This window comes from Euleptes europaea, chromosome 2 (genome assembly GCF_029931775.1).
Source record: "Euleptes europaea isolate rEulEur1 chromosome 2, rEulEur1.hap1, whole genome shotgun sequence".
Taxonomy (NCBI): Eukaryota; Metazoa; Chordata; class Lepidosauria; order Squamata; family Sphaerodactylidae; genus Euleptes; species Euleptes europaea.
The window spans coordinates 42,559,658-42,676,185 of NC_079313.1; the positions used below are offsets into that span (position 1 = coordinate 42,559,658).

General features: G+C 43.4%; 1 protein-coding gene across 4 annotated transcripts; it reads right to left on the reverse strand.

The window, feature by feature from the left end:
• Positions 1-3,460: 3,460 nt before the first annotated feature.
• Positions 3,461-112,881, reverse strand: LOC130473511 (glyoxal reductase-like). Of its 4 annotated transcripts, XM_056845045.1 has the most exons (8): positions 112,761-112,858; positions 65,760-66,008; positions 52,886-52,987; positions 35,338-35,429; positions 29,983-30,165; positions 27,401-27,460; positions 21,955-22,058; positions 3,461-3,573 (listed from the first exon to the last, which is right to left on the reverse strand). In XM_056845045.1, exons 1-7 carry the CDS (start codon positions 112,843-112,845, stop codon positions 21,963-21,965), a joined length of 867 nt encoding a protein of 288 aa, XP_056701023.1. In that variant the 5' UTR covers positions 112,846-112,858; the 3' UTR covers positions 3,461-3,573; positions 21,955-21,962. The 4 variants fall into 4 exon arrangements, with proteins under 4 accessions (XP_056701023.1, XP_056701026.1, XP_056701022.1 ...); XM_056845048.1 differs by lacking the exon at positions 52,886-52,987; XM_056845044.1 differs by lacking the exon at positions 21,955-22,058 and having other exon boundaries at positions 3,463-3,573; positions 112,761-112,881.
• Between the last annotated feature and the right edge of the window lie 3,647 nt (positions 112,882-116,528).

Sequence of the window (116,528 nt, forward strand, 5' to 3'; positions counted from 1 at the left end):
ATCAGAAAAGTGCAAGACTGCGCAATGATTATGTTTTTATTTTATTTTTTGCTAACAATTCAGTATCAATTGCCTCCACACCCCTCTCTGAATGACTCAGATAAGACTGAGGTGGCAAGCACACTGAGCTCTTGACCACAAATTTTGACTAGTCATATGAAGGACACAATGAGAGAACCGTTAAAGTGCAACTGTCAGGGAGTAGGCATGGAAAACAAACCACTGATTTGAGCTTTACATATGTATATACCCCTCTGGCAACTGCCTCACAATCATAGGCAGCACATTTTGACCTGCAGCCTTATTTTATCCAGCTGATTTACAAAGACAACCAAAAGGAAGTGAGCTAACAGCCTTTGAAAACAAACATGTTCCTTTCTTTCTGAAACTTATTCTTACACATCCTGCCTTGAGTGGATGATATGTCAGAGGAATTAGCGGAGATGGAATTACTAAAAAAAATGGTAATGGGATATCGAAGGTTTTGTTTTTAGACACTGGCCTAAAATTCAACCTAACGAGATCATGCCTTTAAAAAAAATGAAACTAGATTCACAAAGTCAAATGGCATTAAATACTCCTGTAAAAGCAACTGGAAGAGAAGGTGGGCATCCCTTACTTCTAAATAGTTTGTATGCCTAAAAGTATAAAAAGCAGAAGGGCACGTTTATGGGTTTTTGAAAAGGCACCTATAATGCTTACATCAGCTTGCTTTATCATGTTCACATGAACCCCTGCTTAAATTCAACAGCCATACTTGAAGCCCTGTGCTGGGTTATACCAGCTAAAGCTCATTGGTTTCAGTGGGCTTGAATAACTCATGCAACTTTTAACCCAGAGTGGAATAAAGTGAGTCAAGAACCAGAGTAAGCACTTCCTTTTTGAAGAGCATACCCTATTTTCAAGATTCCACAGAGAGTACAAAAGTATTACAGAGAGCAAAGCCAAGACTACTTCTAGGTTATCTCTGCTAAAATTAACTTTGGTGTACACGATCCTCCTAGGAGGAAACAGGTTAGACACTTCTGTCCTTCAAGTCTTGTATGGGATGTTCTGTGGAACCTTTGGGAAGTACCTAATGCTGTTAACTTATGATACTTTGAAAGCACCCTTAGTTAGAAGTAAAATGTTATTCCGGCTTTATAGAAATTATTCATAAGAACTCGGCCACCATTTCATAGAGGTCTAAGCGAGGAGGGCAGCCTCATTCCTGATTTTCTTCAGTGTAAGGCTGTTTTCCTTTAGCAAGGCTTTGGTGAGTATGTTTCACACCTGCTCAAATTCAGCTTTGCCATGGTGTAGTCTAAAAAGAAATCCCCTCCTCTGTTCATATTGGCTACTATTCATGAGGCTTTGTGTGCGTGGGTGGGGGCATCCCTGCATTCTGGAAACCTTCACCTCTAATTAAAGATAATGGTGTGGGGGCTAGGTATAGTTTTTCACTGGTGTGGGAAAAGCATTCTTCACATACTTGGCAGTCCACTCTTTGTTTCTATTTTCTTATATGCTCTCAGTGTTGTTTCCTAGCTTCCTTGCAGATCCAGTATTGGATGGGAGAGCAAGATAAAATTCTTTGAACCACTGCCTCATATTCTTGAATTAAGCTCTGATCTGCCCACCCCCCCACAAAAATGTCTTTTGCTGTTGTGAGATCCAAACTGTATGCTTCAGCAGTAGACCAACAGGTCCCCTGTAAAGCAAAGGATTTGTGTTTTAAAGGACCAAAGGCATGCATGACCCCAGGTTGCTAAACCCTTTCCCCTCTGCTACCCTCCACAGTCCCTCTCTCCAGAGTTTGTCTTTGAGCAGTTCCATACTCCTATATCACTGTACTTATTAATTTAGACATCTGAGTCACAACAGGCAAAACCATGCTTTTTCTTTAAACAAAACAAGTAAAGAAAGAGACCCCTTAAGCTGTTTCTGGAACCACCATAGCTTAGATGTGGTCATTCCACAGGGAGCTTCAATACTGCACAGTTGCCCAACAGAGGGAGAGTTCAGAGAACTGCAAGGGATCACTTGGAAAAACAAAAATGTGGCAGGCTGTGGTATTGGGCTGAAACTCTGGCAGATTTGAAAGGGTTACATGAAATATCAAATGAATTCACTCTGTATGGTGAGCAGAAAAACTGAAACCAGCACCTATTTATAGAAAGAGCCCCAGAGTGTGAAATCAACCATATACATGTGAACCCCACCCTTCAATTGTACAATGGATCTCAAGAGATTTGTTCAACGGCTATTACCACTGAATACTGATGCACCAAGTACTATCGAAAAAGAGCCAACGCATGTCTGTGTTCCAGTTTAGACATTCGCTTCTTCATGATGCAGTCTGTTGGGGGAAGGTTTCCCAGTCACTGCAACTGATGTGGGTCCTCAACCCAATTACAGACAGCCATACTTCAATGCTACCTTCTACCCAGCCACGTGCCCACCAGGATGACTCACTCATCTTCCCAGCACCTTGCCAGCTTTTTGCTAAAGGAAACAAGGATATCGGGTATGGAATTCCCTTGTTCCTGTCTGCAAAATACAGAAGAAAAAAGGAGGCCTGCCTTGCAAGATTGAAGTGGTGACAGCTGCATCTCTCGCTGCATGAGTTGTGGTGCAAAGAGTGATATTGAGGTATAAATGCTTGTAGCAGGTTTGGGAATCTGCATCTATCGTAGTCACTGGTAGACTTTTTCCCTAAGATTTTTGTTAAGAGGCAAATATCTGAACCCTGGCTAAATGGTCCTGTTGGGTTGAATCCAGAAGTAATCATCCACTAAAGGAAGGTTCTTTTCTCAGAGGAACATAAATTTCCTGACACCCCCCACCCCGCAACCATCTGTGCTTTCTGAAATGCTTCTCTTGGGGGGTGGGGAAACCTCAGGAATGGCATGAGGGGTAAACTGACATCTGTAGTAGGAGGGGGCAGGAGTCGGCAAAAAAAAACCCCAAACATCCCTTTCTTCTGCTAGTGGAAACTTACCACTGGACTGAAGCTGTTGCTTTTAAGAAAAAATCCAAATGAAAACCATTCCATGCAACAAGATGTATTGGATTAAATCCTTTTGCTACCCATAAAATTAAATTGCAGTGCTTTAATAATATCTGGTTCTAAAATTATTTTGTTACTTTTGTTCAAAAACCAAGAACTTAAATAAACCAGACCTGCTAATTTCCAACAGCAAACTCCACCTGCCTCACACAGCCCCAATCATATGGCTGTACGCCTTCAATCTTCAGCAATATAATTTTTATTCAGATCCGGCTAGACTGATGAATGACTCATAAATGTCCAAAATGGTATTTTAGTGAGATCTGGAGATGAGAACATTGGATTACCTAAATAATTTGTTAATAAGAGAATGAGAAACTTCTGCATGCAACTGTGAATCGATTAAGCAGGTTGGTGGAGAAAGACTTGGGACAGTTCAGAAATAATGTTTTCAGTAATTGACACTTGTATATTGTTTAAGATTATCCTTTCCACAATGGGTAGGTAAGGTGAATCACTTTTCTGTTGATGTTCATGGAGTCTAAAAATTCCATATCTTCTTTTTCCAGATTAAAATCAAAAACCTGAAAAGAACAAAAAAGAAGAATGTTAATTAAAATATCCATTCATTATTGGACTGGAAAAAGACAGTAATTTTTACAGCACTGAAGACTGTGTGAAAGCAGGATTGCTGCTTGTCCAATTTTTCTTCCTAGCAAAATAAGCTTGGCAATTTTTTCTGTTGTTTTAAAAACCCCAAAATCTGAACAAAATCTGACAGTCGGACAAAAATGCATGTACACATCATGAGAAGTGAAAGCCTTGTCAAACCACTTTCAACTCTTAATTTTTTTTGTCTGTCTCCAGTTTGGTTTGCAAAAGCCTTGTGTGCCTACTAGCAGAAGGACAGGGCATAACTAAACAAATAAGCTTGTAACCAACCACTCCAACTATCCTGAGTAACAAAAACTCCACTTAAACACTTCCTATCACAGTGGAGAACTTGGTGTTTGAGTTGCTGTCTTCTCTACAGCAGAAAGATGGGCAGGACCAATGAGGGAAAGATCAGCGCTACTAATGTGCTGATTTCATCAGCATTCACCAAAATCCAGAAGTCACACTATGATATGTCTCCACTAGTGGCAGCCCTAGCACTATATGGATTGAATTAGTATGATTGGGAGGCTGAGAAATTATGCCTGAAGAAGCAGGAATAATTGTGTGTGGGGTGAGTGTAGGATGTTTTGATGTTATTCGGAACAGCTTATTAGGCATGCACAACAGTATGAAGAAGAATTGATCCAGGAAGGGAGTGTCTCCTGTTCTGGATAGGGTTACATTCCCCCCAATGCAGTATGTCCATAACTTGGGGGTGCTGCTGCCCCAGGACTCCTGTTGGATACACTAGTAGTGAAGGTGGCTTTTCCTGAGCAAAGAAAATCTTGTCACTGCAAAACATGTTCTGGTAACCTGTAGATTAGACTACTGCAATGTGCTCTACATGAGACTGTGTTTGAAGAGTGTTCAGACTCTACAATTGGTATAGAACGCTGCTGCCAGAATGTTAATTAGAATGAGTCGTAGGGACCATATCACTCCAGTCTTGTTCCACCTACACAGGCTCTCAATTTGCTTCCACACCCAATTCAGGGTGCTGGTATTGGCCTTTAAACCCCTATACAGCTTGGGGCCAGCATATCTTAAGGACCACCTACTCCCTATGAACCTACCCATCCACTCGGGACTTCTTCAGAGGCCCTACTTTGGGTGCCTCCACCATCTAAGATTTTAGACAAATGCCAACCCAAAAATGGGCTTTCAGGGTCATCAGATTTCAGAAGCTAAGCAGGGTTGGAACTGGTTAGTACTTGATAAAAGACCACTAAGTCAGTCCAGGGTCCAGCTAAGCAATGGGAAACCACCTCCATCTTGTTGCCTTGAAAACCCTATGGGGTCGCTGCCATAAGTCAGCTGTGACTTGACAACACTTTACGCACACAAACAGCCATTTCTCCATCAGCCCTGAACATATAGAAGATTATGGGAACATATGGAGCAATGAGTTTGTAGAATTTTCCTATTTAAAGTTCATTGTGAAGCCATTCAGAGGTTTGAGTCCCTTTAAACTGGACAAGCCTAGACATGCATAGCATGTGTCCTTTTTGAGGGGAAAAATAATTACACTCTTGGATTTTTATTCCCTCCAAGTCCAGTAGATGTATCTAGTAGAATTGTTTTTCCTGTTACTTAACAGTGAATTTTTATCTAGTAGGATTATTCAGTAGAATATTTTTCCTACCTGTTATCTAACAATGACTAGTCAGCAACAGCTGTCTGAAACATTACCTAATGGTATTGAATAATATTATATTGTGTTTTAAGATTTAAATATGAAAGAATTATGTTAGAAAGTTAAGAATATATTCATGTTTTCTTCAGGAGATGAGAATGCTGGTAAAATCAACCATTATAGAGGTATAGCAAAGACACAAATTGACTGTTTAATATATGTGGCTATGATCAGCAAAATAGCCTCCTAGAAGAGGAACTCCTTATATGGTAGTCTGCCGGGAAAGCTTGCAGCTACAGAGCATGTGCAGGAAAATAAATCGAGCGGGAAAATAAATCTCACCTCATAGATCAGATAAGGTCGGGAAAACTGATCTTGAATGATATAAAAGAAGGAGACTTCTAGCCAAGAGTTAGAGTTCCTAACAGGTTAAGAACCCTCTTGCCTAAATGGATCTCTCCATCCCCAGCGTGAGATGTAAGCTCTCAGACCTTGATCCTTGTGTGGATTGAGGCTCTTAGAGCTTTCCAGTCCTCATGGACTGGAGGAGCTTAGATCTTTCCAAGTCCTTGCGTAGACATGGAGGTTCTAAGAGCTCCCTGGCTCCCTTCTTATAGATCTCTCCATCCTTTGTATGGAGGCACTGAGGTCTCTTTAATTGTAGCATGGATGAAGGAGTTTTCACTAAGATCTATTAAGTCCTTGAATGGACTGAGAATACTCAGAGATTTCTCTAGGCTTTGCATATACTAGAGATTCTCAGAGACTCCACAACAAATGGAGAGTCTTAGAGGTCTACCCATCTTTAGCATAGACTGGGAACTCTCAGATCTCTCTAGTCCTGATAGACTGGAGAGTTTCATAAATGACATGATTGGGTAATGTATTTTTATGATATTCTAGATAATTTGAATTAAGATACTTTTAATTAAATCAGATCTTATTTACTGAACTAACCATTTTTACAGATCTGTGTAACTTGTATTTTCTGAATGAAATGTTATTACTGCTTTAAGGTTTAAAACTCTCATATAGAGGTATAGAGATTGTTTAAGATTGCTTGCAACATTCACATGTTTAAAACTCATAATGTCTAAACTTATGTAACATTTAAGACTTTGTAACCATCTATATTTTACATAATTTTGAAGCTATTCAATAAAAAGCTTACTCGGGTAAAAAAGCAGTTGAGTCCTGCTTATTAGGTATCTAACTGAATAACATACTTCTTCTCAGGAAGGGGTTGATTCTAAGAGCATAGGCAATGAAACGCACTGACCCGCTTCAGCATGTCTTAGAGCATGTTATCTGCATTGAGTCTCAGTGAGAATATAAAGTACATTAAATAAAAATAAATAAAATACTGTACATCTCTTCCTATTTATGCACAATTCACATCCAGCTCTGTCCCATAACTTTTCATCTGATTCTTATAATACTTCAGGGTTTGTAGTTCACTTCCTCCACTCTCCCATACAGCCTGAGTCCACTCACAAAAGAAGTCAGCATGTTAGTGGAACATAAAGGTTCTTAGGCATATGATTTAACCTTTCCTCTCTAACACAAAAGGCTGCATTTTCTTTTTAAAGCCCAGGAATAAGTACAGTAGAGCAGATTGTATCCACTCATTCACTACACACAATATCAGTTAGTGTATGTTTTAATGATGAACATAAAACATTTTAAGTTTGGTCAAATCCTGCTATGAAGCTATATAAAAAGAACGAAGGCTTTCTAATCTCACCTCTTTGCAGGCTTGGGGAATTACCTCAAAGCTATGATTCCGTGAATGGTACTTCTGTATGTAATCCCCAAATGTTTGGGTCTTGTGCAAATAGCAAAATCCATACAAAAGGGTTTCATCTATGGCTGAAACTTCTGCAAATCCAGGAAAATTTCCAGGTTTTCAGAAAATAATTACAGACCATTTTGGTGCTTTATGCATGGTTGCTTAACCCTCCTTTATTCCCTGTTTCAGCCAGGATCAAATTTTTGGAAATGCATGTTACCTCATTCCTTGGGAGCTCAACGCTGCTTAAACGCAAAACGAACCCAGCTTTTCCCATTCCTCTTCTGGACCGAGTCAAACCGGTCTTCTTGGCTCATTCCAGAGCCACACAGAAAGCGTACACCTTTCTTGGGTTGAGCTTCGCCCCACCCTTTTCCAAATCCTTCTTCAAGGCAGCCAAACAGGGGAACCACAGAAGATTGGCTTCTCACAGCCAATCACGAAGCAGTGTGTAAAGAGGCAGGGATTCAAGTGCTTCCTGCTACCTCGGAGCTCTTTCTGAGCAAAATAAAGGCTTTTTAAAAACGAGGCTTGGATTTCTCTCCCCCCTTCTTTCAGATTGCTCCATTTTATGTTTTTTTGTTCTTAAAATGCTTTTTTATGAGGCAGTTGGATCTGGGGGGGAAGGAAGTCTTCTCTCAGGGAGAGTTGGGAAGTCAGCCAATTACAGAGCAGCATTTAAAGGGGTGGGACTTGATTTGAACTTGGGAGACTGCTTTTCTGTATTCATGCCTCCATTAGAACACAGTTTCATCCCAGCCAATGCATACAGTTTCCCCCAACCCGGGTTACTTTGATCCTGGCTGAAACGGGGAATAAAGGAGGTTAAAGCGACCATGCATAAATGACCTTTGAGGTTTAACCCCCCCCCCTCCCAACTATTGTCCCAATGTTTGGGCATGCACAGATTTTTTTTTTTTTTAAAGCAAAACTGTTCATTCGGGCACCACTCCTGGTTGCTTTGAATACCCACAATGAGGCACCTTCCTTCAGATTTGGGGGGGGGGGGAGGGAAGTGGCAGCCAGAAGGAGGAAGCAACACCAATAAGGAGGGTAGGGGCAGTGGTAAGGAGAAGCAGCAAGGGGTGCCTGGTGCACCAAGTTGCCTGGACCACAAGGTGCAGAAAAATGGAGGTGATGCAGATGTATAGAGATGGGTGAGCAATTTGTTCAGCTTTGCTTGTAAATTTCGCATGGACTCACTACAAGATCATTCCAAAAGATTCACATTCTCCCTGAGAGGTGCAGAATTTTCCAGACCCTTGAGAAGTGTGCTCAAGATTCACGTAAAGGCTTTCCAAACCGAAGCCTCATTGGAGCCATAAAAGCAAGCCCATTTTTAAGTAACTGCAGGATGTTTTTTTGGGGAAAATCAGATTTCTATTGCTCAGATATTAAAAGAAGTGCAGAGAGACTTGCAAGCCTTGTTTACATCAGCAAGAGTACTTTCATCCTGAAAGCAATGCTTTGAAAAGATAGTTTTAACGTCACTGGTTTTCCTGTCAAAGTGATGCTGCGGTTTAAAGGGAAACAGACTGGTGTTTACCATTGCCTAGGCAGCTAGTGGTGCATGTCTTTTGACTTTGAGGAATCCTCAACTTATAATTACTGCAGCCTGTTTACTGCCTATATGGCAGTGACATAATTATCTCCTAGCTTAAGCTGTGGGGAAAGGAGCTGTAGCATCTTCAGCTCTTTGCAATAACTGGTCAGAAATGCCTTGTGTGTGCATTTTACCACCAGCATTACTCAGCTGGGAGGTTTGAACTGCCTTTCACTCAACCCATAAGTAAGCTGTTGTAAAAAAATATAAAAGGTAAACACACTAACACACCCTGGCCTTGGAAAATGAGACAGGAAACTTCCTAGCTGGGCAGCCGTCAGAAAGGGACTCGCCCTTCCCCTTTACTTTTCTGTTTGTTTTCCCTACTCATTATTTCAAAGTGGCTTGCATTCTCACACTAATCAGAGTATCCTTACAAAAGATGCTAGATTATGGTTTACACATTCAAGATTTTGGCTTATTTGATCAATTGCCAATGGATCCAAGCTGCTTTGAAAGCTCATTTTCAGTCCTCTGCATAAACACACCCTCCGTTTTACTGCTGGGTTGTCCAAGAGCAGCGACTTTCTTTTTGTTAAGTCTTGTTACAACTTTTGTTATACTGATCAAAGACCGAAATAAATTTTATGAAGCGACTTTAGTTTCCATTTGCATAAAACTGAAGTATAGCCCCAAAACTCAGCTTTCCATAGGTTGGTTTCCCTGAATGTTTCATTCAGGATGCCTCCCATTAGTTTGACTCAGAAAAACACAGCATTCACAAATGGTATTATCACTTGAGAGGCCAGCGATTGGAAAATTCAGCCAATTCAAACTGTCTGAGGCTATACACAGATAATTTTAAATAAGCAATGGGACAGAATGGAAGTTGAACCAGGATTCAGAGCTTCTTTCAATGCCAAGGTTAAGTAGGAACATATGCTATAATCTCAATTAAATGTATTAGCAGCCCCCCATTCTCTCTCTTTGCCATGGAAGGAGAAGGAAAAGAAGAATAAGAGTTGGCTTTTCTACGTCAGCTTTCGCTACCAATTAAGGAATAATCAAACCAGCTTACAATCACTTTCCCTTCCCCTCCCCACAACAGACACCCTGTGAGGTGGGTGGGGCTGAGAGAGTGTGACTGGCCCAAGGTCACCCAGCTGGCTTCGTGTGTAAGAGTGGGGAAACCAACCCAGTTCACCAGATTAGCCTCCGCCAATCAAGATTCCATCCCATTCTACTGTTACCAACACTGATACAGTCTAGCACTGACACAAAAAAACAAACCCATAGCAAACATATGCAGGGTGGGCCTTTGCAATTTTTTCTGAGAAAACCCAGCAGTAAAACTGAGAATGCCTTTATGTAGATAACTGGAAATGAGCTTTCAGAGCAGCTCCCTGTTAGCTTGGGTTAAATTACAGCTGATGCAGATACAGCCTGATTCAGTTCTCAGTTAAGTCCTGTTACAGACAGGGGGCTGAAAGATAGAGTGAAAAAGGCTAAACTTAAGTGTCATCTCAGGCCCCTGGCATTGGTGTCATCAATGTGCTGACAACACCCAGATCTAGAAACCTTTAAAAACTGTAGGCAAGCCTATATTTGATTCTGGAGCATATGATCCATATGGTAAAGTCCTAATAATAAACACAGGTCGCTATAATAAAAGATACAAAAGAGCTTTTTGTGATGCTTCAGATAAAATAAGGAGGAAGCAAACATGAATTGTTCACCTTTTCACCTTGTTTCAAGGCTTTGTCAGAAAGAAGATGACATATTAAGTCCCTGCAAGGGGACACATGTTCTGCCCCAAGATCTGTGGGAGATATATTTCTTTTCACATGATCCAGATGTGTATAGGGAGACAGTGAAAGTATCTCCATCCTTGTTTCCTCTCTGGCACACCTAAAGGAGCTCTAAGAATTCCCCCCTTCTTTCTGTATTAATTCTTGTGTATAACTCATTGACTACAATGCACAATATGTAAGAAAATTGTTTTTTAAATTGAATATATGTACTTACGAATGCAATTTTTGCTTAATGTCTGTAATACTTTAAACTGCATACCTTGCACTTGTGAATACACTTGTGCCTCCCAATTTTGTGCTTATTCATTCAGAAGTCTCCTGTAGTGCAGTGGGACTTACCCCCTACAAAACTATAACCTTGGACAAATTGGAATAGTAGGGAAAGTAACCAAATGCCAGTGAAATGAAATTCACTCTTTTTTATTGACACTAAATGGGCACTGCATTTCTTAATTAGCCTTAGTGTAGTTTGTTTTTGAAGAAATGGAAGTATGCCTTCTTGCCATTGTGCTAAGTGGAGATCTGAGGTAGAGTTTGGTTTTCAGTTTGCATACCTTTAACAGCTGCTTTTAAAAGAAAAACAATTATCTTGGCAGCCTTTCTACTTCTCGCACACATAGGATTTCAACATTGCTCATGCACATCCTGACAACTGTGCCATCTGACACAGCTGAGAAACTCCTTCCTCTTTTCTCCTCTCCTCTTTCAGATCACTTACAATACTGAAAAAAAAAAAAAACTTGAGCTACACAATTGCCATGCCTCCCCCCCACCTTTTTACAAAATCAGGCTTTGAAATGAACTCTTGCTCAGGAGACTGAATTTAAGCACTGCTTCCAGATAATCATGCAAGGAAGCTGATGTAAATGGAAAAAGAGCTGGTTCTTCTTTCAGGATAGATGAGGTGGCTCAGATTACTAACTTAACATGGGCAGGCAGGGTACGTTTGTGGCTTTATCTGCAAGGTTGACAAAGCACTGTAAGGAATGAAAATCTCTTATAACCTTACCTAATTCTAGGGTTGCCAATTTTCTAACTGCTCCCCTGCAACAGCCCCTTCATCTCCATCCTAATTAAAATTCAGCCTGTTTGATTTTTGTCAGTCCAGCTGCAGTTAAAATGTAGGTGTAGAAGCAGTTTAAAAACCCCTTGTACTCCACCACCAATTCATAAAAGGTAAAGGTCCCCTGTGCAAGTACCGGGTCATTCCTGACCCATGGGATGATGTCACATCCCAACGTTTACTAGGCAGACTTTGTTTACGGGATGGTTTGCCAGTGCCTTCCCCAGTCATCTTCCCTTTACCCCCAGCAAGCTGGGTCCTCATTTGACTGACCTTGGAAGGATGGAAGGCTGAGTCAGCCTTGAGCAGGCTACCTGAAACCGACTTCCGTCGGGATTGAACTCAGGTCGTGAGCAGAGCTTGGACTGCAGTACTGCAGCTTACCACTCTGTGCCACAGGGCTCTTTCACCAGTTCATAACCACTTGTTAAAGGCAGACTTACATTAATTTAGACATTTAATTTTTAGAGTGTAAGAAAAACAGAATATCATTTCCATTTCCCCATATTCTGTGACATATGTTGCTGGCATTGCAAATGGACAGTCCCCATTTCCAGGAAGTAAATCTAAAGATCCTGCAATAAGCATCTCAGATCTTTGTCTGCGGCACCCCCCACCCTATTTCTATAAATCTGCTTAACTTGCATTACCTTTGCCCACAGATAGTGCAGTTTTGCACCAGTCTCCATAGTTCACCCCTCCCAGTGGAGCAATAGCTATTGGGGGGGTACAAATCTGACAAGGAAGCACTGGTATGGCAGATAGTAGCTATTTTCATGGTGAATGAAGCCCCAATACTTGCATGATGAGGATAAATTTTTCATCCAACCCCTCCCCTCAAAGCTGGAGGAAGCAAGGGTGTGCTTTTGAACTTTCGATGTAAAATGGCCACTCGGCTCCGCGCCCTCCCCTTATACCGGTCATGTTAAAAGCTGCTTATTTGGTCAGTTTCACAGCGAGGGATGGCTGAGGGGACTGGTTTCCCCCCCCTGGGGGGAGGGCGGTTTTGCTCTCATGAGATAGAGATAGCCAGTGTTGGGCAGGGGGTTGTCCGGACCCCTCTCTGTTATGGCTGTAAAACGGCCACTGGGATCATATTAAATGAAAGATTCCCGCAGCAGGGCTGGCCAGGGCTGGTGACACTTTTTTTAAAAAACTGTCAATTACAAAGTTGTGTTTTCAGGGAGGAGGGACTCAGACGGTTTGCATTGTCACTGGAGATTTATTCATGGCAAAAATTTACTCTACTCCTAGAATTTTTTCAGGGGCAAAAAGCCCCCATGCATAAAGTTTTGATAATCTGGATCAGAAAACTGGGTGTCTAGAGAGCGGCAAACCCAGCACAGATTTCCCCTGCATAAATGGCCTTTATGTGGCTATCCTGTTTGTTGAGGCTAAAATGGTGTTTAAGTGCGGTATATACAAATGCCTGGTTCAGTTACTTACAAGGGCCAAAGATATTGCGACTATGATAGATGAGCGGCTGCACAGATACCTTCCCTTTCACTGGTTTCATGTCACATGGGTGCTTCCCCTGGGTTCCTGTATTGAGTTAGGATTGAAGTTCACACTATTCTTCCTCCTTAAAGGAAGTAAACATCATATAGAAGGTTGGACAGTGCAATCTTTCCCTCCTCCCACACACCATATGGGAAGTACAGGCATCTCTGGGGAGCACCAGTATCACGTGTCACATTGCAAGAGAGACAGGAGGGGGCGCGCCCATCTGTTCCTTTACCATGGAAAACAGGCACTGTGGATCTGGCAAACATCCAAATGTGAAGGGTGTGCATGCATCTCTAATCACCCAATGAATACAAGCTGAGGAGATATGGAACAGAGGTTCCACACATCAGGCCCCCAAGCATTTACTAATATGCATCTGCTCATCACACTTGGAGTTTATTATGGGAAATATCAGTGTACTATGGAAAACACAGTTGCCATGTAAAGAAAGAAGAATCTCTTACTCTCAGAACAGACCCAAAAAGCTTCATTCATTTTAGATGTATGGCTTTTTAAAAAAAAAAAAACAACCCATGCACTTGTCAGGAAGTTAGGACTGGTGGCTACTCCCTCTGCAGAGGATACTCTGAAGCCAGGTCTACAGACACATACACAAAAGAATGAGATGGCAGAAAGGACTGTACCGTTTCAGGCTGCAGGGGAGTATGTTCTCTATTTAATAGCTTCTTACAGGTAAATTAGCACCACAGCAGGGATCAAATAGATCTAAAATATCTTTCTCATGGGCTAGTCCCCCCACCCGAATATGTAGTGTGCTTTTACATAGCAGAACATTAAGAAATGGCACCCTCCCTTGCAGTCTGCAGTAGTACAGCTTACTCTACCACATCAGCGTTCTACCACCTCATTTTGCTGCTTGTAAAGACCAGGCCAAGATAAACATTAATTTGTTTAATGTGTGAAATGCCCCACATTGTAATAGGAGGTTAAGACAGAACTCAAAAGCATGTGTCTCATAAATATAATCAGATTTATTTTAGACGAACCTTGAGGTATTCCTTGGAAAGGTCTGCAGAATTTTCCAGACGTTCTGAGGCGAAGACATTGTATCTCCAATTAAGAAGTGGGTAGTAACTAAATTTCAGGGACAAACAGCAATACCGGCTAGCTATAAGCTGAAACTCAATAAAAAAAACAACAAGGAGTATTGTTTTGTGATATGACTAAAACATCACAGCAGTGGGAAAACTACTCCAGGAAATCCAAAAACAATATAAATCACAGTCAAACTTTCCATACCCTTCTAGACACAGGAACTCCTAAAACAACAGACCAGCATGACTGCATACCAAATGCCAGGCTGATAATCAAATGAGCCTGCAGAAACCCTAATTATGCACTATAGAAACTCTCAGTTATGTTTTTAATTACAAGATCCAGTAACAGTGAGGAGTTCACAGTGCACTGAACCTCTTAAGAGCTAACCTACAGGAAAGCTAAATAAACTTCTAGTGAAGCTGCAACAATATCAAGGACTGAATATAACACTGACTGCAGCCCTGCAATACAGTTTTGCCAAATGGCTGCACCAAGTAAAGAAAGCTGCCTAGACAAAAAATTTGCAAAAGTCCAGCACAGCAGAGATCATCTTGGGTAGTACCCAAAACTATCAGTGTCTGATTCAGACAGTCTTACAGAATAGTTGTGCCTGAGGAGGCCCTGCTGAAGTTGATACTATCAGTAAACCACTCCGTGTTCCAGAAAAGTTCGATGAGAAGAGGGAGGATTTCTCTACCTTCCTGGCCCAATGCCGGCTGTACATGAGCACCTGGGCCCAGGACTTCACGACAGACCAGCTCAAAGTGGGCTTTGTGATCAGCCTGCTGAAAGACCGAGCTGCCGGGTGGGCCACGCCTCTCCTGTTGCAGGATTCTCCACTGCTACGGAATTACTCTCAATTTGAGCAGGATCTGAAGACTGCCTTTACCGAGGCACATAAGGAGGGGCACGCTAACTGACTGTTTAGGAAGCTACGGCAGGGGCCATGCTCCATGGCTGACTATACAGCGGACTTTCAGCTTCTGGCCCAGGACCTGCAATGAAATGACGCTGTGCTGGCTAGCTGCCAATGTTCAGGTCTCCGCTTACAGTCTCTCTGAGATACTACTCCAGGCAGTTGGCAACAGCAGGGAGAGGGTAAAGCAGCGTCCAAAGAACAAGCCCGTTTGTCAAAGCCAGAAATCAGAGTCCAGTACTTGCCAAATCAGAGTTACAGTTCGTAGTCCAGGTAGCCGGTCCAAGGTCAAGGGTCACGGAGAGTCAGAGGTCCTAATAGCCGGTCTAAAGGCATAGAGAGTTGTTCAGGCGTGGGAGTCAGCAGGTTGCTCAGGTATGCACTGCGTTGCTTCCTCGTCTCTGGGTTGTTCAGCTGCTGCTTTTCTGGCAAAGTGATTCCCTGTCAATCCTCATCCTGCGAGGAGTCACTGTTCTACTGCTGTAGGCTTCCGGCCGGGCACTATGTCTTTTAGCCACCAGTGCCTTTCTCTGCTGTTGCCTCCACCTGTCAGCCCTTGATACTGCCTCCTCAGCTTGAGGCCTCACAGCTGGGCCACTGGGTCCAGGCTCTGAGCAAGGAGGGGGTGGTTCTGCCACAACTTCTGACTGCAAGTCCTGTGCATGCTCTGGAGAGCCACCAGCTTCAGGTCTGTCAACCTCCTCACAGGGCTGTCCTGAGTCAGACCCCACTTCAGGCTGTACGACTCCATCGGCCTGTACACACGGCCACCAGAACTCCCATGTCAGGAGGTGCAAGGTACGGTGACGACCGAAATGACCAGCAGGCGGAACATCATGAGACAATCTCAGAATCTCTCCCTGTAAGGGTCAGGCAGGAACATAAAGCCTACCCTGAAAGGTCAGGAGTCCTTGGTGTTGAGCACAGTCAGGGTTGGTGGCTGGCAGACCTTCTCTCAGTAGTCGGAGCTTTTCCTGGACCCAGGGATCCTGTTCCTGTTGAGCCTGAATGTGGTCTCGGAGTGAGGGCTGCGGAGACGTTGTTGCAAAGATGCTGGGTGGCAGGATGGTGGTTAGCGGGGTCTCAGCTGTAGGAGGTGCAGTATTCCGGCAGGAAGTCGATGGTGGACACATGGAAGGCACATTTCTCCAGCTTGGCATACAAGCGGTGCTGCTGCGGCCGTCGGAGCACTTCCTGAACATGTTGTCTGTGTTGCTGGGGGTCCCGGGAGTAGATCAGAATGTCATCTAAATATATGATCAGGAACTGGTCCAGTAGATCTCGGAAGATGACGTTCATGAACTGTTGAAAGACGGCTGGGCCGTTACAGAGACCAAAGGGCATGACCAAGTATTCATACTAGCTGTACGGGGTCCCGAATGCTGTCTTCCACTCATCCCCCTGTCAGATGCAGACCAGGTTGTAGGCTCCTCGCAGGTCGAGTTTTGAGAAAATGGTAGCTCCTTTGACCCGTTCCAGCAGATCTGAGATGAGTGGGAGAGGGTCCCAGTCCCGGATGGTGATGCGGTTCAAGGCTCGGGAGTCATTGCAGAGCCTGAGCTCCCCACATTTCTTCTTCATGAACAGAACCGGTGCAGAGGTGGGAGAAGAACTTCACCACCATCCTGGTGGTGGTGGACTCGTTCACCAAAATGGGGCACTTCATCCCATGCGCTGGCCTCCCAACTGCTCAGGAAACAGCCCGACTGTACCTTCAGCATGTGTTCTGACTTCACGGAATCCCTGAGCACCTGGTCTCAGACAGGGGAGTGCAGTTCACCTCCTGCTTCTGGCAAGCAGTACATCAGCACCTAGGCACCCAACTGCACTTCTCATCCGCGCACCATCCCGATGGGAGAGGGGGCCATTGAGAGGGGGAAGTGTAATGGCCTCACCTGTAACTGACTCGGAGGGGTCAGCAGAAGAGCTGGAACAGCTGACCACTCCTCCTGGAAATGCGGCAGAGGAGCAGTTGAATAATTTAAAAGGGCCGGTAGAGGCTTCAACATCTAGACAGCTTGATGGATTCCAGCCCTCCTCGGAAGCCAGAGGGAGGGAGACAGCTGAAGAGTTACAGCAAGAAACCGGCCCTGGAGAAAGAAGCAGCGACAGCTGCTTAGTGAAAGATGACGCTCAGCGAGATTACTTAGATGTAAAGAGATTACAACGGCTGCAGACGACAGTGAGTGATGGCAGGATCAAGCTCACTCCGAGAACCAGCCAGATTTAAGGTGCGGCACAACCCAGTTCAAATGTGGATGCAACGTGATGAACTCTGGCCTCAGTCACGCTCCATTCCGGTACTCTCTTGCCTGCTTTTGACCTCGGATTGACTTAGGACAGCGACCAAAGGACTGCTAGTGACCCTGACCTCGGACTGCTTATTTGACGCCCCTGTTGTCTAGCCTCTGATAAGTACCAGTCCCCAGCCTGACTTTTAGATTGTTTACCGGACTTTGCATTCCCCGCTGTCTCCACTGTTTAGTGCAGCCGTTAGGCTGCAGAAGCTTCGGCTTCTGTTTCCTCCTGCGCATCCTGCCATGCCCATTCTCAACTCCCTCTGCACCGCGCTGCAGTAGCAGCCCTGCCAGCCTGCCCGGCCAGTACAATTATGCTAGGAAAAGTTGAAGGCAGCAGGAAAAGAGAAAAACCCAACATTAGATGGACTGACTCCATCAAGGAAGCCACGGCCCTCCGTATGCAAGACCTGAGCAAGGTTGTTAACAATAGGACATTTGAGAGGTCATTAATTCATAGGGTCACAATAGATCAGAAGCAACTAAACGACACTTAACACACACACATGGAAAGTCATTCTCGTATATGGCCCTCAGGAAGTGCCAAAGACAAAGGATAGAAATGTGTGAGTAGGCTTCAAGGTTAGAAAATTTCTCCAGCCCAGGGTTCGCAAGATGGAATACTAGCTTTCCATCCTGACGACCTTCTCCAAATCTGTTCACTCTCATCAGGTCCAGCTTGCTCTGGTGCCTCCTGATTTTTTAAAAGATGAACAAGATAAAACCAACCTCTGTAAAATGTTATTTGCTTGCTTGACACTATCTATGGTTCTTCTCTCCAGAAGATGTTGGATGGCCTCAAAGTTCCTCGTGATGTTACAACCATCTCTGGTGTCAGGGTTCAGTGTCTCTCTTCAGAATAAACGTGGTCAGGAGTGCAGGAGTCGAAAGGGAGCCGGAAGGATTTGCAAGGTCAGTCACAGTCCAAGGTAAAATTCCAAGAGTAGTCAGGTCAGATTTCAGACAGGTAAGAGTGAAGTGAATGTGTTGTGTCCACACCCAATGCTCTTTGCCCAAAGCCTTTTATACCATGCTCTGAGAACGTGCTAGCTGTGTCTCCAGCTGGGTCGTGTAATCAATCACTTTCCAGCTGTAGTACCTGGCATGCAGCCAAGCGTGCGCTGCATCGTCTAACTTTCAATTCCTCTCTCGTCCGCTTCTTGCGTGCTTCCAGGGGTGTTGGTGACGTGAGGCTCGGAGGCTGATCCACTGCACTGAGGTCAGGGGGTACTTCTGAGCTAGAAGGCGTATCTGAGTATTGCCTGTGTATCTGAGATTGCCTGCATTTGTACTTCTTCTTCAAACTGGGTGTCTGGAGTCAGCTGTGGTCTGCTTTGACAGGTCTCCTCCTCTTCAGAGTCCTTGCTGGCACTAAGCCCAGGCTGGGCCATGACAGGTGATGAACCAATTCAATGGTACATGAAAGAAGCAGTAGCCATCCTTCTATTTGCAGAACTCACCAAACTGAGGTCATTCCTCTCCAGATGTCAGCAAATGTTGAAAGTTTTTCTTCCACTGGGGTCACAGAGGATAAGCTTCCAGGCAGGCAGGGAAAGCAAGCATCTAACTGAAGCCCTGCTGGTTTCCAACACTGCCTTTTGATTTGGAGGAAGATTGCAACTTAGGTTTGGCGTCCTCCTGTTGTGGTGTGTGTGGGAAGGATGAGATGGATGAAAGGAATGCTTCATGCTGGACAGCTTCTCTTGTTTCTGGGGAGGCACTGTAAGAAGTCTTCCCTCTAATTTTGCCTTTGACCAGTGGAGCGTTGAGAAGCTTCCTAACAACTTGTGGCCAGCAAAAGGGTTACTTGCCAGATTAGCTTCAGAATGGACCTGAACATATCAGTCAGCCCTGATTAGATGGGCAGTCCAACCAGCTGAACAAGTGGTCCTAAATGTTTGGAAAGCTCATATTTCTCCAAATATGGAAGACAGAGTTAATGATCTTCCAGATTTAGCATACTTCTGTGCACACAAAGAAATATCATGGATAAACGTTTTGACTGCAATACTGATGACTTGTAGTTCTTACCCCCCTCAAAAAAACAACCCAACAACCTGGGGTTCTGAAGGAGCAGACTAGTGGTCCCTCTAGTTTAGCATCCCATTTCCCAGACAGGCCAATCTTGAAAAGCTCATGGCATGGTTACAGGAACAAAAACTTCCCTCTGTTGCTTCCCTTAACAGCTGCCATTCACAAATATGCTGCCTCTTACCGTGGAGGTCCTATTTAGCCATCATGGCTAATAGCCACCAATGGACCTACCCTCCATGAATTTGTCTAAACAAGAAGGGTTTGGTCCATCTGTTCTACTACCTTGTATTTAATCTACTATATGGATGACCTTTCCATTTCCCTTCCTAAATCTGTTTCTTAATTATCTTATTTATTTTCTTGACAATTGTCATATGTAAAAATAAGTAATGTTTAGTATTGTTGCTGTTATTAACACCAGCAACAGCTTTAGAATGACTACCCAGTGACATAGCTATATGCTGTGCTTGGTCATGACACTGAAGTCAGAGATTAGGCTTCAGTATAGATAGAATCCAGAGATGCATCTTCCTCAAAGATTTCCCCCCCTTTATTCTCTGCTCTTATGACAACAGTCTTGAGGACAAACAGTACCAATAACAGAACAACAAAAATAGTAACAATAATAATAACAATAAATACACCTATGACAACTAGGGCATCAGGTTGCTCAGATCTATCTAACTGTTAGTTTTGATTACATGGGGGGGGGGAAACATGGCAACTGCCAGGGTGATATTATGATCACTTTCAGCCAAAAGGGTCTGTAGTTTACAATGGGCTGGAATGCTAACCAGATCCTTTAGAAAAGAAGAGACAAACATAGTTCTATACCTATGAAAATTTGGAAAATCCAATAGACAATGGAGCCCGGTGCCAAGGCTCCCTGTGTCACAGCTACAAAGTCTCTTCAAATAGAATCCTCCCAAAGCGGTCAAAAAGTTCTGCCATTGGGATTGAATTAAGGTGAACCAACATAAAGGCTTGTCAGTATTTGGGAACTGTCAAGTAGTCAAGATAGACTGGGATGGAGTTTGGATACACCAATCCCAAATAAAGAGGAGAACAAACTCTACAGGCCCAGATTTTTGTACTGAGCTCATCTAAGGCATAGAGGCATTTCAAAATCAGATTTTTAAGAGAGGTCAGACTGAAGCAATTGATATCATTAGGGGAGATCCCCAAACAGTTCAAGCGAGAGGTTACTAGTTTCTGCCAGGTTCCCAATCTGTTTCCAGGCCCAATTCAGGGTACTAGTATTGACTTTTAAAGCACTCTAATGGCTCGGCACCAGAAAACCTGAAGGACTGCTTACTCCCATATGAACTTACCCAACCTCCCTGGTCATCTTTGGAGGCCCTGCTTTGGGTGCCCCTGCCATCCAGGGCTACACAGGGGGCAGCCTGAGAAAGGGTCTCCTTGGTCCCCTAGCGAGATTCATCTGTCTCGCTCTGTCGTCTTCTACCAGTGGGTGAAGACATTTTTGCTTTGTTTGATGTTTCCTCACTAACTTGTATTAGTCCTTCTCCCTAGTCTGTGTGTTTACATGTTTTTGTTTGTTTTAACTTTTTTATATATATTTGTATTTGAAATGCTGTTTTTAATGTTTGAACTGTTTGACATGTTTTAATGTTCACTGCCTTTGGGATTCTGAATTGGGTCGAAAGACAAAATACAACTGTTTTAAGTAAATAAAAAATAAATTCAGTAAGTTACTCTCTGTAACTGATTGGACTCGTTTTGTGAAGAGATGCACAACAACGGTTTTGAAGACACCTAGCCACTGCTGTGGATAACCTTTTCTATGGTGTTAAGACAGAGCACGCCGCTGCCCATTGGGCAAGGGTCGGCCCATTCCTGGCATCCACCCCCGGCCCCGTCCTCCCGCTGCCGCGGATGGGGCCACTGGGCCGGATCTCTCGGCCAAGAGTTGCTTCCCCAGCCCTTCTTTTGGTGGTGATGGGGTCTCGCTGACAGCCCCCAGCCCACCCTGGAGCTTGTGTCAAGGGAAAGAGTGGTGCTTGGGGGCAACTGGGAGGGTTGTGGGGACCCATGAAGGCGGCGCTGGTGACCAGTCGCCCGTAGTCTGCGCGGCAGCTGCTGCGTGCCGTTGCCATTCTCCCGGCCCCTCCGGGAGCTCTCCCATCCTGCTGCTCCCACCCTGCTCTCCCCGCCTCCCTCGCGGCCCCTGCCCTTCCCCCTGCACACCTCCCCCTGAGGCAGCCCCTCCCATCCCTATTCCATGGCCCGCCTCCCAACAGAGAAATCCCTCCCTCGGAAGTTGCCCTGTGGACTTGGACGGCCCTGGCTGGCCTCATGCTGCGCTGCGGAGTTCCTGCGCCGCTGTGCCGCACCTCGGCCTCTCACTTCTTTTAACACATTTGCCTTTTTCTTGGTGGCGCGCACCGCCATGAAGCCCCTTAGGAGGTCTCCCGGCTGTGCCATTGCTGCGCCTTGGCCAGCCGCCGTGGCCTGCCTGCGGCCTCAGGAATGGGCTGTTATTCTAAATAAATAAATTTATTTAATACAGTCCAAAACCAACAAAATAAAATCCATATAATAACGATTCTAAAGATTCCCAAGCAAATTAAAGACAACCAATCCAACCAAAGCACACAGAAGTTGATTGTTGAAAGGAACAGGAAAAAAACCCAAACCTTGGTATTTAAACAATTGGGGTTGGATCCCAGGAAATGTGTCTCCCATCATGCATTCCATTTAGAATTGCAACATCATCTTCTACTAATGAAAAATCAAAGACCTAAGAGGAATGCATATTCAGTTAGTAGAATGCAGACTGAAGCATGAAACTGTCTTCCGGCTCTTTACAACTTTGACTGAAGCCACAAACTATAATTTCTGTTCAACATTTTGTATTATGAGCTGATGTGGTATAATGGCTAGAGTCTTGGATTGGGATAAGGGTAAGCCAATTTCAAATTCCTGTGGTCTTAGGAAACCTGGAAAAGGCTTAACCATATGGCTTGGCACATTTGATAGAGTCAACTGAATTGTTTAATTAAACTATAGACTATAAGGAGGCCTCTTGTCTAGAGTGTTCTAAGATTAAGCACAGTCATAGAAGGAAGAGAGGGAGGGATGCAGAAAACAGAGTTGCACTTACTTGTAACTGCTGTTCATTGAGGTCTTCTGTGAAGACACACATTGAGACTGCAACTGCGCAGAGGCCTACTACTGGCTGGAATTTCTAGCGTTAAGATTAGTGAGGGGCGCCCCTCCCCTGCTACGTTGCTGCGACGGCTTCCCACTCAAACTGTCACATTTCCAGGGGAGGCATGCCCCTCCTCCCTCAGTTCCTGGATGATGATGACAACTCAGTCCTATGCACCCAACCAGTAAGAGAGCTAGCAGCAGGGAGGGATGTGTATCTGCTTAAAAGACCTCAACGAACAGCAGTTACGGGCAAGTGCAACTCTGTTTTCATTTTCAGTCTTCAGTGCAGCCCCACATTGGGATTTTAGCAAGCTGCTTACCATGAATGGAGGAGGGTAGCGACCTTACTAGAATAAAGCCTGCAGTACTGCTTTCCTGACATCAGTGTCCTTTCTTATCTGCAGGTCCAGAGCATAATGCTTGACAAATGTCACCTGCTGACCAGGTTGCAGCCTTGCAGATCTCCAACAATGGCATCCGGTGATGCCAAGGAACCCAGCGACCTAGCAGAATGTCCTTGATTACCTGCAGCTCTATAAGCCTCAAGGATAGCTGACACCACCCACATGGCAATGGTTTGTGAAGAGGCAGCCCTACCTTTCCTTGGGCCCCCAAAACAAATAAAAAGTGACTTATCCTTCCTGAACACCTTGGTTCTGCTAATATAATTAAGTAGCACCCTCCTAACATCCAGGGTATGGAGAATTTTCTCAGAGGCCAAGGTAGTTTTGGGAAAAAACACAGGCAGGGAGATGTCTTGAGCCAGGTGGAATTTAGACACCACCTTTGGCAGGAATTCTAAACAAGGGTGTAGTACCACCCTTTCATTAAATACCTTAAGGAATGGTGGGTCAACTCTAAGAGCAGCCAGTTCACTGACCCTCCTTGTTGATGTCACTGCCTCCAGGAAGACTACCTTTATAGAAAGGTGAGTCAGAGAACAGGTCCCCAGTGGTTCAAAGGGAGGGGCCAACAACTTGGACAAAACCAGGGAAAGGGACCACTGTGGTGCCAATTTAGGCCTTGGGGGAAAAAACATTAGTGAGTCCCTTCAAGAAATGTTTAACCAAACCATGAGAAAACAAGATCACCCCTTCCACAGGCTCATGGTAGGCTAAAATAGCCGCTAAGTGGACCTTAACTGAAGAAGTGCCAGAACCCTCTGGGCTAGATTTAGCAAATAATCCAGAACTACTGGGATTGGACATGTAAGTGGGGAGAAACTTCTACCCATAACCCATTCCTCAAAGAGCTCCCACTTTCTGGCATAGGACCATCTAGTTGAGAGCCTCCTTGCTTGTAGAAGGATCTGGTGCACACTATCTGACATGCCTACTGCCTCGGTTGTAGATACCATGCAGTGAGATGTAGATACCATGCAGTGTAGAGACGGTTGTAGATACCATGCAGTGAGATGCACCCACATTGTGGTGCTATAAGCCTCCCTATGTTAACAGGTCTGGAACGTTTGGGAGGTGCATGAACTCCCAACCTGCCAGACGGCAGACCTGTGGAAACCAGATTAGTCTTGGCCAAAAGGGGGCTATCATGATGCACTCCATGCCCTCTGCCATCACCTTCCCCAATACCCTTGACACTAGGGGGAATGGTTGGAATGCATAGAACAGTCCCCCTTTCCATTGAATTAGGAAGGCATCTCCCAAAGAGACAGGATTGTGGCCTCCAAAAACCCTTTTAAAGCGATGTTTTTTATAACATTTCCAAACTCTTAATACATTGCTGGGAATACCTAGTGCGGTAACAGCCAAAGCTTTTGAGGCCATGGTGATAAATTATTCTCCACAACCCCAATCCGATGACAAAAGAGTAAATTTAGGGGGTGTGGGAATTTCTTTTTGTGAGAGACAAACGGGCAGATCAAACAAACAGACTAGGCCAAACGAGCTTGCCTCAGTCTGACTCACAAAAGATGTATTCAAAAACAGATCCAATAATTAAGCTCCGACTAAGCTCAGCACACGCTAGAAGCGACCATACACGGTGGGGCAAAGAAGGAATTGAGGGAGGAGGGGTGTGCCTCCTAGACATGTGACTGTTTAAGCGGGAAGCCACTGCAGCGACATCGCAGGGGAGGGGTTTCCCCTAGAAATTCCAGCCAGTGGTAGGCCTGTATGCAGTTGCAGTCCCAATGTAGCAAGGCCACTTCCTTGTCTTCCTGCCTCCTCTGCTTGGGATCGCGAGCTGGGAATTCCTGCATGCTGCATGCATGGATACTGGCAGACACCATAACATCAGACATGCAGCTTCCATTGCACTGGCATATTCTTGAAATGATTTTCTGCTTTCTCAGTAATCTTGGCTCCAATGAACCCTACTCACCCTCCAAGACCACCTCCCTAGCATCCTTCCCCCAAAAGGGGAAGAAGAATTCAGGACAGGTTGAAAACTAGGACTGAAAGCACTAAATGAGCTCATCAGTAGATAATCAAGTTTAAGAATGAAAAAAACAACCATCCTTCTCCGTGGTTTGCTCGCCAGCAATTTGTGCTTAAAGGTAACCCTGCCTCAAAACATGGAAATTCCATATAGCTATTATAGCTGACCATCACTATCATATAAGTCTTCAATGAACTTGCCTAATCCCACTTTAAAACCATCTAAGCCAATGACTACAGTTTGTGGTAGCAAATCCTTGTTAAGTGTGGAGAAAGACTGTAGGTAGCTATGCCAGTCCACAGAAAAATATCTAAAACAAAAGATGAGCAATATTACAATTGACCACACTATCACAAAACAATGAGAGTTTTTGAGTTATTTGGAATGCTTCCAAAACAGACGAAGATAGTAGGTTGGCATGCTTGTGCTTGAGAATTCAACATGCTTTTTGTGTGTGTGATATTTTGGTTGGAGTTGATGGTGTGTGTGTGTGTGTGTGTGTGTGTGTGTGTGTGTGTAAAGTGCCTTCAAGTCGCAGCCGACTTATGGCGACCCCTTTTGGGGTTTTCATGGCAAGAGACTAACAGAGGTGGTTTGCCAGTGCCTTCCTCTGCACAGCAACCCTGGTAATCCTTGGTGGTCTCCCATCCAAATACTAACCAGGGCTGACCCTGCTTAGCTTCTGAGATCTGATGAGATCGCCCCTCCCCCCCAAAAAAAACCTTTTGTTGTTGGGGCTGCTTCCCGAACTAGGGCTGTTGATTCAGTAAAAACCGAACCGAAAAAATACCAAATAAATGCCAATTCGGTAAATTTCTGGTTCAAGTTTACCGAATTAGCAAAATCCGGGAGGTTGGCAAAGCTGAATTTGCTATTCCCGAATATCCGGCTTTTTTAGCAATGTCTTTCAGCGGCTCCTATGGCAGCATTTTTGCAGGTAGAGGTCCCAAATTTTCAGGGTAGCTAGAAGGGACTCTCCTTGAAACCTCCAAGTTTGGTAAAGATTGGGTCAGGGGGTCCGGAGTTATAGGGTCTGGAAGGGGTCACCCCATCTTCCTCCATTTAAAAGCAATGAGTGGCTGTAGGCAGATTCTTTAGAGCAATCTATGCATCACAATGGAGCAGCTGGACTTTAAACAGGGGGGGGGAGGAAATTCACCCGGTTCCTCAATAGAAATACAATGTATCTTTAATGGAGGAAGCTATTTCCTGTGTTTTTGCAAGGAGAAAGCTCTCTTTGGTGCAACCTACCTTGCCTGGACAGCTATGAGGGGGAGGGAGGGGGGAATTTAACTCCCAGATAGTGGCTAGCCCTGAGAGAAGAGTGTTCTTTGGCCAATCACAGAAGCTGGATTCTTTTCTGTGTTTTGGCCAAAGGCTATACTACCTAGTCTGGCTGTTGCTCACAGAGTGAGAGTTTGTTCTGGTGCAAAAACCTTGGCTTTTGCTCCTGCTGCCTCATCCTGAGTGGACCTGATGGATTACAGCGTGCTTCCAAGGGATTATTTCCTGCCTGCTATCTGGAGGAGAACTTGAAGAGAAGACATCTAACCATTTGAGGCCCTATCATTTTATTTCATTTGGGGCTTTTTCCCCCTAAACTCGGCTGCATGCAAGCAAGGGGAGGGGTTTCTGGGATTTGCCAGTGCCTTCCTCTGCACAACAACCCTGGTATTCCTTGGTGGTCTCCCATCCAAATACTAACCAGGGCTGACCCTGCTTATCTTCTGAGATCTGATGAGATCAGGCTACCTGAACTACCTCTAAGTATATATCTGTGGCCAGCTCACACACCCTCCCCCAGCCTCATTTGTATTGTAGCCAGTTAGGGTAACAGGACCTAGCCTGCAGTCCTAAGTTTCTTCAGGAAAGTCAAGTGATCCAGATGCTACAGAATACACACCTGAGCGAAACCGCAACTACAGGAGATTAAAGCCAATTAAAGGACACATGGTTTCCTTTGGAGCTATAGAAATCTGTCCCACTTTAAGTTTGGCCAAGTCTACACCTGAGATTTAAACCTATCCTTTGTTCTATTAGAGACTGAAGCTAATCTTTGTTGTAAGTTTAGCTAAACCTGTACTTGTGCCTTTCTCATTTTAAAACTATAAAACTTTCCCCATTTAAAATTAAAATTTAGCCTAGATTGAATCACTGTTAATCCCTTATAACTATTAGAACAAAACAAAAAAGTGCAAGCTGCTATGAAATTACCTCCCCAGGACTCAATATGGTATTCTGCCTTGGTTTAGCTTTAAATGAAACTTAAGTTCTCCTTGCATAGATACTTCACTCTTTATCTTTTTCTTGACATCTTGTTGCTGGGATTGTGACACTTTGCAGCTATAAATCACTTTAAAAATATTTATACCTTCTTATATTCCACTAAAATTATATTTTATGCTAGAATAATTCAACTGATGTTTATTGAAATGGACGGGCACACAAAAAATATAAAGCACGGGACACTCAAATTCAAAGTATTAAATATTAGAAGCCAAGTATGCTTAGCACAAGGCAGTTTGTTCTTACCTGACAATTTTCCCAGATCCTTTCTGGTTTTGTAGATTTTGGAATAGTGACAATGCCATTCTGGAAGGAAAAACAGAAACAAGATTTTTTTATTGTGAGGGCTGGTTTTTAAAAAATGAATGGGAGAGGGAATGAAAAATAGGTGCAATTCACAAGCTAGGACATCACTCAGCAAGTCAAGCTTGAACATGACCATATTGTTACAGAAGTGTTCTATACCACAAAACAATTTTAAAAGATCAACCCCTTAGTGTTTAAAACACCTGTGCAAAAAAGAAATGTTTTGGCCTGGTGCCTGAAAGAGAGCAGAACAGAAGCCAGGTGAGCCTCAAGGGGAAAGAAATTTCACATGTAAGGTGCCACCACCGAAAAAACCTTGCCTTTTGTTGCCACTTACCTCACCTCTGCAGGTAGGAGCACAAAAAGCAGAGCTTCTGAGGAGAACCTGAATGGATGTGGTAGGCTGGCAGTTAGGGTTGCCAGCTCCATGCTGGGAAACACCTGAAGTTTTTGAGGGTGGAGCCTGGAGAGGGACCTCATTAGGATATAATAACATAAACTCCACACTCCAACAGAACCATTTCCTCCAGGGGAATTAATCCATGTCATATTGGAGAATAGTTGTATTTCCTGCAAGTACACCTGGAGGCTGGTAACCCTAAGGACAGTACTGGCAGTGGCAGTACTTCAAATACCCGGGTCCTAAACACTTTATGGTCTTAAAGGTAAAAACAAGCACTTTGATTATTGTTAGGTGGATCTTTAACTGGTTGACATATCACACCTATAGAGTGCTTGTTAATGGTTCCTCATCCTCTTGGAGAAGAGTGACAAGTGGAGTGCCTCAGGGATCTGTCCTGAGCCCTGTGTTGTTCAACATATTTATAACTGATTTGGACGAAGGAATAGAGGGGGTGCTTATTAAATTTGCAGATTATACTAAATTGGGAGGGATATGAAATACAGTAGAAAACAGAGCCAGGATACAGGATGATCTTGTCAAGCTGGGAAGCAGGGATAAAACTAATGAAATGAGATAAATGTAAAGTTCTGCATTTGGGTAGGAAAAATCAAATGCATAATTATAGGATGGGGAAGACTTGTCTTGGCAGTCGTATGTGTAAAAAGGATCTAGGGGTCTTAGTAGACCATACACTGAACATGAGTCAGCAGTGTGATGTGGTAGCTAAAAAGGCATATGGAACTTTGAGCTGTATCAACAGAAGTATAGTGTCCAGATCACGCAAAGTGATGGTATTGCGTTACTCTGCTCTGGTTAGATCTCACCTAGAGTATTGTGTTCAGTTTTAGGCACCACAATTTAAGAAGGATGTAGACAAGCTAGAACATGTCTAAAGGAGTGCAACGAAGATGGTGAGGGGTCTGGACACCAAGTCCTATGAGGAAAGGTTGAAGGAGCTAGGTATGTTAGCCTGACGAGGAGAAGACTGAGAGTTGATATGATAACCACCTTCAAGAACTTGAAAGGCTATCATATAGAGGATGGTGCAGAGTTGTTTTCTGTTGGCCCAGAAGGTCGGACCAGAACCGATGGTTTGAAATTGAATCAAAAGAGTTTTCAGCTAAACGTTAGGAAGAACTTTCTCACAGTTAAAGGGGTTCCTCAGTGAAACAGGCTTCCTCGGGAGGTTTTTAAGCAGAGGCTAGAAAACCATCTGCCCTGACCTGGATGGCCCAGACTAGCCTGATCTCGTCAGATCTCAGAAGCTAAGCAGGGTCGGCCCTGGTTAGTATTTGGATGGGAGACCACCAAGGAATACGAGGTTGCTGTGCAGAGGAAGGCACTGGCAAACCACCTCTGTTAGTCTCTTGCCATGAAAACCCCAAAAGGGGTCGCCATAAGTCGGCTGCGACTTGACGGCACTTTACACACACACAGAAAACCATCTGATAGCAATGCTGATTCTGTGAACTCAGGCAGATCATGAGAAAGAGGGAAGTAAGGGTTGTGTCAGTGCTTGGGTCTCGTGGCCCCTTCTTACATTCCCAGGGTAATGCCAATTGCCACTTTGGGGTCAGGAAGCAATTTTCCTCCAGGCCAGTTTGGCCAGGGATCCTGGAGGGTTGGTGTTTTTTTTTTTTTTTTGCCATCTTCTGGGCATGGAGGATGGGTCATTGGGGTTATGTGGGGAGGTAGTTGTGAATTTCCTGCATTCTGCAGGGGGTTCAACTAGATGGCCCTGATGGTCCCTTCCAACTCTATGATTCTATCCCACCTAATATTTATTAATACTATTTTAACTGCTATAATATTTTGTATACTACTTAAAGGAACAGTCACCACCATGCTAGAAGTAGCCCCAAGTACATGCCCTTTGAACTCTACAAAACAATACCCACAAAAACAATTACTCTCAGTAGCTGCCCTGAAACAAGCTGAAGACCACAACCCATATTTAGTGTGGTCATATGACTCAGGGCAGCAAGAGGATAAGAGTACTTATTATTCTCAGACATGTTTTACCTTGATGGACTGCAAAGATGTATTATTATAGACAACTGTTCAAAAATTATTGTTTAATCAAAATTGAAGCAATGATGTTGCCAGCTTCAAAACTTACCTGTATGCTCCAGCGAATACAGATCTGTGCAGGAGTTCTGCCGTATTTCTTTGCAAGTTGAACTATATTAGAATGATTAAGGGCTTCACCTTTAGCAAGCGGGCAGTAACCTTCAAAAACAATATTTCTGCTCCGGCAGTAATCCACTAGTTCTTGGGGTCTTTGGAAAGGGTGGTATTCAACCTTCCAGAAATGAGAACAAATCTTACAGTTAAAACCCTCTTCAGATTCTAACCTATTAAAGCCCAAAGGGCAAACAACTAAATAGTTACTACTAGTTTGCAAGAATGCTATCTGTGCAAAAGTGTTACTGAAACACTTTTCCTTCCAAAACCCATGGAAAAACTTCCTTGGGTATAAACATGGTAAAAATCGGTTGCGATCATCTTCAGAATCAGCAAAGAAGCTTTAAATTCACAAACTCTTCGTAGCAATTACAATCCCATCCCTAGACAGCAATCATGCAAGGCAATCATTGCTCCCTCCTCCTCTCCCTCAGTTGGACTCAAGTTCTTATCTGGAAGTCTGAGATTATGCATTGATCTCCAGACAGGGTACCAAAGCATGATAGACGTACACTACCATACAACTAAACTTGATGTCATTTACATGAATCTGGTTCTTTGTAGAGCAGTGTTACCAGATTTACACGACTGCTGTTTAACCTCATGAGTATTTTTTTTTTCTCCTCAACATGTGACAAGATTGAGGTGGTACATCGCAAACTAATCTGCTATCCTTCAAGGATTCCAAGCCAATGTAGCTCAGACAGCCTCTACCAGGATCTTCCAGTAGAATAACCCTGTTAATCTCATTAGAGGGGAGGGGATCGTAGCAGAAAAGACAAGACAATGTGACAGCTGAGGGAAGCATAACCATTACCAAACAAAACATACAGGATGGCTGAGACAACTTCCAAATGAGTAATCCCATAATGTTGTGACAGTTTCCTGAGGCTACCCACCACCCAAAGAATTTTTCTGTCATCTTTTCCACCTTCCCTCCTGCCCATGGGTAGGAATTCCTGTGGGAATAAATGTTCAAAGAGATAAAATATGGCCCTGGGTACTGATGAGCCCAAGCCTGGACTAATAAACAGGGACAAGAGCCAGTGTGGTGTAATGGTTAGAGTGTCAGACTACGATCTGGAAGGCCCATGTTTGAATCCCCACTCTGCCATGGAAGCTCTCTGGGTGAGCTTTGCTTAGTCACTCTTACTTAGACTAACTAAAATGGGGAAAATGACGTCGTAAGTGGCTTTGGGTCCCTGGTGGGGACAAAAGTGATGACATAAATAAATATAAGCTGATTTACTTTTTTAAAGTTAATTTAGAGGGGGGGAAACTGAAGTAAATATTAATGATAACAAGATGTCAGGTTTTAAATAGTACATGCCCAAGTGCAGGGGTGGGGTGGGGGCGAGGACCCTTTCCTGGGCAAGCATGTTACAACCTCGTCAAAATGTCAAAGGAACCAGCAATAAATCAATAATCCTCTCAGTTCCAGGGGAGTTATCACCATGCTGTCTTTAATTTACTCTCCTGTGATAATTGGTGGTGGTGGAAAGTGCCATAAAGTCACAGCTGACTTATGGCGACCCCGTAGGGTTTTAAAGGCAAGAGACATTCAGAGGTGGTTTGCCATCGCCTGCTTCCGTGTGAACTGAGAGAGTTCTGAGAGAACTGTGACTGGCCCAAGTTCACCCAGCAGACTTCATGTGGAGGATTCTTTCGATTACAGTCTGCCACGCTTAATCACTACACCATGCTGGTTCCCTCCTGTGATAACTAATCCTTCATAATCCCCACCCTCTCTCACCATTAACCACCTGTCAAAATCTGAATAGATTCCTGTCCCCTTCCCAGCCCACAGCTCCTGTTGGCTAGTTAAGAGCACCACTTTCATTGGGCCCTGTGCTGCTGGGTTCATTTTTACTGCTCTGCCTCTTACAGATTTCTTATTTATTCCTATTTTTAAAAGTTCTTGTGTGCTTTCCACAACAAAGCAAACATCTCAGCGGATTAATTTACAGATCTCCCGTTGGTTCATAATAGTTTTGTCCCGGGAGGGGCCCCCAAACCCCCTTCCCGGGCCTAGGGGCGGCCCCCACACTCACCGGGTATCCTCGGAGTTCTGCATCACCGAGGCTCCCTCTCCCCCCAGCAGCCCTTCAAGCCAGCCGGCAGGGAGGAAGCCCGGCAGGAGCCGCCGCAGGAGCCGCCAGCCACCGACCCGCCAGCCCGACCCAAGCCGCAGCAGGAGCCGCGGGCCGACGCCGCGCCAGCCCAGCCGCCACCGAAGGAGCCGGGACCCAACCAGGCGCCAGCCCAGGCGCCCCAGCCAGAGGCGCAGCAAGCCGCCCCAGCCCCTGTGGGGCCGGGGCCGCTGAGGGCCGCCGGCCTACAGGGCCGGCGGCTGGAGTAGGAGCGCCCGGGAGGGGCGTGGAGAGGGCAGCGGCGGTAGCGGCCCCCCCCCGCAGCCCAGCTGATCGGCGGGCGAGCGAGGGCGGGGAAGCGGCGTGGACCACGCCTGACTGCCTATGGCGGGGAAACAAGCCCTCCCCGCCCTTATATGGATTTCCGGGGGGAGGGCTAGGGGCGGAGCTGGGGAGGGGCTTCTCTGGCCTGGAGGGTATATAAGGCCAGAGAAGTCTGCCTGCCGGGGAGGATACTGATGCCAGAGTTGTGCTACAAGGAGTGTCCTGTGGCAACCTGGCGACAGCTGAGGGAGAGTCGAGCTCTGACTCCCCCTCGGATTGGTCTGAGGCGGAAGATATTGTCTCAGCCCCAACATCCTCCAGGCCAGAGACCCTCGTAACGGCCACGCCCAAGGCGCAGCGCGACAAGTTTGGCTTTTTAGAGTCACTATGAGCATCTTATGTCTGGTTAATAAAATCTTTCAGTCAGCAATATTTTAGCTGATTTACATACATTTTAGAAAACAATGTAATTAAGGGTTTTTTTTCAAAAAAAATTTTTTTTTTGCTTGTATAGCACCACCAATGGAGAAGGCATTTTTCAAATGAACAAAAATAAGGTGGGTCAGATGCCAGGGCTCTGAGGCCAAAGGAAGCAGGCCGTAATCTTCAAACATTTTCCTATATGTCTCAATCAGCCTTGCTATTAACTGTCACAACTGGGACAGTGGGTAGAGTGCTGGACTAGGACTGGGGAGTCCTGGGTACAGAGGCCACATTCACCTATTAAGGTCCCTGAGTAACTTTGAGCCAGTCACTTCCTCAGTCTGACCAAATTCACATGATAAAAATGGAGGATAGGAGAACCATGTATTCTGCAGAAGGGGGAGAGTTGCAATGAGGGTAACAAATATACACACACACTTTCAATGTATATGAAATTAAAATGGTCTAGGGATTCTAATCTCCATCTGTGACTGTAAATGCAGAATCTGAGTGTTATTCTGGATTAAGAAACAATATTAAAATTTGATCTTTGGTATGAAGGGGAGAGAAGGCAGCATGCTACAGACCAATCTTGTCAGATCTCGGAAGCTAAGCAGGGTCAATACGTGGAAGGGAGACCACCCAGGAAGACTCTGCAGAGAAAGGCAATGGCAAACCACCTCTGCTTCTCACTTGCCTAGAAAGCCCCTTGCTGAGGTTGCCATAAATTGGCTGTTGGCACTTTACACACACAGACACATGTGATGAAGGCTAAGAAAACATGATTTCTTGCATTTGACCATCCCTCTGCGTAACTGGTATATAAAAAAAAATTCACATAAGTCTTTGAAAAAAAACCCACAGTTTTCTGCACATGTACAAATCAAAATAAGTTCTCTGAAGAACCAGTTTATAGTAATGCCAAATGCTTTCAAACCAAAGGGTTGTCACACATATTCCAATGACCTAACCGTTCTGTATACTTTTGATAATGAAGCAAAAAAACATGGTTTTGTTTAACATGATGACATCAACACGGGGAATGTGGAAAATTTCATCCACCCTGAGGAGAGAGGATGAAGGACTGCTTCCTGTTTCTCATCTCTAGTACATGTTGTCTTTTTAGGAAACAATAGCCAGGAACAATAGGTTGGCATCTGCTCAGTACTGACTCTGAAAAACCCAGCCTCACAAAGGCTCGGCTGAGTCAGCCCTAAACTCTGTGTGATCAAAATGACTGCCTGGACAGGGGAACAAGGTTCAAGCAGCAGACACATCCATCTTTTCAGCCTTTGAAATTTCTTGACCTCTCTGTGGCATTCTTCAGCATATTCAGAGACACTGCTGAGATTGCTCATTTATCCATTTATTTTCACCTGAATAGGCTACAAAATATTCCCAATTGACACTATGGAAAAAGGTGAGGAAAAGGGCAATAACTGGAGGATCTTTCAAATTCATCGGATCCCCAAATGCTAGAGGACAATACTGAGTATTTCACAGAGGAAAAGAGAGCAGACTACAAGGTAGGTATCTGCCTAAATCATTCTACCATTTTGAAGACTGAACACTGCTTTCTCCACTATTTTAAGACATCAGCTATTCATTTCCATATTTCAGAGTTAGTATAACATAGGGGCTCAGACTGGGTGAAGTGAACTGGGGAGTCTCCAAATCTCACATCAGCTGTGATCTCACTAGGTGGTCTTATGCAAGCCACTGTTCTCCCAGATTCAACCCCACTACCACCATCATATTGGATCACATAATAAAGTGGATATAAGTACTGATATAATGTATATTGAGCACTTTCAACATTCTAAAGTATAGGTAGCCAGTCCTTGGCACAAGTGCTCAAAAGAAGCATGGAAGACCATTTTCCTTGCATGGAGGGCTGGATCTCTTCCCAAGGGATTGAGGCATGTATGGAACTGCAACAGGATGCCCAAGGACCAAGCCAGGGGATAGATGTATTACTCCCTCCCCTCCCCTCTGCCACTGCCATGCTTGCAACCAAAAGGCGGGGGTGGGCAGACAGAAGGGGTTCATCTTCTGCCCCCTAGGACTTGCCAGCAATCCACATGGTAGCAGTAAGGTGGGACTCTGGGCCAGAGAATGCCATCACCTCCTCAAAGCAGCCTTTTAATAAAATTTATTTTCTGTCCACGGCCTTAGGATCATGGCAGAAAGTTTATGGTTACAATAGAGAGCTAGTACTGTGTAGCTATTAGAGTGCTGGACTAGGATCTTTGAGAGGCAGGTTCATTTCCCACCCAGCCACGCAGCTCCTTGAGTAACCCTGGAATAGTCACTCTCTTCCAACCTACCTCACAAGGTTTTTGTGAGGACACAATGGGAAAGGGAGAACTATGTATGCTGCCCTGAGCTCCACGGAGGAAGGAAAGTGATAAAAATGCACTAGACAGATGGGTCAATGTACATGATACACTTACCTGATTCACATGAGGGGTTACCCGGCAGTCTTCCTTTAACTGCTCCAAATGATCAATGAGAAAGTTGCTTACTCCAATAGAGCGGCATAAGCCTTAAATTAAAGCAAACAAAGAGGCATTACATAATTTGTAACATTCTACTGTAATAAAGATACTTTACTGCTTAAATCTAGCTCCACATTTTAACATTACTAAAAGCAAGGTGCAGGGTACTTCCACATGACAATGGGGGTTACCGCACTTGTATTCCCAGTGATGTATTAAGAATTTGAAAATGTTATAAAAAATACTGTTCACACTTTCTATGTATTCCCACTGATGTATTAAGAGTTTGAAAATGCTATAAAAAATACTGTTCGCACTTTGTTTGGCCCCTTTAGCTGTGAAGACGTCTTCCAACCATTTATAAGCCGTGGTATCCAAAAACCCTTTTAAAGCGATGTTTTTTATAACATTTTCAAAATCTTAATACATCGCTGAGAATACAAAGTCCGGTAACCCCCAATGATTCTTTGTGAAGCTCTCACTGCTGCTGTGAATAGAAGGGAATTCACACCAGCAATGGATCATCCAACTAGCAGCTTTCTATGCACTGCCATTTCCCAAATAACGGAGGGATTGCCTTTTTAATGGGCAATTGCTAGGTCACTATAACACAGTCGTGTTATACTGATCTTTTGCCATGACCTAATAGCTCCTCTGACTTCCCAGCTTTCTTTCTTTTCTTTTTTTAAAGTGAAATCAGGAAATTCACAGGAGCGAACAAACTGCTGCAATGCATCATTGTTATTGAGCTATAGTGATCTAGCAATTGCCCATCTTTAAGAATGGCCCCCGAAGACCTTCAGTGGTCGTGATGGGGGCTTGAGGCAAGAAAAACAGCATCAGGCTAGGCAGGACCTTTAAAAATGCACACCCATCCACACAGTTTGCAAACACGCTTTAACTCTGATCTTTCCAAACTGACTGTATCAAACCAGATTTAGGAAAGACTGAATAAAAGCAGGGAGAAATTTGGAAAGTGGACATTTAAGGGACGAGGTCATGTAGATGCTCAAAACAACAAAACAAAACCCCAAACCCTCCAGTCTGGAAGCCAAACAGGAGCAAAACAACTATTTGGAAGCAAAATTGTGGGAGGGGCCATGGCTCAGTGGCAGAGCATCTGCTTGGCATGCAGAAAGTCCCAGGTTCAATCACCAGCATCTCCAGTTAAAGGGACCAGGCAAGTAGGTGATGTGAAAGACCTCTGCCTGAGACCTTGGAGAGCCACTGCCGGTCTGAGTAGGCAAAACTGACTTTGATGGACCAAGGGTTAGATTCAGTATAAGGCAGCTTCATGTGTTCAACCACACAGAACTGCAACAGGCATATATGAGTTTTAACAGCAGGCTTCCCATTAAAGTGGAAAGTCCAATACTTTCCACATGGTAATTAATATATTTAACACAAAAAAACACCACCATTAAAATGTGCATATTTCATTTGTGATTGTTGGCCTCATATATGTATTTTGGCAATTAAATGCAGGTACTTCTGCACCCAAGTTTAAATGGTAACGCGTGCCCTTGACTGGCCCTGAGCAGGTTGCCATCTCTCAGCTTCAGCCCCTGCCTCCCCTCAAAAGTATATTTTGAGTTAAGAAAAAGTCATTCCCTACCCTGAGTTCTCAGAGAAGGGTGACCAATAAAGAATACAGAAATTCATTTGGGAATGAGTTGGATATTTGTCATCAGATAGGATGCGGGGAAAAGATCACGAATATCCCAATTTCTGCATAACAGAATAGTGCAGAGCATTGCCAGGAGGGAGGAAACAATGAATGTTGAACATCAAGTTGGACAGAACTATCTGAGTACACTGTTCAATTAAGCTCCCTTTAGGAAGGAGTCTTATTATATAAACACACTGGGGGCTCCCTTGTGGATTCAAGCTCCAGGCTAAATTCTGGGAAAGGCTGACGTAGTGTAAGCAAAGAACAATTGGACTTCACCAGGTTGAAAAGGAGGAAATGGCGTTCTGAAGAGCCTGCCAAAAAGCTAACGAAAAGTGGAACATTGGTAGAAGACTAATAGGGTGTGAGCAAAAAACAAAATGAAAAAACTGCAAGGACAATCAGTCCAAACGAATTTCCAACAACTTGCAGGTTATTACCGAGACGAAAACTTCATGTTACACTAACAAATGCTGACGCTGTACCTTCTAAGTCAGGAAATAAAGAGAACGGACTGTTTATATTTATGGTGGGCTTATGAATTGCCAGTGCTGCATACCATCGTGTTGTCATAATTACGTGCATGAAGTTTAGCGTCTTGAGTGCAAGTAGTGCTAATCTGAGTTACATGGGCAGCCCCAGAAGCAAGGAAAAAGAAAATAAATGTGCTAAAACAATGTGGCAGTTCCAAAAGTAGTTGTACCATCGCTCATTAAGACATTGGCTGTTACCCCTCTAGGTATTCCCAGCGATGTATTAAGAGTTTGAAAATGTTATAAAAAACATCGCTTTGAAAGGGTTTTTAGATGCCACGGCTAAAAAATGGTTGGAAGACGTCTTCACAGCTAAAGGGGCCAAACAAAGTGCGAACAGTATTTTTTATAACAGTTTCAAACCCTTAATACATCGGTGGGAATACATAGAAAGTGTGAACAGTATTTTTTATAACATTTTCAAACTCTTAATACATCGCTGGGAATACCTAGTGCAGTAACAGCCATTGACAGGACCCAGGGAAGGAGATGATCCCGGCCGTATGATTGTATTTATTTTTTATTTAATTTTATTTACATCAGTTATAGTCCACCTTTCTCACTTGGACTCAAGGCAGATTACATAGAGTGAGTCAATACAATTGACAGGATGGGGGTATTCAATAAACAGGTTGTAAAACCAATCAGAAATCTAAAAAAATAACTGAAGCAAAGCATGACACATTAAATGATACAAAAATTACACAGTAGGATCCTAGTTTCAGTAAGCTAAACACAGTAGCACAGATCACAGTCCCTATTAATTTATCTATGTAGCTTTGTGAATCATTTAGTACAGAGCAACACTATTGCCTGCGTAGAAAAGTCCGCTTGAATAATTCAGTTCTGCATAGTTTGCGGAAAGCCAGGAGAGTGGGCCGTTCCACAAGGTGGGGCCCACAACGGAGAAGGCATGTGTATGGGGAGTTGATTTTGCCCGTCTGCAGAAGGACCTGCTCAAACGAGCGAAGTTACCATGACCGTGCATAGGGGGAGAGGCAGTCTCGTAGATAGGAGGGTCCAAGGCCATGAAGGGCTTTAAATGCGATAGCCAATAACTTAAATTGAGCCCAGTAACTGGCATCCAGATCAAGGCAAATTCTTGATATTTTATAAGCAAAAAACTTGGCAAAAGTATCACAGCTAATTGTCTCTGCCTGAGACAATAAAGGCTCACATTTTGGCACTCAAGACTACTAGCACCATACAGATAAAGGCCAGCCCTGCCACTGATGCCAGAGAAGGAGACAAGGAAGCTAGCGGAGCTCCCAGAAATGCTGAGGCCATTGTGCGCACAGCAGCCTCTCTCTGATAAATAGGTGAAAATGAGACAAACAACAGCTAATCTAGAAAGTACAGCATGAGATGATTTTTGAAGGATTATTAGCATACTAATGAATTGGCATGCAGCCAACCTATGCACGTAGCCACCACTGGTTTGTGCTCTCCTGGGAATACCAGATAAATGAAAGAACTAGAGAATCCACTTTTTCTCAACACCAAGCAGCTGTGTTGTTAAGCCTAGCCTTTACACCTAACACCTATTAATGCTAACAGGATTCAGGGATATGTGAAGGGGGAAATCCACCAACTCAGGATTTAAATATAAATTTGTATTAATGTGCAAAAAACATTTGCAATTCAGATGCCTCACCCAGTATATAATTTACATACTATAGGGACATCAACATAGTAATCCACTGGGTTTTTTTTGCATCCTTTAGTCATACTGTCCCTCACAGAAGCAATAAGGCATTCAAATCTATCTACATATGGTTGCTTCCACAGTGGGATGATTCCCCATTCTATTCTCATGGCTACTGTGAACACAGAGGCATTTGCAGTGGCAATGGAGCTTCCACACAGGGGTACAGGCTATGGTATCTTTGTGTGTCCCCCATTCCTCACCACCACTCGCAGGCTTTTTGCCTTTAAAAGAGTGATAGTAAGTATCTCTATTTTATTTATTTGTCTGCCTTTCTCGCTACGAGTCAAGGCATATTACAGGATTTAAAGCACTGCAATCAGACAGCGGAAGACAACCAATGAACAATGACTAAGATTACAGAACAGGAAAACAATGGAAACAACAAATTAAGGCAATACAGAAAGTGGATTACAAGGTATAAGACAATGCCTGCCATGCTTCTGCCTCAGCAACTGACCAGGCCACTCTGTCTCTGCTCCAACAAACAGCCCCTGACCAGGCAAGAGAGGCCCAACCCTTCTCAGAAGCTAAGGATGAAGTTGTGGTGGTGAGGGAACCCACGCATCCCAGCAGGAACCCTCACTGCTTCCCAATCCCAAGCCCCCTCTTAAGCGGGATTCAGAGCCTTTTCCTTTTGTAGGTCGCTGCCACCTCCTGATCTCTGTCCCCTCACCAGTTTGATGCCACAGGAAGCATCCAAACCAGGGCTGCTTTCGTAAAGTGAGCCGTAGCAAGGCATGTACCCTAGGGGAAAAGGCAACTGCTTTCTCATAACTAATAAAGCTTTATTCAACTGGCAAAACCCTAGGGAAAATATAGATGATAGGACTGGGGTTCAGACTAAGAAAAGAAATGAAACATGGAAAGGTTGCTAACTTACTTGGAAATTACAGATCCTGAGCATCAGATTTCCCCTCTCCATTGGGAGATTCAAATGGGAGTCTACGTAAACAGGATGTTGTCCTTCACATGGTCACACTTTCCCCACAGCCACACACTCAAATGCAGTTTTCAGTTCTCCCTCCCATCCGGGATTTGGTCAGCAACAGCCTCCCAGAACTTACTCAGCCAATACAAAGGCACTAGCATATCAAAAAGATCCCGTTTTCACTCTTGGCTGCGCAAACCATGCCAATCCGGCAAGAAGAGGTTTTTCTCAGCCATGGTGCCTCCACAAACACTGGTGAGTCTTCCTAAATGTTACCCTTCCCTTCTGCTCTCATCCATGACAATACCAACAATAATCATTGCAGTGGACTTTAATCCGGTTCTTATAGAGGTGCCCTCCTGGACTGTTCCTTTCTACTATCGTTCTGATGACTTTTTAGAAACACGCTCTTAAACATTCCTGTTTTGCACATTCTGTGGAATGATAGAGGTGTGGTAGCTGTTATGTCCTCTGCAGACAGGCCGTTCCACAAGGTGGGAACCACCACTGAGAATGCGTGTGAGTGGGAAGTTACCAAGGCAATGGCAAACCACCTCTAAATGTCTCTTGCCTTGAAAACCCTATGGGGTTGCCATAAGTCAGCAGCAACCTGACAGCAAAATCACACACACACACCTTTAGAAGGCTTAGCTGGGATGAGCAAAGATGTTGCAACCGAGCATAGCAGGAGGGCTTTGTAAGTGAGCCAGTGTGGTATAGTGGTTAAGGTGGACTAGAAACTGGGAATCCCAGGTTCAAATACCCAGTCATCCCATGGAAACTTGCTGAGTGACCTTAGGCCAGTCACACTCTCAGCCCTGACCCTGGCTAGTATTTGGATGGAAAACCTCCAAAGAATACCAGGGTCTCTTGTCCCACTGGAGTGGGTTCAATCTAAATTCTTGAGAGCAGCCCTCCATTTACCTCCAGACCTTGGAAAATCACAATTTTTCCTAGTACCTGATAAATCTAGATACTTGGTCTCACCTGCAGCTTATTTTTATCATCTTGAGTAATAGACTCAAGATGATAAAAATAAGCTGCAGGTGAGACCAAGTATCTAGATTAATATTATAGGAAGGCCTTTATTAATAATTATTAATATTAGTATTAATAATTATAGGAAGGCCTTTACCCTTGCCAGATGCCAGGCCCTTCCATCGGCTGTTTTAGAAGGGAAATATAAGAAGATCCCTAGATCAGAGAGGTTATTTCCGTGTGGAACATGGGGACATTGAAACCATCGAACCCGCACTGATATGTTGCCCATTCTACCATGAAGTTAGATCAAAGCTTATTTCCCCCCTACTTGGTAAATTCCCTGATGAGTCAGTTGAGCTTTTGGCAAAGAAGCTCCTATTAGGAGAAGACCCTCAGCTTACGCTCCAAACTGCCAAGTTCTGCGCTGTTGCTATTAAAATACACAGAGCTTTATTAGAGAATGATCGTTAGAATATTTTACAATTTTATCAATTTTAATGTGATAATTTTAACCAGGGGTTGCTTTTATTGACCTCACACCTTTATATGTACAAGCAGTCTGTGATTCTGCGGTGAAAACTATTGTGTCTGGAAATTTTGATGTATTGGCACGTGATTGGTCAGTCGACCGTATTAATAAACTTGACTCACACTCTCAGCCCTGACCCTGGCTAGTATTTGGATGGAAAACCTCCAAAGAATACCAGGGTCATGATGTGGAAGCAGACAATAGCAAACCACCTTTGAACATCTCTTGCCTTGAAACCCTATGGAGTCTCCATAAGTCAGCTGTGACTTGACTGCAAAAAACCCTACAAAAAACATGATAACCAGAACCTCAAATTGAACTCAGTAATACTTTGATAACCAATGGGGTGTCTGCATAATGGGTGCACGTTGTGCCTAGTGCCTGAGAGTAACTGGGCTGAGGTGTTCTGCACCAACTAGAGTTTCCAAGTTGTATTCAAGGGCAGACCCTTGTATAGTTCATTACAAATAGTCTAGCATCAAGGTAATCACTGCATGGATCCTGTGGTCCTCCAGGTCCGACCCTCTGCCATCACCGTGTTCCTTCCTTCCCCTCAAGCAGCAGCTCATGTAGCCCATGCTTGTATCTGGGTTCAGGCAGGCACCTGGGGCAATAGGCAGCAAGCATAGTCCAAGGCACAGTCCTGGGTCAAAGCACAAGTAGTTAGAAGTCTAAGAACCAAAACAGAAGGGGAAATCCAGAAAGCACAAGCCAAGTCACAGTCCAAGGTCAGGGGTAAATCCAAGAAAAAAAGTTCAGTCCGAGGTCAAAACACACAGAGGTATAACGTGCAGAGAACCAGCTGGTACATAAAGGTTGTGGACCGGTTACTTCCACTCTGTTTTGCCCTTCTCTGGCTACTTTTATCAGGGAAAACCTGATCAGGAGCAGATGCAGTTCCTCAACCTGCTGAGTGAGCCATGGACAGGTGCCATTCATCACTGGCTGAGCAGCCTCTGTGGCTGTCAGCCCCGAACCTGTGGTGACTCAAGCTCACAGTCAGAAGCTGATGGGTATGGGCTGCCAACCGTGCACTACAGTGCCACTCTTGCATCTCTCTCCAACCCTGCGTCCTCCAGGGTTCCAAAAGCCCTGTTGACCCTGGAGGTGTGGCTGGTGGCTGTAGTGCTTCTTTTTCATCATTGGGATCCAGGCTGTGAGACTGAGGGCGTGGCATGCTGACTTCAACTTGAGACTCCCCTCCTGCACCAGACGGAGTCTCTGCCTTGTCTGGTGGGTCTTCCTGTGGCCTCCAAGGGCTAGGGCAGGTTTCCTCCATCTCTTCCTCATCTGAGGAGCCTTGTCAGGCAGACCTCATGACAGCTTGCCTCTCCTCCTCAGCCTGTGTCTGGAGCCCACTTTTAAGGGAGTCACTTAGACACACACACCCTCCAGGCTATCTCCCAATCCAGTCTTCTGGCCTATTCCCTGGGATGGCTGCTTGCCTCTCTTCCTCATCTCCCTCTGTGTGAGGTGCCCCACCCAACTGGACCTTGCTAGTCACTCCACTAGCCAAACCAAGTGGCTGGCTGGAGGCTACATGCCCTCTGGGATTGCCTCTGTCTGTCCCAAGCCCGCCCTCTGCCTGTCCTTCCCAGCCCCTGGAAGGCTGCTCACGAGGCTGCCTTCTCCAGTCCATCTCAGCTTTACGTAAAGATGAAATAGCATGGGGGATAAGACAGAGCCCTGAGGAACCCCATAAGACAAGTCCCCTACTGATGATATTTGGTCTTCAACAGTAATCCTCCAAGTCCTGCCTATAAAGGATTATTTACACCAATCAAAGGTAAAATGCTTAATCCCTACTTCTACCTCTGAATGCCTCAACAAGATGGTACAGTCCACAGTGTCAAACACTGCTGATAGATCCAGTAAGAGCAGCAGAGGGGCATGGCCCTCGTCCACATTCAAACAGTAATCATTGACTAAAGCCACCAGCATCATCGTCATTTCATAGCCTGGCCTGGAACCACACAGAGCAAATGAGTCATCCAGAAAGACCTGGAGTTGTTCAGCTACCACTCTTTCTATTGTCTTGCTGAGGAAGGGTGCAATAATATATAACGTATATAATATATTGCTATAGTGCTACCATAATGAGATATCTACTACAAATTTTTAAAACTGCCAGCCAAAAGCTCACCAGCAGCAGTGGGGAAGGCAGGTGTGCAAGGGAAAATGACACCAGATGTGGGAAGGGAAATGCAGAAATTTCAGGAAAAGTTGTATCCAAAGCAGGTTTGTGAAAACCTAGGTGGATGAATGCATGACAACCGTTGCAGTTTGGTGGGAAATGCAGAACAAGCAACTTATGTTATGGTGAATTCTTCAACTTTTGTTAATGACAGTTTGCACTGACAAGTTTTGTGAATGTCAGCATTCATTGGTGTATTTCCTTGCTTGCTAGACACACACTGATAAATGCCAACAATCTCATTTAGACCATCAACATTTATTCTGAGTAGTTGGCTGAAATTCACCAAATGGACATATATTAATCCTGAGCAACAGACTGTTTGATAGTTGCTATTTAGACAAATGATCATGTGCTTAATATATGGCTTGTTAATTGGGTTATAAATCACAATACAGCAGTTTGCATACACTGCATTTAATCTGGCAGGAGTGGTCAAGCTCCTAGGGTTTACCCCTCCAGCAAAATGGGGAAATTACATTATGATTTATCCCAATTCTCCAAAAAGGTGAAATAAAACTTTTAACATGAAGAGTTGGATTCCGCCCAAAAATTCTGCACATGTGCAGGGGCTTTTTGGCAATCCCCCACTGTAGGAGAACTCCAACCCCACTCCCCCAGCTACTTCTGAGAGTACCCTGACCCCCAGGAGCAGTATTTGTGGCTGCAGCAGGAAGGGAAGGGGGTAATTGCACTTCTCATAGAAATGTAACATAGGCTTGAATTCCACCTAACATTTATTCAGTACATCAATACTATTCACTGCAGAATTAACACATTCTGTATATACAACAGGTGGTGTGTGTGTGTGCCGTCAAGTCAAAACTGACTTATGGAGGCCCCATAGAGTTTTCGAGGCAAGAGACGTTTGGAAGTGGTTTGCCATTGCCTGCCTTTGCATAGGCTGAGAGTTCTGAGAGAACTGTGACTGGCCCAAGGTCACCCAGCAGGCTTCATGTGGAGGAGCGGGGAAACTAACCCAGTTCACCAGATTAGAGTCTGCCACTCTTAACCACTATGCCATGCTGGCTCTCCAACAGGTGTTACTGATGATTTGTTAATGCACTAGTCTGTTTTCTGATAAGTAGCACTTTAATAAAAACATTTTATGCATAATTAGTTTCAGAGTTCCACAAAGGAGTGCTGGTGGAGGTGTCAGCAAAGAAATAAAAAGACCAAAAAGAGGAATAATTTGTAGACGCCCAACTGCCAATCAAAATAGTGATGTTCAGTTCCTGCTAGAACAGTTCAGTTTTCACTGCAAGGACCCCACTGCTTCTGGGCTATGCCATCATAAAGAATCTTTTTTTTTTTATTGTTTGAAACAATTCGCAGACTTCAGCAGCAAAGGTTGTTGTACCTGGCCAGTACTAACCACAAAAACTTTATGTATAACTGGGGCTCAACACTGAATTGAGCTACACAGCTCCTTGGGATTGATGGAAGACACAGAACCCTCCCAATGTAGATTTTTGGGAGCTTGGCAGCTGCCATTCAAATTTTTATTCCTGCAAAGTGGTTGGAAAGACATGTATACTCAGTTTAGCTTACTCCTAGATAAGTATGTTTAGGATTGCAGTCTAAGAATATAAGATTAACCAGTAATGACTCTGCTGTCAGAGAAGACAGGAACAAAAGCAAGAAAGTGCTGCTTCTAGCTCTGGGCACCTTCCCTGTTTAAACATCATAATATAGGCTAGAACGAATTTAAAGACATGGTTAACTCATTCTGGTACATGGGCCAGTTTTTACCGCAGATTAACCCCATATGGAAATGGATGAGTTTTTTTCTTCAGTAGCAATGGGGCACTTCCCAACTGGTATCACCAACTTGGCCATCCTACCCCACCTAAAAACAGGAAGCTCAGCATTAGGCATCCATATATCTTTTAACTGGATTATAAACAAATGTATTTCTTGTATATCAGGTGTGTAACCAATAAGGGTACAAAAGTTGATTTATTTAAAACTTTGGAACTAGCCCAGATGTCCTATAAATAATACTGAACCTAGCCCCTATCTGGATCAATAGATCCAGAGAATGGGGCCAGGTTCTGACGGAGGGGGTATTCTGCAGTCCTCAGAAATCCTCCAGGTTTGCAGACAAATGTGAAACCTGCCCCAAATGAAGACAGGATTAAATCCCCCCTAAAGAGAAGAATGCTGCCTGTGCCCCCTTAGGGGTGGCTGTGGGGCAGGCGGAAAAGCAGGAGCTGCCTAAGCCAGGTGGGTGGACAAAAGAGAGCCAGATCTACCACCACATGTACCAAACAGGTGCTTGCACAGGGGACCTTTACCTTTTTTTTCTGCTTGCACAAGGCACATGCATCTGTGCAAGATGAGGAGGGTGATTTCCAGCAATTCTCCCTCCAAGTGTGGAACACAATTGCCTTTCATATTGTCTTGAGAGGTCCACTGACCGCCCCCGCCCCCCCGAGGGCACAATTCTGGGGGGCAGAGCAGGATGCAATAGGGAGGGTTTTCCCTTACCTTTTAGTTCCACTCATGCTAGAGAGAACCAACCCTATATTTTTAACAGCAAGCTGGCACATACAACTATTTCACCAGGCATTCTGGGTACTAGTGACCCACAAGGGCCATTAAAGATTACAACCTTTTTTATATAAACAGTGCTGCTCCAGGATTTTGGAGGTTACCCTGGTAATGCTTTCTCAGTGCAAGGAAAAGGCGGATACCCAACTGGTGAATTTTTTCATGGTCTGAGAAAAGTGACACAGACATAGATGTGGGGCCATGGCAAATGGCCAATCTTCCCATTCTTGGGAGTCACCCTCAAATGTACGGTGGTTGCCTATTCAGATGAATACTCTGAATGCTGCCCCACTGTGCCTGCTTGCCAGAAGCACCTTGCAAACAGACTCCATGCAAATATTTTTTTAAAAGAGAAGAAAGCTATAGAGCAAAATGGACACACTGATCTTACCATAAAGATCTGTAAATAAACGGCCTCAGACACAAGCTTTGTTTGACTACAATAACATGCTTTATCTTTCTTAAACACTGCCATGAGCTTTTATCAGGGCTTTTAAGCTTTCCCATAAAACTAACAGTACCAACTGTAACAAAAACATTTTTGGAGACTTATGTGTAACGGTATGCTAATAATTCTGTTCACTCATAACAATTTCCTTCGGCCACGCTGAGCTTCGGGTGGCTTGAAAAGGCAATAGGACTGATAAAACTTTAGTGTTAATTCCCAGGGCAGTGTGCAGTGTAAGAAGGTTTCGAAAAGAACAACCCAGGTTGTCTGAGACCCAGTGTTCTTCTGGGAGGCAAAGGAAGGAAATGCAGAAGGCTGGCAGAGCCTCCTGGATTGCAGGTTTCCTGCAGGCAAAAGGCTGTGGGGCCAGAGGAAGAGAAAGGGCTTCCAGGGCCCCACAATTATCAACTGTCTGGCAGACAGTCAGGCGTGACTTTTGAAAACTGTAGCTACTGGCAGGGCTGCCAAAGGTGGTGCATTCAGCTACAACATTGCGTCAAGGTATATGACAATTTAGGATGTCACAAAGTAATCTGCATGAGAACTCATTCTTTTGTATTTAGGATATTTATTATCTTAGGATCATATTGTTATACCTCGCTCATGACATTATTAGCAAATGTTTCAACTGACGTTGATACTGACAAAATTCTATTTTTCAAATTATTACAGTTAAAACAGATGATGAATGCTACTTACATTTGTTTTCTTAAAAGAGACACCATCAAAAAATCTTATCTGATTAACTGGGTGCGGTACAGAGGATATCCTTCACAAACCACCCTGAACCACAAGAGGATGCTTTGACCGATGGAAATCTTTAACATACTGATTTATCATGCTATTTCTGCAAAACAAGGGTGCCATTAGTGTAAGCATGAGCTGTGGCATGGGAGCTGTTTCTCCCTTGGGGAGATTCAACCCCACTATGCCTAACATTTGTGTGTGCAAAATCAAGAGGGAGAAAGGCGCTGCATTGGTTCAACCTATGCATCAGTGGCCTGGCTTACAAGGATGGGTAGAATTCACATGTCGCTAAACTTAATGCTGAGCCCCTAGAATCTAGGATAAATTGGCGGGTCTTGTGGCTCAGCTGTGCTCTGGCTTGGATTTTAGTGACTTTGCTGTGGGAAGGAAATATATCCCATACTTTTGAACAGCCGAGAATGCCTCCCTTTGTGTCACTACTATATGAACAGGATACTTAGATGGTGTTATTAAGATTGTTCCTGGATGGGTCTCCAAGATCATAACAGAGCACATGGGAGGAGGCAGTCTAAGGTATGTTAGGCCTGTGATTGCTCAGTAGGATGAAACGTCTAACCTCCTCACTCTGAGGTCAATTCGAAAGGTCACCCTCCTCTTACATCTCCCTTAAGATGAAACATGTTGCTTAAGTTATCAATCCCAAAGCTTCAAAGGCTATCAAAGATCATCTTTCCTAATTTCTCAGAGGAGAAAATAAAGCATATAAATAGATTGTGCTGTCAGATGCTTTTACAAATAATTAGCTTTCAATTTTTATTTTGTTCAACTGTGGAATTTCCCTTTTCCAGCGAACTATGATGTGCTTTCTTGAAGTCTAACAATCAAGACAATCAAAGGAAGTTTCTTGAAACAGCTCTAGAGTAAACCACAATGGGGGGATTTTAAAACAGCAGCAGAAGGTTTCTAAGGCAACAGACAAGGTATTTCTGTAGAAGTCAGCAACTAAGGTGTTGTATTATGAATTGACCAAGGGCTAAAGAATTGGCAACACTGGCTCTTTCTGTTAAATCCCTCCCCTCCCAAGTCAAGACACTGGCACAGGACTCTTTGTGGGGCTGTCCTTGAGGGTAACTGCAAAACATACACTTGTGCAAAATGCTATAGCCAAGCTGGAATAGGGATCCCATACTACTCCTGTTTTACAACAACTACACTGACTGCCAATTTGTTTTGGGGAGCAAATCAAGATGCTGTTTTCAACCTGAAAAGCCCTTTACAACCTGGGAATCTTGAAGATCTACCCACAAATGTTGCTCGACACAGTGTGTTAGAAGTGCCACCTAATCATGAAGTGTGATCATCCTCCATGAGACTGATGACAACCTCTGTGACTTCACCTATCCTATGGAATGGTCTGCCCAGAGAGGTGAGCAGGGTAACCTCCCTATTTCCCTTTCAAGAGCTGTGTAAAGCAATCTTTTCTCAGCAAACGTTTCTTGGCTGAGTTCCAACTGAGTGTGCATTTTTGGTATGAGCTTGTTTCTGGCAATAAGAAAAATGTAATATGCTATGGAACATTTTGGTTAGTTGACTTGGTTTTCTTGCTTTACTCTACATTCTAATTTGTTTGTAAACTGCTTCAATTACATTAAAATATTATAATTCCTGCCTCTTCTACAGTAACATATTGCAGATAAATTGGCCAGTTGCTGAAGAATGGATTTGAAATGTTTTACTGGACATTTAGAAGCATGGTGTTGCCATCATATAGAAGTCTGACTTCTTTAAATAAAATAAAAACTGTAATTAGGATTGGTGAAAAACAGCATGGAAAAGGAAAATTGGACTTAGTAATTTCCATTCTGTCCTAAGCAATCACAAATGGGTTAACTCTTGAATCATGCCTCCTAGGTTCAAAATCTTCCACTATCAGGAGTCAAGGAGCCTCACCTCTCAGATGAACACATAACCTTAGCCTCTTGGAATAAATGGGACTCTTCAGTAATTGTCAACTTGCCCCTAAAGGCAACCACTGCACAGAGGGGGGAAAAACAGTAAGTAGTGAACAAGAAGCATCCCCAGGAGACCATGAAATAACTACACAGCTGGCAAGGAATGTTGATGAACAGCCCTAGAGAACCCCAACAGTTTGTTACAGAAGAATTATTGTCTGTTCAGTAAGCATTAGGAGGGGCAAGCTGACTTTCCATTACTAAGGCAGAATGGAAATTCATGGTAAATCCAATTCTCCTTTTAGTTCAGTGAGAAAATACAGTCAGGAATAGGATGTGAATCATCCCTGGGACAGTTAGAAAATCTTCTCCTGCTTGTCTCCCACATTTGGTTAAAAGACTAGTTGGCGCATTTTTCTGTCAAATGGTGCTTTGACACTAGTTGCCAGTTCAGTAGATTCCCAAATGTACCTAAGGGGAAAGACCCAGATTGCACACATCAATGACTTTGAGGTGCTGACGTAGAAAGCAACAGAAATAGTACATCAAACTGATAAACTTGTTTGCTTTACAACCAATGCTGAAAATCACAGGACAAAATGGCCTACCTATAATTTCATACAGTGTGATGCTTTATTATGCCTCTTACCATTTTCCTGTGACCTAAGAGAAGTGACTTTGCCCACTATTGTGAATCCTTGAAATTTTACTAGTTCTATGGTATTTGCATTTGGAGCTAAAGCAGATCATAAGGTGTCAATATACTCTGGGATGGGAGCAGTGAATGTTTGGTCCTTGCTGACCAAATAATCATGTCAATTCAGGAAGACTACTGTCCTGTGTACAATACATGTGCTGTGGGGTTTTGAACTGGGGTGAACAAATAGATATGAATATATTCTTCCAACCTGAAGATTAGAGGACTTCAAACTGCAGGTCCTAGAAAAGTCATGTATTTAGTAGTTGCCTGTTCATCTGTGACAAATTAGGATCTTCAAGCAACAGGCAGTGAAACTTAGCTAAAAGTTTACTTCAATCAATATCAATTAATATCAAAACCTTTATTGGCATAAATAAATAAATACATAAAAGTTTACTTACTTTCTTAAGAGTATGTATGTATATATGTATATAGGTGAATAAGCTAGGGAAAAAATTATGAGCTTTCCTGCAAGTCTAGATTACAACTGAATACCAAATTCATTCATAGGAACCTATAGCATCATCATGATGACAAGCCCCCATTAGGTATTCCATGTCTTTCATGCTGAATATATGCCTTGTCAGGAACCTGATGAAGATCTTGAAATCTAAGAAATACATGACATGCTGGAGGAGCAGTACAGTGGCTTATACATCTGCCAGAGACAGTCTGGCCAATGAATCCTTAGAACTTTCAGAAGATTTGGAACAGAAAGACATCAGGTACCACCAGCTTCAAGCAGCTGTCACCAGAGCCAACAAGCGCTCCCCAAATACTATATGTACCTTTTTTGAGATGACGAATTTACATCTACAAGAAAATGTCTGAACAGTTCATCCCTTGGCATAAGGGTTGTGGAATTGCAGAGGTGTCCTTTTCAGCTTTCTTATTCAGTCTCCCATTTTAGAACAAATTGATAATGCTACTCACTTGTAATTAAGACATTACCTACAAGAACCAGTAACACAATCTTCATATTACAGAAAACCAGTCCACAACTAAGACAGAGGATGGCTTGCCTAACATCACCTAGTGCATTTGTGGCTGAAGAAAGATTTCAGAAAAGGACTTCCAGCTTTGTTACTATGCTCCAGAAAGTCTCACAGGAGGACTATCGCTGAAAGCAGCACTGCTCATTAAAAGGCTGCTCTATAAACCCCAGGCCAATGCCACAAGTCAAGTGGGATGATTAAGCATTAGCTGAACGTCAACTGAAAGTTTAGTGGTTAACCATGCAAGCAAATTATTTATCTTTTTCTCCCCCCTCATGGGCCACTGCATTTAAACCTCCACATTTATTAGTATTTGCATATCACTTCAGAAACACATGGCTGAAGATCTGAACATTCTGCTTTGCTCGAGACATAAAAGTAGTGATTCATAGGATTCAGAAGGAGCTGATGGAATGAGATACTGAAACTCTCAGGCAAGAGATGCTTTTTTAATTGGAATGAATTTGGTAGGATGGTAATTTGAATAACATAGTTAAAGGGACAATAAACTATGCTCAGCATTCCAAGGGGAGCTGGTCCTATAATCTGGAAACAAAAACAAACGCCCTTTGGTGCATAAATTGAAAATAATCTAATTTTCATTTCTGCTTCCCCCCTCCCCCAGACTAGGTGCAAATTAAAGCCCAGCTAAATTGTTGTATGCGAATAAGGAAGCAGATCAGCAAGGTTGGATAGAGAGCTGGTTCCGTTTATGAACTCCCTTAAAGAGATGTTTTGAAAGAGACCCATGTCAGTTTCAGTTCCTCATTGAGCCAATACAGCCCATTTTTTCTCAACTGCTAACACTGAACTGATGTACAGGTAACACAGCTACCACCACAAGCCCCCTTTTGCCCCCAGATGAACCCCCTTTGAATAACTGTCAGTAAATCTTGAAGGACCCCCAATCTGACTCACAAACCCACTTAAAACTGGAGTACTTGGATTTGCATACCCTTAAATACAATGACTTCTATTCAGCTATAAATCTTTGGCAATCCTTTATGTTGGGGGGGGGGTTATCATGACATGAGTGTTATTCTAAGGACATGCATAATCAATGCAGTTCTTCATGGGAGAAGGGAAATGGTTTCTTGAGGAAGCCCCTTCTTGCCTTGGCAAGTTCCTGTGCATGTGCAGGTCAAATACACGGACAGCAGTGGAGGCATTGCTTAAGAGTGCCCCGCTGGACTCATTCTCAAGTAGATCCTCTGGCAGTGAATGGGTTCCAGCTTAATGAAGGGAATGAAACAGCCCAAACCAGTAGATTTACTTGTGCTTTGGAGCCTGCTTTGGAACCAACCCCATTCCCTGTGGATCTGCCATGAGATAGAAAGTTTAGATGTTCATCTTGCCAGAAAAACAGCCAACAGGGAAAGAAAGGCAGTGTTTCCCAAGATCACTGTGGGGTGTAATGAAAATCTGAAGCGCAGTGTGATTCAGTGATGCTCCTCAGATTGGGAGTTTTCAAGAGATACATCTTGGGGGAAAAGGTAGGCACAAGTTACTTTATGCAACACCACCAGCAGCTCACTATGCATTTTTGAAATTGTAGAATGTTTCACAGTTTATCCTGCTAACTAAGAACTACCAAAATCATCCCACCTTTCTCATATAGCTCTTCCATGGCCGTCCAGGTTTCTGCTCTAACTTCTCGATTGCTTTTGCCAGGGACATGTGCATCAGGCCAATGCACCAAAAAAAGATCTAAAAGAAAAAAATCCAGTTTTTTAAAAATTAATGACCAACCTATATTTGTATAAAGCATGCCCAACACAACTGAAAAGGTCCTAATACACAAGTAAACCGGTTTGCTAAACCGGACGCAACAGAGCCTTGACCATTGAAATACTGGAAAGAAAGAAAGAAAGAAAGAAAGAAAGAAAGAAAGAAAGAAAGAAAGAAAGAAAGAAAGAAAGAAAGAAAGAAAGAAAGAAAGAAAGAAAGAAAGAAAGAAAGAAAGAAAGAAAGAAAGAAAGAAAGAAAGAAAGAAAGAATTCTGTAGAAGCCTAAATATCCAGGTAAGTACCCTTTTCGAGAGACGCACCGAAGCAGCTATCCTACAGATATTCACATACAAAAGAGCCTTGTACTCTACTTCAGAAACTAGCTCCAAGGAAAATGGCTTAGCAACCATGAGAATTGCAAGACCTCTGGCCTGCTTCAATATGCAGAACTTTTATCTTTCTTTGTGTTAGTGCCTCTATGATTTTGCAAAGAAGCAGCATCTCAAGTCTCCTTTGGTTTTAAGAAAGGTTATGTTTCACCTACAACCATATAAGGTTTCTTTCACTATATATTTAAGTTGAACTAACAAGGGAATGAATATATGGAAGTTAGGGAAAGTATATTGGTAATAAACATCAGATGTGCCATTAGCCTCTATAATTCACCACAGCGGAAGAGAGGGAATGTTAACTGCCATATGTGTAAGGTTACTTTCAAATCCCTGGCAATCCAGCGGTTATGCAGTATTTATATAGGAGGCCTAATAAATGCGTGATTTAACAAGGTGAATGCAGCACTCCAGATGCAGGTTATGGTTTGTTTAGAGTGGGATTTTTATTTTGCAGTCCCAGGCAAACAGCAAAAACAGGAGGCTTACAGGATATAGTATTCCATCCCCTTGGTCACATTGTTTCAAAAAAGCAGATAACCAGAATTGTCAGCTCAATTCAGTTAAGGGACAAATACTTTATTTGCCACTGCTACGAAGAACAGCCAACTGGTAAATAACTGGTGGACCCATCATACCTATAATGACAATCAAGTACAAACAGACTTCAGCTGAAGGAATGGACAGAATTCAGGATTACAGCTGACACAGCAGCATTTAAAATGTGTAATGACTCAGGAAATGCTCACTCATCATTTGGAATAGCTAAATTTGCAGCCTCAGGCAACAGTGCTAAAATGAATTGTTTAGCAGTGGGGGAGAAAGAGAAGTGACACCCTTCACATTTATACATACTAGATTATGAAATGTGTGCACATTATGTCAAATGCCAAGGGTGTATGCACATGGCAGCTTAATCAAGTCTGAAGCAGAAGGCAATGATCTCCAATCAGATCTGGATCACATTTATTTTGAAGAGGCATGCAGCCACACACACTCATACACAAGCGCTTTTCAAGTTTGCCAGATGTGCATATATTTTATTCAGATATTTTTACCCTGCTTTTCTGTCCTATCAGGACCCTAAAGTGGCTTACAACATCCTTCTTCCCTCTTCCATTTTATCCTAACAACCACCCTGTGAGATAGGTTAGGGTTAGGCTGAAAGAGAGTGGCCGCCCCCCAAGAGCATGCAGCAACCTTCCTTGGGAGAGTGGGGATTCAGATCCTAGTCTGATGCTCTAACCACAACACCACTTGGATGTTTAGAAATAAACCGAAAACCTGCCCAGACATCTCTAACCAAAACAATAATACCACTTTATAGTATGAATAAATTTTAAAAAGCATCCCGCTGCTGGTTTTATGTGCAGCTTTTATTACCACTTAAAGGTTGTTCTGCGAGATTTAAAAATTGATTACAGTTCAATTTATTATTCAATCATTTTAATTGTCTGGCGGACTGGAACCTAAAATTGGGCATTTAAGGATGCATTCTTAAACATGCTTAAGAATGAATAGATCCCAATAAATTCAAGCGGTGTGCATGTCACAGTAAACATGCATTTGGTTAGATTGCAAGTTCCACTGATTCCAGTGGGGGAGTTAATTAAGTATGTGTTTAACGCTCCTAGGAAATTAAAGGTAGCTTCCACCCCAGCATTACAGTTCTATACCAAGCATGTAAGACTGAAAATAACGTTATTTGGATGTGCATCTTATGTTCACTACAATCAAGCTGAAGTTACCCAGTGGCGAATCAGAACTTCAGCTTGGATTGCCAAAAAGGAAACCAATACACCTCAGTATGTACAATCTATTCAATCTGTCATAGCAAGCTGATGAAATATTTCATTAATTTTCAGTAGTTGGAACTGTGAAAGCCTAGAAGAAAAAGCTCTTCGTCATTCAAAAAATAAAAGTTACTTTACATTGTTGGCAGCAATTACCATGTTTCTAAGCGGAACTAACATTTCTGACATTGCTGGACTCCATCACAAAATGTCAACTGCTAACAAGGACCAGAAAGCGAGTCCAAACATACATGGGGGAATTTATTCATTCTTCAATCCCCAAAGCATACCAAGGGGAAAATGTTATTTGCAGTGCAGAGTCGAAATTCCAAGGAAAGGTACATTGTTTACTCAACGAGAAGGTACTTTCCGCTCTGAAGTAGAAGGTCATCTTGAGCTTTGGGTGTTTCTCGTCCCATTGCTTGGAGAGGCAGGACTTAATTTTAAACTACTTCCTGTCTCGGGGCGAGGAACGCCCACACTTCCAGTTTTTCTACTAAAAGCTCACGAGAGACAAGGAAAACAAGTAAAACCAACATAACAGCTAACACATAGTAACTGTCTAACTCTGTAACAGGAATGTAACAATAACCCTTATAACATAGGAACACAACTCAGTGGTTAAACCACAAACATTAACAAGGACTCTGTGCATTTATCATTTATCTTTGTATACCAGTAACTGAGTCCCGTTGGTCAGCCACCCTGGAAGATGATGATCCATCTCCGGGTGGGCAAGATGACCTTCTACTTCAGAGCAGAAAGGACCTTCTCAGTGAGTAAACAATGTACCTTTCCCGCTCTGAAGGAAGGTCATCTTGAGCTTTGGGATGTCCAAGAGCAATTGTATCGGGTGGGAATTAGTTGTCATCATCTTCCACCACGAGTTGTAAAATCCGTCTCCCGAGGGCTGCTTCTGCCGATTCCATTATATTGATACGGTGTTGCCTGATGAACGTGGAGACATTGGACCCCGAAGCCGTCTTACAGATTTCTTTTGTGGAGGCTTGCTTAAAGAAGGCCACTGAGGTAACAGTACATCACAGGGAGTGTGCAGTGATGCCGGATGGTACGTGCAGGCCACTGGCCAGGTATGCTTCTCTGATACAGCTGCGAATGGTCGAACTTATCGCTTGGTGTGACATGTGCATGGCTTTGTTGGGAGCTGATATTGAGATAAACGGAACTTCGTTTTCCTGATTGTAACTGTTCTTGAAATGTATATGCTCAATGCCCGACGTAGATCTAAGGTATGCCAGTTACATTCTTTGGGATTGGTTGGATTAGGGCAGAAGGAAGGGAGATGAATCTCCTGAGTATGGTGGTAATGTGAGTTCACTTTGGGGGTGAAGGAAGGGTCGGTTTGAAGGACCACCTTTTCTTTCTATGCATAGATCCTTGCGTATGGAAAGTGCTCCCAACTCCGACACGAGTCTGGCCGAGGTGACCTCCGTTAGGAACAACGTCTTCAGTCTGAGGAAACATCGTTCTGAGGAAACGTAAGGGAACTTCCCTCATTGGTTCGAATGGTTTCTAGGTGAGAGCTAAAGGAACCGTGTGAAGCCTCCAAGTTGGAAAATGATGCGCCAACATGGGGAGTGGATTGCGCCACTTGATAAGGCTTTCACCTCCAGATGAGAAGACAGCGGAATTCCGTCAAGCTTTGGACATATTGAGGCAATAGCTGAGATTGCTTCCGGAGAGTGGATGCTCTGAGATTTTGACATACTCCGTCCTGTAAGAATACCAGCAGTTGTGGCAAGGAAGGTGATCTGGGGTTGGCCGACTTTTGTCCACACCACCTGGAGAAGGTCTTCCAAGTATACTCATATGTCCTTTTAGTGGAAGATTGTCTGGTTTGTAAAATGGTTGAGACTACATCTTGTGACAGGCCCGGGTCTAGAAGCCTAGCCCTCTCAACCTCCACGCATTTCACTGGAACCATCCTGGGTCTGGGAGGATCAATAGACCTTGACGTAGGAGATCCCGGCTTATCGGTAACTGCTATGGAGTACGAATTGACATTTCCATCAGAGCTGTGAACCACGGCCGGCATGGCCAGTGTGGGGCTACCAGTATTATTTCTGCCCTCTGTGACCTGATCTTTCGGATGACTTTCGGGAGAATCGGCAGAGGAGGGAACCCGTACATCAGACCCTGAGGCCAGGGGAACAATAGAGTGTTCTCTTGCTCTGCATTCGGGTGGAAGAACCGGGAGAAGAATCTGTGAACTTGTCGATTCTGCGCGGAGGCGAACAGGCCCACATCGGGATACCAAGTCGGTTGGTTATTAAAAGGAAGATGTGAGGGTCTAATGACCACTCCCCTTCCTGGATGGACTGGCGGCTGAGTCAATCCGCTTCTAGGATGTGTATGCCTCTGACGTGTTCCGCTCTCAAGGAAAGTAGATGTTTCTCCGCCCAGATCATGATGATGGAGGCTTCCTGATGCAAGTGTGAGGACCTGGGAGGTCACATTGTCGGTTTGTATGAGGACATGATTGTTTTTCAGAATGTGATGGAACTCCAGCAGAGCTACCTCACCGTTCTTAACTCCGAGAGATTGATGTGGAGTTGGTTTCTGAGGGGCCCAAACGCCCTGAGTAGAAGACTGGATGGGAGTCTCGTGTAGGTAAGTCTGTCCCACTGTCAGATTGGTCTGGTCTATCCACCGTCTTAGGCTGGATCTGGCTGCTGGCAGCAGGCGGGTGCGCTTGCCGATCTTGTGCGAAATGAGCTGCTTGAAGGGTCGTAGAGCTACCTGAAGGGGCCTGGCGTGGAACCGGGACCAGGACACTAAGCCGACGCAGGATGTCATTAATCCTAGAAGTCTTGTGAGAGCCATGAGGCGATGTTGTGGAGCTTTGGCTGTGGACTTGGCCAGTAAAGCTATCTTGAGTGCCTTGGCCTCGGGTAGAAAGACCTTGGAGTCTATGAAGGCCCCCAGGTGAAGGATGCGTTGGGCTGGAATCAGGTAGCTTTTGGCTCTGTTGATTAGGTAACCAAGACCTTGTAAGGTCTGAATGATTCAGCTGGTGTGTCTGGTGGCTAGCTGCTTGGAAGGTGCGCATATGAGGAGGTCGATGCAGCTGGATCCCTTCCTTCCTCAATAGGGCGACAGCAGTCACTAGGACCTTTGAGGCGGATGTAAGACCGGAGGGCAAGGCTTTGAATTGCATGTTAAGGTTCATGTAATTGAACCTGAGAAGGCGCCGATGGGCAGTGTGCGTATAGGCTTCGGTTTTTAGATCTATGGAAGTCATGTAGGTGCCAGGTCGCAGGGCTTCGACAATGGTTCTCAGCGTCTCCATACGGAAACGTCTTGTCGGGATGAAGCGAATGACAAATTTGAGATCTAAAATCACCCTCCAGTCCCCGTTCTTTTCCTATTTGAAGGAATGCAAAAAGGCCTCCATAGTTCTCTTGTGTTTGTCTTTGGTTCGATATTGTGGGGACTTCACACTTTGATCTGGTGATTTCCTTTGAAACTCTATTGCATATCCCTGTTGGGTTAATTGCAGAACCCAGGCATTCGCCTGGGCTCTGCCCCACTGTGGGAGGAACATTTGCAGTCTTCCCCCCACTACTGTGACGTTGGCGTCACTGTTTGTTCCTTCTTGGGAATTTGTCCGATTTGTCCCCTCTGAAGGTTGGGACTGGGGGGGGGGGGCGGTTGAATCTATTGAACCTTCGAAAGGAGCCTCTCTGGGAGGGCCGGGAGGGACTCCTTTGATCCTGTCTAAACCTAGACAGCATGTGGGAGGAATGAAAGGACTGTTGGTATTGATTTGGCCTATAGTCCTTCCTATGGTTCTTTAACATGCATCTGTTCTTGTCCTTGGTGTCGAACAGCATCTTATCTAATCTCTCTCCAAAGAGTTTTCCTCCCTTAAAAGGATGAGCCAGCAAAAATGGCTTTAGATCTATAGTGAACGTGCCAAGATCATAGCCACAAGGCCCTTCTAATAGCTGTGTTAGAAGCCACAGCTCTGGAGGCAAAGACTAGGGCATCTAGGGATGCGTCTGCCATGAAGGAAGACGCCTGTAGAACTCTAGAAAGGCCTTCAGCCACACTATTATCGGCTGTGGGCAGAAGCTTAATAAGTTTGTTTGTTTTTTGTTTGTTTTTGGTCCAAGCATTAGTGGCTCTGGCTATGAGTGCTGTGGTAGCGTTAGCCTGAATCGCCAAGGCTGAGGCCTCGTGCACCTTTCTAGACAGGAAGTCCATTTTTCTGTCCACATATCTTTAATCAATCCTCCCCCATCTTCAGTAAAAAATTCAGAAGACTGCAGGGCTATAACTGGGGCATCTACAACAGGTAATTCTAGCATACCCATGGCCCCAGGATTTATCTCATACAGTTTCTTGGCATTGCCAGAGAACTGTTAGTTATGGAGTGGCTTTTCCCACACGGACCTTATTAGGTTCTGAAAGTGCTCTGGCAACGGAACCTTAAAAATGTGTGAATCACCTTGAGGAAAATAATCCTTGGATCCTTAGTGCCTGGCTTTTGGTTTGGGCTCATCAGAAGCCTCTGGCTCGCTTAATAGATCAAGGGCAAATAAGGCTTAGGCTAGCAGGGATTGAATAATCATCAGGGCTAAACAGCCTAGGCTGTTGCTCTTGAATTACAGGGAGCTCTTCGTCAGAGACAAAATCTCCCTCTTCTACCTCCTCGGTCGCGGATCCCCAGCCGAGAGAAGAACAGTCGTCACGAATGGTCAATTCATGCCTATTGGGGACTGATTTTTAGGGCAGCCTTAGTTTACCATTGTTTGTTGGTGATAGAATGGCTGCAGCATGGCTCCTCTTGCATGGGATCTGAGCCTGCATAGGACGGAGAAGAGACTGAGCCCTGTACTCTCCCTTGAGTGTGAACTGTGGCGCCCCCTGGGTTTGGGATAGATAAAATCAAGGCCTGCAGCCTTTCAAAATGTCGTTCGAAAGTGTTTTGCACTATGAAAATCACCCTTTTCTCAGGTAAACCCTTTCCTCAGTTAATTCCCCTGGGGACCCACTCCCATCCGGGGGTGGGGGTGCTTTACCTTTTGAAGTCTTGGAAGGATTTTTGCCAACTAAGCGATCGGAGGAACCGGCAGGGTCCTTGGAAGGTCAAGGCGGCACTCAGCTTAGTGTGTCGTCTTGAATGTTTCTCGCTCTTTTTCGCGGTTGCCTTTGCCGCCGCTTTTGAGCTTCCTTGGCTTCCCTCTCTGAAAGTCCGCCGGAGCGGCTAAGAGTGGGAGCCGGCTTGTTATGGCCGCTAAGCGCTGAATTGTGATCTGTGTCGGAGAGAAGTTTGACTTCCTCCGCTACTGCAGTCGCAGTGTCCATTTTTGGGAGCGTCTTTTTCCCTTTCACAAGCCAGATGCAAACCGGCTATGCCGCTGCAGAACGGACGGGGAAGGCAAGACACACAAAGGGACCCAACACAGTACAGTTAGGAGGGGAGGAGGGGAACAAATGGAGTAAAACAAGAGGAAAGAAGAATTCACCTAGCTAATCTCCTAAGATCTAAGTTCCAGCTATGGTTGGAGCGTCCTCTCTCCAGCAAGGCAGGAGAATAACTGGAAGTGTGGGCGTTCCTCGCCCCAAGACAGGAAGTAGTTTAAAATTAAGTCCTGCCTCTCCAAGCAATGGCACGAGAAACACCCAAAGCTCAAGATGACCTTCCTTCAGAGTGGGAATGCAACCCCAAAGCCAAACCAAGAGAATATTTCTGCCATTTTATATTGATGTTATATGAATGTCACAGTATAAATCTTGAAAGGAAAAAATGAAAATCACTGTATACAAAAAAGAAATGCAAGACATGGAACATGTTTGTTAAAATGCCATCCCGCAACTGACTCTACATTTCTTACGAGCTCTGTAATTTGGTGTGACTTTGATACAAACTTGCGGATTACTTCTGCAAGATGATCATTTGCCCACGCTCCTTTGGAAATACTCTAACACAAAATTAGGAAATGGGAAATTCTGTGCAGATCAACACAGGGATTTTAGTAGCTTGATGCATCTTGTCATTTGTGGGCAGGGATTTGGAAATAATCCCTGTGTAAATCTTCTTTGAAACAAATAGGACTTTGTGCAACATCACAACTTGCAGAGCCTGTGATTATTAACAGTGATTATTAATTTTAGAAGGGAGTTGCTCTTTAGTGGATTGTGCCTGCAGATTAACAGAGAAATAAAAGACTTGACAAATTGACCAAAAAAATGTGAAATCTGAAGGAGGGGGTGAATGCTGGCAATTCTATTTTGCTGAATTATTATTAACACATGATTCTGAGTTTGTAACACTTTTGTTTCTAAACCCAAACATATATTTACCACCGACAGGGTGGTTCATACATGACCTAAGCATTTATACACAGGGCAGGGTTCAAGTAACATTAAAGGTTATTAGAGTTGCCAGCTCCGGGTTGGGAAATACCAGGAGATTTTGGGGTCAGAGCCTGAGAAGGGGAGGATTGGGGAGGGGAGGGACTTCAATGCCATAGAATCCAATTGCCACGAGGGCACAATTTGTTCTCTCTTCATCTTAACTTAGATAGACTGCTACAATGTCTATTCTTCCTTTCCAGTCATAGTATGGAATTCCTTAATAATAAAGGACATCCGTTTTCCCCTTAAAGTAGCAAGCCATGAGTGAGCTTCAAGCTGCCTCCCCCTTCTGCTGAGCAAAACCCAGCTCTAATCTAATGGGGTGGGTAGTTTCAGTACCACCCTCTAGCTATGGCACAGAGGTGGTGATAAAGCCTGATCTGGGCTGTGCTAACAGTTTTCTTTTCAAGCTACCATTTGGGGGCAGAGAATAAGGCTTGGCCTATGCATGCAGCAAAATAAGGGGCTAGAGCTGGTAGAAGGGGCAGAGAGGTCACATTTTAGTGCTCCTGTGGTTTTTTTTTTTAAAAAAAAACTCTTTGCAAAGAGAAAACTAGTATAGGTAGGGCTAGAACCTGTTTCTCTGATGTGTTCCTTATTTGTGGGGCAGTGTTCCACATAGCAGAGCAGTTTCCCCCCCTAAAGGTACCTCTTGTTTGCAGCCTGACTTGGTACAGTCCATTCTGCCAGCCCCAGGATTTTTCCATCTCATTGTGTCATCCAGGCCTAAGATGGTTTGGTACCAAAGCCGTCAGAATCCCCAGTTCATATCAAGTTTGTATCTTCTGTGTATAAACTGTGTATGAAGTCAAGGCCCGCTTTGGGATCCTGTCACATACTCAAGCTAAGTGGCTGTCCACAAAAACCACTGGTGTTCTGCTGCTGTAAATCTGCAGAGACTCAACTGGCAGGCTACTTGTGAAAAGAAAAGATATCAAGACATATACTTGTAAAGAGTTCTCTTTGGTTGCTGCCCTAAGAACACTTCTGCCCACAAAAGAGAATATCTATTAAGAGACATACTTTTGAAGCAGCAAACACAAAGAGTGATTAAGTTTCCCAAATGAATTGTGGCATTCAACAGGTACTACCAAAAGAAAACAAAATTATTTCCTGGAATTGAACCAAGCTTTCTTTCATCAGCATTCAGCACCAGGCTTAGGGTAAGAAGCAGAATGAAAGAGAGAAAAACACAAAACAGCAAGTGAATTAAAAGAGGGAGCAGGAAGAAGCCAGTTCGCAGCCAGAAGAAAGTTATGCAAGTCATTTCTCTGGTTATGAGAACCACCTTCTCACAAATTACAACTGCACTGAACAAAAACAACAGCATGGCTATATTTGCCTCTCAAAGGGAGCAGTTAACAAAGGCATTTAGAAAGGTGAGTGCAGCATTTCAGTGGAGAGTCAGTGCAGTGCAGTGGTTAATGTGTGCTGGACTAGGATCTGAGATGCCTGGATTGAAAGCCCACCCTCTACAAAAAACTTTCTAATAATGAGATTTAACCATCAGAACCATTTATCCTGTAGGGTCCCCGTCAAGACGGGTATGAATCAGGGCTGTATTTTGGCTCCTTTGCCACTGGTTCAAGCCTTGTCTAATCCAGACTTCCATTTGCCTAAATTAGTAACCAGACCGTTCCCAGAATTATTATATACAACAGTGCCTGGGGTCAGTGGCCACCCTGGATTCCCCCCCCCCCACACACAGCGAACACCACGGGGCTTCACTGTCACCTGGGGGGGCCCAGGACAATGGGAGAACACCCAGCCTCTTACCTGGGGTTAGTGGACAGCCAGGGAACATGGGTGGTGGGGAAATGCCGAGATGCCCAGCAACGAGACACCCAGAACCTCCCTGAGTGCAGGGGAGCCAGCACCAGCTGTGTCCCTGCAGCCACTGACAACAGTAGCAGCTGGCAGCAAAGAGGCAGCAAGGAGGCAGCAACCTTGCCGATGGCGCAGAAAAAGCCACGGCAGGGTGTGATGCCACCAGAGAAGAAGCTCACCCTCCAGGCCAGGCCTCAGGATGGGCAAACTTCTTTCCCACCCCCACCATTCTGAGGGAGAGGGTAGAGAGAGGTTGGGGGCAGGGCCAGGAACTGATAGAAAGGGTTGTGGGCCGAAGAAGACAGGGAAAGGGAGGAGTGAATGGGGTGTGTGACGGATAGCCCAGTGCCAGATTGGCCAGCTGGGACTGGCAAAGATGGGTGGTGGTGGTCAGGATTGGTGCAGGGGTGGGGGAGCAGTCTGCTCACATAAATAAGACACAGCCAGTCAGGCTAGGGAGGAAGCATAGGGTGAGGCCATTACCCTGCATGCAAGGGATGGCTAGCCCTGTGAAGGGAGAGAAAGGACAGCTGACTTGCCTCCTTCCTGTTTCTGAGGCCTGCTTGGGGGAGTCACCAAGGGAAGGGCACAATGGCAGAAGGAGGAGAGACGTGGACAGAGGGGCGAGAGAGTCACAAGCTATTTTATCCTATTCTGAAGTTGGGGTCAAAAGAGCCCTTTTGGCTCTTACAGAATTCTGCAAAGAGGAGCAGGTAACAACTATGTATGAAAAGACTAAAATCTTGTTTTTTACCATGAGACATATTAAATAGTGATAAGCATGATACAGATCAGGTGAAGACCTTTACATATTTAGGTGTAGTCTTCCAATTGACTGGTTGAGGAAGGGCTAGAATGACCTATGCTACTGAGAGCACCCAAAAAATGGCATCGGCCACCTTCAGATTCTGTTTTTCAAATGGAGGTTCATCTATACCTTACACAATTAAAATCTTTCAGGGAAAGGTGATACTTCAACTTTTGTATGGAGCACAAATCTGCCTCTATAAAGACTTTCATTTCCTGGAAGGAACTCAGACTAAATTTCTCACATCTTGATTTGGTGTTTCTAATACCCTCCTCAAATTACAGTCAGGGATGCTGTCCTTAGAAATGCATAAATGGTACCAACTGGCATGATTTTGGCTTAAGTTAAACTTGAACCATGTTGGATTAGCTCCTTTAATTCTCTTAAATTTTAATTCGTTAATTCTCTTAAATTAAGAATTTTTATTATTTTATTGTGTTTAGCTTGTGCTCTTACATTGGTACTGGCTGAGAGTAAAAGGCAGGGGAAGTGGGAAGGGCTGTTCTGGCCTTTGAGGGGTGGACTTATCAGGGCAGAGAGTGGAGCCTCGCATGATGCAAGGCATAGGAGAATGAAGTAAGGTGCTTTGAGTGCCCAATGTAGAGGAAGATGGGCTATAAATGAAATAATAAACATATAGTAATAAATATATAATATATACATATAATAAATATATAATAATAAATGGGCTATACACGAAATAATATAGCTGAAGACAGAGGGGAGATAAAAGGTTGGCGGGTGGGTGGATGAGTGAGAAGAAAGGAAACAGAGAATGTCGAAGATATGGGAGCTTGTCAAGTGGAGGGAAAGAGGAAATAGCATGAAGAAGTTGAGACAGGGGAAAATGAGTGCCCTTTGCAAGTCCTTACAGGTTCCCCACTGGGCCCACCCTGTGCAACTGGGCCCACCCTGGCAACCACCACCATGCAACTCAACCAGAGTTTTCCTGGGTAGAGGATGCCGGGATTATGGTAGAGTGAAAAACTGAAGACGGGAAGATGATATGGGTAGGTTGGCTGGTGGATGGAAGGAGAGGCGACAGGAAAGGGGAGAGGCTATAGGTGCTTTTAAGAAAGGGGAAGAAGGAAATAGTGGAAGAGAGGAAAATTCACCCCGCAGGTCCTTGCAGATTGCCACTTGTATATTCTAAGAGATACAGATGACTTACATGAGCAACTGACATGGCAGCTCCCAGGGGGTCCTGCCACCCACATGGCAAGTCTATGAGCAAGGGCACCTTACTGTGAAAATCTAGGAGGAGTGTTCGATACAAACACGTTGTACCTTCTTTTCTGGACTCATGAAAAAGGATGTCCCAACAACACAATAACTGGGGTAATATCTTTTTTTTTTTAGGTTTAAGAAAATTTGGAGTTTTCAGCAGAAAAAGAGGGCTGCTCATGATTTGTGCAGGAATGAAGGATGAATAGAAACAAACAAACAAAAAGCACACAACTAGAGGTGATGAAATGGAGAAAACCCTCCATGTGTAATCAGCCAATATTTACTCCTATGTTTTTACAGAAGAGAATCAGAAAAATGCCATACCTAAGTATTCAATGCCAAGTCTCTTGCAGGATTCTAAGTAGGCTTGTTTTGTTTTCTCATAGCCATAATCCGTATGCCAGAGTTTGGTAGTAAGCCAGAGATCTTCTCGTTTGATACCACTCTCTTTGATAGCCTTCTGCAGGAGTGATTCACAACTATACCTCTTTGCTGTGTCAATATGACGAATGCCACATTTTTGTAGTGCATACACCACAGCATCATGAGAGTAGCCACCATCATGTGATGTTCCTTGAAAACACAAAAGGCAAAATTATCATTGGATTTTAGTATGCTTTGAATGTGCACATTCTAAAATGAATTAAACTGAACAATACTGTTTTGTATGGATGAAATCCTAGATTCTGATATTTTGGGCATGTCTGGGCATGTACCTATTTAACTTACAACCCAGTTTGCAGGAAGGACCATGGCTCAGTAGCAGGGCATCTGCTTTGTACACAGAACATCCCAGGTTCCATCCCAGAAATCTCCAGTTAAAGGGATCAGATCATAGAGGCCTCGACCTAAGACCTTGGAGAGTTGCCGACAGAGCACGCAGTGCTGACATGGGCAGACCAATGCTCTGACTCAGTCATAGGCAGCTTCATGTGCTAGAATGACACCAGCGCCTCTTAACAGAACCACAGTACTAAGATTTCTTTAGGAAGTAAAGCTAAGCTTATGGTTCTAGTATTTTCGGGGTGGGAGGGTTGCTGTCAAGTCATGGCTGAATTATGGTGACCCTGTAAGGTTTTCAAGGCAAGAGATGTTCAGAGATTGTTTGTCATTGATTGCCTCTGCTTAGTGACCCTAAAATACTAACTAGGACCAGCCCTGCTTAGTTTCTGAAATCTGATGAGATCGGGCGAGCCTGGGCACAACTGTTATCGCAAGTCAAAACAGACCTCAGCTGCCTTACCATTAGTTAAAAAATAGTGTTATGAATGCATGGCTTTCTAAAGTGAGAAGCTAATGGCTCCTTTGCCTGTTACAGCGGCATCATAGTTGTTATCAATAAGCCAACAGTTTATGAGAAAGGTTCCCACATGGCTTTGGATTTCTCTGGTGTGATGGTTAATAATAATCTAACCCATGTGGGAGCCCATTCACAACAATGGTTTCCCATGCAGACAGGCATACTTGTGGTTTTGTATTCTCAGTGGTAACACACTGCCACCACTGTAGTATGTGAAGTAAAAAGGAGCCATGAGGGGTGGAGACAAAAGCACAAGTTCATACATTGCTTGATTTATCATGAGTTGATGATTACCAGCTAATGCATGAACTCACTCCACTGCCATAAATTCTGTCCACAGCAACAGATCTGCAATGGCTCATTCATACAAGAAAGTTGTCATAATGTTGCAGTCGTCAAGTGATGAACATGCATGTGTGAATGTGGAAGAAATTGCAACTGTTCTGACACAACTCTACAACCTTTCTTGACAGTTTACAAGCAAAATAGGCAGTTGCAATACAGAGGCTGAAGGCTATATACCTAAATAGATTGTGCCTATTACGTAAAGAGAGGATTGAGCTATTGGGTTACTTCTAGTTAACTGGGAAGCTTAACTAGAGTTCACATCTTTAAAAGAGAGCTTGTAAAAAAAAAAAGAAGCAGCTGCAAAGTACTAGCTCTGTAATTGGTTGAACAGATTTACATACTTTTGCAAAGTGTATTCTACTTTTTTAGTTCAGGATTTTATACAGGTGAAAATGCACAGCAAGAAGGAAGAAATAAAGGAAAGGCACAAAGACAGTTCTCTTATGCCATGAAAGCTATCAATTTCTGCTGTTTAAATTTATTACATTATTACAAAATATAAATAACTCTGGCCATGATCGCTCCGATTCTTAAGCCAACATTGTTCACAATCCCAGATATATATCGTCGAAGGCTTTCACGGTCAGAGTTCATTGGTTCTTGTAGGTTATCCGGGCTGTGTAACCGTGGTCTTGGAATTTTCTTTCCTGACGTTTCGCCAGCAACTGTGGCAGGCATCTTCAGAGTAGTAACACTGAAGGACACTGTCCTTCAGTGTTACTACTCTGAAGATGCCTGCCACAGTTGCTGGCGAAACGTCAGGAAAGAAAATTCCAAGACCACGGTTACACAGCCCGGATAACCTACAAGAACCAGATATATATCATTCACAGATTCTGAAGACTGACATTCCAGATTCCATGGCTGAAATACAGAGGGGTAGAGAACCAACTTGGTATTTTGGCACTACTCTGGCATTCACTGGATGTTCAAACCAAATAGAGTTAATGTACATGAAGGAAGAGGAAGCAATTTAGCCGGAAAAACAATTAACAGGAGGACTGTTAGATAAAAAAGTGTTTTTCTTTCTGAGTAGAGAGAGGCTTTTATCTTATAGTTTCCTTATAGTTGCTTATTTTTTTGTGCTGCCTGCCAACAGCCAATTTGGGAGCCCCGTGGCACAGAGTGGTAAGCTGCAGTACTGCAGTCAAAAGCTCTGCTCACGACCTGAGTTCGATCCCAATGGAAGTTGGTTTCAGGTAGCCGGCTCAAGGTTGACAGCCTTCCATCCTTCCGAGGTCGGGGAAATGAGTACCCAGCTTGCTGGGGGTAAAGGGAAAGATGACTGGGGAAGGCCCTGGCAAATCACCCCATAAACATAGTCTGCCTAGTAAACGTGATATGACATCATCCCATGGATCAGTATTGACCAGGTGCTTGCACAAAGGACTACCTTTACCTAACAGCCAATTTGCTTACCAGCATAGTAGCTTGGTTCATAGTGCTGTGCACTCCTTTCCTTACAGATGTAACCCTCACATGAGTGGGAACTTTCCTAAATCAAACAACTCTCAATCTTTAATAGACATAAAATTTCCAAAGCAGTTATTGGACATCACTTATCGGACATCACTGCTTCTGAAAGGCCATAATAAAAAACTGAATATCACTTATTTGATATGCTAGACCCAGTTTCATTCCAGTTCTTTAGAATACCACCACCACATGGTTTGCCTGCTTATACATATTATTTGACAACTCCTCGTCTTTCTAGAGCCTTCTGTTTAGCTAGATTGAATGCTAACCCCTCTATGGTTATGCAGGGCAGAATTCTGAATATACCATATCCAGACAGGACCTGTCCTTGCTCTTCTGGCTCTATCGATTCACTAGCTCATGCCCTCTTGGAACGCTGCTTTTATGAGGAACTTCGATCACATTATATCTCCCCCCTTTTAACATACAAATCTAATGCCTCTGTGTCTGACATAATGCCTTTTCTACTAAGTGACAGGGATCCCAAAGCTACATTGTCAGTGGCAAGATTTGTTTCAGTCCTTATATCCCTCAAACACTAGATATATGCTGCTCAAGATCAATGGATCAAGGAGCTTCTAAGGGATAAAAGGAAAGGAAGGCTAGACCCAGTTTCTTCAACCCCATTTTGTGGTGCTTCAGTTGTCCATACATGCTGTAGTCACACAAAGCTGTCAGGACATTGGTCTGTCAAGGACAGTAGTGTGACTGGCAGCAGACCTCAAGGTTTGCAGGCAGAAGCCTTTCACATCACTTAATACATGAACCATTTAACCAGAGATGCCAGCAACTGAACCTGGGACCTTCTGCACGCAAAGCAGAAGCTCTACCATTGAGCTACAGTCCTACCCTGTACTTGGATTTGCAAGTCCACAGTTCCAAATTTATCTGAGCAACTGTCTATCATTGACCATGTGGAAGAGAGAATCACCCAAATGATTCTCATACTGTGAGCCAACAGCCATAGGTGTGACTGTTCTTATATTTCTCAGCAGCTGCAATCATTCTTACATTTCTGCTGGTGGATCAGCATGTTCCCAGTTTACATAACCTGTTCTGCTCACAGTAATATACACACAATTATGTAGATAATTTTCTGTAATGTACAGTAACCCTGATCAATGCTCATTTCAGTTGATTTCATCCTCAGAAGCCTAAACTTACACTACTGCAATCTGATTCAATTATCCCATTTCCTGAGATTGTCCAGTGTTTCTGTGTTGTTTCCTGATCTTTCTCCCTATTAGCAATGCTTCCTAGTTTGGTGTCACACTGACATTTCTCCAATGTTCCTACTTCCTTTCCTAAGGGCACCAAGTACGAGAAAGGGAAAAAATGCTGGTTACTTCTAACTAGAAAAGTCTACATTCTTGTAAAATCTTGCATATCCTTCTGTTTACCTTATATGTTACTCATCTTACAACATGTGCACATACAATATTTTATAGGTGGCTCTAAGTAAACTGTTTTGTTAAAATCCAGACAGACCTCTATATATTGCACTTCGTCTAAAAAGTTAATTACCTTCTCAAAAAAACAACAACAGAGTATCAGATTAGTCAGATGTGATATACCTTCTGCTTTACGTTATACTCGTCCATATCTTTAGTATTAGTTCCTTTAATAGTGCCTGATACTCAAGTTGTACAAATAGGACTGTCAGTAATTGGGTTGTTTGTACTCCCCTGAAAATAGTTACAGCACTTGCTACTCCTCAGGCATCATGAACTCTCTCATCCAAAGTCCTGACGTTAATTGATGTACTAAAACTGTATCAAATGGTGGGCCATCTCTTCTGGTATTCACGCATGGAACTAATGAACCACTGTCACCTACTGCCTGCTCTGATTAGATCAAAAGCTTTAAGCTTCCCCACCTCACTGCCAGAAAACAGAGTTGCACTTACCTGTAACTGCTGTTCATTGAGGTCTTCGGTGCAGACACACATGTGGGACTGCGCCTGCGCGCAGGCCTGCCGCCGGAAAAAACTCAATAGCCTTAGTCCTCAATCGGGGATGCCCCTCCCTCACAGGCGGGGCCGGATTTCGCGCCGCGCAGCCCGCATGCTCTTGGGCGGGGCATCCCCTTCCCTCCTCAGTTCCTTCTCCGCCGCCGACCAAGACAGCCAATAATACTGGTAAACACTCAATTTCTAACCAATAAAACTTTCCTTTTGCTTTAGGTCAACAGTGGGGATGGAAGGGAGGGATGTGTGTCTGCACCGAAGACCTCAATGAACAGCAGTTACAGGTAAGTGCAACTCTGTTTTCATTTTCTGTCTTCGGTGCAGCCCCACATGTGGGATAGTCGCAAGCTTACCCAAAACAGGTGGTGGGGTCGACTTAAGAAAAAAGGGTCTGGAGAACTGCTCTGCCCACTGCTGCATCTTTCCTGGCTTGCAGGTCCAGTGCGTAGTGTCTCACGAAGGTATCCTCTGACGACCACGTTGCCGCTCTACAGATGTCTCCAACTGGAACCCTCCTGTGAAGAGCAGCAGAAGAGCCCTGCGCCCTAGTGGAATGTGCTCTAATGCCTAATGGACATGTCAACTTTGCCTGCTTGTAAGCTATTCTAATAGCTGAAACCACCCATCTTGCTATCGATTGGGCCGAGGCTGCTTTTCCCTTCTTGGGTCCCTGATAGCAGATGAATAGTGAGTTAGACCGTCTAAACAATTTGGTACGGTCAATGTAGTAAAGGAGCGCCCTCTTTACATCAAGTGAATGCAAAGCCCGTTCAGCCTGAGAGGACGGGTTAGGGAAAAACACCGGCAAGACTAAATCTTGAGCCAGGTGAAAGGATGATATCACCTTGGGTTTAAATCTGAAGCTAGGGTGAAGGACCACCCTTTCATTATAAACCCTAAGAAACGGGCTATCGATACGAAGGGCTGCTAGTTCCCCCACCCGTCTGGTCGAAGTCACAGCAATAAGGAAGGCTATTTTCGCCGACAAGAAGGACAGAGGCACCTGGGCCAAAGGCTCGAAAGGTGTCAGCATCAGTTTCGCCAGTACTAGGGAGAGCGACCATTGTGGTGTTAGAACCGGGTTAGGAGGAAACAGGTTATTAAGACCTTTCAAAAAACGCTTTGCGAGAGGATGGGAAAACACTGTGTGTCCCTCCACCTTATCATGAAAGGCGGAAATAGCTGCCAGATGAACCCTTATAGAGGAGACCGCCAGGCCCCTCTTGGTCAATTCTAGCAGATAATCTAAAATCTTAGGAATAGGGCAGTTAAACGGGGAACAGCCCTGTTGCTCCACCCAGGTTAGGAACCTATCCCATTTCCTATCATACGAATAGCGGGTAGAGGGTCTTCTGGCCTGTAAAAGGACCTCTTGAACCGGTTGTGAACAGCCCACTAACAAGAGGGAACTATTCTCCATGCCATGAGGTGCAGTCTCTGCACATCGTGATGGGCCAGATCCCCCCAGCGAAGTAGGTTCGGGTGATCGGGTAGCGTCTTGCAGTTCCCTCCCGCTAACTGAGTGAGGAGGGTGAACCATATTTGTCTCGGCCACCTGGGAGCTATGAGAATGCAGTCGGTGTTGTCTGCAGCTATCTTCCCCAGAACCCGAGCAAGTAGGGGGAACGGAGGGAAAGCGTAAAACAGACTGTTCGACCAGGTGAGCTGGAACGCATCCCCCAGGGAGGAGGGGTCGTTCCCCGCTAGCGAGCAAAATTCCACTGCTTTCTTGTTGTCCCTGGTCGCGAATAAGTCTACTTGAGGGGTGCCCCATTCCTGAAAAATGGGGAAGAGAAACTGATCTTGTAGCTCCCATTCGTGATTTGTGGTAAAAACCCTGCTCAGTGAGTCTGCCTGTGTGTTGTGGACTCCTGCTATGTGGATGGCACGCAAATCTATATTGTGTGTCCCGGCTATTGCCCAAATCCTTTGGGCCTCTCTGCACAGAGGGATGGAACCCGTACCCCCTTGTTTGTTGATGTAAAAAACTGTGCATGAGTTGTCCGACTGTAGAAGTGTCCTTGAGTTCTGGAGGATATCTGAGAGAGAGGTAAGAACGTAACGTACTGCCTTCATCTCAAGAAAATTTATGTGCATTGATGACTCTCTAGGGGACCATCTACCTTGAATAGAATGATTCCCACAATGACCACCCCAACCCTCCATGGAGGCGTCCGTGGTAACTGTAAAACTTGGAGTCCAAAATCCCAGGGGGACCCCTTTCAGAAGGTTGGTTTCTGAAAGCCACCATTGTAGTGATCGCAAGATAGGCCTGGGAATGGACAATCTGTGCCACTTGGAGTGGCGAGAAAAATCATAGGATCGAATGAACCAATTCTGCAGTTCCCTCATTCTCAGTTTAGCTAGAGGGGTCACTGCAGTGGTCGAGGCCATAAGGCCTAATAACCTCTGTATGGAGACCACAGACTGGTGTCTATATCGCATGAACAAGTGAATTAGTCCTCTAATGGCGGATATCCTCTCAGTGGGGAGGAAGGCCCGACCCGCCCTGGAGTCTAACACGGCACCAATAAACTGAGCCCTGGGTGATGGGACTAACTTAGACTTCTTCAGGTTGACCATCAGCCCTAACCTTGTACAGGTAGAGAGAACTAGCTGCAGGTTAGAAGAGAGTAACTCTGGGCTCGATGCTGTAAGCAACCAATCGTCAAGGTAGGGATAGATCGTACATCCCTGGTCTCTGAGGAAGGACATAACTACTGCCATGCACTTCGTAAAAACTCTGGGGGCCGTGGCAAGGCCAAAAGGGAGGACCGAATATTGAAAATATTCAGATCCATAACGAAACATTAAGAAGTGTCGATGTTCGGGGTGGATAGAAACGTGGAAGTAGGCGTCCTTCAGGTCCAACACTGCGAACCATGTACAGGGTGTAACAAGTTCCATCACAGAGGGTAAGGACACCATTCTGAACTTAGAAACTCGTAAATATTTATTCAGAAACCTGAGATCAATGATGGGTCTAGAGCCCCCATCCTTTTTATTAACCATAAAAATTCGAGAAAAGAAACCCAAACATGGGGGGTTAACTCTTTCAACAGCACCTTTTTGGATAAGTTCAACCAGTTGTGGTGCAAACTCAGGGAGAGGGTTATCTGCCGCAGAACTGGCAGGGGAACAAGTGGGAACGGATTTGAACTCCAGGCGGTAACCCTGTGAAATGACCTTAAGAACCCAGGTATCAGAACAGATAGCCTGCCAGGCCGCAGAGAACTTTGCCAACCTATTTAGGAATGGCCGCCCCTCCTCAGGGGAATGCAGACATAGTCAGAATTTTTGGGAGGGTTGTCTCTGGTCCTTGTTTTGGGTGCTGGGAGTAGAGCGCTGCTTGAAGCCCTGTTTCGGCCTGGGATGTTGATGTTGAAACTTTTCGTGTTGAGGATACGGGTGGAATCTTTGGAATCTTGGGAACCTATTGAAGGAGGGACCAAAGGATTGTTGACGGAACTGGGGCTTGTCTCTCTGTTGTTGGTGGAAGACAGGAGTCACCCCCAGGGACCGGGCGGTCTGGCGGTCCTTCTTAAGATTTGTAAGGAACTCTGTGGTAGATGAGGCAAATAGGGTGTCCCCTTCGAAGGGGAGATCCTCGATGCGCGACCTTGTGTCTAGAGGGAGGGCAGTAGAGCGGAGCCAGGAATGGCGACGTAGAGTGATTGCTGAGGCCATTGTTCTAGCTGCACTGTCAGCTGCATGTTTGCCTGCGTTGATCTGCTGTCTCGACAGACGCGTGGCCTCTGCTTGTATAAGACGCAAGGCATTCTTGGAGTCCTCCGGGAGCAGGTCAATATGGGGGGCAATCTTTTCCCACAGGAACAGCTGGTACCCCCCCATAATAGTTTGGTAGTTAGATATGCGAAAATTCAGCGCGGCAGAAGAGTAGGTCTGTCTGCCCAACTGATCTAAACGTTTACTCTCCTTATCAGCGGGAGATGAGTGAGGACCCTGCCGTTGTCGGGATTGCATCTCTGTAGTTACTATGGAGGAGGGAGGAGGATGAATCGTGAGAAACTCAGCCGACTCAGGTTTTATTCTGTACAGATTCTCCACCTTCTTGGAAGAAGCTGGGAGTGAAGCAGGTTTCTTCCAAAGAGACATAGCAATCTCGGAAAGGCCTTCCAATATGGGGAAGGCAGCAATACCCGGTGTGTCGGGGTAAAGACGGCTAAGAATCTTGTCCTTAGGTCTATTGTCTGTTGTGGAAATATTAATGTCTAGTGCTTCAGCCATCCGTATCATTTGCTCCGTCCGGAGCTTGAGGTCTTCAGATGGTGAAATGGCATCTGTATCCCCTACTAGTTCATCAGGAGAAGGCTCTGATATATCCTCAGAACCTTCGTCCCTAGATTCTATCTCGTCTGCTTCTGACTCCTCTCTGGGAGTGCGCTGAGTCAAAGGGGTAAAAGGAGAAGGCAGTTGAGGTGTATGGAGGACCACCGGTTCGCCTCTAACTGATAGCTGTCTAAAGCGGCAAAATTCTATCCAGTCCTTGACCAACTCTGGAGATATTGTAGGAGCAGATGTAGAGGGAGCTGGTTGGAATATCTGCTGCGGTACCGAGGGGGTCGGTACCATGGAAGCTGGGTCCAGTGGGTCTGGATCCGAGATGAATGGAGGACCTTCAAGCGGGTCGAGGTCGACCTCGGAGTAGGAATGGAACGGAGAGCCGAGGTGAGGTGAGGGTGTCCTCGGTACCGAGGGCGGTACCGAGGGCGGTACCGAAGGCGGTACCGAGATGGAAGCATCCGGTGCCGAGGGTTTTGGAGCTGGTGCAGACTTCTTCTGCGTCGAGCGGTTGGAGCCATGATGCTTCTCGAGGTGTTTAGTCTTGTGCTTGTGTTTCTTATGGCCCTGAGGTGGATCCGAGGAGCTCGGGTCCGAAGGTCTCGGTGTCGAGCTGGTACCGGGGATCGGTACCGATCTAGTCGACTGCGCATCTCCCGGGGTCCTGGAACCCGTCGAGGGAGAGGGGGCCGAGAGGGCTTTTTTCCAAAGTTCGGCGCTCAGCCGGTGCGCGCGAGCATTGCGAGACCGGGTAGAGAAGCCCTGGCAGATGGCGCATTTAGACACGTTGTGCCCCTCACCCAGGCAGGTTAGGCAGAGTTCGTGTTGATCTGAGTGCGGTATTTTAGCCGGGCACGTCTTACAGATCTTGAAGGGGGCCTTGGAGGCCATCTTAGGCGCTAGCACCAGGCCAAGGGAGATTGTGAATAAATCTTTTCTTTCGTCCTTTAGTTACAATAAATTTATTTTTAAGTTTCTTATCTTCTCCTTTTTTTTTTTTTTTTTTGTAGAAAGAAGGGGGACCGTGGACGCGGCCCTAAAGGACTTACGAACACGTTGAGGTAAGGCAAGGAGCTCCGATCCAAGCGGCGGCAAGAAAGGAACTGAGGAGGGAAGGGGATGCCCCGCCCAAGAGCATGCGGGCTGCGCGGCGCGAAAGCCGGCCCCGCCTGTGAGGGAGGGGCATCCCCGATTGAGGACTAAGGCTATTGAGTTTTTTCCGGCGGCAGGCCTGCGCGCAGGCGCAGTCCCACATGTGGGGCTGCACCGAAGACAGAAAATGAACCCCATTCCCTCATACCTCTTCCCTTGTTAAAACTGAGGGGGAGGTGACACAGTACTGGGGGCAACTTTAATCTTCTTTTCATTCTAAGGGCTGGATCCAGAGGTGTCTTCCTTTCAGGGAAAGTCATTGCACAAAAAGACCAACTAAATCCATTTAGTTAAATGCTTAAGATCCTATCATCTTGCCTTTTCAGCTACTCAAGAATTGCCATCTGAGATGCTTCAGTTGCAGCTGTAGTTCCTGCATTTATCCAATGTAGTCAGTGCAGACAACTCAACCAAGATTATTTCTCAAGTTCTATTTTAAGTAGCCTTGTCTGTACTAGTAACTGTAAATCAGACATAATATTTGTCCTTGTTTGTAGAGCGACAACATATTTATCATCCGCCACATCCAGAAATAGTTGAGGCCCACTACCCTCTGCAGCATTTATCTTCCCATCTAACTTCCTTTCTACAAAAGACTCCCATAATTATACACTGCCTGTTAGCATCCCTCTTTTCAGTGGCATTAGAAAGCTTCCTATCATTGTTGAGGACTATGCTTGAATATCTATAGTTACCCCTACAATCCCTTCCTAAAATGGCACTTTAGCCTGTTGATTTTCATTACCTCATTGTGTTGCTGATCTAATGATTCTAACGATATATAATGCATACCGTCTTCCTTTCACCATATATAGCAATTACATGTGCAAGAAGTCTTAGGTTTGAGCCTTAGTTGTGTTTTATTATATTCTGTGTAATCTAACCAAGTATCTTAAAATTATTAACTGCGTAGCTAATATGACTGAAACAAGAAAACTGGCAAACTGAACATCCAGAAGGAAGACATACTCCATAATAAAACACTTTATTTTACAATGGTGCACTACAAGAAGTCCCATATTAATGCTGTGAAGAAAACCAGAAGAATCCAGAATCAACATACTATAGACACATAAGAAAATGAATGTGCTTATATAATTACACCATGGAGATATTAATGGAATGTTGAATTATATAACCACCACAGAAGAGTTACTACACTTTTTCATAACAAACTCTTCTCTTTTAATAAGCTGGTATCGGTGCCAAGGAAATGAGGTTGTAACTATTGTGTCTGTTTGCGACTAAACAGCCATTTCCAAGCAGAGAATGAATGGAGTTCATTCAGAGGTCCTGCAAATGGGCTCAAGACCCTTTTCACGCATAACAGATTCCAATAAGAAAATGTAGAACACACAGAACTTGTACTTTAAAGAAAATAAGCTGCTTCCTTCAAAGGAAACTGGATCATTTGTTTGTTGCTCTTCTAACATGCTAGGGATGCTCAAAGCCAACAACTAGCTACCCCAAACGTCAAACATAAACCTTTGTAGCTATCCTGCAGTAAGAATAATTAAACAAGCATATAACATTCATTCAGTTAGACAATAATAGTTAGAACTTCAGTTTAAAGTGCCAATTTACAGCAGAAGTATATAAATTCAGTATAAGGCATATGAAGAAGTGGAGAAACTCTTTCTAGGTAACACCACTTGAGGTGAAGCAGCAGGGGCTGCATGTCTATACTTACTTTCCTATCAAACCTAAACTACTACTCCTGATTTTACAATATAAAGTGCATCACTTATAGTTAGTGTATAAAATTATACTATTTGGAATATTTATGGAATTTTAAAGTATAAATATCTTCATTTTCAGTAAGGAAAGCTGCAAGTATACTTGTGAAAGAATTGCAAACTGCTGCACCCTATGCTACCTTTGCACATGTATCCTAATTTCTGCCATCTGAGTGCAAGGCAAAAACAGAAGGTGAAGGTAGAAAACAAAATTTGTAGTAAACAAAAGACTGTGTTCTATTCAGACAAAAACATTCTCATGAATATTTGGATATTAAGTTAAACTTTATAAAATTGAAATCAATGAAGTTTTTAATAATCCGTACTCCATCAATATGAATCTAGATTCATATTTGTCTTTCAGACCCTTGCGCCCCGAGGTCTCAACACAGAAATTGATTTTTCTTGTTTTCTGGGATAGATAATCGCCCAATCTAAGATGCATAGTTGAGATTTTTATAGAAGTTATATTTTAAGCTTACATTTAATATCAGTAGAATAAGTTTCATTGGAATTGGGATTAAATCATAAATGAGTGCACTGGAAGGAATGGTAGAAGCATTTCCCCTTTAAGGAAACCGAGACAGCCACTCAAACAGCTACACTGCATTTAGGGAGGAGGGACTGAAATGTATTTACAACAGGTCCATTCCTTTAGCATACGCTCCAGTAACTTTTTGAAAATAGCTCAGGGCAAACAGACAACTTGTTTGAGGTATGTTTATTGTTATTGTTATTTCTTGTTAATTAGTTTGGTAGCTTTCTGTACAGTGGTTAACCATTGTTTTTTATAAAACTATGATTAAATTTTTCTAAGCATTCTATCTACATGAAAAATCTGTATATGTGGTTTCGTATTTTTTAGGCTGAAGAAGCCTGAAGGTGAAACGCAAAGAATACCTAGGATCTGCGTCTCTTGTATCCGGCTCTGAACATAGGAGAATGAATTGTGGTCCCCACCAGAGACTCTATGTTTAAGGGACTTGGGTCATCACGAGTTACAGTAAACAGGACGGAGGAGGTCTGCTGCGTGCTCTGTGCAAATCCAAGTCCACGGAGGGGATATTAAACAAGCCAATTTTGCAAGAGGCTTCTTCTTCTTTATATATAAAAAATATTGTTGGACTTGCACAGTAGCTCGTTTGGTGGTGACCTACATCTGTATATCTGTATATATTGCATTGTGTTTATTATTGTTCAGCACCGATTTTTGTCTCTACACACATAGTATTAGATAGGTTGTTGTCTCATGTTCTTGGATGTTGTTATTCTTATATAATACACGTTGTGTTTGATGAGATTATTGAGCCACGTGCTGTTATTTTGTTTGAGCTATTCTCATTATATCATTGGGTGTTTTTTCCATTTGTGTTTACCTCCCAGAGACTGGCAACACTTTGTGAACAATCACATATTTTTCCCCTTCCCCATACGTTCAAGCTTAGCAATTAACACACCAGCCAGAGGACACCAACTGGGAAGTCACATGGATATCCCTGCACTTTAATATGAAGTAGCAGCAGTGAAAGGGAGCCAGGGTCTCCCCCAATACCCTCAACACCATTTCAAGGGCCAGCAAGCATCTTTCAGCAAGCCATATTCAGCTTACAAAGCACTAGTGTATATTGAGCCTAAACGAGTAATTGGGGTATGGCTTTAATTCTGGAATTCTAACATTTTTTGGTGAGTGTACAGCTTTTAAAGTAATTTCGTTGGACGAAGATCTGTTTCAGATTTACACTGATCCTTGCAAAAGTGCGTGCATATTGTTGAACAATGTTGGACGATCTTTTTTCTTGTAAAAATTAGACTGTTATAAGCTAAATATAACAATGGTGATTTGTGAATGCTCTTTTATTCCAGAATCAGGGTGATTTTTTTTCTGCTCTGTGTATGATTTTGGATGGAAACCAAATCAGTTTCATGCAACCTCTCTAAACACAAAATACCACATAACTGTAAAGCATTTTAAATGTTGAACTAGTGCTATGGAGATGATACATCAAATCATAGACTATTGCATATTTTTATATATACATACGGTAATCTCATCCACATGGAATACAAATGCAAGAGACTGGTAAAGGTTTTCAGAGATTCATAACCTGTTACATCATCCATCATATATTTAGTCTTCGCAGTTCTTGAAATTACTCTCCAGCCTAAAAAGCTTAGAACTTTTAACTACTGAGTTTCCTAAAATGCAATTCAGAATAATAGCCTAAATTTGCGCAAACTTTATCTATGGCCTGCAAATTATTTTGCTTTCATGGCTAGTTATCCAGGATTCATTAACCTTGAGTAAAACAATGAGATCTTGTGTTTATAGCAGTTAACCAAAAGCTGAGGAAACTCTTTGCAGAACCTAGCCATAAGGTCCAAAACAAATCTGCAAAGGTATAAGCATGCTAGTTTGCTTGACATTCAGCAGCAGTAAGGGCCAATGGGTCACTCAACATTTGGACTACATCATCAGCACTGTAGAAGTAAATCACAAACAGGCCCTTTTATTTCCAGGGTTTTGTTTAAGAAATCTATCATTACCAAAGCAATAATGTTTTTTTAGGTGTGGTGCTTATACCTTTGCAGATTTGTCACCACACCTAAAAAAGGATATTACAGAGCTTGAGAAGGTGCAGAAAAGAGCAACCAAAATGATTAGGGGACTAGAGCAACTGTCCTATGGAGAGCGGTTAAGACGCTTAGGGCTGTTTAGCTTGGAAAGAAGGCGGCTGAGGGGAGACATGATAGAGCTCTATAAAATTATGCATGGTTTGGAGAGAGTGGACAGGGAGACGTTTTTCTCCCTCTCCCATAATACTAGAACACGGGGTCATCTGCTAAAGCTGGAGCGTGAGAGATTCAAAACAGATAAAAGGAAGTATTTTTTCACACAACGCATAGTTAAATTGTGGAACTCCCTGCCCCAGGATGTGGTGATGGCTGCCAGCTTGGAGGGCTTTAAGAGGGGAGTGGACATATTCATGGAGGAGACGGGTATTCATGGCTGTTAGTTAGAATGGATACTAGTCATGCTGCATACCTATTCTCTCTAGTATCAGAGGAGCATGCCTATTATTTTGGGTGCGGTGGAACACAGGCAGGATGGTGCTGCTGCAGTCGTCTTGTTTGTGGCTTCCTGGAGGCACCTGGTTGGCCACTGTGTGAGCAGACTGCTGGACTTGATGGGCCTTGGTCTGATCCAGCAGGGCCTTTCTTATGTTCTTAATGTTGCATTAAAAAGTCAGACAACATCATGCTAGCTTTATGCTAACACTAAGTACAATATTTTCTGTAGTAAAGCTAATGTTTCAGTAATAAGAGAGCCAGCATGGTATAATGGTTAAGAGTGGTGGTTTGGAGCGGTGGACTCTGTCTGGAGAACCGGATTTGATTTCCCACTCCTCCACAACAGCGGCAGAGACTAATCTGGTGAACTGGATTTGTTTCCCCACCCCTACACATGAAGCCAGCTGGGTGACCTTGAGCTAGTCACACTCTCTCAGCCCCACCCACCTCACAGGGTGTATGTTGTGGGGAGGGGAAGGGAAGGTGATTGTAAGAAGGTTTGATTCTTCCTTAAGTGATAAAGTTGGCATATAAAAACCAACTCTTCTTCTTCTAATATGGTATTTAACCACCCTCCAAGAAACTAGGTTTAGCATAGCGCCACGAAAAGACTGTCATATCTACTTTGGAACAGTACATAGGCTTTCCCTGTAGTGACCCACAGCAAAGTGTTAGTTCATTAGGAAAATAGGAAATTTTGATTATGATTTTTAAATGACATTTAGAAATTATTACAATTCAGAGGTCACATTTTATTCTATTGACTAATACAATGTCTGAATGTCAGGTTCATAGCAGACCAGTTTAATCTCTTTCACGCATGTACTACTAATGTAGGCAGACAACTTGCCACTATATCGATTTAAATTGTTTTGAATACTGAAGTCTCATTCAGAAAATCAAAGTGTAGGCAATTTTCTAACAGTTATGCGGTATTTTTTTAGTAATGATCATTATTGATGAGCAATTATCTGTCACATTTGTATTCCACCCTTCCACCCTACCAGCTCCGGGTAGCTTACCTCAATTCCTCCACCACCCCCAACTACCATGTGAGGTAGCCTATGCTGAGAAACAGTGAGTAAGCTCAAGCCTGGGCCTGAACTGGGAGGTGAGTCTGGGATTCTGGGTCTCCCTGGTCTTTCAACAGTCTTTCCATGCTATATACACTAACATGGACTCTTATATAATGTTACATCACATCTCATTGGGGGAAGAGAAATGGACATGGTTTTAAAATTCTCATCCCACAATCCAATAAGAAACAGTACTTTTTGTGGTTATGCTGCAACAAGAGCAGTGTAGTAGGGGAAAATGGCTGAACCCTGAACAGCTAAGAGTGCTTTTCAGGGGCTTGGAAAATTCTGAACTGGGGCACACACACACACACACACACAAAGTGCCTTCAAGTCGCAGTTGACTTATGGTGACCCCTTTTGGGGTTTTCATGGCAAAAGACTAACAGAGGTGGTTTGCCAGTGCCTTCCTCTGCATAGCAACCCTGGTATTCCTTGGTGGTCTCCCATCCAAATACTAACCAGCGCTGACCCTGCTTAGCTTTTGAGATCTGACGAGATCAGGCTAGCTTGGGCCATCCAGGTCAGGGCAACTGGGGCACAGCTAGGGACAAAGAATGAAAAGATAAACTATGTCAGATATTTCCATAGTGATTGCAACTACCCAAGGGAATTCTTCACCATGGATAGAATGGTGGTGGTGGGGAATCAATATCAGCCTTACCTGGATACCTCATTTCCAACGTATCCTTTATTTCTGAAATTTTCATTTGGCACCCCTAGGGGAGCATGTTAAAAAGATAAGAACAACAGGAAAGAGAGAAGGAAGACTAAGTGGGAAAATACAGCAAACTGAACAGGAAACCATAAACATCAGAATTCAGCAGTGGCTTTGGACTGTGGACAGTATATAATGCATGACTGTATAATTGAAGCTAGAATATTTCATTATTTTTTTGGCACCAGAATCCCTACAGAATGTATTTTCTTCATGAAAAGGACTGTTTCAAAGGCTAGCATGTACTCCTGAACATCACTGATCTTCTCTATTAATTTATTATCCATTCTTGTCTGTTCACACACCTCAAGTGGCTTAGAACAATTCTAAGGAGAGGCTTAAGAGTAATATCAAAATTGCTACAAAGCGTAACAAAAAAAATTACTCCATACATTAAAATTATTACTGTCACAGTATCAGCACTAGCCATATCCAGCTAGGGTTGCCAACGTCCAGGAGTTCTAATTACAACTGATCTCCAGGCTTCAGGAATCAGGTCCTCCGGAAGAAATGGCAGCTTCAGATGGTGGACTCTTATGGCATCACATTTCCACTGAGCTCCATTTCCAAGCTCTGTACTCTCCAGAAACTGCCCCCAAATCTCCAGGTACTTCTTAAGCTGACCTATATCCAGCTGAGGGTTGAAAGTACGAATCTTAGAAAGAATGAAAATAGAGTTCAGATGGAAAACAAGAACAAATCCAAAGGGATGACCTAGGACAATTCTAGGAAGAAAGTCCTCACAGATGTCATAAAGGAAGATCAGTCATAGCCAGAATTTGAACCAAAGAGTTCATCCAAATGAAAAAAAAAAAAAAAGACAGCAAACAAGTAGAAAAAGAGACAAGGAAGCTGTTAGTCTGGGAGGGAAGCTGGTCAACATTCATATTTATTACACTTTTGAAACTGGAAAGAGGGCATTTCCCTATTTTTTCAGTAGAGCAAAATTGGAAATAGAGACAAAAGTTGACATGTATGCTAATTTTCTTACCACAGTTTGCATTATTTTACTGATTTAACATAAATTGTACACTGCCTATCAGCAGATATAATAGTACTGTTTATAACACTTAAAAGCATGAACATCTCAGTTTTGTTGAAACAAAACTGAAAATATATCCAATACTAGAAAGAGAGCAAACTGCTGCGCCTTATACTCCCTAAGCACACATACCTTAATTTTTGCTATCTGAAAAATAAGAATAGAGGTTGAAAGTATAAAACATAATTTTTGTTGTAAAGAAAAGAAGGATTTTTATTTGAAACTTAAAATACTCTTCATATTGTATGGCATTAGGGACCATCAGCAGACTAACTGAGTTGAATGTGAAACCACTGGTTGGATCCAAAACACTGCAAATAGAGTGACACTCATATTATAGGAATTTCACCTTCCTTAGTTCTGCTCCTGGGGGGTCAGCTAACCCTCACAGACAACCAGGGGAGAAGTGGGTATCTGCATTGAGAGAACTTGGCAAAAATCTCTTTCCCCATCAATGCAAGTGCCATTCAATTAGCTTAAGTTATGTTATAAGCAGTGAAACCATACCATTGGATCCAGCTCACAGAAACTGACCTTTTAAAAAGTGTTATCAGATTAATCACATTTAAAACAATAAAGATGTCCTTGAAAATATGTTGAATATTTCTACAGTGAAACAGGAATTATGTAATGCTATGAACAATTACACAGTTCTTAGAAAGCATTTGGAGCAAGCAAAACCTTGCTCCAGAACCTTAAAAAAGCATTTACTTTGTTCTATGAGGAAAAAAAAACTTCTTGGGATTTCCCCCCCCCAAAAAATATCCCCCCAAATTTCCAATTATTTTACCATGGAAAAATAAGTCCCGAGAGGGGAGTGTTCCCCTGTTTGAATTTTTCCAGTTATCACTATGGGTCACTACATCTCTAAAAGAAGGTAGGCATTGAGACTGTGTGTGTAAAGTGTCATCAAGTCACGGATAACTTATGGCGACCCCAGGAAGGGGTTTTCAAGACAAGTGAGAAGCAGAAGTGGTTTGCTATTGTCTTCCTCTGCAGAGTCTTCCTTGGTGGTCTCCCATCCAAGTACTGACCCTGCTTAGCTTCTGAGATCTGATAAGACTGGCCTATACCATGCTGCCTTCCCTCTGGCACTGCAACTGGAGATGGAATAAATAGGCTGAAGGGAAGAAATACACAAGATTCTAGGAACCACAAAGACTGGACCAGATGCAGGCTATTGCTCACATAAAGACCTAAGCTGAACCTGGGATTATTTATAACCATGCCAGGCAAAACCAATGGGATAGGGTTTTTTGGGGGGGGGGGATGTTTCCTCCACTCCAAGAGGCAAATGGACCACCCCAAGAGGCAACCATGGGAAGAGCAGGGGCTCCTGGTTGGAACCCCCAAATGATAACACAGAGCTCTACTTACTGAATTATGAACTGTGTCAGCAGCAAAGACTGAGAACAGAGCACAAACCTTTGTAAGATGATAATTTTTCAAGAATCTAACTTGCATTTTATATAGAAAGCATTCTTTTTCCCTCTGTAGCACACAGTCCCTTAAAGGTATATAGCTAAAGGAAGAGGAGGAGATCTGAAACCAGAGCATGGAAACCCCGAAAGGCAGGTGAAAAAAGCCCACTCCATGTAGAAATTTCATAAACACTTCCATTTCAATGTCTTTATGGAGAAACTGCCAAATCTTGAAGGCTTTTCTTTTCACTCAACACTTTCCCACCGTTGTGAGAACTATTTCTCATTAAGAACCAAATTGTTTTCAGATGCTCTACTATAAGATGTTTCCTTAGAAACCACTTGGTAAAAGGCTTTGGCTTTCTTCCATAGAAAATCTCAAGCAGTGAAAAGGCAGATTTTCTGGCATAAATCAAATCCAATTTCTAGGGTTCACTAAACCTTTTATCCTCAGAATAATGTTTTGTGACTAGATCTGAACAGTTAATAGTGCACGAAGAATTGCTGGTGTGAACCAGTTTTAAATGATTTCCACTTTACTCCTTTTGTTAAAGCCAACTTAAATTGCTTCCCGTACTTCATATACCTGGATGGGTTATCCAGCTCCCTGATGTCGTTTTTATTCCTAACATGATAGAGGGAGAAACCTGTCACAGCATTGTGGGACCTGTAATCTTATTGTGAAACTGTTTTGTTAATGAGACCAATTAAAAGAACGCTGTGATTTATAACTTTCAACAAAAGATTAAATTCTTTCCCTTCCTAGACTAACTGATCAGAATGCAGGATACCAGGCTGCTTTTCCCATACAAACTCTGTGTATTACTTTGCCATCTATTAGAAAGCACTTTTAAGATATATATATTGTCCCAGTTGTATCAGCTTTGGGCTGGTTTTCTGCCTGTAGCGATGCCCACACATCTCCAACAACATCACAATGTACTATAATTCAGCACATTGAAGGCTGGTGGTCACTTGTATAATTCTCAATAGAATTCTCACAAAATTACAGAAAGGTACAACAGTTAAATCAACTTGTTCTGTAAGAGTATTGTTAATTTCATTATGACCATGGCTCACTTTTTTAATGGCTTGTGTTATTTTTAATTTAGTTATTTGGCGACTTATGACGATTTTATGGTGCTTTTACTTGAGCCACTTCAAGCAAGACTCTGGCATAAAAATGTCTTAAATAAATATTGATTTTTTAAAAAAAAAATTATCAAGTCTTGTTTATTATGTATATTTGATGTTTAATAACTAGAAAAGTGTCTGCTATACAAATATACTGCATTGATTCCAACTTACAGAGAAACCTCCTCCCAACCTTCAAGAAACCCGCTAGGCAGAGATCAAGACACCTAATGTCAAATCACAAAGAAGACTTTATTCCCACACAAGTGGTATCTCCAAGCATGGTCATGTATTATCTTTTATTTATTTCATAATTTAAAATGATACTTTTCTACCCAATGGTGCACCAAAATAGCTTACTACATTCTGTCTTGCGCCATTATTTCTAGAATTTAAGGCTGGAGCGGGAAATTTTGTTTTTAAAGACTATTTTCACATTTTTTCCCAAAGAAAAAAACTGGGAATTTTGAGAACACAAAAATCTTGAATAAATATTTTCTATTTTGAAATGAGTTCATGTATTTTTAAGACCAGGTTTTACTTTCTCAAAATGGGTGCAGTATGGTTTTTATGCAAAACAATCTTTATAATTAGATAGTGACAAGTGGGGGGCCTGCGAAACATGCAGTGGGGGAATCCTATCTCCCTCCCATTGCCATCTGGCACCATTCACCTTGGAGCTACTCTGAGCCCGGAGTGGCTCCCTGTGTCTGCCACAGCTGGGCCCAGTGGTTGCTCCCAGGCTCCACCACCACCACAGGGCCCCGGCACAGCTGTCGCCAGGCTCCAAGGCTCTGCTCTCGCTGCAGCCGCCTCCACTGGGCCCCTCTACAATACCCAACGATAAGTACATTGTCTGCACACACACGGCCAATGCTTTATTTAATCTGGGGGAAATTTAAACCCTCCATATATGTTTTTAACTCTTCAGATTTTTCTGCAAACCTAGAGGGTCCCCCAAGTTTGCAGAAAAATCTGTTTTGGGTAAGTGTGGCCCTGACCTGTGGATTTAGATATCAGCAGTTGGGGGCCACGCTTGGGAAGCAGATATATAGATACTGTGTGTACTGTACATATGTACAACAAATGTGGCTGATTTTGGCCCCAATTTGTTTGCTATGTGATTAACGCACTACTGAAGAGCTCAACGTTTTCAGTAGGTTTGCTAACTCCAGATTGGGAAATTCCTGGAGGTTTTGGGGAGGAGCCTGGGAAGTGTGCGGTTTGGGGAGGGGAGGGATCTTAGCAGGGTATAATTTCATAGACTCCACCCTCCAAAGTAGTCATTTTCTCCAGAGGAACTGATCTCCTTAGACTAGAGATCAGTTGTAATTCCAGGAGATCTCCAGGCCCTATCTGGATGTTGTCAACCCTAGTTTTCAGTGTTATAAGCTTTAACTTGATAGCCAAATTTGCAGCTACTGCTGTGAAGACTGATTGCTTCCATCAAAATAATATACTTTCCTTTTGTTTATTAAATAACTGTATATTCCATTTTCAGCTTTCATTTCTCCCCTTTCTCAGACAGCAAAAACTAAGCAGTATGTACTAAGGCGCACAGGATGTAGCAATTTGCAGCAAACTTGCTCACATTCTCTTTTTCTAATATTGGGTATACTGACAATTCTGCTTATAGAAAATTAAGGCATTTCGTCAGGCTCTGCCTTGTCCGCCACTCTGGGAGTCCTCTCAGGATTTGTTGGGGTCTTGGTAAAGGGAGCCTCCTCAGCTTCACACCACTCCAAGGGTGAGTCAGAGCTGTCCTCAACCTCGGGACTGTGAGCTTCCTGCAGCCTGTGACTATCCTTCCCGACCTGAAGTCTTGAAAGGCCTTGACTTGGGGTTCGGTCCATGGGATGTGGTTGGGCTCTGCTTTGCATAAGCAACCAGTTAGGGCACCAGCCCGGCTCACAAAGTGGGGTACAAATTTGCTACAGTATCCCACAAGCCCAAGAAACTCCTAAGATGTCTCTTGGTCCAGGGGAGGGAGGCCTTTTCGAGATCCGTGACCTTTTCAAGCAGGGGTTTTAGATGCCTGTTGCCCACGATATAGCCCAGATATTGTAACTCCCGTAACCCCAAGTGACTTTTTGCGGGGTTGCCCTTTATGCCCACAGCTTCCAGTGCCCTAAGTACTGTCTCCAGGTGCCGCAGGTGAGTGTCCCAATCAGGGTTAAATGCAACAGTGTCATCAATATATGCCAGGGCATAACCCTGGCATTGGGCCAGCACTTGGTCTACCAATCGACTTGGTCTACCAATCGTTGAAATGTAGCCGCAGCCCTGTGGAGTCCGAAAGGCATCACCTGGAATTGATACAGCTCCAACGGAATGGCAAAAACCGTTTTCTCCTTGTCCTCAGGTCACCAATACCCCTTTGTGAGGTCGATGGCCAAGATGTACTGGACAGAAGCCAACTGATCAATTAATAGGTCACCTCGGGGCATGGGGTAGACATTTAACTGGGTGAGTTTGTTAACTTTGCGATAGTCAATGCAGAAGCGAATGATCCTGTCAGGCTTTGGGACTTGTACAAGTGGGCTTCGCCACGCACTAAAGGAGATTTCAATGACTCCCATCTCCGCATCTTGGTTACCTCCTGTTCCACAGCCTCCCACCTTTTCCGCAGAATGGGTCTCCAAGGGTTGTGAATTACCTTCCTGGGAGGATTCCGCAGTGTTAGCCAAAATTCTTGGTTATGAATATTTATATGGGGAATTAGAAAATCAATAACCGGCAAGGGGCATAACCTCGGGATCTAACCTGTGTTTACGGGAGTCCATTCCAAGATTCAAACAAGAGGCAGAAGCAATGGTTTCTTTTAGGAAGTTTCCTTTAAAAGTATGTGCACAAACAATCCAATAACACATACACAACACACACTCAGAATCTAGGAAATAAAGGTAAGAATACAGAGACGTTCGCCAATGTGGCAGGCCCTATGAAGATGGGTAATACTGCACCTGGTCTAGTAGCGGAGATGTCCTGAGTTCCATGCAGCTAGTAAGAAAAAGGGAAGCGGGGGAAGGGATTCCCGGGGCTTGACCAGCAAGTCGGGGGATTATATTGGCTAGGTTGCGCAAAACCCACGCCAACAGAGTGACAGCAAGTATAGGAGGGGTAAAAGAAGGATCTCTTTTCCTGAAAAACCACTCCAGATATACTCTTTTGGGGCTGGGGGATGATGGGCTTACCCCCTCGTGGATCCCATGGCAAACAAAGGTAGACAATAGCATTAATGATCGGCTACCGGGGTAGAGCGATGGGCGATTTAGACGAGCTAACTATCACCTATGGGCTTTGCGCAATTCCGGGAGGTCCTGGAGACACTTGTTGATGGGTTTATTGAGTTTGACACAAAGGCATGAACAGCTGTGTCGGGGTGAATCACTTCCTGGTTGCCTGAGGTACGATCTCTCTGGTGCTGATGCCTCGGGGGCTTCCAATGGATCGTTAGTGATGCAGATGGAGAGGGGGGCTGGCTACGTGTCTAGTTGTTCCTTGCGGGATGGCATCTGCTGGATACTGGGACGGGATTGCAGGAAAATGGATTCCCTCTGGTTCACTCGGAGTGGTCGTCCTGCCCATGGATCCTTGGTGCCTGTCTCGTGGGGTGATGCATAAGTCTTTCCCTTTGCGTTGGCGGCTTGCTGCATGTCTGGAACGGTGGCGACATGTGTTGCTGTGGTGGCCAGGTAACTTAGTTCGGGAGAGGGCCACTGCCAGGCTTCAGCAGGGCATGGGAGACCCATGGGCTTCAGAAAGAACACCGACAGCAACCGCCTGATTAACCCTGTCAACTGCTCTTGTTGTGGTGGGGCAAAAGCGTGATCTATCTGGGGCATTTCCGATGCTACCCCTCCCATTCTGGGAGTTCGAGGGGCTCTTCCCCCAAGTTGCAACTCATCTCTCCATCTGCTCTGGGTACCCACTCCTTTAGGTCATTGATGTGGAGCCGCTTATACTGGAGCTGAGTTGGCGCTGGACCACATACGACCAGGGGCCTAAGACCCTTGTCACATCAAATGGACCCTGTCATTGATCTACCTTGCTGGGCCCAAAAATGTGCCCTTTAACCAATACCCACATACCCATGGTCAGCTTACAGGCCTGGGTGTTTTTGTCACAGTAGGCCTTCTGTGTCTGCTGAGATTTTGGGCAGCTAAGTCTCATGCTGCTTACAGCCTGTATTGCAACTGCCACATGTACTTGTGTACCTCTTGTTCTCCCTCCTATTCAGGGCCGACCCATTGGCCCTCCACTACCCCGAATATGCCCCAGGGTTTATGCCCATGCAACAGCTCGAATGGAGAATAGCCCATGGAAGCCTGAGGGATCTCCCTAACAGCGAATAACAGGGGGTCCAAGTACAGGTCCCATTGCTTCAGTTACTCCCCAGCCATCTTGCAGAGCATGGCCTTGAGCATTTGATTAAAAAGCTTCACCAGGCCATCGGTCTGGGGATGGGCCACCGAGATGAATATCTGCCGAATCCCTAACGCTTTGTATAATTGGCGGGGAATGACCACTGTGAAGGAGGTGCCCCAATCTGTTAGGACCTCCTGGAGCAAACCCACCTGTGCAAAAAAGTGTATGAGCACCTGGCACACCCCTGTGGCATGCATCATTCTGAGAGGGATAGCTTTGGGGTATCTCATCGCATAATCCACAATGACGAGAATGTAATGAAAGCCAAGTGGGAGACAAGGTAGGGGCCCCAGGAAGTCCATAGCAATATGGTCAAAAGGTATTCAAATAACCAGCAATGGGTTCGGGGTGCCTTATGGGGAGACCTCCCCATTCACCTTCGGCAGCAAGGGCATGAGCGGCAGAATGACTTCACATCCCTGGAAATGGCTGGCCAGAAAAACCGGTCCAGCAGGCAGGCTAAAGTATTCTTTACCCCTTGATGCTCGGCCCAGGAATGATTGTGGCCAAGTTCTAACAGTTAGGCTCTATAAGCTTGGGGCGCCAAGAGCTGTCTGACCTCCCGCCCTCTATTCTTAACTACCTGATACCAGCAACCCTGCTCTTGAATAATGTGGGGCCACCGGGCAGCCATACGCTCATCCCACACCTGCCCATTACTCATTGCTACCATGCAGAGGAGGGTGTCTAGGGATGGATCCTTAGTCTGTTCCCATTGGAAGCCTTGGTATCCTTCCCAATTGGGATTAACGCCTCCTTTGGCGGCTGGGGCATCCCCTACCACTGCCGTTCTAGGGCCTTCCCTCATTAAGGGCTCTAGGGCCTTCCCTCGTTGTTCCCCATCCTCTTTCACGAACTTCCTTTCCATACCATGGTCCTAAATTTCTGATGGTACTTTTAATCAGATATGGCATACCTTTCCAGAATGGCAGCATTCAAACACTCGTAACTGGCACTTTCTGCTTTTGGGAGGGCCCTGAGAGCAGCCTGGGCCGGGCTGGTCAAATAAGGACCCAGGGTGAAGGACCAGCGATCCTTGGACCAACCGGAGCCTTCTACCATGTGTTCAAAGGCCTCCAGGTAGCCATTCACTTCATCGTTGGGCCCCAGCTTAGTTAAAGGAACCGGCGGCATACAAATTGCTCCCCCCGGGGGTCTGGAGCATTTTTCATTACAATATTACTCTTGGAAAAAATCACAACTGTGAAAATATAATTACTGAAATTCCTAGTTTCAAATAGCAAATTTACAGCTGATTGTGTTTGTGAACAATTCCAATAACTATAACATAGATATGGATAAGTGCCTTATGAACTTATTTTAGGGAAAAATCGTTTTAAATGGATGTATAAGGTATAAGCGACAAAATTCTTGGCATTACAAAAAGTACAAAATACTTGGCCCATCTGGTTCATATACTATAAAATTTCTCAAATGTAGTACCATTATAGCTAGATGATTGTAAGAACTCTGTAAGGCACATATCTAACAAGACTTTCAATGGCCTTATCATCTGATCTTACTCCATTGTGGAAAACACGGTAGTGGTGGAAAGTGTCATCAACCTAAAACAACGAGGGGGGCGGGGCGTCGAGCTATGTAGAAGACGTCCGATCGCTACTCTGCACCAATCTTCTTAAAAGTCGCCGCAGTCAAATCCTAGCTAAGCCAAAAATATCCTAAAAACTATGGGAAAATCAGGGGGAGGCAGAAACAGGAAAAGCAACCTGAAATCGCCGGATTTGAAGCCTTTTCTGCGTAGAGGACCTTCAGAGCCTCCAGAGTTCCTAGGCAGCCAGGCAGGCAAAATGGCTGCCGAACAAGTTAAGCTGGAAGAGAAGTGCGAAGAACAAGCTCCAGAAGCCTTGGAAAATCAAATAACGACTGCCCTTCGCCAACTTGAGCACAAAATCGTAAGTAGGATGGAAGAATTACTCCAACCTATTTCTTCTTCTCTTCCAGAGCTCCAAAATAACTTAAAGCAAACAGATAAAACTGCAGAAACAGCCTCAGAGCTGGGGATAACTGCTCAAGAAGAGATCAAAGCTCTGCAGTCAAATGAGGTCATCTTGAAAGAAAAAATAATCATTATGGAGAATAAACTGCGTCAAGATAATTTGAAACTTAGAGGCTTCCCTGAGAAGGTGGAATAATCCGAACCTCTGGAAATATTCATAGCTACTTGGTTAGCTAATATTTTCAACTTGGAGGATGGGGTGGCTCCCTATATTGCTTAAGCATATAGATCAGGCCCCATTCCTAAACCAGACTCATCATTAAGGAGAGACATTATAGTGAAAATATCAGACAACAGAACTAAAAACAAGATTTACAACGAGGCCAGAGCTAAAGGTTTTCTTCTTTTTAAACAGTTGAAAATCAAAGTTTTCCCAGATCTTGCACCGGAATCCCTCGCTAAAAGAAGAATCCTGAAACCCATCCTCTCTTTCAGCAGCATCTACAAGATACAAATGGCTAATTCAAATATTTTGGTACGAAAAAATGGACATACTTTCACAGCTGAAGACCTGGACTCAGGATACAAACTCCTTCAAGACTTACAGATAGACATAAAGGAAACCTCGAATGAAGATCTGGCGAAAACTCAATCAACTAAAGGCTCCACAGAACTGAAAAAGCATTTCACACACAAAAATGATAACAAAACTCCAGACTGTTGAGCATACTTAAAAACTTAATTTGCGGCTTCTGCATATATTAACAAGCTTATGTGGTGCAGTTTAGGGTAGTCTGATCTTCTCCCTCCTTACTATAACCCGTCCGGCTACAGGTGTCATTACTGACCCTGTATTTTAATAGGCTAGATATAGTATTAAGTGCTTTCTACTGTTAAATAACAAAGGTGAGTTTATTAACACCTATTTAATTTGTGTGTGTGTATGTTTGGGTATAGCCTTTTCTGGAGGGGCTTAGTTTAGTTTAGTTTAATAAGTAAATTGAAATTTAGATAAGTTTATAAAGTTATAGAGTTATAATTTTGTAAGTTGTTATTGATGTCGCACAAAATAATCTCCCTCAACTGTAGAGGTTTAAATAATCGGATCAAGGCCAAGCGCATTCAGTCTGTGATTCTAAAAGAACACCCGGATATAGTTTTCCTTCAGGAAACTCACTTAAAAAATTCTAAAACACATCCATTCCAATCAAAGAGGTGGGCTGAGACATTATATGCTTATGGTTCATCCAAATCAAGAGGAGTTGCCATATTAATTTCTAGTAATATTAATTTTATTCCACAGAAAACTAGTAAAGACTATAATGGTAGGTATATTTTTGTTTCAGGCTTATTAAATCATGTTAAAATTACTTTGGCATCAGTATATGTCCCAAACACCAATCAAACTCAATTCATTAAGAATGTTCTTACGAAATTAGAATACTTTAAAGAGGGAGAAGTTATTATGGGAGCAGATCTCAATATTATTAACAACCCTCATTTAGATAGGTCTAAAATCACAAATAAAAAACGTAGTTCCCCATCTGAACTGGGAAACAATACATCAAAATTAGCCATAACACTTCAAAATTTAATATGATTGATTTGTGGAGAGTCCACAATCCTAATTGCAGAGATTACACTTATTATTCCTCTCAATTTGAGACATACACTAGAATCGATTATATCTTGATTTCAAAAAAAATATTACCTCTATTCAACTCAACAAAGATAGGACTTAAGTTATGGACTGATCACCACTGGGTTGAAACCACAATAAAAAATCCAAAAACCAATATAAAAAATTACAATTGCTCTCTCAACAGAAATTTACTGACAGACAGCTCTATTGCAAAAGAAATCAAACTTGAAATAAAAAATTATCTAGATCTCAATTGGAATTGTGGAGTAGCTCTGTCAATAACTTGGGACGCCCTTAAAGCTGTATTGAGGGGAAAATTCATTGCCATGGCCTCAGCAGTAAAAAAGGAAAAAAATCAGATTAGACAAAACATCACAACTACTATTACTAATCTAGAACATCTTCATAAGCAAACGGGAAGTAAATCTATTTATAAAAAATTATTAATGGAAAGGAAAAAACTCGAACTCTTGGAACCCTCCCAAATTCAAAAAAACATATTATTTATGAAGCAGCGCTATTGGCATTCTGGCCCTAAATCATTAAAAATGTTGGCCTGGAGAACTCGACAGAAATTAAACAAAAGATTGGTGAGTTCCATCAAGGATGAAAAGGGCCATACCCATACGGTTTCTAACTCTATTATAAAATTATTACACACATTCTATTCAAAATTATACTCTTCCCAAAGGCCAAACACTCAACAAATTGAGAATTATCTAAATACAATAGATTACACTAATCGCTTATCAGCTTACCACCAAAAACTCTTAGATCAACCCATAACCCCCCAAGAAGTTTTAGATACTATTAAAAAAATAAAAATTAACAAGGCGCCTGGAATTGATGGCTTCCCATCAGAATTTTACAAAAAAAATTCTCATTTACTCGCTTCTCCTTTTACAGAAATTCGCAATATGGTAATGGAAAGGGCAATAACTCCCCCCTCCTGGTCGGAATCTGCCACAATTTTAATACCAAAGCCAGGAAAAGACCTCTCAAACCCTTCCTCATACAGGCCCATTTCTCTTTTAAACCAAGATTCAAAAACTTTTGCATCAATTTTAACGGCCAGACTGAACAAGTTTATAGGCAACTACATCAATACAGACCAATCAGGCTTCATTCCCCAGAGGCAGTTAATAAACAATATCAGGAAACCTTAAATATCATTAAATATAGCAAAAGCTTGAAAACTGATTCGGTCATTATTTCTTTAGATATTGAAAAAGCGTTTGACTCGGTAGAAACTAATTACTTAATTCTTTTATTAGAGAAAATGCAATTTGGGCCAAAATTTATGCAAGCAATCAAAGCAAGTTACACTCATCCCACTACTAAAATAAAAGTTAATGGCTTGACTTCAGAATCAATCAGACTACACAGAGGAACCAGACAAGGGTGCCCCTTGTCTCCACTATTGTTCGCATTAGCAATTGAGCCCCTCGCCCACCACATTAGAACTAATTCAAAAATTGAAGGTATTAGCGTAGGAAACAAGATATACAAATTGTCACTGTTCACAGACGATATGGTTCTTTATATCACAGAACCCTGCTCATCACTCCCCTCTGTGGATGAAACTATTGGGCATTTTGCCATTATTTCAGGTTTAAAAATTAACAAAAATAAAAGTGAACTTTATCCTATACGTAGGTTATCCGGGCTGTGTAACCGTGGTCTTGGTATTTTCTTTCCTGACGTTTCGCCAGCAGCTGTGGCCGGCATCTTCAGAGGAGTAACACTGAAGGGACAGTGTCTCTTCAGTGTTACTCCTCTGAAGATGCCGGCCACAGCTGCTGGCGAAACGTCAGTAAAGAAAAGACCACGGTTACACAGCCCGGATAACCTACGAGAACCAATGAACTCTGACCATGAAAGCCTTCGACAATATTTTATCCTATACATTTAACACCTAACTCCTTCTCAACAATCAAAGAGAATTTTGACTACAAGTGGGTGTCCACATCTTGGAACCACCTAGGTTTGTCAATCCCTGTCAATATCGCTGATCTAGAAAAAATCAATATAACCAAAATAAATCAGAAACTCAACCAGTTATACTTGGAATGGCAAAGAATACAACTTTCCCTATTTGAAAGAATTAACCTTATTAAAAGTTTAATTCTTCCCCACTTTATATCCTTATTTAGATCTCTCCCATCAATGTTTTCTTCCTCCTGTTGGAAGTATTGGCAAAATAAGATCCAAAGGTTCATTTGGAATAACCACAATCTCACTAAATACACTTCGGTCTCCATCTGCGAAACGAGGCCTAGATGTCCCGGATATCCGTCTCTACCATGAGGCTATTCACCTCAAAAATATAATAGTATTAATGAAAGATAAGCCTGCCCCGGACTGGTTAGACTTGGAATTCTCTGGCGGAACACAAATTTCAATATTTGAATTCCTCTGGAATAATCCCACTGATAGACCAAAAAGAACAACTCAGAATTCCTTTCTTAATTTGAGTATAAAGATCTGGGACAAATATCGACAAACTTTAGCGCCCCATCCATCTGGAATATCCCCCTTTACAGGACAAAAATGGTTTAAGCCAGCTTTAAGCACTAATGACTTTACTTTTTGGAAGACAAATGGAAAAATTACTTTTGAAGACATAATCAAAGCAGGACATCTATTAGATAAATCCAGGATTGAAGCTGGCACTAGTTGCCCTGGTTTGAATATTTCCAAGTAAAACATTTATGTAACAACAAACAATTTATACAAGCTTTTAAAAAAACCCTAACTGATTTTGAAACTCTGGTTAAATTACATACCAATAGACAAAAAGGCCTAATCTCAAAACTTTATCACATTTTACTGGGGAAAACATTAGAAAAGGAGTTATTACCTACTTAACTAAGTGGAACAATGATTGTGGAAAAATAATTTTAGACAAACATTGGTTACAAACCTGGAAATCATACAGCTATACATCAAGAATAGTTTCTGTCAAGATGCAAATGGTGAAACTGTTGACAAGGTGGTTTCTAACTCCTGTGAAATTAAATCATATTAATAACCCCTTCTCTCCAAAGTGTTGGAAAAAATGTGGTAGTCTGGGTACCTACATACACTGTTGGTGGTCATGCAAACATATTTATTCTTTTTGGGACGATATTCTAAGAGAAATCCTCTTACTCACAGGTTATTCCATACCAAAACAACCAGAACTCATACTACTAAATCAAGGATATGATCCCAAAATTCCCAAGATTAGAATTCAGCTCATACAAATTCTTATTTCTGTAGCAAAAATAATAATAGAATCACAATGGAGAAACAAAAATCCTCCCACAGTTGCTATGTGGCTGAATCGTATTAAAGACTTCGTATTAAAGATTATGGAATCGTATTAAAGATTATGGAAAAAATATCAGAAAAAGTACAGCAAATGGAAAACCCCAACCACAAGTCACTTTTCTTAGAAACATGGTTTCCAGTCATAGAAAAATTTGATATGTTGGCTTTTCCCGATTTTAAATACCTGTTTTAACTACTCAATACGTTCCAATGGGTAAAGGTTTAACCTACCATCCCTAAAGTCATTACCTCTTGATCCAATTCATCATAATGTGTGATGTTAAATAGTTATGTATTGTATTTGTTTGTTTGTATGGCAAAGTTTAAAAAAAAAACTACAAATTAAAAAAAACTTGAAACAACAAACTACAGTTTCAAACAAAAGGGATTTTAGTTTCTGAACTGCATTTGAAGAAGTACTTAAGCCCAGAATACTCACAGGCTCATTCATGTAACAATAAATTACAATTAAATCTGAATTGTACTTTTGAGTGCTTTGTACAGAGCTACCTTACAAATCAAGTACTCATTTAAAAGGGAACAGTAGTCCCCTGTGCAAGCACCGGGTCAATACTGACCCATGGGGTGATGTCACATCCCAGCATTTACTTATTTACAATACTTTAAATTAATCCAAAATATGCTTAAGAGTTCTTTCAGCACCATATTTCCATTCAACTCCTTCTGAATTAACCATGAAATAAGAGATTTTCTATATATTAAGGATGAAAGTTCAATAGGTAACTACTGGGATGAAGTTGGGAGCATGGTGCAGGTGTCTTATTATTTTCTGCTTAAATGAGAAATGGCGTCTACATTAAAAAAAAAATTCAGCATCAGTATGACCAATTATTTCTTTAATTTTAGCTTCTTGCTGAGGTAAGGCTCATTAGTGACCTTGGGCTAGCAATTTCCTTAGTATACCCTATCCTCACAGAGTTGTAATGAGGATAAATTGGGATGAACACCTGCTGATCACCTTCACTTCCTTAAAGAAAAGGTCATACAAGCCATAAATAAAAATAGTAGTCCCATAATTTCATAGACAGAACTGCCCTGACTCAGTGCTCATAAATAGAGCCAGTGGCTTTATTTGGTGGATTTGTAAAATCCAGTAATATACTGTAAAATAAATCTGTTTGAGTCCCCCTGCTCACCCCTCCTTAGGATGTGGTTTACTAGGTCTTATTCACGGGCGTAACATTTGTTTTAAAAATGCATTTTTTAAAAAAAAACCTGTCATAATTACTGATAAGAAGGTGAAAGAGAACAAGTAAACTGAAGCCTGCATCCAACCTCACAATTTAAAAGCCAATTAATATACTGCTTACCCAGTGTCATAAATAAAAGAAACAACTAACTGACTCCGATGCAATCACCTAACAGGACTCCTTTGTCCATGTTCAATACCTTAGTTACTTTACCACCCTGACTCTTTAGAAGCTTGATACTGCTCTTAACATTCTGGCACCTAGAAAATGCTTTGCCATTTAAATATAGAATATGCAATCAAAATAAAATTTCCAATTTCATAGGAAGAAAAAAACACACTTAAACCACAAAAAAGGCAGCTTTTTGAGGCTTTCATGGAAGTCATGCACAGTTTGTTTAGAATAAGCACAGTACCTATAAATTTGCAGCAGTGGTACATGATGAAGCAATTTGCTATTACTTGATTAAAAGTTTACAAAAGTATCTTTCTAAGGCTATACCTAATCAAATACTTTTGTAACACCAGGAGACTCCATTTATTACATCTCTCGCCTCCTACATTGCCTTTTAACAAAGAATATCGTCACGCTGAATGCGCTGTGCAGCCTTCAAAGAGCGGGTTTGACCGAAAAAGCTCCTCTACTTACTGAATGTTTTCCCCCAACTGTTCTAGCCATTTTGCAACAACAAAACTTTACAAATAAAAGTTTTACAAGGCCATGGCGGAAGCTCTGATAAAGACCAGGAAGTGAGGACTCCTTACTTATAAGAATTTGGCTTTATATAGAACACCGTGCACTCCTCTTTTAAAGGGGGCCAAAGGGGTCTGTGTAAGCCAAGATATTTTGCAAATGTTATTTGTAACCTCCAGCTTTGTTGTGTTCCTGGAAGACCCTGAGATTCTTTATCAGGAGCTTCTCAAGAAGAAAATTAGTAATGTCAGAATAACATACTTGAGAAACAGCTTTGCTCACCTCTGCTGATCTTCCTGCAGTGCACGGACTGTTGTATGTTCTAAGGCAATGATAGGCCAACTTCCCCCTAGGTCAATCAACTTCCCCCTTGAACCCCTACAGTCCACTGATGTGTTTTAAATTTACAAAGCAAGAGTACACGCTCAGAGTCTCTTTAAAGGTTACAGCAAAATCTTCATCAAGTGGTACTGAATATGCACCCCACATCACCTGGCTCCATATGTTTCCCTGAATCTGGCCAGCAAACTGTAATCTACCTTCTGCTCTTAGAGGTATTTTTAGTTCCCATGGGGTAATAAGGCACAACAGCCTGCCTTGTGCCTATCTGACCTCAAGGTATACCCTAAAATGAGGACCCCAATGCTTTCAATGCACCAGGGATGCTTATCAGACAAGCTGATCTAGAAAGGGTTCCCACAAATTCAAAAGCTTGTCACTGATATATCAGGATGAAAATTGGTCAGCACATTCAGTATCAGCTCTACACTTCATGTCCACCGCCTATGTCATTGTTAAGAGCAGAAGGACTAAGCAAAGCAAAATGTAGTTTAACATGCATCAGAATGGTCAATGTTCTATTTATGTCACAGCATAACCTCACTTGGTAGTTTCCATCAGGTTTAATTCCAGCCCCACTTAGAAAGTGTTTGGTTTCTCAGTTGTGGTAAAGTTGTAATATTTAACTAAACTATGTTGTAACATATGGAACTGTTTAGAAGAAGTGCTGGGAGAAAGCCACATCAAAAAGCCATTCATAAAAGCCACAAAGGGATCCAAGAATGATTACACAAGGCAGCCCACACTGATGTCATTTTTCTATGACGTGATCCTATGCTTTTTTGCTCAACAGAGTGTTCCACTGAGTTCAGTGGGGCTCTAATCCCAGGTTCATAGGAACAGTAGGATTGCAGCAACACATTTGGTACTAGTTATCCAGTTTCCCTTCAAAATAATCCTATACATTTTTTGGTCTATGTCTGTCTAACACTGTCAAAACACTCCTATACAATTTGGCCTTCCTAAAGCTCTGGAGAATACCGGTAGGCTCCTAAGACACACAGAACCAGGTTGCAGCTCTTTTTCAGGCTTAAGCAGCCAGGAGGTGGGGCTGAACAGGTGGAAAAGCTCAGCCCTTGGGTAAGTGGTCTCCCAGGGCACACAGGGGAGATTTATTCTGCTAGGTCTGCATGATTTATCCTGAAAGTTCCGAACTCAGGGCTCCAAAGCCCGCTAAGCCCTTAATGACCAATAAGCTTTAGCCTCATACTTCACCAGGCATTGCTCATGCACTTTGCAGAGCATCCTGCAACCATAATCAGTCAAACCTGAGTTTCCTTGGATACTAAATGTGCCCAGCACCACGTTCTGCAGAACTGTAACATACACACAGTCCTGAATATAATAAACTTGATTGCTCTTCTAAGGTCCCTGTCCAACATCATAGGTACCTAGAACAACAACAGAAATTATGTCAGAGAACAGTACATTCCAGTGCCCAGCAACAATTAAGCATCTAAGAACACTGATACACAGTTTACTATGGATGTATATTCTCTGGTTGTTCTGTCCCGTATCTTGATTGTTTCTTCAACTTTCCCCGACATAAAGCACAGGAATTTCGCATCAGTTAACACTGAAGTTAGAGTCAAAGTTTGAGAACCACTGCCTCCGCTAATTAACATCTAGCTGCCATCAAGTCTGGATTATGGTGTTTATTCCCAGACCGCCCGTTGCACCCATTTCCTCATCCCTCCCTTTGTACCAACTCCACAGAGATCTTGTATAGGATGATCAGGGCGAGACCTTATCGCCCGGGCTCTGATGAGCAGCCAGCCAAGGAGGCAGTGCTGATGGCTACACAGGAAGGAAACAGTCTTTAAAAAGGAACACCATGCCCAGTTCCACAGTCAGCCAAAAGAAATGTCCGAGTACAAGAAAATACTTTCATAACTCTGGCTCACTGAACGGAACAATCCCTTTCTCTGATTTGCAAGAAACTGCAGGAAGTGACGATATTTATTTGCTGTGCTCCACTGATAAAAGAGGCAAACGTTTAGCAAACTTCATAGTGGAAGCTCAGGTGCCCAACACCTAGGAGACAGTAAATTTCTGCTTATTTTATATAATTCCTGGCTATATTGCTTTGGAATACATCAGTGTGAATGAATGAATTTATTTGTGGTCAAAACCAATAAATACATACTGGATGTAATAACCAACTCACAACATATCATAAAATAAAATATAAATATAAAAACCTAGAGCAGATTACAGCATGGTAGTTTAACTATAAACTCTTTCTTACACATAAAACAGTAATCAGGATCATCTGCTATTAGGCTTCAGTAGACCAAGCTCGTCATTACCAATGTCTTTAGTTTTTATCCTACTTCGAGCTTTAATCGCCGCAACACAGTATTTAGCAAGTATTTGTAATTAGAGGGTTTTCATCTGTCAATAACTTTTCAAGTCTATATTTATTAGAATGGACAGGTAAATTAACTACTAATGGGGATATAATAGCGAGTCAAAGCTGATTAAATATAGGACATTGAAAGAAAATGTGCTCCTTAGACTCAACTTCTCCAAGTTTACATGGACAAATCCTCGCCCCAAACGGAATCATATTGTATTTCCCTTCAATTATAGTGGATAGTAGTACTGCACATCTAGCTGGAGTAAAAGATCTGCACAATTTGTTTACATTTAAATCTGTGAGGTACGAGAGTGGTGCCAATATATATATGCTTTTAAAGACGATAGGAAACTAGGTGTCCTTGCTATATCATATTCCATTCAGTGTCCTCTACCCTTTGTTTTACTAGTTGTTTTATGTGATCTTTATCCAGTTTCAATAGGTTCTGAGGACACAGGCCCAATCTCTCTCAATCATGTCGGACCGCTAGCTCCCATTTAGATTTATAATGGTCTTGTTCAATCAGCGGTAAAAGACCTTGCTGGTATTGCTTTACTTTAACTGGGTACCCAAAGGTTGGGTGGGAAAAGACTCAATTATGTATAGAAATATATTTATTTTAAGGTGCTGACATCTATATTAAAACATTAAAAATTATATTAAAAGAAAGCACAATGGCAACTAATAGAGGTTGATAAACTAAAACCACATTCCAAACGCATTTCGCCCCCCCGGGCCTTCATCAGTGGTCTAATAACATCACTTATAATGCACACCAATGCATATTACAACATGTATAACAGTATTATGGCAAAATAATAACAACAATCCAGGTATGTATGTAGGGATGTATTCCAATTTGACTCTATGCCCAATATATTCTATAAAATTTATAAAATTAAAGAGCCCATTGCCGTGGAATACTTTCTGCTTGTTCTTTGCTGGACTGTGTTAGCCTTCCATACAAAGTGTGCATACCAGTATCAACCACATGAACAGTTGTTTTACTTTAAACCACTGACAGCAAGACAACAGCCAAATTTTTACCCCCACCCTAATCATGCCCATCTCAAGGTGAGCCAGAGTTGGAAACGCAAGAGGGGACCTGTAGGACGGCACGAAAAAACTTAGATTGTACTTTCTCTAACAGTGCTAAACCTGGAGTTGAAGACTCTATATAAGTTCCATATATGAGCAGAGACAGCGGTTTTGCTTGGAATAACTTTAAGGCTGCTGGATCGTAGAAACCTCCCTTTGAGCAGAAAAATTTAATTATAGCATGTGCAGATCTCTCTGCACATTCCGCCACATAATTACAGTGGTTGAGATTGGACCCCGATGCCTGTAGGACAACCCCGATATATTTGAAGCTATATATATTTGTTCAATACTATTGCCATTCATTTTCTAATTTCAAATTTTTGTACGTTTTCCAAAAGCCATTATTTTAGTCTTGCTATAATCTGTAGGTGTTGTTTATCACAGAATTCTGCAAATCTATTTAGTGCTCGTTTCAATCCCGCAGGCAATCTAGATATGCACAACTGTGTTGCCTGCGTAAAGCAGTATGGGCATGTGTTGATGTGCAATTTTTGGTGGATGGATACTGGTCACGCTCATACAGCTAACCATGTCATTTATATAATATATAAACAGCAGTGGCGCTAAGAGACATCCCTGTCTAACTCATTTTAATACTTTAATTGGATCTGTAAGATATCCTTGTCAGGCTCCCAGCCGGGGCTTGTGCTCCGCCCCCCCCCCCCCGGGGTCGGTGTCGGGATGGAGTCCTGTGGGGCTTCCTCAGCCTCAGACCATTCCGAGGGGGATTCGCAGCTGTCTTCCCCCTCGGAAGAAGCCAGCGTCCTCTCCCACGGAGCACAGGCACTAGGGTAGACGCTGGCCGGCTCCTCCCCGGCTTCCGCCTCACAGGCTCCTTAAATCCCTACCGCCCCTTTAGCCCCGCCTCCCCGAGGCTATCTCGCAGGGGGGAAGGGCTTCCTTCAACCCTCCCCGCCCCATCCGGTCTCCATGCCCCCTCCCTGGGCGCGCCCGTCCCCCGCTTAGCCGGGCGTCGGGCCGTGGAGGCCGTCCCGGGTAACCACCGCCGCCCCGCTGGGCCGTCCCCAACTGCCGCGCCGCGCCGCTTCCGCCCGCCGCCGTCTGAGGTCCTCTCGGGCCGAGAGCCCGCTCCTCCGAGCCTGAGGGGGGAAGGTAAGAGCGAAGGTCAGGGTTGGGGGGGGGTGGCTGTGTCCCCGGGTGTGAGGTTCCCTTAGGGGCCTTCTCGTTGGTGTCTGTGGGCCGTTGGAGGCCTCCCTGGAGTCTCGAGGCGGCCCCCTCTGGCCCCGACTCGGGACAATCCTCTAGGATACCAGTGACGTACATTCAGTGAGGTACATTCATACATAGCGCTTATAAGATAAAGGAATCTTTTATCCATATTTGAATATTCTAATTTTTGCTACAATTTAGGTCTCGAAATTGAATCAAAAGCTGCCTTCAAGTTGATGAAGACAGCAAATGATGTATTCGGACCCTTTGCAGTATATTTTTCAATTAGATGCTATAATATCAAACAGCGATCTAGTGTTGATTTGCCCTCTCTAAAACCAGCCTGTTCAGGATCTATTTGGTCTTGGGCTAGCCAGAGTTGAAATTTATCTAATAAATGTCTGGTGTAGAGTTTGCTAATGATATTCAGTAGGCTAATAGGTCTATAGTTTGATGGATAGGTCTATAGTTCCCCCCCTTTTTTAAAGATGGATACTACAATGGCCATGCCCCACCTCTTAGGTATATGGCCTGTCTTGTTGATATGTGTAAACAGAGTTGCTAAAAATGGCACCTACCAATCTATGTTTTCTTTCAGTGCTTCAGGTGGAATACCATCATTTGCTGGGGCTTTGCCATTTTTTAAACAACTAATGTGGGATTTTAGCTCTTTCACACTAACTGGAGGCCATTGCTGTACATTTCTTATCTCTACTGGGGGAGCAGCCTGGTGAGTGTCTTAGTATAACTCATGAAAGAAAGAGTTCCAGTTATCAGGGAGTATACACAAATTTAGTGGGGAAGGAGATTTCCGCTTCTGACCAGCTGTAATTCTCCAAAAAGTTATCGAATCTTTATTTTTAACTGCCTGTATTAGTGTTTCCCATACTTGTAATATATACTCCTTTTTCTTTCGCTGGATTCTTTATAGTTTTTGTTTTGTTTTGTTTTTTGCTTTGTCAATAACAACTGGTATTCCATCCTTTTGTCTAATTCCGAGTTTACACACTGATGATATGAGAAAGTAAGTTTCTTTTTCTGATTAGCGCTTTCAGGATCAAATCAAGGTGTAGTGTACCTACATAGTTTACTAGGTTTATCTTGGTTATTTGTACCCGGGTAACTAAAACAGTGTTTAAATTTAAGATAAGTTTATCATATATACTTAACAGATCTTGATTTGGGTTCAAATTTAAAAAGATTCTGCAATATTCTTAAAGGTCTGCAGATTTTAGAAAGTCCTTAACTTTTAAATCAAGTTTTTTGGACCATCTAACTCATTGATAAATTGATTCAGTATGGGTTACATGATTTACCTTAAAGCTGGTTTGTTTGTGACATAGGGAAATCTGAAGAAAAATATGTGTGTGTTAAGAGTCGTCAAGTCAGGGCCCTGACGGGCCGGATCCGGCCCGCGGGCCGTAGTTTGAGGACCCCTGGCCTAGGATGTGGGGGACCCAGGTTTGAAACCCCACTTCCCCCATGGAGGCTTGCTGGGTGACACTCTCAGCCTAACCTACCTCACAGGGTTGTGAGGATAAAATGGAGGAAGAGAGAATTTTGTAAACCACGTTGGGTCCCCATTGAGGAGGCAAATGAGTTATCATAAATAAAACAGATAAAAATAAGACTGCAAACCTAAGAGATCCAGCTTAAATCTCACCTCAGCCTTGAATTCAACTTCCTGATCCACAATATGTAGCTAAACCACTGGCTTGACCTTCAGGGCTGTTGTAAGGATCACTAAATTAATGTGAAGCATTTTGAACACCTGAAATGTAGTATGTTAATAATAAAGATAATAAAAAAGATATAGTGCTGGAAGATGGGACCCCCAGGTCGGATGGCACTCAATCTGCTACTGGGGTAGAGCAGAGGACAAGTACGAGTAGCGCTGTTCTTAATGATGCGATTGGACTAAAGCCGAAAGGACGTTCAGTGGTTGACATGAATAGATGCAAAAGGAAAGTCCGAAGCTGTTCGACGCACAAAATAGGAACATGGAATGTGAGAAACATGAATCAGGGTAAACTTGAAATTGTTAAACAAGAAATGGAACGTATGGACATTTCAGTCCTGGGAATAAGTGAATTAAAGTGGACTGGATTAGGACATTTTCAATCAGAAAATTACAAAGTGTTTTATTCAGGGAATGACAAAAAGAGAAGAAACGGAGTTGCTTTAATGGTGAGGCAAGATGTAGCAAAGGCAGTCAGGAGCTATAATGCAAAGTCTGACCGAATAATATCAATCAGACTTCAGGGAAAGCCTATCAACATAAGCATCCTTCAAGTTTATGCCCCAACCACAGATGCTGATGAGGAAGAAATTGAAAGTTTTTATGCCAGTGTTCAGGAAGAAATTGATCACACACCTAAACAAGATATGCTGATAATCATAGGTGATTGGAACGCAAAAGTAGGAAACAAAGCAGAATCAAATGTTGTTGGCAGATTTGGGCTAGGAGCACAGAATGAAGCAGGAGAACGCCTCGTAGAATTCTGTGAAGACAACAATCTGTACATTGCAAACACATGTTTCAGGCAACCAAATAGACGATTGTATACATGGACATCACCAGACGGCCAGTATAGAAATCAAATAGATTATATAATTGGAAGCAGAAGATGGAGAAGCTCTATTCTCTCGGCCAAAACAAGACCAGGAGCCGACTGCGGTACAGATCATGAACTGGTAATATCGAAAATCAAGATAAAGCTTAAGAAAAACACCAAAACATTCATAGCACCAAAATACAATCTAAGCAATATTCCGGAAGAGTTTAAAGACCATGTAAGGAACAGATTTGCATTACTAAGTTCAAGTGAATGTAAACCTGAAGAACTATGGGTGGAAACTAGAGATATTATCAAGGAAGAATGTGCAAAGACTATTCCTATAGCCAAAAGAAAAGAAAAACCTCGATGGATGTCTGAGGAAACTCTTAAAATTGCCAGAGATAGACGAGAAGCAAAAGTAGAAGGTGACAGAAATAGAATCAAAAGTCTAAGTGCAACGTTCCAGCGACTAGCACGTAGAGACAAAGAGACCTATTATAATAACCAGTGTAAAGAAATAGAAGAGAACAACAAAAAAGGAAGAACAAGAGATCTGTTCCACAAGATCCAAGAAATCAAAGGGAAATTTAAAGCACGGTTAGGCATGCTGAAAGATCAGCATGGAAATACATTAACTGAACAGGACAAAATAAAGAAAAGGTGGGAACAATACACTGAAGAACTATACAGAAGAGATGAAAGGATAAAAGATTCTTTCCAAGAAGAATCTTTTGAAGAAGAACCTACAGTTTTAGAAAGTGAAGTGAAAGCTGCATTGAGAGCAATCGGGAGAAACAAATCACCAGGAGCAGATGGGATATCAATAGAGCTATTTCAAGCCACAGAAACGGAGTCCATCAAAATCTTGACAAGAATATGCCAACAGATATGGAAAACAAAACAATGGCCCACAGACTGGAAACGATCCATTTACATTCCAATTCCCAAGAAAGGAGACATCAAAGATTGCAACAACTATCGGACCATTGCATTAATTTCCCACGCAAGTAAAGTGATGCTCAAAATCTTACAGCAAAGGCTGTTACCATATATGGAACGAGAAATGCCTGATGTTCAAGCTGGTTTCAGAAAAGGAAGAGGCACTAGAGATCATATTGCAAATATACGCTGGTTACTGGAGCGTACGAGAGAATTTCAGAAGAAAATCAGCTTGTGTTTCATAGATTACAGCAAAGCTTTTGACTGTGTGGATCATGAAAAGCTATGGCTGGTTTTAAAGGAAATGGGTGTTCCACTACATCTGATTGTTTTGATGCGCAACCTGTACTCTGGACAAGAGGCCACAGTTAGAACAGAATATGGAGAAACGGAATGGTTTCCAATTGGCAAAGGTGTCAGACAAGGATGTATTTTATCTCCCTATCTCTTCAATCTATATGCAGAACATATAATTAGGAAAGCAGGATTAGATTTAGATGAAGGTGGAGTGAAAATTGGAGGGAGGAACGTAAATAATTTGAGATATGCTGATGACACTACATTATTGGCAGAAAATAGTGAAGATTTGAAACAACTACTGCTGAAAGTTAAAAGAGAAAGTGCCAAAGCAGGACTGCAGCTGAACATCAAGAAAACAAAAGTAATGACTACAGGAGAATTACACAACTTTAAGGTTGACAATGAGGAAATTGAAATTGTTCAAGACTTTCTATTCCTTGGCTCCACCATCAACCAAAAGGGAGACTGCAGCCAAGAAATTAGAAGGAGATTGAGACTGGGAAGGGCAGCCATGAAGGAGCTAGAAAAGATTTTGAAGTGTAAGGATGTGACTCTGGCCACCAGGACTAGATTAATTCATGCCATCGTATTCCCTATTACTATGTATGGGTGTGAAAGCTGGACAATGAAGAAAGCTGATAGGAAGAAAATATATTCCTTTGAAATGTGGTGTTGGAGGAAAGTGTTGCGGATTCCGTGGACTGCCAAAAAAACAAATCAGTGGGTTATAGATCAAATCAAGCCTGAACTGACCCTAGAAGCTAAAATGACTAAACTGAGGCTGTCATATTTTGGTCACGTCATGAGACGACAAGAGTCACTGGAAAAGACCGTCATGATAGGAAAAGTTGAGGGCAGCAGGAAAAGAGGAAGACCCAACAAGAGATGGATTGACTCAATAAAGGAAGCCCCAGCCTTCAATTTGCAAGATCTGAGCAAGGCTGTCAAAGATAGGACATTTTGGAGGATTTTCATTCATAGGGTCGCCATGAGTCGGAAGCGACTTGACGGCACTTAACACACACAACACACAATAACGAACTATTGCTAATAACAATAATTTGCCTGTAAGGGCTTAGATGTTTCTTGACAGTTGAAAGGAAAGGACCTTCAAGCTGACTGGTATAATCAGTGAACATTTGGACTGAAGAAGAGTTCAGGGAAATTCAAGAGCTTGTTCATTATTTTGTTGCATTTTTGTTGGTTCTAATAAAAGATTGCACTGCTGCTGCTTTTGATATGCAGTATATTCCATAACAATTCAAAACTGTTCTATTACCAACATCAATCCACCGCATCAGCCTCTCTTCCTCACCAACATATTTTAGGATGAGCAGAGAAAATAATTTTAAGTAAAGAGGAATAGTATTTCATGTGTGGTAATGGAGCTTAATGACTCCATCACAATTCCCCTTAAGTGAGGGTGCAGTTTTTGAATTCCTATATCAACAAAACATATAAATCTATATGCGGTTTCAGAATTATCACTTGATATGAGCATTCGGTTAACAATCTTTTATATTTCCAAGGTCTTCTACGTACACTTTGAATTACTCAGTCCCTTACATTGCTACTATTTTATATGTAACATTTGTACCTTTTTTCTTTTAGGCCGACACATTTACAGCTACATGACAGACAGAACTTTTACACGTAGTTTTTTCTTGAAGCTAAGAAAACCATACCTGTTGAATCAATATGTGTCACGAGCCAAAAAAAACTATATAAAAAGGAAACTATATAAAAGGAAGTATTTTTTCACACAATGAATAGTTAATTTGTGGAACTCCCTGCCCCAGGATGTGGTGATGGCTGTCAACTTGGAAGGCTTTAAGAGGGGAGAAGACATGTTCATGGAGGAAAGGGGTATTCATGGCTATTAGTTAAAATGGATACTAGTCATGCTGCATACCTATTCTCTCTAGTATCAGAGGAGCATGCCTATTATTTTGTGTGCGGTGGAACACAGGCAGGATGGTGCTGCTGCACTCGTCTTGTTTGTGGCATCCTAGAGGCACCTGGTTGGCCACTGGGTGAACAGACTGCTGGACTTGATGGGCCTTGGTCTGATCCAGCAGGGCCTTTCTTATGTTCTTATAGACTTGGGGGAGGGAGGGAGAAGGATATGGCAACCAGAGCTCACCAGCCCTATTTCATATACATCAGGCCTCAATGATTCATCTACGAAATGGAAACAGTACAGACAACCCTCAATATTTTATAGTGCAAAATCTACTAAGTATGTTGCATGCTAAGAACATATACACTTCTGTGCCCCCTGAGACACCTATTGTGCCTCTATGCAAACACTGTGCTTTGAGAGTACCCCAAGGCCACTGTCAGCATAGCCTGAGTTGAGGCACCTGCCGGGGCCCAGGGTTTCTGGCAGGGACCACTCACTGGTGCAGATTCCCCCAACCACATGCTGATAGGGAAGAACCTGCAGGAAGCGTACAATGGTGGCACTTCTGCTGAGCACAGTGGTGGTGTTCATCTGCACACACCACCCAGCACCATTGCGGAAACGGCATATGGTCAACTGGGAAGGGTCACAAATGGGCAGGGGAAGGACACAATGATACCAATACCAAAACCTTTAATGGCATAAAGGGAAGGACACACAGGCAGGTGGGGATGTGAACAGGCGGTAGGGTTGCCAACCTCCAGGTAATAGCTGGAGATCTGCTATTACAACTGATCTCCGGCTGATAGAAATCAATTCACCTGGAGAAAATGGCCACTTTGGCAATTGGACTCTATGGCACTGAAGTCCCTCCCCAAACCCCGCCCTCCTTAGGCTCCACCCCCAAAACCTCCTGCCGGTGGTGAAGAGACCTGGCTACCTTAATGGGTGAGAAGGAAGGTATGAGTGAGAGTCTTAGTGGTGGTGAGAACAAGAGAGGGACCCCTGGGCACTCTGTGAAATTTGGAACCAACCTTGGAGTACCTTCTTTCAATCATCTTATGCTGGGAGTGGATAATTCTGCTATATTTCTTTATATCAGGTGTGACTGAATTGTTGCAAAAGCAAAGCTGTGGTGGTGGAAAGTGCCGTCAAGTCATTTATGAATACCCCCTAGGGTTTTCAAGGCATGAGACATTCAGAGTTGGTTTGCCACTGCTTGCCTCCATGTGGGCTGAGAGAACTGTGACTGGCCCAAGGTCCTCCAGAAAGATTCATGTGCTGGAGTGGGGAATCAAACCTGGTTCTCCAGATTAGAGTCTGCCACACTTAACCACTATGCCACACTGGCTCTCAAAGCAAAGATACAACAGTATTCCTCCTCACTGGAAGTTGCCTGCTGAATCTCTGCATGAGTTCCTGCTCTGGGTTAATTCCAGATGGGAATTAGTCTGCAGCAAGATAAAACAGGCGTCTAATGTCCCTGAGACCTAACAAGATACATTTCAGCATAATCTTTTGTGAGCCAGAGCTCAGCTGAAGTGCACATCTGCTAAACTGAGCTCTGGACTCATGAAAGCTTACACTGGAACAATTTTTGTTAGCCTCTAAAGCACCACTAGGCTACCATTTCATTTTGCATTGGATTAATCTCTTTCCAGGCCCGAGGGATATCCAGATCAGAGACTCATGCAGAAACACAGGTGGTGGACTCTGCGGAAGGTAAATGTTCTTCCTACACACTCCAGAAGTAAACCTTGAAAGAAAGAGGAGAAAAAGTGTGACTCAAACTTTAACGGAAAAAAAAAATGGTGTGGCAACTAGGAAAAACACTGCTTCATAGTATATGCCTATGTAGAAGGGGGGGGTGCTTGGGAAAGGCATGCATTCAACTATCCTTTGTTCTTATAGCAGCTTCTATCAGCTTGGATAAAAGAACAACAGGAGTGTGTGTGTGTTAAGTGCCATCAAGTCGCTTCCGACTCATGGCGACCCTATGAATGAAAGTCCTCAGCTCACTTCTTCAGATACCCTGCCAGAAAATATTTGTGTTCGCCTTTAAGGTGCTACTGGACTCTTGCTCTTTTCTACTACTGCAGACAGACTAACACGGCGACCCACTGTGAATTATCCTTAGGCAGAAAGGGGAAAAAAGAACAGGGTTTTAGGAAACATGCACCCACTTGTCTCAGTTTCACATCTTCTGAGCACCCATGCACTTTTCATATGTGTGTGTTAAGAGTCGTTAAGTCGCTTCCGACTCATGGCGACCCTATGAACGAAAGTCCTCCAAAATGTCCTATCTTTGACAGCCTTGCTCAGATCTTGCAAATTGAAGGCTGGGGCTTCCTTGATTGAGTCAGTCCATCTCTTGTTGGGTCTTCCTCTTTCCCTGCGGCCCTCCACTTTTCCTAGCATGACTGTCTTTTCCAGTGACTCTTGCCTTCTCATAATGTGACCAAAATACAACAGCCTCAGTTTAGTCATTTTAGCTTCTAGGGTCAGTTCAGGCTTGATTTGATCCATAACCCACTGATTTGTTTTTTGGGGCAGTCCACAGAGTCTGTAACCCTCTCCTCCAACACCCCATCTCAAAGGAATCTACTTTCTTCACCGTCCAGCTTTCCACAGGGGCCTAGGGGGCCCCTGAAACGCTGACCTCACCGCACTTACCCAGCCCCAGCACAGGGATGCTGAAGCCATTGGAGAGGGGCACGGTGGGCATCCCCTGCGCCTTGCCCAGCTCGCAGGCACTCATACTGAGCCGCCTGCACCTCAACGGCCAGGACGCCATCCGCCCGCCGCCTTCATCGCCCGCTGGGCCGCAAGCAAGCAAGCAAGCGCGCGCCCGCCCGCGCCGAATTCCCGCAGGCTTCGCTTCCACCGTCTCGGAGGACGCGAAAGGTCGTAAAAAAAAAGAAGCCGGGGGGGCGCTTTACGGCAAGCCGTAAATCGCCCCAGAAGCCTGGCAGAAAGCATGGGCGATGCAGCTAGGGGGGACTGACGCCGCGAGGGTGAGTCGAGGGACGCGGGATCTCCCCACCCCCGGCCGGTAGTCGTTGGTAGGGCTGCCGTCGTGGAGGGAACGCTACATTTGCATCGGGCAGAAACGCGGGTTTACAAGTGGGCACGGATGGAAGCAAGGGGGCCTAGGTCTGCGCAGATACATCTGTGTAGATAGTTCGCAGTGGGTCGCCGTGTTAGTCTGTCTGCAGTAGGAGAAAAGGGCAAGAGTCCAGCAGCACCTTAAAGGCTAACAGGAATATTTTCTGGCAGGGTATGAGCGTCCATGAGCCACAGCTCACTTCTTCAGATACAGCTTAGAATGTGAATCCATCTGTCTTTAAGTAGAGGAGAGTGAATTCAGACAAGCATTAGTATGTACATGTGAATAGCAGGCGTGATGAGGTGTGGCGTGCAGAAGAGTCTGTGATGTCCTGGGGAGAGATGGGTGTGGAGAAATCAGCATTGGCAATGAGCCATGAACGCAAGGTCTTTATTCAGCCCAGGTAAATGCATTGACTTTAGTTTGAATATCAACTGTAATTCAGCAGTTTCTCTTTCCAGTCTCCCTTTGAAATTCCTTTGTAAGAGAACTGCTACTCTTAAATCTGCAACAGGATGTCCTGGAAGGTTGAAATGTTCTCCCAAAATATTTTCTGGCAGGGTATGAGCTTTCGTGAGCCACAGTGCACTTCTTCAGATACAGCTTAGAATGTGAATCCATCTGTCTTTAAGTAGAGGAGAGTGAATTCAGACAAGCATCAGTATGTAAATGTTAACAGTATGTAAATGTGAACAGCAGGCGTGATGGGATTAGGTGTGGTATGCAGAAGAGTCTGTGATGTCCAGGGGAGAGATGGGTGTGGAGAAATCAGCATTGGTAATGAGCCATGAATGCAAGGTCTTTATTCAGCCCAGGTAAATGCATTGACTTTAGTTTGAATATCAATATATTTCTGTGTAAACGATTACTCGGGATTAAACTCCGAAACTCATGCGGCTTGATCCGATGAATAGTATTTCTAAACAACGCTGCAGTCCTATACAGTGGTTCCTCCAGTCTAAATTCATTGATTTCAGTGGGTTTAGACTGCAGTAAATTTTGCATAGGATTGCAGCTCTGGGCTTACTAAATTAAGTATTCCTAGGACTGCAGCTGGACATAGAAATGAATTTTTATTCAAATTAATGGGATTAATTAGGAGCCCCGTGGCGCAGAGTGGTAAGCTGCAGTACTGCAGTCAAAAGCTCTGCTCACGACCTGAGTTCGATCCCGACGGAAGTCGGTTTCAGGTAGCTGGCTCAAGGTTGACTCAGCCTGTCATCCTTCCGAGGTCGGTGAAATGAGTACCCAGCTTGCTGGGGGTAAAGGGAAGATGACTGGGGAAGGCACTGGCAAACCACCCCGTAAACATAAGTCTGCCTAGTAAACATCAGGATGTGACGTCACCCTCATGGGTCAGGAATGACCCGGTGCTTGCACACAGGGGACCTTTACCTAATGGGATTAACTGTGCAGTTTTATTAGAAGTAACACCTATTATCAGTGGCTTGTACTCTGTGGTGTGCATAAAGGGTGGCTGCCTTATTTACAAGTAAATATAAAGGGAAAGAACTAATAGCACCATTGAAGCCAGGTTGTCATCTGAGTAAACGTGTCAGTTCAGGTTCAGTCCTAAACACTCTTGTTTGGAAGTAATTCCAGTGGAATTTAATGGAACTTACTTCCAATTAGATCAGCATGATTTTCTTGGGGGCCAACACTGAGCTCTGTGGACTTGCTTCTGAGTAAACATGCATAGTATCCGGCTGTCAGACTGTTTGCCAGAGAGAAAGCGAAGTTGGGGTTCGGTGCAAATGGGCTGTGGGCATGCTGACAAAAATAGATTCTGTCCGTTTTCCTCTTCTTGCCAAGGCTCCTTTTTGTATAACGGCTGATGTGACAGAAATTCAGCTTTTTCCATCCCTCTTTCTAAGGGTAAAAATGCTCCTGTATCTTTAAATGGCTGAGCAAGAACCTGTAGGTACACCTTGTAATTCAGGAGTTGGGGAGGGGCATTTCACCTGTTGAAATCTCTTTTACTCAAAACCGCCTGCTACAGATTTTCTATTTGTCCCTGACCCATATTTATTTATGCTGGAAAGCTTTGTCTTAATTGAATCATTACATCTTTGGCAATACTCAGGTACCTCTCACAACATTAAAGGGAGGGGGAACAGGAGGTTGAAGTGTGTGTAAGAATGTAGTTGTGCCCCAGTGGTTAATTTCTCAAAAGTTGCGGCTCAAGTATACCTGGAAGGCTTGCTTCTGCTGTGTAAGCCAGTTTTCAGGATCTCAAAAAAAGTGCTGAATTTAGGGACATGGGGTTCTTCCCACAGTTGGGCGCTGACAGCTTTGATGCGTATTTTGAAGGTTGCCAACTTTACCAGCTGCTGTCATCCTGTCTTTAACAGTGGCTTGATGTGTAATAGAAAGAAGTTGTTTACTGCCATGTTGGCCCAAAAGTAAAACCCAAAAAACTAAGAACACAATCTATGTCATACCTTTTTTCCAGACCAGCCAACCCAATGGCCCATAGCACCTCTCAAGCTTTTGAGTTAACCTGATAAAGAGTTCTGGTGAGCCCAAAAGCTTGCATACGGTTACGAGTCATTGGCTTGGTCTGAATAAAAGATATGACGTGGTTTGTACACTTGATGTGTAATATCTACTGATGTTTCTCTCCGTTCCATGCCAGGATTCAGTGTCTGCATAACAGGTTCCTATGAAAGGCATAAGAGCTGACAGTATCTAGTCTGTGAAAAGACAAGGGCATCTATTGACTTGTGCCATTACTCTGAGGAGCAACATAACACATATCAATATCAAAACCTTTATTGGCATAAAATAAATAAATACATATTAGGATAAAAGGAGGTTTTAAAACTTGAGTAAGACTCTTCCTTAGAATCGTGCACGTGGTTTAGAGTAGTTTAAAAATAAGTCCCAGGAAGTTGGCACCTCCTGCAGTAGCCTGAGAGTGACTATCACATAGGAGAAACCTGACTAGCTCCTTATCGGTGCTGCCAAGGCAATCTTTCAGGAGGGGTTCGATGATCTGTTCTCGAAAGGGTAAGCCATGCTCACAATGTAGCAAAATGTGGGCCACTGTTTCGGCTTGGCCGATGGCTCAAGAGCATAGCCTTTTAACATAGGGGACCTTGGCATATCTGCCCCCGGTCCAGGCCATGGGAAGGATATTTAAGCGGGCTTGCATAAAAAGGCGTCTGAGGGAAGGGGAGGTCAGAGTGTAGAAGTAAGCGGGTAGGGAGCTTGGGGTCATATGAATACCATAGTGGTGAGCAGGAACTTGTGGCTCTAGCAAGAAGGGTTTGTTCCCCAATGTCTGTGATCCTTCGTTTTAAGATTCTATAGGCTTGCGCCTCGTTTAAGGGGAG

Excerpts from the sequence above, each read along its gene's own strand:
- LOC130473511 (XM_056845044.1), bottom strand. The coding sequence starts at position 112,881 with ATGGCGTCCTGGCCGTTGAGGTGCAGGCGGCTCAGTATGAGTGCCTGC. Across the intron at positions 30,166-35,337 it reads TAACCCCTCATGTGAATCAG|GTTGAATACCACCCTTTCCA; the intron begins GTAAGTGTATCA and ends CATTTCTGGAAG. Across the intron at positions 27,461-29,982 it reads GTATTCGCTGGAGCATACAG|AATGGCATTGTCACTATTCC; the intron begins GTAAGTTTTGAA and ends TTTTCCTTCCAG.